General features: G+C 46.9%; 1 protein-coding gene across 1 annotated transcript; it reads left to right on the top strand.

The window, feature by feature from the left end:
- The first annotated feature begins 41,322 nt into the window (after positions 1-41,322).
- Positions 41,323-108,165, top strand: LOC146809056 (free fatty acid receptor 2-like). The gene is made up of 4 exons (XM_085614283.1): positions 41,323-41,390; positions 73,244-73,346; positions 73,949-74,081; positions 106,525-108,165. The coding sequence occupies exons 3-4, from the start codon at positions 73,949-73,951 to the stop codon at positions 107,445-107,447; spliced, it is 1,056 nt and encodes a 351-aa protein (XP_085470409.1). The 5' UTR covers positions 41,323-41,390; positions 73,244-73,346; the 3' UTR covers positions 107,448-108,165.
- The last annotated feature ends 36,014 nt before the right edge of the window (positions 108,166-144,179 follow it).

Below are 144,179 nucleotides of genomic sequence, written 5' to 3'. Positions count from 1 at the left end.
ATAACTCCAATCCTGCAAGTTGTCAGCTATGTGGAGGCCCACCCAAGATAGAAATAGTGGCTGAGGATAAAAAAAAAAAATGTCCCTGACTAATAACCCACAATAATTTTTTATTTCTCATGGCCAGGGTGCCCTTAGACCAATAATTGGAGCTATTGGGAAAGGCAATGACTTTCACTACCACAAACCTAGAGCCACCAACAATGCTCATTCCTTGCCACCAGGAAATAACTAGCTTCCTTTTTAACCAGCGTAATTCTCCAACACAGGGCCTGCTAGCGAATGATCCTCTACCCTCCTCTACAGATAGCTTTTGTATGGCGTCATATAATGTGGAGGGTGGAACTATTTATATGACAGGGCTTCCTAGATTAGCCTTAGACCAGAAGGAATCCCCCAACTCGCTAATTACCAAGATCACTCACTGGAACCACCACAAACGTAACTACCTTTCACTTATACGCTCAGATGCGATTACTGCCCAGCATGTACCGAACAACCGGTCCTCTCATGATGCCATCATATTGATCATGAGAAGTCAGGCTATTATTGATGGGCTTCTAGCTATGGAAGGTTGCTCTTTCCCTCCTCAAGTCTCCACAATCCAGTTCAAACCATCATTATACTTTGCTTATGCAAAAGGTTGTCCGCAAACACAAATGCAGGGCCAAATGTTTTCACGCGAATTGCCAGGAAACTCTGGAAGCACAGATCCTAGCACGAACAAGGTCTGGACAATTTCAATCAGCTTATTCCAGGACTTGCCCAAAAGATATCCCAGTGTAGTCATAAATACTATTGGCCCTGGGCAACAATGCCCCCCTGACCAACGCAGCAGTGCTGTTAATAAGAATTACATTCCCTTGCCACTGAAAGAAATTGATTGACTGTGTTCCAATTTGGATAAACATAGAAGCATGGGCAACATTAGCAGCCCATTACTCACTAAACAACCAGCAGAGATGGGGCTAAGCTGCTCTCATGTGCAACAGGAGGCCCACTCGAACACTTTTCAGAACAAGGGTGGAGTGACACGCAAAATTCTCTCATTGAAAAGATAACTCCTGTATCTCCCTTAATGTCTATGATAGACTCCAGGGCATGCATAAGGAATCTTTGATACTAACTCTGTTAGAAAATCAGCTAAGCTCTTTGCCCTGCGAAGCACGCACAATAGTGGCAGGCGATTTAAATGTCACAATGGAACCCTTAAATAGATGTATTTCTTCCATAACCAATGAGGAGGATGCCTCATGGAATGTTCCAAGAGTGGGCATCTCCCAAGTGAAAAAGTGCCTGACCCTGGCTTTGCAATTACTGGGCAGCACATTAACAAGTGGGTTATTAGCATGCAATGGGAGGTCGTTGTTGGGCCAAGAAGGTGCAATGACAATTAGATGTGGAAATTGCACAAGCAGAATAGATTACATATATCTTTCCCTACACCTTTGGGCTCATATGGGCGACATGACAGTAGTGGGAAGAGCAAGTAGTGACCGCAAATCTCTGATTTTGGAACTCGCTGGGCTATTTAAATCCCGCATAGAAGTGAACAAGACTAGCACATTAGGGAATGCAGTACGTATCATGAACAAAAAAGCCTTTAAATGAGAGTATATCCAGTCCACCCTGAAATACTAGAGCAGATATACTTGAATGTGGGTACTTCCATGGAGAAAATGAGCAGACTCCTTGAGGGTGGTGTAGCACCTAGCCATGTTACAAAAGTTCATGAGGATCTATTCGCACTGATAAGGAATTTGACCACTAGAGAAACTAGGAATGAAACTAGTAATCCAAGTAAACAGCACAAGTGGTACAAAGCAGAATGTAGGAAAGCAAAAACTCAACTTGTAGGATGTATAAAAGCAGAAGCCCAAGATATGGTTACAAAAGCTCGGAAAAATTACAAGGCTGTGCTTAAGAGACCACAAAATATTTGGGAGATTGAGGTCTGGACCGAATTAGTACAGGCAGCAAAACAGGGGGACTCAAAATCATTCTGGACTACATTGGAGAAGTGTGCTCAATGGTTAGAGCGGCAGACCTCGATGCAGAGCACTGGTCCAGGACCAGGGTTCAATTCCTCCCGCGGCAGGGTCTCTGGCTATAAATTCCTCGGACCTGATATTCTCGCCTCAGTGCCTATTCTAATCATGGGTCCCACGCTGCAACTCTGGGCAATAGCTTGCTTAATCTCCACAACAGCCCCAACAGCGCTGGGATGCCTGGCTTCACCATGGGGGTGCCCAGGAGTGGACACTTCACACGGATAGCCAGGAAGGGTTCCTACAGCGGTATGAGTACAGCGCTGAGATACCCCTAGGGGTGATTCGCGCGCTATATAAGTACATATATACATACATACATACATTGGCTCATGGCAGCTGCTCCATAGTTAGTTCAATAGAGTTTTACATTGAACCCGGAAGTGGGTTGGGCAAGATGGCGGCTGAGTGAGATACTCCGATACTCACCCCGCGGCTCTCCTGATGATCCCCTGAAGCAACGAGGCTTTCTTACCTGGTGGCGTTGGCGATGCACGCAGGAAGCGCTGGATGATCTCTCCTGCATGGATGGTGCAGAGGCTACCTTAGATCGGCGACTCGAGGATCCCTAACCTTGCAAGACGCAGACCGGGGAAGATGCTGGGAATCTCTCGCACGGCTCCTACTGACGGCGGTTGCTGACTGTGGGATCGCTGACGTATGAGCGGCGCTGCCTGGCAACACAGATGCCGGAGAGCCCAGTGCACAGCTAGCAGGTCAGATGGTGGCTCGTGGTGCTCGAAGTAAGACGTGCTTAACGGCGCAGGTAGTCTCCTCAACCTGATTTGAACAAAAAGGCAGAAAGTGACAAGAAAAGACATGAGCTTCATACCTGTAAGGGCGGGAAGCGAGAAACGAATAAAAACTCTTTGGCAAAAGGTGGTGTAACTGGAGACCAGAATAAAAAACTGATTGCTATAACGAGCCTGTTTCCAGCTAACGGAACAACTGAATATGTAAAGGGACAAGTCCATTCTAAAGACATAAACAACATAACTGATATTCGAATCAATATCTCTACCTCTATCAATGTCGAATCATCTGGCACAGACCCCTTAAGCTCTAACACTACCCCAGACATAATGACGGAATTCAGCAATGGGCGGCTATCATGGGGGTCCAGTGGTGAGACAACGGTATTGGGTAGCCCAGACTTATGTTTAGGCAAACACCTAGGTGGGACGGAAACTTTAACCAAAGGCATTAATTTGGACATGGTCATTCTAGGTGAGACTTCAAGCATAGCCTTAGAAACCTTGGAAGCCCCCATCGGATTCGATATAACCAATCATAAGGACATAACCCTCCCCTCCCCCTCTCCATCAATGAGGGAAAGGAATCACTGGGGGAAAATAACCAGGAGACGGGTTCTCTGTCTCCAGACCCCCTGGAAAAAGTGTATTCTGTAAATGAGGAGTCCGGTGAATCTGAAAATGTGGTTTCAAGTTCAAACAGTGATGGGGAACGGGATGAGGACACATCCACAAACTATTGCAGTCAGCAAGAAGAAAAAAGGCTACCTCGAAAAACTAAGAGGTTCTCGGGCGGAAAAAAAGGTGATCAGAAATGGAAAACGGCAGAGGAAGAGGGAGAATTAGGCTGGGAATACTCGGACACGCAGACACTACTGTGTAGTGGTATATCTGGAAGTATGAGATCGCCTAGAAAACAATTAACGAGTCTGTCCGGACAAAAAGACTTGGGCCCCCCCGGAGAACCATCCTTATCCCTGATCCTCCAGTCTCTCAAGTCATTTCAAGACGAAGCCAAGCTGGAGAACCGGCAAGCCCGACTGGCCTAAAAAAAAAATACAGGGCTCAATCAGGAAAGTTGGGAAAACATGCACAGAGATTGTTGAAAGATTAACTCTACTCGAGAATCGAACTGAGCTGTTGGAAACCTCAGTGGAAACCTTTAAAAAAACAACAACGTCTCAAGATAATATTCTAAAAGACGTGATGTGGAAGCTGGAGGAGGCGTAAAATCGGCAACGCCGTAACAATCTGAGGCTACTTGGAATACCAGAGAACAGCGAGGGAGAGGACATTAGGAAGTTTGTAATCAATTTGCTAAAAAATTCTCTTCCTGAATTGGGACATTGGGACTGGGATAAAAGAAATCCAGCGGGCGCATAGATGGCGCCCGAATGACCAACAATACCCGAGAGCAATTCTAATCTTCTTTGGGAACTTTCTTCTGTGACAATCAATGTTTGAACTGGTAAGACCTGACAAGAAAAGGAACTGGGAGAACTTTTCGTATTTTGTTCGGCCAGATTTCGCTCACGCCACGTTGGAGAGGAGATGGTGACTTAGACAGATGATAGTGCCCTTCCAGAAAATGGGTGCTACCGTCTTCTTACAAAATCCTGCCAAACTAAAAGTTAATTTCCAAGGACAGTACTTTTATTTCACTTCTGAAATTCAAGCGCAGAAAATGTTAGAGGAAATTACAACAGGGAAAAAAAGCGCTAATGAGAATAAGCATTAGAGAATAAGATATGAAATAACACAGCTATCCTTTATCTATATGATAGCTTGTAATTACTTTTGACTTTTGACATGTACTACACCAGCCTTTTTTGTCTTTCCAGTATGGTTCTTAGCGGCCATTAATAGGTTGCTATGGTTACTGATCTTTGGGGCTGTGTTCTATAATTTTCTCTTTGGGAATGGGAGCACCTTCAGTTAGAAACTAGAAATATTTGTTTGGTGGGAGAAAGGGAAGGCAAAAAAAAAAACAAATATATATATATATATATATATATATATATATATATATATATATATATATATATATATATATATATATATATATATATATATATATATATATATAAATATATATATCCAAATCAAAAACGTGAAATATATATATCGTGCGCTCTCAGGAAGAAACACGCGACCAACCAAGTAACAAAATCCAGGTGTTTAATTCACACAACGCGTTTCGGCGACAAGCCTTGATCACGTGTGAATGTGCACGTAAAGGCAGCCACTAAATAAAGTATTCACAAGTTGATGCTGGTGGTAATCACAATCAACAAAGGACTCACAGCAAGGGTTACATAGTTGTTTTCAAATCGGCCATTTTAGAACGGTTTGCATAGATAAGAATATCAACCTTAATGAGTACAAAACATGAACATACATATAAGCATGGTGTGTACCAGCATGCATAAAGGTAAACAAATGAATCTATTATGCTACAGCAATTAATTATAAACGATTCCTCAGAAAATAGTAGACAAAACGTTTCAAAATAGAGTTCATAATGTTGCAGTGGCGCAGGTGGTCACGTGACTATTAATAGTTGGCAAGTGCATTAGGTTTTCTGGGCACTTGTCCGTAGAACTGTATACTGTATCGAGATCCTTTTCGGTCTGTTTGCACTGCCTTGGATTACACACTACGTTAGGTTACTAGCACTTATCTATATTAGATGAGAATATGAGCCTAGTTAGAGACTCACTTTGGGCTCTCTCTTATGCTGTTGACACCTCACTTGAGGTGTATTTTTGCTAGTATCCTTACGTGAAGTTTATTAATAGAACATGCACTTGCCAACTATTAATAGTCACGTGACCTCCTGCGCCACTGCAACATTATGAACTCTATTTTGAAACATTTTGTCAACTATTTTCTGAGGAATCGTTTATAATTAATTGCTGTAGCATAATAGATTCATTTGTTTACCTTTATGCATGCTGGTACATACCATGCTTATATGTATGTTCATGTTTTGTACTCATTAAGGTTGATATTCTTATCTATGCAAACCGTTCTAAAATGGCCGATTTGAAAACAACTATGTAACCCTTGCTGTGAGTCCTTTGTTGATTGTGATTACCACCAGCATCAACTTGTGTATACTTTATTTAGTGGCTGCCTTTACGTGCACATACACACGTGGTCAAGGCTTGTCGCCGAAACGCGTTGTGTGAATTAAACACCTGGATTTTGTTACTTGGTTGGTCGCCTGTTTCTTCCTGAGAGCGCACGATATATTTCACGTTTTTGATTTGGATATTGTCGTTACCGGCATGCTCCGCCGGTGTGTGCGCCACCTTTCTTGGGTCCCAGCAATTCCGGGAGGAGCAAATGACTTTTGTGGATATATATATATATATATTCAATGAAAAAACCATAGGTTTCACACATGTTGTAGTTAGCTGGAAATTTTACTGATAAAAAACCAATGAAATTCCCCCGTTATAGTTACTGTAGGCAACTATAACTCACGCGACCGCAATCCTCTGCTGATGCTAATACTGTATTTAGACACTTATTTGCCCATGTCTTCTTCCATTAAATTTTAGCTATACATATTTTACAAATTTTTTTTTTTCATAAAGACACATATGTCATCACCAGAGGATTACGGTCGCGTGAATTATAGTTGCCTACAGTAACTATAACGGGGGAATTTCATTGGTTTTTTATCAGTAAAATTTCCAGCTAACTATAACATGAGTGAAACCTATGGTTTTTTCATTGAATTAGCAAGGTTTTTTAAATGCTAATTCCTAACTATAACGTGTGTGAAACCTATGGTTTTTTCAGTGAATTTGTACGGTTTTTTAAATGCTAAGTTACTTTACGCCATTCGTGGCGTGCACGCCCACTTAACGCAGTTCGTTCCGTGCGCGCACGGTGCGCTTCGCGCACCGTGCGCGCACAGTGAGCACGCGGTGCGCTTCGCGCACCGCGCGCCCACTTTTCGCAGTTAGTGCCGTACACGCAAGGTGGGCACGCAGTGCGCTACGCGCACCGCGTGCCCACGTTACGCACCGTGCGCACATGGAGGACATATTATGCGCTTCCTTGTGATAGGTAATCTGTTAAATTTAATTTGTAAGTGATGACAATAATATGCCATGCACAGAGAGTGTTTTTTTTTTTTATTAAACTTTTTAGCGTAAGCGCACCGTACGCGTACGGTAAGCGTAATCGGCGAAATTTTCAAAAAATAAAAATTTACCGTTTTTGGCCTTGGGGGATCTTTGAGGACTCAACTAACATGGCTATGTGCATGGGCGCTGTCTAAACAGCCCCTTTATATGTTTTTTGCCTTTGTTTACAGCCCCCCCCTCAGAGTGCGAGAGAGAAAATGGCGGCCGCCGCTTCCTGGTTTCGGCCGATTCGAATGTTTACTAAGATCTAACAGCCAATCAGAATCGCGCTCGCGCACGCCACCGTACGCGTACGGTAAGCTTACGGTAAGCGTACCGTAAACTGGCTCAGATATATATATTGATTTAAAGGCTATTTTCTCAGAATCTACTGAACAGATTTACACCAAACCTACAAAAGGCACTTCCTTGACCTGAGGACTACCTCTCTGCCAAATTTCTAGTAATTCTGTTCAGCCGTTCGGCCTGTAGCCCTGTCTAAAGGTCCTATGGAAAAATGCATGGGAAAAACGCGTTTTGGGACCCCCCTTTTATCTCAGCCCCCGCTTGACAAATCCCCCCGAGACTTTCAGGGTAGGAGCGGAGCGTAGCGCCCCACCTATTTTGAGAAATTCGCGAGGATTCGTCGACCGGCGCCAAAGTTATTCAAAATAGAATGTTGCGGATTTCCTATGGAAACAGGGTCCTAACTATAACTACCTACTGGCGACCGCCAGTAGGTAATATATATATATATATATATATATATATATATATATATATATATATATATATATATATATAATAAGGGGGATTATTATATATACCTATGGTATAAGAACAGAGAGGGCGGCGGGGGTGGGGGAGGATGACACAGGCGCCATCAAAACAGGCTCAGGACTGAGCCTGATTGCGTACATACTGGTGGGGGGTGAGGGCAGAGGGGAGGGCGAGGTGAGGTGGGGGAGAAGCTCAGACCTGGCTTATTGCTGATCTTTACAAACTTAAAATTTAATGTTGAAACAGGTACTGGGGAGAGAGTACAGGAACAGAATAAATACAGAAAAGACAAGTAAACATTTATCAGGGATTGAAAAACATCAGTATGGATACGTTAAAAATCTACTATCAACATTTGCGGCCTTAATGATGAAAAGAAAAGGCAGAGAGTGGCTATTGGGTTACAATTGACCGGGGCTAATATTCTTTGTTTTCAAGAAACACATATCGAGGGGTCTCAAATACATTTGCTTAATAAATTGGTTTTTAAGCTGGTCACTGCCACAACACAAGGGGTGAGGACAAAAGGTGTAGCTATTTTGGGGAAAGCGGGCAGGACGTTATTTACTTGTTCTATATCTGATAAATACGGACGATGTGCTATCACTGAGTGTCAACAGAACAACGGGGCTAAATGACTATATGGACAATACATAGCACTATTAGTGACCCCGAAGTTTTGGATCATATATCTAATTAGCTCGTCCATTGGCCGCTACCTGTAATAATTTGTGGGGATTTTAATCTAAATCTACCCAGTGATTGGTCAGAGGATTCTGGCTTTGAGTATAAAGGTAGGAAGCCAAGAGTTTTTCAAGCTTTTAAAAATGTATGTCAAACCCATGGACTCATAGATAGCTGGCAAGCGGAACATCCTAATGATCCTGGCTTTACACATTATTCCTATCCACATGCACACCATGCAAGGCTGGATTATTTTCTGGTCTCTAACACTCTAGCCGTTAGCTGTACTATCGAAAAATTACCAAGGGTACTGTCTGACCATAATCCTCTTCTTTTAACTATCAAACTCGGGTCACTAAAGCACAATACAAAAACATGGACGTTTGAAAGGGTATTATTGGCAAACGAGAAGTACTGTGAGTCTATGCAGCAGTGGATTCCTAGATTTTTAGAAGAAAATATAGATAGTGCACCGATCGAGATTGTGTGGGATGCCTTAAAAGCTATAATCAGAGGTGAAACATTGCGATTTTCATTGAATGCTAATAAAAAAACGAAACAAGTGATGAAAGTACTTCAGAATAATATAGCTATTGCAGAAGAAAGATTAATAAAAGCTATCCAAGAGGGAAGGGAAGCTGAAAATGAGCTTAGGCAGATTGTAATTGCAAAAAACTGTGTAATAGATGTATTAGCAGCAAGAGCCATTGATAGAGCCACTATATATAAGGAAAATGTCTACGAATTAAGTGAACAGGTTGGACATCAGCTAGCGGTACAAGCCTGAGAACAGAGCACTGCTAACTTTATTAAGGTTATTCGGGATCCAGCAGTAGGGCTAAGGACTGATCCTGACGCAATTAGAAACGCATTTCAAAAATATGATCAGGTTCTATACAGAGATACTGACATACAACAGGATGCAATTAATGAATATATCAATCAAGACAGCTGTATGAGATTAGAGAGTAGTGACGCAGAAAGTATGGACGCTATTCCGCAATGGGAGGAAATTCTTCTTGCATTAAACAGCCTTGCCTCCGGTAAAGCGGCTGATATGGATGGGATTCCTACTGAATTTTATGTTAAATTCTCCCCTCAAGTAAAAAATATACTGTCAGAGCTGTTTGCACATATATTTCAAGGGGGACGACCTCCGGGGTCATGGTCTATGGCCAAAATTGTAGTTTTCTTAAAAAAACATAAAGGATTCTACAAAACTTGGGTCATACAGCCCTATTACGTTAATAACTAGTGACTCCAAAATTTACGCCAAGTTACTGGCTGCACGATTAGCCCCGAATATACACAAAATCGTATCGGCTCAACAACATGGGTTTATCCCCGGCAGGGCCACTACCGATCATATCCAGAGGGTAATCTCATTGTTTGACTGGTGTGAGGTTTCAGGAGACCCTATTGCACTTATACTATTAGATGCTGAAAAAGCTTTAGATAGGGTCTCCTGGAAATATCTTTGGACAGTCATGACAAGAAGTGGTATCGGGGAATCCTTTATCAAAGAGATACAGATGCTATATCAGGATCCGTCTGCTGTTGTTATGGTTTTTGGGTCAAAAACGCTAGCATACGCGGATGATATTGCGCTGGTTACCAATGACCCAGTGAATTCAATTGGGGTGATCGAAGAAGAAGCTAAGATCTTCGGTGAGATATCTGGCTATAAATTAAATCAAGCCAAAACTCAGATCATATCCCCAATAGTAAAATTGAGATGACTGATACACGGGTAATAGAGAAAGCTGTATAACTTGGTGTGAGTATAACTACTAAAATAGAGAATCCAGTTAATGATAATATTGCTCCATTAATGCAACGTACAAAAAAGGATATGATTAGGTGCAACAATCTTCATCTATCTATCGGGGGTTGGTGCAACTTGATAAAAATGATTTTTTTGCCCAGATTTTTATATTTTTTTAGATCAATTTGTTTGGAATTTCCATCGCAATTATTTAAAGACATGGATAGTATGTTTTCTAGGTTCCTATGGGGGTATAAGAAACCACGAAGAGCACTACGAACTATTACCCTACCTAAAGATAGAAGGGGAATGGCACTGTCTAATTTCTAATTATATTATTGGGCCACTACTTTAAAATACTGTATTAGTTTACTATTTACCATAGACGTCAGCAGGGAAGGGGATATTCCAACACCTCAAGAGCTCTTATTAGGAAATTAATCTAGAGGATGCTTATGGCGCCATGTGAACGATAGCTGCTTTAAAAAAGTGAGATTTAAGTCTATATTTGGTATTTACAAGGCTTGGAATTCCGTGCGAAAATTAGTTGGTATTGGATGGTTATCTTACTACACCCCAATCCACAAAAATAGTAACCTTCCTGGGATTTTTAACGACACATGTATGGAACGGTGGGCACTGTCCGGGATTACACAACTCTGATGTTTTTATACGATTCTAGGAATTAAATCTTTCGGGGAATTACAGATGGAATGCAATCTAGATCGTTGGGATTTCTTCAAATTTTTTCAAATTCTGGATTTTCTCATGAAGAGAGGGGGAAGGGGATCAAAATTTCAAATGGTTCAGTTAATGGAGAATTTGTTTAAGAAGATCAATGTTAAAATTGGAGAAATCTATGAACTATTTGTGAAGGCTTGGGGACGTCAGGACCAGTGTGAACCAATATCCGCTGGAGCGAAGGAAATGCCTTTCCTCTCCCCAGAGATGACACACCCCTTGCCTATTTAACAGCAAGACGATAGAGTAATATCTGGGGAGTGAAGAGACCAGGATGAGCCACCAGGAAACTTCGAGATTGTTCGGTAGGTAAGCAGGAGGGACATAGGGGAGAAAGATACCTGCAGTAACGATAAAACACAAAAGAATAGGTGTAAGAGAAAACAACAACAGATTAGGAGGTGTTAGACTCTCTCATTCTAGTGTACTCTGGTGTACTCCCACACACTTACATATCAGGTCTCTGTAGTTGGATCTCTCCTTAACCTTATGCCAGGACAATATCAGGCGTAGTCACCCAGCCTGTAAATTAGAACCAAAAGGAATGACCCCAGAATGGCCACAGCTGGTGGACGAGAGAAAAAGCTCTGCGGGTATAGTTCAACACGCAAGGATATAGGCAGTTGTCACCCAGGGGTTTTAACAAAAAAAAGTCTCGTACTCAGTATCCACAAGATCTCACTTACGTGATGGCTGATGGGCGATCAATAATCAACAACGAACGTACTTGTGTTCTCGCTCCAATTTCAAGATCCTCAGCCCTTCTATATGCCGATCCTTATCCTCGCTTACCAATATCGCTGCAGGCTTTGTCCACGCTAACTGCTTTGAAGTGTACGTCCGGTAGCGCGTACGTAGCGCTATGAATACAGTCCCGCTATTATTGTCATAGCGAGTCAGCTTTCAGCAGGGAAAGAAAGGTAGTAGCGTCCTTACGCTGAGAGGAATCAGTTGTGCGTGTTCCGACCCCAGCGCGCCCTCGCGCTATAGTCGAGAAGTCAAAATAAAAGTCTCCAGTCAGCGCGTCCTTGCGCTGCGATAAGCGTGAGAAGTTGGAAAGGGGGTAATCACCAATAGCGCGCACTCGTGCTCTAACAGCAGCAAAATCCAAGGGGTTGGAAAACTTCTGCTTGGTCTCAAAGAAAAGCAACACAATATCCAACGGCGTAGTCTCGACAAGAATTTTGTTCGTACAGAACCAGGAAAGGGGCGTGGCTCAAGAAACCAGGAAGCAAAGCCAAGCACCAGAGATCAGTAGCTTCGCGCTTATATGCTGAGCAGGTCAGCTGATCATTCCTTAATGCAGAGACCAGTAGCTTCGTGCTTATACGCTGAACAGGTCAGCTGATCCCTCCTCAATGCAGCATGAGAAAGTACACAAGTCACACCCTATCCTAATGCTTTATGGGAAGGGTAGTTCCTTAGTTATCATGGGAACAAGAAGGGAGAAATACTAAGCCCTAACAGTTCTCCCCCCTAACGCCCTTTCCTAGGTTTTGGCTTGGAGGGGTGCCTAGCATGAACATTTCTTATCAACCTAGGAGTGTGAGACCGGCCTCGTGGCGTGGGCCCTCCCGACCAGCAAGTCACTCTGCAACCACGCCGAACCTCGTTGATACAGCCTTCCGGCCCCCGTGGGCCAACATCCCGAGGGCCGACCAGATCCCCAACACGCATGCCCGGCCGAGGGAGAGCGAAACCCCCCCAAACCAGACCGAGAGGCGCCGACCCTGTCACACCTCTGGTCTCTCCCCCGAGGGAGGTTTCGATCGACCACCAGGCCCCCGGGGAGCAGGCGCCTCGACCGCTGGGTGTCTGGAGTCCCTCCCGGACCCACCTGAACAGATCAAAGGGCCGAGCGACAGGAAACCCCGACACACCGCCCCCCAGGCACCAGACCCCTCTCCGCGAGGACTCCGGACTTCAAAGAGGAGGGGGAGTATAACAAGGGGTGCTGAAGGGACGAGGGAGAGAAGACCTGGACTGACGAGAGCCTGCTGACCTGGTCGCGGCTCGATCGCTCACCGAACCGAAGAACGCTACCCGAACTCTGAACCATCTGAGCCCTGCTGACGCTGTCGCGGCTCCCCGAACTCTGAACCATCTGAGCCCTGCTGACGCTGTCGCGGCTCTCCGAACTCTGAACCATCTGAGCCCTGCTGACGCTGTCGCGGCTCCCCGAACTCTGAACCATCTGAGCCCTGCTGACGCTGTCGAGGCTCCCCGAACTCTGAACCATCTGAGCCCTGCTGACGCCGTCGCGGCTCCCCGAACTACGAACCTCCGGTGCCTGCTGAGTGACTCGCGGCCCGCTCCTCCAAGAGAATCGGCAGAGATTGCCGAGAGAAGCAACATCCCCTCAGCTCGAGGATTGAGAGCTGTGCACCGGATACCTCGCATAGACACTGATTCAAAGACTGTCCCGCTACCCCTTTTTCCCTCATCACGAGATCGCTGCCGCTTGTGGCATTAATTCTGCACCTGCCTGCCGGATCATAAAGATCCCTGACAACTACCGATAAAAGCATATTGTCTTACAACGAATTACTGTGTGGTGTCCCTCTATCCGAAGAGAGAGTAAGCGCAGCGTGTGCGATCCTAGGTACGAGACCCTTCCAGGAAGGGCCTCCCCGCTCTTGTTCGGCCTAACTCTGGGTAAGGTGGGCCTCCGGGTGGTCGGGAACGCATTCCGTAGCCTCCCCGGGGAACGCCTTCCAACATTTGGTGGCAGGCGACGGGATCCGAGCCAACACCTAGAGATCGTGCAGTAGACGGCTGACGCACTACCAAGAAGAAATGGAAGGAGAAACTTCCCTAGGTGCCGCAGGCACCAACCCGAGCACGACATTCCAAAAGGACCAGTTAGAATCTTATACGCACCGAGAACTGAAACAATTTTGCAAAGACTTTGGAATCGCTACCACCGGACTAAGCACGAAAGAGGACTTCCAGGGGGCATTAAAAACCTGGGTCGAGGCGGGAACTCCCCGGACACAAACAGAAGGAGAGCCTCCCAACGAACCACGAAGCACCCCGGGGAGGAACGGTGCCCCCGAGAGGGGCCTATCCCCAGAGGAACTAGCGGACCGGGAAAGAGGTCGCAACCACGAACTAGAACTAGCAAAATTAAAAATCGAAGGAGAGCTAAAACTGGCTGAAAAAAAACTGGCGGTGGAACAGTTACGCCTACAAGGAGAACTCGAGGAAAAGAAACGACAAAGAGAACACGAAGAAAGAAAACTCCAACTAGAGCACGAACGTAGCCTAAAAGAAATCGAGCTCAAAGCTAAGAATGCGGAGGCCAGACCCTCGGAAACCCAACCCATCTCCTCCACCGTGGAACCAAAGGTCCACATCCCCAAAGATGTGGTGAAAGAATACTATAAGAACGACGACATTCAGCAATGGTTCAAAGCCTACGAAGTCGCCATGACCTCCCACCGAGTCCCGCAGAAAGACTGGGGGGCTGGGCTGTGGGGCCGGTTCCTGAGCGAGGGGAGAGATACCCTGCTGGACCTGCCCTCCACGGTGATGAACTCCTACAGTCACATGAAAGAGGCCCTAGTAGCCGGATATGGGCTCACCCCTGAAATGTACCGGCAACGGTTTAGAGACTGCAAGAAGATACCCGGTACCACCTGGGTGGAGTACGTGAACTTTTACAGCCGGGCCTTGGACGGATGGATCAAGGGCAGCAAGGTCTCCACCTTTGAGGATCTGTTCGACCTAATCGCATGGGAACACTTGTCCGCTAACTGCTTTGTAGAGCTGCGCCAGCACCTCCTGGACAGCAAACTCACAGACCCTCGAAAACTGGCCGTCGAGGCTGACCGGTGGGTAAACACCCGGGCCTCCCGGGGCCCCGTGGGAGACTACAGTCGCCACAGTCAGGGACCCCCCCGCCAGAGGGGCGGAGGGAATCAAGGCCGGCCAAGGGAACTCCCGGGGGGATCCCCGCTCAGCCCCCCCACAGGACAACCTCCGCCCTTTCCAGCTCCACCTCCGGCCAGCACCGGGCCACCAGGGAGGCCGGGGCCCCGAGTGAGGATCACCTGTTTCCGCTGCCAACAGACCGGACACTATGCCAGCGACCCTCAATGTCCCATGTACCAGCGAACCGCCACAACAACCCCGCCGGCTCGACAAATGGCCTCCGTCGCCCTGGGGGAAGAGATGGAAGACTCCGAAGAATGGGAACCAGCCGCCATGGCCTTGGTCTCCCTAGGGGACCGGGAGATGGTCCCCGGAACGTCCCTGCCCGCCAACACGAAGAAGTACCGACAGCAGGTAACGGTCAACGGTCACCGCGTCGAGGGCCTCCGGGACACGAGGGCGAGTGTCACGGCGGTTCATTGTCACCTGGTCTCCGAAGATCAGATCCTGCCTGGCGCCTTTTGTCCCGTCATATCATCAGACAATTCCGAGAGCCTCTGCCGGATGGCCCTAGTCCCCTTCGAATGGGGGGGAGTCACCGGCAAGTTAAAGGTGGCGGTCCGAACCTCCCAGCCCGTGGACTGCCTCCTGGGCAACGACCTTGAGAACTCCCCGTGGGTACAAGTGGAACGAAGAGCCCATCTCGAGATGATGGGCCTACCCGAATGGGTATGCGCCACCACGCGCTCGATGACTCTCAGAGTGCCTCCCTCCGAGGGGGGAGAAGCCCTGCCGCTAAGCACCGCCACCATCCCCGAGGTCCAGAATACGCCACCAGGGGCCAACGACCCTCTTCTGGACGAAACAGCCGCTCCCGACGAAGGGTCCGTGCCTTCCGACCCCGAATCCCTGACCGAACTCGGGGACTTGCCAGAACTGGCCCAGTGGCACTGCGAAGGGGGCCCCTCCCGTGAAGAATTCTGCCAAGAACAATCCACCTGCCCGTCCCTCATTGGACCCCGACAACAGGCCGACGCCCAAGCAGCAGGCGACCGGACTGGCACCCACTGGGTATACTGGGAAAACGGCCTCCTGTACAGCGAACAGAAGTCGGCCGAGTTGGGATCGGCCCGAGTACTAGTGGTACCCCTGCGCTTCCGAAGTCTCCTCCTGGGCCTGGCCCATGATGTACCCCTGGCCGGACACTTAGGCCAAGATAAGACCTACCAACGACTCGTCACCCACTTCTATTGGCCCAAGATGCGAGCAAATGTGGAGGCCCACTGCAAGTCCTGCCCCAAGTGCCAGGCCAGCGGAAAGAGTGGGGGCAAGCGCAAGGCTCCGCTACAACCCTTCCCAGTCGTCAGTACCCCTTTGAGCGGGTAGGAATCGACATTGTGGGACCACTGGACCCCAAGACCGCCCAGGGCCACCGGTTCATCCTCGTCCTGGTGGATCATGCCACCCGTTACCCCGAAGCCATCCCTCTCCGCGCCGTGACGGCCCCCGTGGTAGGCCGGGCCTTGATGGGGATCTTCTCCCGCGTGGGGTTCCCCGCGAAGTCGTGAGTGACCGGGGTACGAACTTTATCTCCCGATATATGAGATCCCTCTGGCAGCAGTGCGGCGTATCGTACAAGTTCACCACCCCGTACCACCCCCAAGGAAACGGCCTAGTCGAGCGCTTTAACAAAACACTGAAAGGAATGATCATGGGCCTCGAGGAACCCCTACGCCGGAGGTGGGACGTCCTCCTCCCATGCCTCCTGTTCGCCTACCGGGAGGTTCCACAAAAATCCCTGGGATTCAGCCCATTCGAACTACTATATGGACACCCCGTCCGGGGACCCCTGAGCCTGGTCAAGGAGGGTTGGGAAACAACCCCCCGGGGGACCCCTCCGGATGTGTTCCGATACATCTTGGCGCTCCGCAACCAGACCCAGAAATTCCGAGAACTCGCAGAAGCGAACCTCGAGGCTAGCCAGGAAGAGATGAAGCGCTGGTATGACCAGAATGCTACGCTGGTCGAGTTTCAGCCGGGCCAACAAGTCTGGGTCATGGCCCCGGTGAAACCCTGCGCCCTCCTAGATAAATGGACCGGACCCTTCAAGGTGGTCGAGCGGAAGAGCCAAGTCACCTATCTCGTCGATGTGCAGTCCCCGCGGAACCCCCTCCGGGTTCTCCACGTGAACCGCCTCAAACCCCACTTTGTACGGACAGAATTGAGTTTACTCCTGGCCACCGACGATGGGGCCGAAGAAGACACCGAGCCCCTTCCAGACCCCCTGGGGGCGAAAGAGACCGATGGTTCCGTGGAGGGGGTGAGACTATCAACCACCCTCACAGCCCAACAGTCTGATGACTGCCGCCAGCTACTAAGGCAGTTCGCGGACCTCTTCTCCCTAACCCCTGGGGTCACCAACTGGTGTGTCCACGGCGTGAACACCGGCGACAGCCCGCCAGTGTGACACCGAAAGCGGCTACCCCGGGTGTCGCCCCCGAGCTGAGGTTTTGCGTGGACTACCGAGGACTCAATGCGGTCACCCGAGCGGACGCTCATCCTATCCCCGTGCCGACGAGCTCATTGATCGCCTCGGGGCCGCTCGCTACCTCAGCACCTTCGACCTGACTAGTGGATACTGGCAGATTGCCCTCACCGAGGGAGCCAAGGAGCGCTCCGCCTTCTCCACCCCGGATGGGCACTACCGCTTTAGGGTGATGCCGTTTGGAATTAAGAATGCCCCGGCCACCTTCCAGCGGCTGGTGAACAGGGTCCTGTCCGGACTAGAGGGGTTCAGCGCAGCATACCTCGACGTTATAGCGGTATTCAGCTCCCAATGGACCGAGCACCTCCAGCAACTCCGACAAGTCCTGCTGGCTCTGCGCCGGGCCGGCCTCACCATCAAAGCCAGCAAATGTCAGATTGGGCACGGCTTCCTAACCTATCTGGGGCACCAGGTGGGAAGTGGGCAGGTCGCCCCCCTCCAGCCGAAGATCGACGCCATCTTGTCCTGGGAACCCCCCACGACCCAAATGGAAGTCCGGGCCTTCCTGGGCCTCACTGGTTACTACCGGAGGTTTATTAAGAACTATGGCAGCATCGCCGGCCCCCTCACAGAACTAACCTCCAAAAAACACCCCAAGAAAGTACACTGGACTCCCTCCTGCCAGAAGGCGTTCGACACCCTAAAGGCCGCCATGTGCGCGGCTCCGGTGCTCAAAGCACCCGACTACGCCCAGGAGTTTGTGGTCCAGACGGACGCCTCGGAACACGGCATTGGGGCAGTCCTCTCCCAGTTCGACGACAAGGGCATAGATCGGCCCATAGCCTTCATCAGCCGGAGGTTGCTGCCCCGAGAACAGCGGTGGAGCACCATTGAGAGAGAGACCTTTGCAGTAGTCTGGGCCCTCAAAAAGCTACGGCCCTACCTGTTCGGAACACACTTCCGAGTACAAACGGATCACCGCCCCTTGCGGTGGTTGATGCAGATGCGAGGGGAGAACCCCAAGCTGCTACGCTGGTCCATCTCCCTCCAGGGGATGGATTTCACGGTGGAACATCGCCCCGGGATGGACCACGCCAACGCAGACGGCCTGTCCCGATTCTTCCGCTTCAGCGAGGAGAACCCCCAAGTGGATGGGTAGTTCTCCCCGCCTTTCAGCTGGGGGGGGCACGTGTGAGACCGGCCTCGTGGCGTGGGCCCTCCCGACCAGCAAGTCACTCTGCAACCACGCCGAACCTCGTTGATACAGCCTTCCGGCCCCCATGGGCCAACATACCGAGGGCCGACCAGATCCCCAACACGCATGCCCGGCCGAGAGAGAGCGAAACCCCCCCAAACCAGACCGAGAGGCGCCGACCCTGTCACACCTCTGGTCTCTCCCCCGAGGGAGGTTTCGATCGACCACCAGGCCCCCGGGGAGCAGGCGCCTCGACCACTGGGTGTCTAGAGTCCCTCCCGGACCCACCTGAACAGATCAAAGGGCCGAGCGACAGGAAACCCCGACACACCGCCCCCCAGGCACCAGACCCCTCTCCGCGAGGACTCCGGACTTCAAAGAGGAGGGGGAGTATAACAAGGGGTGCTGAAGGGACGAGGGAGAGAAGACCTGGACTGACAAGAGCCTGCTGACCTGGTCGCGGCTCGATCGCTCACCGAACCGAAGAACGCTACCCGAACTCTGAACCATTTGAGCCCTGCTGACGCTGTCGCGGCTCCCCGAACTCTGAACCATCTGAGCCCTGCTGACGCTGTCGTGGCTCCCCGAACTCTGAACCATCTGAGCCCTGCTGACGCTGTCGCGGCTCCCCGAACTCTGAACCATCTGAGCCCTGCTGACGCTGTCGCGGCTCCCCGAACTCTGAACCATCTGAGCCCTGCTGACGCCGTCGCGGCTCCCCGAACTACGAACCTCCGGTGCCTGCTGAGTGACTCGCGGCCCGCTCCTCCAAGAGAATCGGCAGAGATTGCCGAGAGAAGCAACATCCCCTCAGCTCGAGGATTGAGAGCTGTGCACCGGATACCTCGCATGGACACTGATTCAAAGACTGTCCCGCTACCCCTTTTTCCCTCATCACGAGATCGCTGCCGCTTGTGGCATTAATTCTGCACCTGCCTGCCGGATCATAAAGATCCCTGACAACTACCGATAAAAGCATATTGTCTTACAACGAATTACTGTGTGGTGTCCCTCTATCCGAAGAGAGAGTAAGCGCAGCGTGTGCGATCCTAGGTACGAGACCCTTCCAGGAAGGGCCTCCCCGCTCTTGCTCGGCCTAACTCTGGGTAAGGTGGGCCTCCGGGTGGTCGGGAACGCATTCCGTAGCCTCCCCGGGGAACGCCTTCCAACAAGGAGCATGTATATTTTCAGAGGGTGCCCACGTTCTATCTTCTGGGGCATACCCTACCCAATCAATGAGATAGTGTAGCTTGCCTCTGATTCGGCGTGAATCTAGAATGCTTTTGACTTCATATTCTAGCTCTCCTTCTACAGTTATAGGAGGTGGCGGGGGCTCAGGAAAGGATGGAGGGATACAGGGTTTAAGTAGAGAGGTATGAAAGACGGGGTGGATTCGCATTTCAGGTGGAAGTTCTAACTTACAGGTAACGGGATTGATGAGATGGGAGATGGGAAAAGGCCCAATATATCGGGGTTGCAACTTACGAGGCCCTGGCAACTGGAGGTTCCTTGTGGATAGCCAAACTTGTTCTCCCACAGTGTACTCGGGTGCAGGGCATCTGTGTTTGTCTGCCTGTGTTTTCATGGATTGTTTGGCTTCACGCAGGTGTATTTTGGCTTGTTCCCAGATATTTTTGAGCTGATTGTAGTGGTCCGCTACTGCAGGTATGTCAGTGGGTGACAGGGAAAGAGGCAGGAATTTAGGATGGTAGCCAGTAGTGAAAAAGAAGGGGGAAACCTTAGAAGCAGAATGTGTGGTATTATTGTACGCAAATTCTGCCATAGGGAGTGCTTGCAGCCAGTCGTTAGAGGTAGTGCTTGTTAAACAGCGGAGATACTGTTCAAGTGTCTGATTTGTTCTCTCCGTTTGTCCATCCGTTTGCGGGTGATAAGCTGAAGAGAGGCGAAGGTCTATATGAAGACTCTTACATAAACCCTGCCAGAATTTGGATACAAACTGCGGGCCTCTATCTAGAAAAATGACAGACGGTAACCCGTGTAATTTGACTATATTGTTGATAAATACTTCAGTAAGACCTAAGGCAGAGGGTACTTTCTTGAGGGGGATGAAATGGGCCATTTTAGATAACATGTCAACTATCACTAATATAGTGGTGAAACCTTGAATAGGCGGGAGATCCGTGATGAAGTCCATGCTAATGGAAGACCAGGGAGTGTCAGGGATGGGTAACGGCATCAACAGACCAGCAGGAGCACTGTGTGAGGATTTCTGCCGTGCACACATAGGACAAGCCTTAACGAATTCCTCTATGTCTTGAGTCATGCCCTTCCACCAAAACCATCTTTGGCATGTTGAAACTGTTTTTTCTCTCCCAGGGTGCCCAGCCAGAGGTAAAGTATGACACCATTTAATGATGAGGTCACGGATCTCTCTAGTAGGGAGGAAAAGCCGTCTCTCATGATAGAACATACCCTCCACTATCGTGTTCTTTGGATCCGTCAGCCAGCTCTCTCTATCCAGTTTAGCAAAGGCAAGCGTTATTTGTGTTGCAAATGAATCTGCAGTGTCTGTACCAGCCACGATCTTGTTAGAGGGGATGATGGTCATGGGGGGTTCCTCTGTGTTTTTATGTTCTCTACCTAGGCGAGACAAGGCGTCAGCTTTCCCTTGTTGTGAGCCGGGGCGAAATGTGATTATAAAATCATATTCAGAAAAAAAGGAGACCCATCTCATCTGTCTGGGAGTGAGAGCTCGGGCAGACCTATAGAACTGAAGGTTCCGGTGGTCGGAGTATATGGTAATGGTGTGAGGTGACCCTAACAGGTAATGACGCCATTCCTGAAAGGCCATTTTAATGGCCAGGATTTCTCGTTCTCCGACAGCATAGTTTTGTTCTGCCTGTGATAGGGTCTTCGAAAAATAGGCTACAGGGTGAAGAACTCCAGATTGCGAGTCTCGTTGCGAAAGAACCCCTCCCACAGCGAACTGAGATGTGTCAGCTTCTACATAATATGGCTGAGTTGCATCTGCGTGGTGAATGATGGGAGCCGAAGTGAAGAAGTCCTTTAATTGTTGAAAGGCTTTCTCGGCTGCCTCATTCCAGTCAAAAACTACTCCTTTTTTTAACAACCGGGTTATGGGGGAAACTATATCAGAAAAATGGTTAATGAATCTCCGATAGAAATTGGCAAACCCTAAAAAGGATTGTACTTCCTTGACCATCTTGGGGCTATTCCATTTAGTAATAGCTGTTACCTTGGTTGGGTCCATATGGATACCTGCTGGAGAGATAACAAACCCCAAGAATTCCACTCTTTGAACATGAAAAAAGCATTTGTCTAATTTCGCAAACAGATTATGGTTTTGTAAACGTTGTAAAATTATTTTCACATGTGTCACGTGTTCCTGAGTGGTCTGAGAGTAAATCAGGATATCATCAATGTAAACGATGACAAAAATATCCAAGTATTCCCTTAAAATATATTTCACAAAGAATTGGAATGCCGCCGGGGCATTGCATAGGCCAAAGTGCATTACACAATATTCGAACAGCCCGAAGTTTGTGCGAAATGCCGTCTTCCACTCATCTCCCTCTCTAACGCGGATCAAATGATAGGCCCCTCATAGGTCTAATTTTGTAAAGATCTTAGCTTTTCTCACTTGATCCAACAGAGTGGAGATGAGGGGAAGAGGGTACTTATTTTTGATGGTCGCTTTGTTTAGTGCTCTATAGTCCAGACAAGCTCTCAGACCTCCTTCGCGTTTGGGAATAAAAAAAATGGGGGAGAATTTGGGGAAGTGGAATGGCGGATGAACCCTTTTTGCAACATATCCTGTAAGTATTCTGACATTTATTGTGTTTCTGGTTCTGTAAGGGCATACACCCGACTGACAGGAAGTTGTGCCCCCGGTATCAAATCAATTCTACAGTCATAGGACCGATGAGGTGGCAAGGCTATCGCTCTTACTTCATCAAACACCCCAGCAAACTCCACATACTCAGGGGGTAAGACAGAGACTTCGGGGTGAGATAAAGCACAACATAACGGGACCTGCCAATGGGCAACATCTTTGTAGCAATGCATCAAGCAATACGAGGAGCGTAATGTAACTTTTCTCGATGTCCAATCAATAAGTGGATTGTGCACTTGTAGCCATGGAACGCCCAGAATTGCACCAAAGTTAGGGGCATCTATTAGATTAAAAGTAAGGACTTCTGTGTGACCATTATCACATATCAACATAAGACTAGGCGTTTGATAAGTGATCAAGCCAGAGGAGAGTTCTGTACCATCTACGGCTCGTACCTTTTCAGGTTGAGCCTTAGGGATGAATTCTATCCCCAACGATTTAGCTAATGCTATGTCTAGGAAATTACCGGTTGCGCCGGAATCAATCAAGACTGACAAAGTCTTCCTAAGTTGGGAAGGTAATAACACTACCACTGAAATAGTAAAATGTTTGGGGACAAGTGCTACAGTATTATCCAGGAAATTAGAGACCTGTAAGCGTGTTGGACTTGAACAAGCGATCTCTAGACTGTTCAAGTCTTTCAGTTTTCCGTCAGTGCTACCCCTCCAGATCTGGATGCCATTTCTTCACGGGATTTTTTGGTTTGACCAAACACTCTCGTGCAAAGTGGCCCCCCTTGCCACAATATAAGCACAGATTTAATTTCCTACGTTTTTCCTTTTCCTCTATAGATAGAGGGCCCCTAACCCCCCCATCTGCATGGGTTCCACGGGATCTTTAGGTTCCTTCTTTTCGCTTTTAGCCAAAAAAAGACGGGTATAGTCACTCTTGTTCTTTTCTCCTTTTCTCTCAATTAATCTATGGTCCAGTTTAACCACCAGATCTATGAAAGAAGGACAATCCTACGGGGGGTCTACTATTTGGGATAAAATATATTTAAGTTCATCTTTGAGACCTCGGTAAAACAAGGAGGTTTTTTTCTCCTCGGGCCATTGAGTTTCGGCCACTAACCTATTGAAGGTAGTGATATACGTCAAAAGATCTTTAGATCCTTCTTTAAGATTTAGCAATTCGTTATCACTTGCATGCATATAAGAATGGCGATCAAAAAGACTTCTCATTTGCTCTTTAAATCTAGAGAGGTCATATAATACAGGGTCGTTGTTTTCTACAAGAGGTACAGCCCACAAGGCAGGTATGAGATAATAAAAGCCACTTTAGCCGCGTCGTCTGGAAAAGATGCCGCTCTGCATAAAAACTGAAGATGGCACTGATTCATAAATATCCCATACTTGCTGCTATCACCACTGAATCATTCTGGCATTGCTAAAGGAGTTTGGGGAGGTGTCATTACGGTCACATTAACTGGTGCCGAGGACGAAACCGCACTCGTAGATGTAGCGGCAAGGGGAGGGACCTGAAAATGAGCGGGCTGAATGTAACTCCTCTTGGATTTGGGAATAGTGTCAGGTGTTTTAGTGTCTACCTGTCTATGTGTCTTCAGAACCTCGAGTTCCGTTACTAGGCGTTGATTTTCGCCTCTCAGGATGCTAAGCTCAGCTTGTAAGTTGGTGACCACAGCCACCAACTCATTCATGGAAGTGTGGGGGGTTACAAGAGACATGGTGTCATCCATAAGGGTCTCATAAGAAGCGCCCTTATCCATCTTCGCTCAGGGGATAATATAAACGTGGGCTTGGCTTTTTCTGTGAAGACTTGGGGACGTCAGGACCAGTGTGAACCAATATCCGCAGGAGCGAAGAAAATGCCTTTCCTCTCCCCAGAGATGACACACCCCTTGCTTATTTAACAGCAAGACGATAGAGTAATATCTGGGGAGTGAAGAGACCAGGATGAGCCACCAGGAAACTTCGAGATTGTTCGGTAGGTAAGCAGGAGGGACATAGGGGAAAAAGATACCTGTAGTAACAATAAAACACAAAAGAATAGGTGTAAGAGAAAACAACAAAAGATTAGGAGGTGTTAGACTCTCTCATTCTAGTGTACTCTTGTGTACTCCCACGCACTTACATATCAGGTCTCTGTAGTTGGATCTCTCCTTAACCTTATGCCAGGACAATATCAGGCGTAGTCACCCAGCCTGTAAATAAGAACCAAAAGGAATGACCCCAGAATGGCCACAGCTGGTGGACGAGAGAAAAAGCTCTGCGGGTATAGTTCGACCCGCAAGGATATAGGCAGTTGTCACCCAGGGGTTTTAACAAAAAAAGTCTCGTACTCAGTATCCACAAGATCTCACTTACGTGATGGCTGATGGGCGATCAATAATCAACAACGAACGTACTTGTGTTCTCGCTCCAATTTCAAGATCCTCAGCCCTTCTATATGCGGATCCTTATCCTCTCTTACCAGTATCGCTGCAGGCTTTGTCCATGCTAACTGCTTTGAAGTGTAAGTCCGGTAGCGCGTACGTAGCGCTATGAATACAGTCCCGCTATTATTGTCACAGCGAGTCAGCTTTCAGCAGGGAAAGAAAGGTAGTAGCGTCCTTACCCTGAGAGGAATCAGTTGTGCGTGTTCCGACCCCAGCGCGCCCTCGCGCTATAGTCGAGAAGTCAAAATAAAAGTCTCCAGTCAGCGCGTCCTTGCGCTGCGATAAGCGTGAGAAGTTGGAAAGGGGGTAATCACCAATAGCGCGCACTCACGCTCTAACACCAGCAAAATCCAAGGGGTTGGAAAACTTCTGCTTGGTCTCAAAAAAAAGCAACACAATATCCAACGGCGTAGTCTCGACGAGAATTTTGTTCGTACAGAACCAGGAAAGGGGTGTGGCTCAAGAGACCAGGATGCAAAGCCAAGCACCAGAGATCAGTAGCTTCGCGCTTATATGCTGAGCAGGTCAGCTGATCAGTCCTTAATGCAGAGACCAGTAGCTTCGTGCTTATACGCTGAACAGGTCAGCTGATCCCTCCTCAATGCAGCATGAGAAAGTACACAAGTCACACCCTATCCTAATGCTTTATGGGAAGGGTAGTTCCTTAGTTATCATGGGAACAAGAAGGGAGAAATACTAAGCCCTAACACTATTGAATTCTTGCTGCCCAGATGATCTGGATAAACATATAATTAAATGGCAGGCTAAAATCGGGGTTTCGGCTGAAACCGTCCATCAATCCTTCGCATTATATCAGTCTAGTTTAATGTCTATTAAGTTGCAGGCCCAATTTTATAAAACCTTTTTATCTCTATATTATAGCCCCTATAAGATTGCTAAATGGGGGACAGGGAAAGGAACTACATGCCCCAGATGTGCCTTAGCCGAAGCTTATAGCATACACATTTTTGCTTCCTGTACGGTATTAACAAAGGTAGTGAACGACATCTCAGCCTTTCTATCGGAAGTATTTAATACAAGAATAGAAATCTCCACCGAGGAGATTATGTTAGGTATAGCTAACACTGAACGACCAAAATATATGCGAGGGCTGATATTTGTTGCAATGGCTGTCTTTATAATGTGTATTGCGTCAGCGTTGCTGGATTCAAACGCACCAGCATTCCAACAATGGAGATCTCGATTGTTGGCTACCTGTAGTTTAGAGGTAGCCATCTACAAAAGAAAGGGGCATGGTACCGTGATATTTATGATTAAATATTTCATGCAATGGAATTTTGTTTGTATTTGTTTATACAGGATCGGTCTGAGTTTGGGGTGGGCAATGGTTGGGGGTGTAAATGTAAAAAAAAGTATTCCTTTCTTAATAAAGAATATTTAACATTTTTAAAAAAGAACCCGGAAGTGGGCCAAGCACTTCACTGAGCTATATTTTATAGAGAATGGTAGTGCCCAGCTGCTAGGACTGATTTAAGTCAGCGCAGAACAAATGTGGGGTATGTAGATTTTCTCGAGATATCCCTTACGAATTCCCTCGGGCGTTGAAGTCAATTGCAGGCAACAAAGCCCCGGACCCAGATATGATCCCCTCTGATCTCCATGCATCAGAACCTGATATTTGGGCTACATACCTAAACCTCATAATGAGGATAATTCTAAGGGGTTTTCGTGTAGTTCCTATAAATCTGTATAGGATCTGCACGTTTAGACAACATAAACTATGGGATTGCTGTCCAGACAGATTTCAGACAACCCCATAGGATATGTTCGCCTGTAGATCAGCTAGCTCGCAGTGCCACTATAAGCCCCCCTTACCAAGGACTGAATGGTTTCAGGCAACTATCAAACATGACAACCCTGAACCCTCTGGGATTGTGGGAACAGTACAGTACTTTTCGCACAGTCACTCGTGCTCACTCGGTCTCAGAGAGAGACACAGAATAAATGGTGGGGGCGTTTTCAATAAGTATTTATTGAACCAGCATCATTCTAGTATAAAATACGTGTGCTGCAACAACCATTAGACAGAAAAAGATATATAAGGTTGCAAGCAACAACAGAGTAAATAAAAAGAATTCTACCATGGTACTAAAACAGTAAATATATGCAGGCATATAGATACATACCAATCATCAGGCATACTCCTTCTAGGCGGACCCTATCTAAGTGTACGTAAGTGTACCTAGCATGTATATGGGTGTAAAGCCAAGGATCCTCCTAGAAAAGAACCAACCCCATTACCCGATGGGAGAGTATGAAGGCCCCTAACTTGGTCTCGAGTTGGACACCCTGCAAGGCATGTCAGCCCACTTCGTGCTGGAGTGTCTGCATGCAGGGTCTTCAGAGTCTCGTGTTAGCATGGAAGTTTCTCCTCTGGTTTGCCCAGCAAAGATGTGGTACTTATATACCCGAAAGGTATCCCCAGGGGCTCTACCTAGATGTGTCATCGTACTGTGGGCCTTTTGTCTAAGTATGACGAAAGCGGTGATTTTTATACAGAGTTATTACACAAAAGATGGTAGTCCTTTCAAAAGATGGTAGTCCTTTTGTAAAACTGAGAATCCTAGTGCATAATAAATGAGGCTAGTTTTCAAAGAAAACCACACAACATTTATTATGCACCTAACTAGGTAAAAGGTCTATGTTCAGAACCGTTATGTAGAGTAAGGTAGGACAAATGTAGGTAAAAGTTCATACAACTACCTATGCGTATATTGGGGTACCTTAGGGCTCATAACACCCACTCCTCATCTGAAGGACGATAAGATATTTAATAAAGTATGCATGATTTTAGAAGCATAAAAAAATTGTTAAAAACGGACGTAAAAACATTTTTAAACATGCAGCTCCGATACCTATGAGGATCACAACACCCACCGCCACCACCCCCACCATAGTTTTTTAATTACCTGCCAACCCCTCAGCATTCACCCGTGAATGCATTTCCATCAATCACTTGTAGGTGCTGGCTGGCAGGGTCTTTCAATAGAGTGAGGGTACAGAGGTCGGAGAAAGGGCCTCTGTTGACACAGCAGTCTTTCTGGTTGCATTGCTAAAGGCTGCGTGTCTGCCTGTGTGCTCTAGACCCAGTGGGTGTGCCTTCTACCCCCTGAGTGTGCGCGCAGGAGGTGTGCGTTTGCCCTTCTCTGTTGGTGTGCTGCCTGTGTCTGTTGTGGTGCCTGCCTGTGAATGTGTGGTGTGCTTGGGACAGGCATGGGAGTGGGAAGTGTGGATGGTGCAGGGGTAGGTGGGGGGACGAAGCGCTGCAGGAGGCTCACTGCTGCCGTCAGTGACGAGTCCATGGACCTCAGCAAAATCCGTTGGTCAGACATCGCGGATGACATGCCCTCCATGTACCATCTGCGTCAGCAGTCTGGTGTGGCCATGGAGGACAGTCAGGATCGATGTCTGCCCAACCTGCAACTGCCGCTGAATGTCCACATACTCGGCAGTGAGGGCGGCAGGGGAGACAGGGGCAGGGGGTGCGGTGCCTGGCACGAAGGAGACACGTTGTTGCCCTACATGGACAGAAGGGACCCGAGCAACTGGGAGGGCGGTGATGGGAATGGAGGGGGCGGTGACCGTTGTAGTGCTGCTGCCAGCTGCTGGAGCAGCCTCCGCCCCCTCAGGGAGTTCCGCCTCGGACCCGTCTGCGTCGTAGTCGGTGTTGGTACTACCCAGGTCCTCCGCCGCACTCCCCTCGCCCTCCATGCCACATGATGCTGCCGACTGGCCAGGAGTGGTGGCACTGGTGCTGGATCCCTCCTCCACGTCCGTGCCGGTGTCTCCCTCGGTGTCCACCGATGATGCTGTGGGCAAGGTGAAGAGACAGGAAATAATCAGTCACCTGTGTACATCTGACACATGATTCCAAACAAAATAGGTCGCAGTGCATATCATGGAAAGCATCATGAGTACACCTTGAATACTCCGCCTACATGTAAGCCCTGCACTCCCCAGTTGTTTCACCCACCATGCCACCTTAAATAATGAAATCCTGGACACAACTCCAACTAACTGGATATCCAATTAGACTGAGAAGCCAGTGTCTGTGAACAGTGGAGCACAGCCAGACTATGAAGGCATGCCACCTCTTGGTCACTGTGAACAAAACAGTATTGGTGCACTCAATACCAAATAACAGACGCCAATGCTGAAGGTGTCCCCACACTCATAGACCTGTGAGTACTTTGGAAGACCCAAATAAAAACATTCTGATCCATTGGGAATCCCAAAACTGTACACAATTAACATGTTAGGAATGTGTGAATGTGCCACTTGTGGAACAGAACACACATGTGCTTGATTATCAGAAGTCACACAAGGAGGTGCACACAAAACCACATGTACACAGTCATTGCATGAGCTGGCAGCCTAATGCCAAGAAGCCATTGTTAAGAAGAAAAGTGCTATCAGGAAGTACATATACATGGCACCACGCTGGTCCGGATGACTTGACACCGGTAAGTTGCCATCAGCAACAACCAAGGACTGACCCAAATGCAAACACACAGTGTGAACATAGATATGTATAATTCATAAACAATTGGTTGCCAGAACTGTGCCAGCGTGTTATTGGCCTTCACAAGACTCAAAGTGAGGCATATAAACCATTGGGACATGTTGACAAGTGTAGTGAGTGCCAAGGTACAAGAGAACCTGACTAACAACTTAAAACATGCCACCTGTCACATGGCCATCCGTACCATAGGCGTACGCCATAGTGATACGGCCCGTACACGCGCGTGTACGGGTCGTATCTCTATGGCGTACGCCTACGGCAACACTCCCATAGGGATACGACCCCTACACGCGAGTGTACGGGTCGTATCCCTATGGCGTATGCCTACGGCAACACTACCATAGGGATACGACCCCTACACGCGCGTGTACGGGTCATATCCCTATGGCGTACGCCTACAGCAACACTACCATAGGGATACGACCCCTACACACGCGTGTACGGGCCGTATCCCTATGGCATACGCCTACGGCAACACTACCATAGGGATACGACCCCTACACACGCGTGTACGGGCCGTATCACAATGGCGTACGCCTACGGCAACACTACCATAGGGATACGACCCCTACACACGCGTGTATGGGCCATATCCCTATGGCGTACGCATACGGCAACCCTACTATAGGGATAGGACCAGTGTGTACATGTACGTGTGTACGGTCCGTACTCACACGCTTACACCTACCCAACCCCAATATAGTGATACGACCGTACACACGCCCTCAGAGCGTGTGTACGGTGCATTTCTGGCGATAGGAGGTGCACAGGAAAGGAATGGAGGTGTCATACTCGCACAAGGCTGGACATCAAGTCATTGTCAGTGCAGTCCTTCATGTTTAGGACCTAGGTGTGTCAGGCACTGATGTGGCACATGTCTCCTCATGGTTTAGCCCAATAGATGTGTTATGACCTGTGTACACATGTCATGTGTGATGGGGCACTATGTGGCACACTTCCCTTTCACACCTTTTACATGTGTGCATGTAGTACAAACTTGTCAAGCACTGCATCACTGCTATGGCACAGTCACCAAAACCCGCAACTGTCCCCTGATGCCAGGTACACGGATAATGACACCTGACATCTAACTACCAGTGTGCCACGATGTGACTATGTCATGTGTGTGTCATGTGTTCCCATGAGCTTGATGTTGGTGTTCCGTCAACTGCATCTGCTGTTGCTGCATCCAACATGTGTCTGTGTGTAGATGGCCATGGCACACAATTTCGTACAGTTAAATCAATGAGGACATTGTTCCATGTTGGCGGTGAAATCAAAATTAGTGAACACCTGCTCAACAAAAGAAGGAGTAAAAAGACAAAGAAGAGAAAGAGAGAGTGTAGAGGGGAGGGGAGGTAGAGGGGAGGTAGGGGTGGTAGAGGGGAGGTAGGAGTGAATGAGAAAAGAGGCAGAGAGAACTATCCCCAGTATCAAGGATCCAATCCCGAAGGGGAGGACTCAATATGGCCTCTTGTTGGCCCTCACACACCCCGAAGGATGTCTTGCTGCATCATTGGGCTTGTTATTGCTCCTCGTCGGGCCGGCGCTGCAATGCCCGACGGTCCCCCGAAGGGTATCTTTGTCGGAGGTCTTTTAAAGAGAAAAGCCGATAGGTGAGTACGAGTGTGTGGGGTAAAAATGGTGGTGGATCCAAGAGGTCACAATTTCGTACACCAGGCCACATGTGGAATCACACGTAACGTGTGTCTGTATGCATCGAACATGGTCTTTCGACCTGAGGACATATCTGCGTTGTCTCAATGTCTGTGTGATCAGTTTTGACATGTACCCCTTCATGGCAAGGTGTGTGATCTGTCCTTTTAAAATGACATGTGACCTGTGCGTCTAGCTTGCCGCCAGCTGTCTTTATGAGATAACATCCTTCAAATGCAGATGTGTGGATGTATGTCACTCCTGTAATGTGTCTGGCTGTTCATTTACACTGGCCCACAGCTAGTTTCATGGCATGTCATGTAGACCTTCACAATCCACGTATGTAGCTGGCTCTTGGTAGGAGTATCACCTGGCTGGCATACGTGTCCAGAAGGTATAGCACAGACCAAACTCTGTATTTAACATATGTGTATTAGCTGTTGAACATGTACTCAGTTCATTGACATTGGTTTTGTAATGTACTCACTCTTCGTTATCCCTTCCAAATTTCTGCAGGGCACCACCTCTCCCCCGACCAATGCCAGACTTGGGTGCCCTGAGGGAACGTGACTGCATACGACGCTACCGCTTCTCGCAAGAGTTGATTGAGCACTTGACGGCCCGCCTGGAACCACACCTCCAACCGCTACACAGGTATCCTACTGCGCTGACCCCCAAGATGAAGGTGATGGCAGCCCTACATTTTTTTGCCACCGGTACGTTTCAATTCACCATAGCTGATGTGGGTGGCATGTCCCAGACCATGTTCAGTCATGTCCTGCATGATGCTTTAGAAGCCATGTTGGTTCACCTGGATGAATTCATCCATTTTCCAACTCGTGAGCAGTTGACAGGTGTCAAGGGTGAATTCTATGACCTGGGAGGGATGCCCCATGTAATTGGGTCTATTGATGGGACACATGTGGCTTTGGTACCACCACAGGCACAGGAGGTAGCCTATCGAAACCGAAAACATTATCACTTCATTAATGCCCTTGTGGTGTGTCTACCTAACATTCTGATTTCCCATGTCTGTGCACATTTTCCAGGGTCAGCACACGATGCCTACATCATGAGGCATAGCAGGGTGCCTGAAATGATGCTGCAGCTGCACAACGAACGAGCATGTCTTGTTGGTGGGTATACTCTGTTTGTCCTGTATTTAGTGGTATCTTTGTATCTTACGGCATCTCCTGACCCACTTCTTTGCATGTGGTTTCCATGTAGGGGACTCTGGCTATCCCAACATGCAATGGCTGATGACGCCTCTCCGCAACCCCAGAACAGCTGCAGATCACCGTTACAACAACGCCCATGGGCAGACCAGGCGAGTGATTGAGAGGACGTTTGGCGTCCTGAAGAGCCGATTCCGGTGCCTCCACAAGACAGGCGACTCCCTCCCATATGCACCGGGGAAGGTCTGCAAAATCTTCCTCGTGTGCTGGATGCTGCACAACATGGCAGTGGAGAAATCTGTGCCACTCATCCTGGATCCGGATGAGCAGGAACATCCACCCGTGGAGGATGAAGGGCTTGGTCACGAGGCAAGTGATGAGGAGGAGGAGGACATCCAGAGTCAGCTCATACGCAACCTCTTCTCATTATGGTGAGTCCCTGGGTCTGAGTGTGCACGCTTGGAGCCTTGTGTGCCATGTGTTGCAATGTGTGTGTCCAGCTGACTGTATGCTAAGTGACTTAGAGGTGTGTTCTGATGTGTCACTCGAGTGATGATGTCATTCCACACATGTCAGCTGAGACACTCAATTTTCAACTAGCATGGTGACAACCTTATACATGTAAAATAACTGACCATGCATGCGGATGACCATCTTTTAGCTGACTTCTTGTGTGTCTCTCATCCCCTGCTAGTTGCGCTTGCTGTCTGCTCGTGGCATCGTTGTGCTCCTGCTATTCCTTATGACTATTGCTACATGTGCTGAATCTACGTTACATGCACGGACATGGTGAAAAGTCTCCATTGGGTAAGGATATCAGCACTGCATTTAGGGTGTGGTAGTTGTTTTGAATGTGTGGGCACTGCTCCTGTGCAGGTTATGTTACTATGCATGCATGTCGACTCACCATGGGGCACATGACATGTAGCATGACTCACATGATTTGATGATCACACTTGGTGACAGTCATCTGTAATGGGATTGTGGATTGTGATGAAGGCATCAATGTGTGTAAGACTTCCCTCGGAAACATACGGGATGCTACGGGTTGAGATAATGTGGGACATCCCCATAAGAGGCTCAATGGGGAATGTCAGCCTCTCCGTGTGCAGCAGGGGGTGTTTGGCTCACACCCGTCACTTGTGTTCCAGTTCAATGGATTTCCAGGTTCTGTGGTGCAAAGGGGGTGTCCAGTGTAGGTCCCACATGTTAATCTACATGACCTGTGCGTCTGTTCATATTGATGCATTTCCCTATCTGTGAGCCTGAGTAATAAAGGTGTTCCTCACCATCCAAGGTGCCTCATCTCTCTCAATACAGGTCTCTTGCCACTGTGCATGCGGCATCTCTGGCATAGTTGTCAAAGATTGTGCATTTGAGTCTATGTGTAGATTAGCAACATGCATGGTGTTCTTCATGGATTTGATTCTATATTGTGCATGAAGTCCATGGCTGTGTATGTATTTTTGGCATCTTTGTCCCCACAACGGGCACTCCACACCTGCTGAGGGTGTGTTACCTATGCGCAGCTGGGTCTTCAGTTTCCTGATCCGGGTCAGTCATCTTTGGTGATTGTGCATCCATTGTCTCTGTGTGTACCATGGTAAACCGGACACTCCTTCCTTTACATACACCTGTTGCAGTTGTCCTTTCCGTCATCCTTGTCTTTGTGTGCAACTTGTGGCATGGTTTCAAGGACATGCCGCCTGCTGCAGCAGACCCTGCAGCAGGGGCACACAGTGTTTCCGGATTTGGCAACACACACGCCTCTGAGAAGCTCCTCCCTTCCTCCCTCCACCCATTCATTTTGGTGTCATCAGCTTGTCTGCGCCACAGTTGCGGCCACGCGGTGCTAAAGGCTGGCCCTTCTGCACATGCAACGTGCACATTGCACGGCCCTCATGTCCTTGCATGACCCACAACACACTACACTATGATGTTGCAGCCACCCTCCAAGCAATGTCCATTTTAAAAATCTACCGCCTGCTCTCAGGCATACACTAATCGCACACACAACACCTTTGCATGATGAGTGTGCAAATCCAACTGCCTACACAGCGCTGCTACGCCTTCCAGGCCCTGTCACACCAACCAGGTCATGTCCCTCTTACTCCCCACCAGCTCTGTACCCCAGCAAGGCCATGGGAGTGGGACTCAAGGCTTCTGCATGTAGTTTGGTGTCGTTGTCTGGCACATGGCACAGTTATCATCTCTCGGCGTGTCAATCTACATTGTGTCCAGGACCCCCCTCTACACCATCACATGCGCACAGCACATCATCATCATCCCGTATGCCATTGACAGCCAGGTGCTCCTCACCCTCATCAAAGACGCAGACATTGCCAGTTCTCATATTGAATTGTGCATGCAATCCATTGGTGAATGGCTGCACATCAGCCACCTGAGGCTGGACTTGTACAGGACTGAGGTAATCATCTGTGGATTCTCCCCTTCCAGGTGGGTCAACTGCTTGTGTCCCACCCACAAGAGCCCTGCAATAGCACCCAGTGGCAACGCACACAAGCAGGTGTGCATCATGGATAGCTCGCTCACATTTGCCATGCTAATCTCCAGCATCTGTACCTCAGGCTGCAACACCCTCTGCATTATTCACATGATCCCCAGATAGATCCACTCCAAGGAAAGACAGACCATCCTCCAGGTCCACGACTACATCCGTGTCAAATACTGCCCTGCCCTCTACGGAGCAATCCATTCAAACTCCCGGGAAACTTGTCGACATCCAGGGTGCATATGCACACCTCAACTTGAACATGCGGCGCACCGGCCACTTCACCGTCCAGCAGAGATAGCTGCAATGGATCACTGTGTGCTGCAGGATGCCCTTCACACTCCACACCCACACTCAGGATGCAGGTCACAACCCCGACCCCAAACCAACCTTGTACCACTGTCATCCAAGACCCCGTTGGGCCATCTCCGTGCATCCAAACTTGCCCTGGCCACCATTCTTCACATCCACCTTACTCAAGCATGCAGGACATAGTTCTCCCACCTGACCAAACATACCTGGGACTCCCTCCCCGGGAAACTCCACATGAGCCATGACCTCTGCGCCTTCATGATACTCTTCCAAACTAGGTCTGTCCGCACAGTATTGCATGCCCCCGCTCAGCAGGTTGAGCCCATCACGGGTGAGTATTGTGCTCCATGTCTGTATTGAATGATACATTGTGACACATGTGTGTCCTGTCCCAGACTCACATCCCAGGGTATGGATGGGTGGAGTTGGTTCAACACTCATGCATAGTTAGACTTTTACACACACAGATGTTGTGGACGAATGCAAAATCACTACAACATCTCATGTCTCAAAATGAATTTTATTTGCGGTGGGGTACGTGTCTTGGTAGATAACATGAGGTGTTTGCTGGGTGCCTAGACTCCAAAGTTCACAGGGGGAGAGGGGATCCTCTGCATTGGAAGTCATCAGAGTCCAGAACACAGTGTTGGTCATCATTGGTTAGACTGTGACCATCAAGTCCATGTGGCAGAGAATGTCATTGAATGAGGTGCTGCTGTTGCGCCAGAGGGCCAGGTGCCAGGCCAGGTGTCCTGGGCGCCACCTTTCCGGAGAGCTGGAAGCACGCCGAGCTAACCGCCCTCCTGAAGAAACCAACAGCGGACCCCACCGACCTCAAGAACTACCGTCCCATCTCGCTCCTTCCCTTTCCGGACAAAGTCATCAAGAAGACCGTCAACAGACAGCTGGCTGCCTTCCTCGAGACGAATGGATCCCTCGACCCCTCGCAGTCCGGGTTTCGGGCCAACCACAGCACCGAGACTGCCCTAATCGCAGCCACCGACGACATCAGAACCCTGATCGACAACGGGGAAACAGCGGCCCTCATCCTCTTGGACCTCTCTGCGGCGTTCGACACAGTCTGCCACCGCACCCTAGTGAAGCGCCTCAGCAACATCGGAATCCGAGAGAAAGAACTGGAGTGGATCATCTCGTTCCTCGCCGGAAGAACCCAGAGAGTCCGCCTCCCCCCGTTCAGATCCGAGGCCACCGAAGTCATCTGCGGCGTACCACAAGGATCTTCACTCAGTCCAACCCTCTTCAACGTCTACAAGAGCCCCCTCGCAGCCATCGCACGCCAACATGACCTCAACATCATCTCCTATGACGACGACACCCAGCTGATCCTCTCCCTCACCAACGACCCCACCACCGCCAGAGCCAACCTACACGAAGGGATGAAAGACGTCGCAGACTGGATGAGGAGCAGCCGCCTTAAACTGAACTCAGACAAGACGGAAGTCCTCATCCAGGGATCATCACCCTCCCCCGGCCCTGGACACCGCCCCCAAGCCAACGGACCACGCACGCAACCTGGGCTTCATCCTGGACTCCTCCCTGTCAATGACCAGACAAGTCAACGCCGTCTCATCTTCATGCTTCAACACCCTGCGCATGCTCCGCAAGATCTTCAGATGGATCCCCACCGAAACCAGGAAGACCGTCACCCAGGCACTCGTCACCAGCCGACTGGACTACGGGAACACCCTCTACGCCGGAACCACGACCAAACTTCAAAAAAGACTCCAGTGCATCCAGAACGCCTCCGCACGACTCATCCTGGACATCCCCCGACACAGCCACATAACCGGACACCTGAGAGACCTGCACTGGCTCCCTGTCAGCAAGAGAATCACGTTCAGACTCCTGACCCACGCACACAAGGCTCTCCACGACCTGGGCCCCAAGTACCTCAACGACCGCATGACCTTCTACACGCCCGCCCGCCAGCTACGATCAACCAGCCACGCCCTCGCCACCGTACCACGCATATGCAGAGCCACCGCCGGAGGAAGATCCTTCTCCTACCTGGCAGCCAAGACCTGGAACTCCCTCCCCACCCACCTTCAGCGAACCGAGGACCATCTCTCCTTCAGGAAACAGCTCAAGACCTGGCTGTTCGAGCAGTAACATACCCCCCCACAGCGCCTTGAGACCCTCCCGGGTGAGTAGCGCGCTCTATAAATGCCGTGATTGATTGATTGATTGACTGGGAGATGTGGATGGTCCGCTGACTCTCACAGTCTTTTCCGTGGGCGACCCACCTTCCTCCGGGGACCCTCAGATGCAGGCCTTGACGATGCTTGTGATGCTCCGTCGGACGAATCCTCCTCCTACTCCCTCCCTGTGGCTGGTGTTGGTCTTCGCCTGGTGTCACAGGGAGGGTTGGCCATGTTGTCGGCGATCCGACGGAGTGAAAGGCTCATGTCCGTTTGCACCGCCAGGAGCTCAGCCAGTCTTGCCTCCATCCGTCCTTGGTGTTGTAGTTGACTGGCATGTTGCTGGGCCTGCAGGTTCTTCATCTCGTCGAGGGTCCCCTTGATGTCTGTGAGGGTGTCCACTACCTGGCTGATGCCCCTGGTGTCACGCCGGTATGTGTCCAGGATGTGGCGTATGTGTGACATACCGGTTCCCTCAGCTGGCTGGTCAGGTTCTCGCGTCCGCCTGCCTCCACTCCCACCACCCCTGCCCACACGAGCCGGGCCTGCCGTTGTAGGCACATCGGGTCTATGGGACCCCTGAGGGATGGCATTTGCGGGGTTGTCTGCCTCCTCCTGGCTGCCCGGAGAACCTTGTCCCTCCTGGTCAGACAGGTTCTGTTGTTCAGTGCGAGCAGGGCTCCTGGGTGTTTCCTGGGATGTGGCAGGTATGGGGGTGGTGGTTGGCACAGATGTACCTGACGTACCTGACACAGGTGCTGAAGGGGCTTGGGCACCAGAGGGGCCAGGTTGGTCAGGGTCATCCACGGAGTGGTGAGAGTTGTCGCTGCCGGTGGGATCATCTTCACGCCGAGCCTGGGCCTGTGATTGGTCCCCCCCAGTGTTGGGGAGAGATCCATGTGGTTGCCCTGTGTGTGGGAGAGTGAAAATGTTAATGCTGTTGCATGCGACATCCATGTTTCATACATATTCAAGTAGCCACAGTTCCTTCCGGTAGTTGGATATGCCTAGCATTCCTCTCAATGTCCACTTGTGGATGGGTATGTTGCGGGGGACAGATTGATATGTTCTCCTGAGTGTTTGACCTGTCTAATTTATGCTAGGATGCTTATTTGGCTATGGATTGGTCTTGTTGTGTCACATGTCCATTGTGGGAGTGGGTAAATCCGTTGCCTGCACCGGGGGGGGCTTGTGTTGGCGGGGTGACCAGGCATGCTGCTGTGTGTAGTGTGATTTGTCATTGGGTCTCCCAGGTGATGTGTCTGTCCCCTCATGGTGCATGCTGGCATGACAGTGAGTGTGAGTTCCTGTGCTGGGTTTGTGAGCTTGTGGAGTTGGGGTTTGAGTGTACAGTGGTCACAGGAGGGCCTTGTGCTGTCTACAGCAGGGCCAAGTGTCAGCTACCTTGTCAGTACTTTGCCAGTGCGTGTGCATTGAGCATGGTGCATGGGTATGTCCCTAGGCCATATGGGCTGAGGGCGTTGGTGTCTGCTTCTGAGTTGCACGATGTGTTTTTTGAGCCCCACCCTCCCAGCATCGCGGACATCCTGTCTTGTGTTTGTGTTTCGTGTAGCCTGTGACTTGGCATGGCCTTGCTTTGTGAATGGGGCATGGAGACGCTAGTGGCATGTGCGTGATTTTTGAGTGTGGTTGTGTCCGGTGAGGGCTTTTGGGTAGTTGCGTGCATTAGTTGTAGTTGGGGTGTGGATGCTGTTCCCCCCATGTTATGTGAGTTGTTTGTGTATTCACCAGGCTCTGCGACTCCTTCAAGTCCGTGTACTCCCACAGGCGGAAGCGTGACCATCGCATTCTCCTCCCAGGGATGGTAATGTACCGGTCTGCGGGGCAGCCCTCCTCCAGTGATATCACTCTGGGCATGTTCTTCGTTCATTTTGCGCTTGACTGCCCTCTGCAGATCGTACCACCTGGCTTGGCATTCATGCCTGGTCCTTCTGATGGGCGCAACAGCATTGACCCGATCGACGATCCTCTGCCACATGGCTGATTTCTCAGCTATGCTGGTCTGTCTGACCAATGTTCCAAAGAGCTGTGGCTCGACTCTGATGACTTCGTTGACAAGGATGTCCAGCTCCTCCCTTGTGAACTTTGGATTCTTGTGTGTGGGCATGGTGTGGGGTGTGGGTGTGGATGGTTGTGGGTGTGTGTGTGTGGATGTGACTGTGAAGAGAGGATCTTTGTGAAGGAGGTTGTGTGAAGGTGTGTAAGTTTAAGGTGTGGTTAAGGTGTAAGTAAGGTGCAGTAGTTTGTCTGTGGGCTCTGTCAGCAGTGGGTCTGTTGCAAAGGCTCATGGTTTGTGTGTGTTGGCCCTTTTTATTGGTCCGTTTGTGGCTGGGTTTGAAATTGTGGTGGGTGTGTTATTAGAGGTGGTTGTGAGTTTGGGCCTCTGTTTGCCTGTTTGGATGTACCAGGTCAGTGTTTTCTATGTATTTTCTCCTATAGACGTGTTTTGTGGTGTTGTGCGAGTCGATTTGGCCCTCCTTGTGCTTTTTTTGAGTGTCCTGGTTCTGCGTACAGGCACGGGGCTGGGGTACGGTGTTGGGGTACGGTGCGTACAGGTACGGGGCTGGTGTACGGGCCTGTGGTCCGGTGCATACAGGTACGGGGCTGGTGTACGGTGTTGGGGTACAGTGCGTACAGGTACGGGGCTGGTGTACGGGTCTGGGGTAAGGTGCGTACGGGCACGGGCATGTTGTACGGGCCTGGGGTACGGTGCGTACAGCTGGGGGGGTATACGGGCCTGGGGTACGGTGCATACAGGTACGGGGCTGGTGTACGGGCCTGGGGTACGGTGCGTACAGGCACGGGGCTGGGGTACGGAGTTGGGGTATGGTGTGTACAGGTACGGGGCTGGTGTACAGGCCTGGGGTATGGTGCGTACAGATACGGGGCTGGTGTACGGGCCTGGGGTACGGTGCGTACAGGTACGGGGATGATGTACGGGCCTGGGGTACGGTATGTACAGGTACGGGGATGGTGTACGGGCCTGGGGTACGGTGCATACAGGTACGGGGCTAGTGTACGGGCCTGGGGTCCGGTGCGTACAGGTGCGGGGATGGGGTACGGAGCTGGGGTATGGCATGTACACGTAGGGGGCTGGGGTACAGTGTGGACATGGGGGGTACGGTGCTGACATACGGGGGTACGGTGCTGACATATGCGGGGGGAGGGAGGGCTGTGCGGCTCGAATGCTGGCACAAGTATGGCCGTGTACATAAGTGTCTCATCGTTCGTTCTGTACGGACCTTTTCCCATACGGTTTTATATTCGGACGGACGGTACGGATCGTACTTGTCCGCTCGGACTTCAGTTTTACGATTTGCACGTAAAACTGTCCGGAATCATCTCGTAACATTTTCCCGACGTGACTCGTAATATTTTTTTACGTGCGAATCGTACTTTGCCGGTTGTAGGGCACTTGTACGACTCATACGTAAAAAAATATGGATACGAGTCATACGGGAAATATTTTTACCGGATCGGAATCGGCACCTTGATTGTTAAAATGAACTAATGTACATTCTGTAATACTTACTATCGAGATATTCATCATGTATTCGCTTCAAAGTGTGATGTCGCTGCACTATCCATGAGTTTACACAATCATCCTTGATTTCTGTCAACTATGACACTTAGCCCCCTTCTTCACTAAAAACGCGTGTAGGTCTGTCTGGGCCAGGTTGTTTATGAAGATATGCACATGTCTACATTTTATAGTAATTCTCCCACAAAAAATTCGTTTTTATTAATAATTAATTAGTTTTTAAAGTGATATGATGAAAAAGTACCATACACCTCTCCTGAGAAGATTTACACCTTCATCTACCCACCCCTTACTAAACTCGATGCTTATTTAGGTAGTTCTCAAGTTGTTTTTAAACATTTTGTAGAAAACATCTCTCGAAGTAAAATAATAATAATGAAGCCATTCTTGAAGTTGTTTTGCACAATTTTCAGATAGCTTATCCTGAATATAATTACCATCCCTGTATTTTATCAAACACTTCTCAACGGCACTGATTATTAACAATAATGTGAACCTCTGTCCAAACATTGTGGGTCTCTAAGATAGATAACTTTTCTCAGCCCCTTATACATCGTAAGCACTAGACTTTTCAGTCGATCCCCAGTAGATGGCAGCAGCGTTACATACGTGCTCTGATCCACGAGCACGCATGATATTTAAACCCAACTTTGACAGTTCTAGATGCTCACACTAAAGGACTCCCGAAGACGAAGGTTGACCGCCGCTCGGCTATAGAAAGGAATTCATCTTTCATTATGGTAAGAGAACAATTGTAATGTTCCTGACTCGTTGTCATTTAGGGATGCCTTTTGGAATACGAACGCATTGATCATTCCTGATTAACTCTTTGTACTCCACAGTTCTAAAGGAGATTGTGGAGCCTTTGAAGGGAAGTAAAAAGGCCTGGGGAGGCAAAGTCAATCCCTCGTGAGCCTTCTTCTCATATCCACTCGGAGCCCCGTGCGCTGGACGCCGGAAGTTAGTGGTTGTCACTTCTTTCACAGCAGTCATCTGCACACGTTACTAGTCAGTTTAAATTGGGCTAACTACAGCCAATCCCATTTTTCCTTAATATTACACAGGAATGCTTACATGAATTACCCGGGAAGAATATACATGGCACATGAGTAGGATTGCAGTGCCCTTCAGAAATCCCATAAAGGTGAGCAGGGACACTCTGTCTCTCCACTTCTTATAATTGTTATCCAAACCACATAATGTATCTAAGACGCCCACCTCATTTTGTTTTCCCTAAATAGGCAACACACAGATTTTTGCAGCTTGTCCCGAGGAAGACCCCATCACGACGGTTTAATTATGGCGTTCAATCAGGGGTCGAAACGTTGACGCTTTAATGACAAGTGTAGCTGATCACCCAGGATATCAAATTAATTACTAGAGTAATCTCACACTGGGCTGACATTCTTTTTTCCTTTCTTTTCGCACTGTGTTCAAATATAATTTTTCTATGTAATGTATGTTTATGTATTCTACGTTTTTGTGACATGTAAATATTTCAATGTATGTGCACTTTGTAGTCTTAAATGTAAGTCAAAAGAGAGATTCTGTGTGTATGGAAATACATGTAACATGATAAATATACACTATTCTTGTTTAAACAGATAAAATATTGTTGGACATAAGTTATGAGTATTGCGTTTTGTGGTTTGGACAAAAGGTCCTCCCGCTCTTTTTCTCATTTGTTGATTGGTCTCATTTACTTAAAGAGACATAATTTACCAAAGTTCCTTTGATTTTTTAGAGATGAAACATTTGAAGCCTGTGTGTTTGTGGTAGAGCCTGTGTCCATTCCCACAGGAGCTGAAGCATACCATGGTGGCTCTAAGAATAACGACATCAACATTAGAATGCGCTGAGGACACTGCAATACATGGGCCTTTAAGGGGTCCAGCAGTACGTCCACGTCCGGTTGCACAGCTGATGGAAGAGTTAGACACATGTCCAACACACATTCGTATCAACAGTATAGGCAGCAGAGCACAGGCAAGATGCAGTTAACCCAGACTGATCTGAACGATAGGAACCAATGCTCACTTAGCTCCTGAAGCCGAGGTGTATCCAGATGGAGTACCACGTGTCTATGGCAATATCGCCCCAAGAGTGGTTTTTTTCATCTCTTTGGAATCTGGGCAGTCCATTGCATGGCAGGAACATTAAAACCAGGATACCCACTACAAGCAGTAGGACCAGTGGAAGCCCTATAAAAAACGCTTCCTAATACAGAGTGTATGAATGCTGTAATCACTCCGAAGATTGTCTAAAAGGTGCTTAACAGTCCAGAACCTATGCTCTTGAATAGGTGTACAATTCCCCTTGTATCAGACAAGTTAAAGATACGATGCCCCATGTCTCTGAAATAGAAAGGGAAGTTCTTTCGGACTGGTGCCTGTATCTCCTCTGGGCTCCTTGCAACCTGGAGACCAAAAGTCTCTCAGGCTGAGGTTAAGGCTACATCCTTCTGTAAAAGCATGGCTTTCAGTCTGCTTAGAGTATCAAATTGTGTAAAGGAAACATTCAATGAAGCCAATAGCAGCGCCTCCCTGACTGTCTAGGTTGGTGGAAACAATACTTGCATACAACAAGTAACCGTGGAGCTTACTGTGACTAGATACGCAACGCCTGGCACCATCCCCCAACATCCCTGATCATTTAACATCTAGTAACTCCCATCGAGAGTAGTTTGAACACTGGATGAATCACGGCAGCTGGGGATCCTTTCAAGTGACACGATAAGTTTGCAACCGAAGCATTACACACTCCGTGGAGCATAATATCCTGACAAAATAGTGAACCACTTAAAGAATTCTCAGAGTCTGAACTGCTAAGAAAGACGCCAATGTCCCCATTCCTGCATCTGAATCTGTACGGTAAATTCCAAGATTAATGAGTGAAATCCTGTCCCATTGCTTCATGCCTGCCTATCTGGTGATACTTTAGACAGTTTTGAAGTTGGAATGTCATGACTGGCAGTGTAATATGGCCATAGATTAACCATTCTGTGGAAGGTGACTCAGGCATGGTATAAGGTAATTGGTCCAATTGTTCAATGTGCAGCATTGTGTATTTTGCATCTCTTCATGCCATTTTTGTCTGTCTTTCTGTTAGATTGTACGCAGAAAAGAAGAGCCGTAATGTTCATATACTGCCTGGGCACGTGACCAGAGCGCAATGGGTGTAGCGGCCAGCTCAACAATAGAATGGATCGCAACTGTGATTCTCCATGTTGTAATATAGACAAATCCTGTTCCATTATATATATTGCAGAAGACACAATGTTGTCCAGAGAATAAAACCTAGATGACAGTATGGTCATGCTATTGTCGACCACTGCCAAAGCCTTTTCTAGGTTAACCCTATCAATCTCACGCAATCTTTCAGCGGCCTCCAGCTGGGTTTTTTCCATACCTCATTGTAAAAAGTGTATAAGAAGCGTTTTTGACGTGGCTTCATGCGACCTAAAAAAGAATCCCTAAGATCCATGTCGTCTAAGAGCAGGGACTGGTGTAGTGTTGAGTTTTTTAGCCATTCTAGGCATAGCTTCCCAACACTGGAGGATGTCACCACCCTCGAGTGTTCTCGTTGTACAATGCTTTGGTCAGGATTATGGATACTAAACCCTTCAGTGGTACCCCTGAATTTTGACTGACACATATTTGTGTCAATAGGCCAAACCAACCATCCCTTCCAATTGGGGTCTGATGAATTCCAAGTATGTAAGATGGTATCTAAAGTAACCTCACTGTGTGATGTAATCTTTTGCCAACCCTAAAAGAATGAAAGCGAGGGAATCCGCAGTGTGTTCAAATCCTTGCCCTTGGCTAGTCCAAGACAGGAAGTCTGTTGCACTGTGTCACTCAGGAAGATAATCTGATTTGGAATGAGGCACACTCTAAATAAGACCTCAGTTCCCTGAACTTGCCAATCTTTAGTCCTCCAGACAGATTTTGTGTCTATAGTATCTTTCCATAAGTCGATACCCTGTTAAGACAGTTGAGAAATAAAGACTGTAGAGTATATCTGTTTCATGTTAGTGAGCATACTTTTCTTTGCTGGTGTAGGTGCAAGCTTATAATAATACAAGCTCTGGTCTGATGTGTTAAACCTAGAAAAATATGCAAACTTTTGTGCAAACGTTTGTGAACTCCCTTTCGGCGGTGTTGGACAATGTTCCCATTGATGGTAATTGGAAATATTATGTGGGATACTTGCCTTGTGCAAGAAATGATGGACAGTGCTGGCAATAAAAGATGATATCAAAATCAGATGTATCGTCATACAATTCATTACTGGACAATAAGCAGATTTTTCAAAATTAGACAGAATAGTATTTACAGTTTCAGACTCCCAGTCAGCAGAGAAAGCACTGGAGGTGATGATATCACTTAATGAAATTTTAAATCAATGTAGAATTTTTAAAAGTTCAGGAGGACCATACACATATTATGAAACCCTGTCCGAAATGTTTCCTGCTGGAACCAGAACTGCTGTAAAGTTCACTAAGGACAGGTCTTTCTGTTCACGATGTGATGATGCATGCAGTTTCAGGACCAGGTTCACATGTTGTGCTGCAGAGAGTTCTGGGAGATAATGTCTATTGAGGAGCAGGAAAAAGATGGGCACTACACCTATCCAAAGGATTAGGAACAGTAGACCAATTGCAATCCAGAGCTGTAGCCAGGAAGAAATAAGGTAAGTCTTTTTCAGCCAAAGGTGGAAATCATACAGTTGTGTTTTGCAGGAAACTGGAGCTGGCAGTGACTCAAAATCGATGAAGTAGCCAGATGCAGTTCGATCTACTAGCTCAGCAGGTTTTGTAGAACTGGCAGATGTCTCCTGTAGAGGCATATTTATATAGATGTTGGTATTGGGCCGAATTGAGATCTATGTTTCATTTCTGTTTTGTTGCTGTTCAATTTCAACAGGCATGAGTTAAATGTCATTGCTGATAACTCCATTAATTAGTAGAGTGGAATCCTCAAATGCTATTATTCGTTCTGTCTGAACCTCCTTTATGGTAGTGAGAGGAGATCGATAGCTACCCAGGAGCCCATGCGGCCTGCTATTCAGTATTGGCCACATAGTGTAGTTTGATCAGATCAATTGAGCCGAACCTCTTTTCTTTTTTCCCAGCAAGAGGCGGAGAAGTACTGTTCTTGTTCCTTCAACAGCCATGACAGGTACAGGCGTTCTGTAAGATGGCCCAATTTCTTTTTTGTCCACAATCTTTTCTCTGACCAGGTCCCCAACCTTCGAGACCTAAACAGGTCTTGCCGATACAGCTTTCACTTCCCCAGTGGCGGTGCGTTTTACTTGGATGTTCCTTTGTAATGCCCTGAGATCATTGAGTTCCTGTAAAATAGCCAAATGGTCATTGATGTCAAATGGTTTTTCATCCAACACTGTGCTGCCACAATTGAGGGTAGGTACCCATATTCTAGTCCCAAACAGGACTTCATATGAAGTACAGCCCACAGGGAACTTCTTGGCATGTTATTAAGTGCCTTCTGGACCCCATATAGATGATAGACCAACTGACACCTAAGCCTAATACCCTTGCTGTTAAGGATTGCTTTAAGTCCCGGTTTTTCCTCTCCACCATCGAATTTCCCTCTTGATAATACAGAGAGGAGTACCGCAAGACCACACCCAAACTTTCCATGGCTTCTTTGTAAGCCGGAGAGCTGAACGCAGGGCCACTGTCAGAATGTAATGTGAGAATTGCGTATGTCCCTATAAAGACTCGCAAATCCTTCAGAACAGTTCGGGCGTCAGCTGAGGTCTGCGGCCAAACCCACAGAAATCTAGAGCATGAATCCACTGCCACCAAGATGTACTTGTAAGTCCCGACACATTTTAAGGGGCTGCAGCGGTCCAAATAGACACATGTGAGTGGTCTGTCTGAAATCAGTAGTGGTGTTTGTGGTAGGCATGCTACGGTGGAACCCTTCACCTGCTGACAGATGTCGCACTTAAAGGCAAAGCCCTTGGTCTATTTAGTGAGACCTGGCCACCAATATCGGTGTTTCAGTATTAAAACTATTGCAGCAATACCTGCGTGTGTTGAACCCAGGCCCTCGTGTGCAGTTACAATTAAACCGAATCTGCGATCCATGTTTGGTATTACTCTATCCCCCACTCCTGGAATTTGAGCATACAGTATGTTTTGCGCATCTAACTTGTAGGAGTACTTGAGTGGAAAACCTTTTGGCAAGGCTGAGCTGTTGTTGCGCGTAGCGTTCACAGCTATCATTATCTGTCCGTCTATCCTCGTACTTGGACGACTGATTGCAGCAACGGCAGCAGCTCTCACTGTCACCATGGCAGCTTCATCAGCAAGTGAATTCCCTTCAACGTGCACGCCAACACGCTGATGATTCAATGTGTTAATAACATGAGCCCGTGTCAACCCTTTTTTCAGCTCTGCCACTTGTTCCCAAAGCAACTTTTGCTTTACTGTGCAACCTTTAGAATCTCTAAACCCATTCTGGACCCAATAGTGAAGGTATTCATTGTAAGACTGGACACAGTAAAATGAATCGCACACAATGAGTATGGGGAATTCCCGATCCATATTTTTTAGTGCCAGTATCAGGGCATTTAGTTCTGCCAGCTGTGCAATCTCCTAGAGACTGTGGGGCAGATTTATGTTCCCTGGCGCATCCCTGCAAATCAGCAAGGATGCGCCAGGGAAGATGCGTCACGCAAGTTTGCCCTGGCGCCACCGCTGATGCGGCGCATTTACAATGCGGTGCATCGTGGCGCAAGGACAAGCAGATGCGTGACGCATATGCCGGCGTAAGGGTGGCGCATTGCTGGAGTTGAGTCGAAAGCGCGATGCAGCTCCAGCAAGGCTCGGGGGTGCCCTATCGGTACAATGCTGCGTCAATCCTAACGCCTTCTTCAAGCAGGTGCAGGGTTTTGACGCAGCATGGGCTCAAAAGTGACTGAGTTAAATCTTGTAGATTTCACTCAGCCACTTTTAGGAGGCGATCCTGCGACGCAACACCCCCCCCTGCACTGGAACGCCTACTACTGGCGCAGGCCTTTACAACGTGACACATCTCCCTAGATGCGTCACGTTGTAAATCTGCCGCAGCATGGCGCTGGCTTTGCGCCGGCGCTGAGTCACAAAAGTGACGCAATGGCGGCGCTAAAGTGACGCACAGGGCTTATAAATCTGCCCCTGTGTCTGGGCATTGCTAGGATGGAACTTACCATCCCGCATACATCCCTTTACAATTGCTCATGCACCGCTGTGTTGTTGTTTACTTTCTGTGGCAGGCTGGGCAGATCCGTCACGGTAAATGATGTATTAATACTGATCTAGAGGGATTATTTCCTTCGATAGAGGATAGTCTTGTTCGTACTGCAGAAATGCTTGTGTTTTTAATGTAGATTTAAATTTGTAGTCTACATCTGTTGCAGTGAGAGAATGTTATGTTATGTGTTATGTTAAACAATTCATATAGCACTACAGCTACCCCAGCACGGGGGTGTCCTGGCGCTAACCTAAAGAGTAAAAGGAACCGCTACCAGGTGGAATAGCTTACGGCCTAATCCCTTGGGAAAAGGTATGTCTTGATTGCCTTTCTAAAGTGTAGGTAGCTGCTGATACTTCGAATATGAGATGGCAGAGAATTCCAAAGTCTGGCAGCCTTCAATCTAAAGGCTCTACCTCCCGCCCTGATTTTCTTTATCCGGGGAACCAACAACAAATTTTGGCCAGAGGAACGAAGTTGGTGCATAGGCTCATAGGGCGTGACTAGATCTTTCAGAATCTCTGGTGAAGTCAGCCTCCATGCTTTAAAAACCATACAGTGGGCCTTGAACTCAATGCGCCTCTGCATGGGTAGCCAGTGTAGACGCCGTAGGGCAGTCCTGGCTGAACTTGATCTCTGCTGTCTTAAAAGTATTTTAGCCGCCAGGTTCTGAACCCTCTGGAGCCGATTGATCTCTGACTTATTGGCTCCCAAATACAGAACCGAGCCATAGTCCAGGCGAGACAAAATTGTCGCCTGGACGATGATTTGACGCGTAGGAGCATCAAAAAATCTTTGTTTGAATTTGAAAGTTGAGAGCCTCGTCCATCCAAACCCCTAAATTCTTCACCACAGTCCTAGGGGTAGGGGCGGCACCAAGATTAGTAGGCCACCAACGATCACTCCAGGAGCCCTTATCTTTACCTACTATCAGGACCTCGGTTTTGGATCCGTTTAACTGCAGACAATTTGTGGACAACCAGTCCACACCAGAAGCCAAGCTGTTTTGAAAATCCGCTGCAGCTGGGGCAGTGTCACAGCTATTAGTGCTGGAAAGAGATACCACCAGCTGTGTATCGTCTGCATACAAAACCAAGGTCAAATCTCTGCTCCTTGCTAGCAAAGCCAGCGGCAAAATGTAAAAAAGCAGTGGACTCAGAGAAGAGCCCTGCGGCACACCTTGAATGACCTTGAAGGTATTAGAGGAGAATGGGGGCACATCCACTTGAAATGTCCACTCCTCCAAGAAAGAGGCCAACGCCAAGCCCCGGATCCCCACTTCCTCCAGCAGTGGTAGAGCCTTAGACTGTTTCCAGGAGTTGGGGACAGAACCTGAGGCAAGAGACACGTTCAGTACTTGCCCCAATGGCTGTAAAAGGACCGGCAGCAATTTAAGACAGTGAGCTGGCTTCAGGGGACCCAACGGAGACCCAGATTTTATTTTTATGCAAAGAGCTTCCAGTTCTGAGTTAGTAATCTGTGGGATCATACTCAGAAAGGAAGTGGACGATTGTACCTGCTCTGATGAATGTACTAACACTGGAAAGGCTTTGTATATCTTATCCACCTTAGCGATGAAGTGTTCAGCCAAATCATCGCATTGTTTATTGGACTGAATAGCTGACTCACTAGTGGCCTCCGTCAATGTAAATCATAGTCCCGCCTCCAGATACGCTCCAACCCTTTGCAATGTTTCCTAAGGGAAGCCAGCTCTGCAATATACCAGCGGCTACCCTTAGCTTTGCGAACAGGTGTCTATTTTTCAGGAACTAGGTGATCTAAAGGTCGCCTAATCCATGATACAAACTCATCATAACCCTCCGTAGGGTCTTTGTCCAACATAGGGACCGACACCTGAAGCTCATTAGTGAGATCCTCCCAGTTGAGCTTATGCCAGGCACGTTTAAATAAATATTGATGAGAGCCTCTAACACTAGGCTGTTCAATCCGCAGGTTCATCTTGATCAAATAATGATCTGTCCACAATAGTTTATCAGGGGCATGCACCACCAGTGTATTTAAATTTGAAAAAACTGGGTCCAAATGATGACCCGCCACATGAGTGGGTCCTTTCACTAATTGCGCAAGTTGACACCCCCCTAAGTCCGCCAGAAAGTTGACTATATCTGGCTCTTTCAGATTCTCACGATGGAGGTTTAGGTATCCCACCAAAGTGAAGTTGGCCCAACCTATAGCGAGCCTACTCACCAGTTCCACACAAGCTAATTTAAAAGCTTTTGACGTACCAGGCGGCCTGTATATTAATAAGCTAGAAAATGTAAACTTCTGAGAGATTAAAACATTGAAACTGGCGCATTCACTTCCCTCTAGCTCCTGTTGTTCAATTTTGCAAATATAGTTAGCTCTAAAAATCACTGCTAGCCCACCCCCTCTTGAATCTCTATTCATGGTCGAGATTTTATAGCCATCTGGAAGTGCTAGCAGTGCTATTGTCATTGAATCTGCCGTGAGCCATGTCTCAGTGAGAAAGCAGACATCTGGCTGATGATCTTCCAAGATGACATAAATATCCTCAAAATGCCTAACCATAGAGCAGCAATTGAGGGAAAGAATCACCAAATTCTTTTCCTCCCCAGTCTGAACAGACTTACTAGGACCCATCGACTCATCTCTATGCTGACCATATAGAGAAGAAAACTACAGTTCCGACAGCTAAATGGACCTTCGCAAGGAGCTAACCCCTGAGCAGAGCACCCAAGGCTAGCTTTCCTTAATGAACAAATAAAATCAGCAGTTAAAGGCAGTCTCCCTGGGGCACGACCGGCAGCATCCCTGGCTCCTGGCGTTTGACTGGCACTGACGGGCACAGACGGGCTTGCCTCTGGCGTGCCTCCGGCGCGCCATCGGCGCTCCCGCTGCGCGCGCGCTGCGCGCTTGCATCAGGCTCGATTAAGTAGCCGTCTGAGCCTGGCGACTAGACCGTCAACCTCAAAGCCCCCAACACTAAAGAGGGACTACTCGTGAGTCAAAGTCTGGTAATCCCTGTGCAAAACGGGAAAACAGTTTCCCTTAAGAATGAGCCCATTGTATTCATCATTTATGCAGTGCTTTTGCGTTTGAAACACTTACTTTGGTAACAGCCTCTAAGGTTGGTATCGGAGTCATGACGATTATGCGTTTCCCTTGAGCTAGTGCTCTTTCTCTCTCTACAGCAGTTTATACTGTTGTCAGATTTTTTTCAGTTGAAGCAAAACGCATTGCAGCGTTTGAGTACAAATGAGATTTGTATGCTATTAGTATATTTTCGCCTTCATTGAAGGTGTGGTAAGTGTACCCGGATTGACCGCGATTACATGGATCACCACATTTTTTGTGTTTATACATGTGTGTAAGTGTAAGTTACCATGTCAGAATGTAAGCAACGGAAGATTTCTGTGTGTTTCTGTGTCGAATGTCGAACTGAAAAATCAGGTCTAAATAAGTTGTGGAAAGGTTTTACTTTTTCAGCGTAATCCAAAATGTATGTTCTACCAAAATATAGGAATCCTAAAATGGATTGTACGTTTTTCAGACTCTTCGGAGGTTGGAGCAGCACACATTTTTCTAAATAAATTGCTGCTAGGCTTTTCCCTTCACTTCAGAGCTCATATCCTAAAAATATGACATTGAGGTGGACAATTTTAGATTTTTTAAAGTTACATTTATAGCCCTCAGAGGCGAACCCCACAATTATGTTGTTCACCCGGTTCAAATTATCCAATAGCTCATCATCCATTAGATAAATATCATTCAAATAGGACAATACCTCCTCATCAAAATTTTTAAGTAACTCTGCTACTCTTTCTGACAACAACCCAGGGCTATTTTATACCCTAGGGGTAGTCTACAGAATTGATGCTGGGAACTGAGTGCCACAAATGCTGTCAAATATCTGCTTTCCTGTGCTATATTTTGGCAGAAGAATCCATTTTTAACTGCAAATGTTTTTGTGAATGTGCTCAAATGCCTGCAGTCTAAAACTAGACGGTATGAATTGTCAGGTTTCATTACAGGAAGCAAAGGATTATTCATGGAAGAGGTGCAATTTTCAATAACACCTTGATATTCAAGTTGATCTAAGGTCTCCCTGACTTGTTTTTTTGTGTCATATTTAATTGGGTATTGTCTCTGTGGAGTTGGAGTAGTTTTAACTGAGATTTCATGGTGAGGTGACTCAGCATCTCACCCTACATGATTGCGGTATAATGCAGGAGCAAGCGCTACCGCCCTCTCCTGCACTTATGAAAGTTTTAGTGACTCTGGAACAAGGTGGGAGAAAGCTAGTAATATTACAGTTTCTCCATTTGGGCAGTCCATGATAAATTCAGGGGGACAATCTTTTTCAGCCAAAAGGATGTCATACCCATATGTCAGGTTACCCCAAAGAATTGGCCTCTCACTTTTATTGGTTTGTCGCCTCCGTCTGGAGTGTTATTTTGTGTAACTGATGTGGGACACTTACCCTTCCAGCAGGTGTTTCCACCGTGATATGCTCATTTAACGCTGCTGTCACCAGAAATTCCATCAGGTTCTGGTTCGCTCTTCTGATCTGTGTTCTGACTGTCCTTCGGAGTTTTTTGATGAACCCTGAAAGGAACGAGAGGAATGTGTATCAGTATCCGGATACCTGTCAGGTATTTTTAATATTTTCACTGTTTCTAAGGTTATATTTCCTGTCAGAGGGCTCCTGTTGAGGGGACCTACCCCGTGATTGAGATGCATTCTGCTTGTTTTTTGATTGTTTGTTATCTCAATTTTTTTTTAGAAGAATCGGGTGCTTGCTTAGAGTTATCTTTGTCAGGATTACCCATTAATTGTGGTTTCACAGGAATAGCTCCAAAATGATCTCTACCCAGCAAGACATAGGTCTCTTCAATCATTTTAGGTAATTCCCGCTCTTGCTGTGCAGGAGTGCATTCCCTCAAGCTGCCTCCCCTTTTATGTTAGGTAACATAATTGTGGATACCTGGGCAAAATTGCCTCTCAATTTCATCCCCAGGTCCAGGGCAGGTTCTGCCCCGTACTCATTCTATATTTGTTTCAATACTTCTGGTATGACCGCTATTGAAGGGGTACCATGTGTTCTGGTATAAACGGCAGCAAACACTGTACCCCAGGTGGTACAGTCCTCTATCAAGGGAGCTATTCCCATTGGCAAGCTGTGTTTTTCTTGTGGACCTGTGTGTGGAAACACTGCCTCAAGCTATACCATTTTTTGTGCTTTCCAGATTGGCATTTGCTCACGTTTAGTGGGCATTCCTTGCATAATCACGTTCAGCGTTTTTGGGGTGATTTTATTTGCGGTTCCTTGTAGTTGACCTGCTTGAGTGACTCTTGTATGTTGAATTGTAGGTGTCCGCATTACAAATTGTGTAAGATTTCTGTATAGATTTATTATTTCTCTATGAAGTGGATGTAAATCTGCTTCTGGCAATGTGTCACAGTCTGGATGCAGTGTGTAAGTAGCTGGGACTTGCCAAGTCACTCTGTCTCTGCAGAGCAGACCGAGTCTTACTTTTTCTGTGGTATGTGGGAGGGTGCCTTTAAACCAATTTAGGTGCTCATGGTAAGTTAACGGGACTTCTATGTCCTCATATGGATTGTATTCATCTGATATTTCATCTGGAGTGAAAGAATGAAATGTATGTTTTTGTGCGTCTGCAGGTGCGACTTTAACCCACAAATAGAACACCTATGTTCATAATCACAAAGGTAACGTTCCCACCTAATGCTGAGAGACCATAATCCGCAAATTTTATAGTAAATACATTTCTGCAAATTTCTGAAATGTTTATAGCACCTTCCTCTTCCTGCTCAGCTTCCCCTACATTTGCAGCACCGCCTCGGACAGACATTGTGAAAGGAATTTCAAGGAAATAGACATAACGTTTTGCACAATATGGGAAACTACATTCCTTCAAGCTTGAACAGACCTACAGCCAATACACAGGATATGCCTACTCAGCTGTGGTGGATTTTTCCTTTCCCACTCCAGACGTCTCTGGATATATGTGACTAGGGGTCTCTGAGAAAGCATGGCTGAACTACTCAGATTTTACCTTTAAATAAGAACCAAACCAAAGCTGGGCGCCATTTTGTGTAGTTCCTATAAATCGATATAGGATCTGTGTGTTTAGACAACATAAACCATGGGATTGGTTTCCAGACTGATTCCAGACACACACAAAGGATATGTTCTCCTTTAGACCAGCTAACTCACAGTGCCACTATAAGCCCCCCTTAGGGCCACTATTGAACATGACAACCTTGACCCCTCAGGGATCGTGGAAACAGTACAGTACTTTTCGCACAGTCACAAATGCTCACTCAGAGAGATACACAGAATAAACGGTGGGGACATTTTCAATAAGTATTTATTGAAGCAGCGTCATTCTAGTATAAAATACGTGTGCTGCAACAACCATTAGACAGAAACAAATACATAAGGTTGCAAGCACCAACAGAGTAAATAAAAAGAATTCTACCATGGTGCTAAAACAGTAAATATATGCTGGCATATAGATATATACCAATCATCAGGCATCCTCCTACTATGCAGACCCTATCTAAGTGTACGTAAGTGTACCTAGCATGTATATGGGTGTAAAGCCAAGGATCTCCCTAGAGAAGAACCAACCCCATTACCCGATGGGAGAGTATGAAGGACCCAGTCTTGGTCTCTAGTTGGACACCCCGCAAGGGATGTCAGAACACTGCGTGCTGGAGTGTCTGTGTGCACAGACTTCAGAGTCTCGTGTCTGCATGGAAGTTTCTCCTCTGGTTTGCGCAGCAAAGATGTGGTACTTATATACCCGAAAGGTACCCTCAGGGGTTCTACCTAGATGTGTCATGGTACTGTGGGCCTGTCCTCTGAGTATGACGATAGCGGTGACTTTTGTACAGAGTTATTATGCAATATATGGTAGTCCTGCTGTTATACTGAGGATCCTCATGCATAATAAATGAGGCTAGTTTTCTAAGAAAACCACACGCTAATCATTCGGCACCTAACTAGGTAAAAGGTCAGCGCCAGAGCCGTTATGTAAAGTAAGGTAGGACAAATGTAGGTCAAAGGTCATGCCACTACCTATGCTTATATTGGGGTACCTTGGGGCTCATAACAGGGTGGCCCTATACCACGCGAACACGCGGAGTTCTGTCCCAGCAGATATGGATGTCCTTGGATAAATTACTGTGTATCTTTGGTGTCTTCTGGACATCGTTTGTGTGGATACATTTTTACACACCGCTTGATCAGCCCTGAAGAAGTTGAGTTGCTAATGACCTATCGACAAAACACGTGTTGGATTGTTGTCTTTAAGCTGTGTATACAACATCTTGTCGCTTTGAATGACTGTACTGGATTGTCTTATTTCTGAATACAACTGGAAATAACAATTACTACAAACATCAAAGTGAAGACTTGGACTAACATTTAAGCCTGAACTGAAAACTTGGATTAAAGTGGACTACTATAAAATACTATTGTTTTTACGCAAAGGGGCCTGTATTCCTCATTTTTAACTTCCAATGCTGGTTCGTTTTATCTTTGTCAAGTAACGTTGTTTTGTTTTGAACTGCCGTCATCTTCATAGAGGTCGCAGTCAAGTTTTAACTAGTTATTGCACTATCGCACTTAAAGGCTATCAAGATTATAGCTCGTGTTAGCATTTTTAAAAGGAAAATAACTTTTAACCAGTTTTGCACATTGCGTTTTTTGCACTACCAGTAATTTTAAAGGAAACATCCTCACCTTTTGTTTTGCTGCCTAAACGCTACGGAGGGAAACATTTGTGAGTCCTTCCTCTCTGCTTACTGGTCTGATGATCGGCCCTAGTGGATCCGGCATTAAGGCGGATCCACACTGCACGAGGGCTGATACGTCATTAGGGGGTGTGTTCTATGCCTACAAAACAGGTGCTGGGGCGTCCGCGCAGCGGGCGCGCGCAGCAGGCGTGCCGCTGGCGCGAAGCCCGTCTGCACTCGTCCGCGCTCAAGTCACGCCCAGCGCCAGGACCCCTTCCCATCAGGTACGCCATTTTCACAGAGCCGATCTGCTGGCTCTGGATACTGCCTTATGTAAACATCACAATAGACTACCTTCACGGGCTGACACTGACATGTGGACCTGTACTAACTGCGGTTTTTGTGTTACTCTAGGCTCAGAGAGGAGAGATGCAGATAGTCCTACCAACGGAGGGCAGTCAGAGGATTTTGAGGGTATTGGAAGGTGGGTCCCATCAAAACAAGCTGAAGCCAGGCAACCCAAAACTTTAAGTTGTATTCTTTTAAATGTGCGCTCGCTTCACAGGAATAGTTATCAAATCAATGATCTGGTAGAAAATCACTCTCCGGATATAATTTTCCTCACTGAAACCTGGAGCGATAAGTCCTCAGGTCCAGATTGGAATATCGCGCTACCTAGCGGGTATGTGGTCTCTTCGCAAGACAGCATAGGTAAGAGGGGCAGAGGGATAGCATTGGCTCATCGAACACATCTAAATCTGCGATTAGAAACATACCTCGATCTCCCAGCAGAAGCATTTTATTTCACTATATATTTGGCAAATGTTTTTAAATTTCAAGGCCTACTTATCTATCGCCCGCCTGGGCCTAAATCCATTTTTCAGCAAAGCTCATGAGCTTTCTGGAATCCCAAATGGATCCTCATCCTTTTATTCTCTTGGGTGACTTCAATTACCATCTGGAACTTACTAATCAACCAGAGGTAGCCCAACTGTTGGAGAATCTGGCTGCTCTAGGTTTTAGCCAGGAGGCAAACGGCCCTAACTCACGCAAGAGGTCATACCCTAGATGGTATTTTCATGAATAATATGGATCTGGAAGTGCTGAATGTTACAGCTCTCCCTTGGTCCGACCATAGTGCTGTAAGCTTTAATATCAATGCGGGAATAGTAGGCAGTCCCCCACGCCCACGATCGCAAAAGACAGTAATTAGACTTTGGTCCCAGACGAATGCTGATAGCCTAATCTCTACGCTGGGTCACTCATGTCCCCTATATAGCAGAGACAACTCGGAGGCAGCGTTGTTTTTTAACAAATGGCTAGGGGCAGCGGCTGATGAAGCAGTACCTGCCAAGAGACTTGGTACAAGTCGGACTAAGCCATCGGCGCCCTGGTACAGCAGGGAGCTGAAAGCCCTAAAGAGCACATGCAGAAGGGCAGAACGCCGCTGGAGGGAGGATTATAGTAATGATGGAAAGGCCAGATACAACTATGCTCTATCTGAGTACAGAGATGCAATTATAGCCGCCAAAAAGGCCTTTTTTGACTCCAGGATCAAGGAGGCAGGGAATTCTGCCAAGGAGCTTTTTAAAACAGTCACGGCCCTTTCTAAGCCCCTCTCGGATAACATCTATCAGCCAAACTTGGAAATGTGCCAGAAGCTGGCCCAGTTTTTCCAGGATAAGGTGCAGGTAATCTATAGTGAACTTCTTAACCTGCACCTTAGTGGAGGTAATCTCAGCCACCTATCAACAACAGACGGAGAGGTTAGTCCTGGCCTTAGTACTTTGTTGTAATCTAGGAGGTTTATAATGCATCTACTCTCTGTTGCTGTCCTTGCCTTGCTGCTCAGTCTGTGTGATGTCATCGGAATGTTGAGTGTGTTTGAGTGGAAGCAAAGATCAGTTGGAGATGGGCTGAGCAGCAGGGAGGCTGCTCCTGGTGGGGCATCAATGGATATTAATCAAGGCTTAATCTGAACTTGTTGTGGATCCTATCTAAAGAATAAAGCTAAGATCTTGGACCACATCTTATGGACTACCTGGCTTTCTTTAATTGCAACACTGGCGACGAGGATCGGATATTTGTTTATCTTTTTATCATCTTGATTTGTTTGTCAGGGGATGCAATGTTACCCTTTTCAAGTTTTTACTTGAAGCTCATTGGTTTTGGGATGTGTGTCTTTCTATCTTCGCACAGTTTATTTATTTGGCCTCGTTGCATAATGTACTTTGTTTTTGCATTCTACTATCTTCACAATTTGCACAAAAGTACATTGTTTTTGCATGTTCATATTTTCACTAATTTGATGAGGGGGGGATGTGTTGTAATCTAGGAAGTTTATAATGCATCTACTCTCTGTTGCTGTCCTTGCCTTGCTGCTCAGTCTGTGTGATGTCATTGGAATGTTGAGTGTGTTTGAGTGGAAGGGTAACATTGCATCCCCTGACAAACAAATCAAGATGATAAAAAGATAAACAAATTTCTACGCGTGCGCTCCCATGACACACAGACCAACCATTCTCACCAAGTAACCTATTAAAGGGTACAACCAGACATACGTCTGAGAAGGCTCACATTAGGAGTCTTCTAACGTGCATACTGATAACACGCAGACCAACACCTCACACGGGGTACCACTAACCCAAGGTATAACCAGACAGAAAAGTCTGAGAAGCCTTGACAAAGTTCTTCTAATGTGCGCACCCACCACGCACAGGCCAACACTTCACACAAGTAACCAACACTCATGGGTAAAACCAGACAGGTAAGTCCGAGAAGCCTTAGTAAGGATCTTCTTACGTGCGCACCCATAACACACAGACCGACACCTCACACGAGGCAACCACCAACTCATGGGTAATACCAGACAGGCAAGTCTTAGAAGACTTAAAACAAAGGTCTTCTTACGTGCGCACCCATAACACACAGACCGAGACCTCACTCGAGGTAACCACTAACAAATGGTAAAACCAGACAGGTAAGTCTGAGAAGACTCACATTAAGAATCTTCTAACGTGCATACTCAAACACACAGACCAACACCTCGCACATGGCAAAGTTAACAAAACATACACCAACACAACCAAAGACACTATACTCACTTTCTCCCTCTTATTCAACATACTAAAAACAAGGACAACCCTCATAATCACCAACTCACAGGACTGGAAACACATAACGCTTCCCCTACCTCACCCATTTACGCACTACAGTGCAGTAACATTCGCAGGACTTGGAGGGTAACACATACACCCTCCTCTTCTGCAAAAAGCACAGTACTTAGGACATATACAATCCCTCACCTACACACACCTAACACCATAAACTGGTGATGACAAATACCAGACAACGTTCACTTATTCTTGAAAGAGCATGTCTTGAAAAAACATGTAATCAAAACGAAAGAATAAGGATGGCATTAAACATTACAGCACAAACTCCAATATCACATTAAAGAAATATAACCAAACAGTCACGTGACCGGTGAGCGACTTCTCACCCGAGGCTCACAGGTGCCAAAAAAAACTCCTCCCAGTGACTTTTCCGTTCTTGCTGCAACACAGCAAGAACTTTTCTGTCTGGTTATACCTTGGGTTAGTGGTACCTCGTGTGAGGTGTTGGTCTGCGTGTTATCAGTATGCACGTTAGAAGACTCCTAATGTGAGCCTTCTCAGACGTATGTCTGGTTGTACCTTTTAATAGGTTACTTGGTGAGAATGGTTGGTCTGTGCGTCATGGGAGCGCACGCGTAGAAATTTGTTTATCTTTTTATCATCTTGATTTGTTTGTCAGGGGATGCAATGTTACCCTTTTCAAGTTTTTACTTGAAGCTCATTGGTTTTTGGGATGTGTGTCTTTCTATCTTCGCACAGTTTATTTATTTGGCCTCGTTGCATAATGTACTTTGTTTTTGCATTCTACTATCTTCACAATTTGCACAAAAGTACATTGTTTTTGCATGTTCATATTTTTACTAATTTGATGAGGGGGGGATGTGTTGTAATCTAGGAAGTTTATAATGCATCTACTCTCTGTTGCTGTCCTTGCCTTGCTGCTCAGTCTGTGTGATGTCATCGGAATGTTGAGTGTGTTTGAGTGGAAGCAAAGATCAGTTGGAGATGGGCTGAGCAGCAGGGAGGCTGCTCCTGGTGGGGCATCAATGGATATTAATCAAGGCTTAATCTGAACTTGTTGTGGATCCTATCTAAAGAATAAAGCTAAGATCTTGGACCACATCTTATGGACTACCTGGCTTTCTTTAATTGCAACATACTTTCCCCCTCATTACAAGAGAGCAAACATGTAAATTGATCACTTTAACGAAATCAGGTTCACCTAAGGATCCCTGTCCTCCGGTTGTCATGCACCTTGCAGCAGATCTGATTGCCGGAGAGTTATGCCCTTTAATCAACCAGGTTATTGAATCCGGCATTTATCCTATAAGTTGGAAGAGTGCAACGATCAGGCCAATTATTAAAAAAACCTTCATTAGACCCTCTCACTCTAAAGAATTATCGCCCCATCGCCGCCTTACCTTTCGCAGCCAAAATCATGGAAAGGGAGCTAAACAAGACACTAACTGAATATCTAAGCATTAATAATCTACTTGACTCGACCCAACATGGTTTCCGGGCACAACACTCTACTGTATCAGCCCTTCTGGTGGCAGCAGAAGAGATTCGTAATATTGTGGACAACGGAGGTAAGGCAATCCTAGTGATGCTAGACTTATCAGCAGCCTTCGATACCGTAAATCACACGGTGTTGATTCAGAGGCTTCGGGAGATCGGTATCCAGGGGACCGTATTGTCCCTGCTCTCGTCTTTCTTGGAGGGAAGGGTGCAGAACTTGCTTAGGGACAGGTTACAGTCAGACACTTTCCAGCTTCCATGTGGGGTTCCCCAGGGCTCAGAACTGTCACCAACGCTGTTCAATATCTATCTGACTCCATTGGTGAAAATTATCAGAAAACTTGGGTTTCAGATAGTTTCCTATGCTGATGACTCTCAGCTCATAGTTTCTGCGACGAAGCAATCCAACGACATCGCCCTTGGATTTCACAGCAAAACTTTCTCAAGATTAATACTGAGAAAACTGAGATTATGGAGTTTGGCCATGGTAGTCCCCTGTGGAATAGATCCTGGTGGCCAGTAGGCGCTGGGGAATGTCCTTGTCCCGTGCCCAAAGTAAGAAATCTGGGCGTAATATTTGACAATCAGTTGAATTTCTCAGCACACGTCAACAGCTTGGCATCTTCCTGCTCCTTCATCATCAGGACATTACGTAAGATCTATCCTTTCATTAGTGCGGAGATGCGTAAGGCCGTAGTAGTAGGGCTGGTCCTGTCCAAGCTGGACTACTGCAACGCTCTACTATGAGGGACAAATAAGACGCTGATAAGTAGGTTGCAGACTCTCCAGAACGCGGCGGCAAGATTGCTGCTGGACATCCCAAGAGACCAGTCAGTCTCAAGGGGAATTGCTGTACTACATTGGCTCCCTGTTCATCTGCGCATAGAGTTCAAAGCCATCTGCCTGGTACACAAAGCGGTTTTTGGAGGTGGTGCCATGGATGTGCAGAAGCTGTTCATTCCTTATACCACAGGCCGGGTGCTAAGATCCAGCACTCAGAGTCTCATTAAAATTAACCGGATCAGGAAAGCCAGATGGGGTGGGAGAGCTTTTTCGGTTCGGGCAGCAGGACTTTGGAATAAGCTCCCCCACGGTGTAAAATTAACACAGAACCACTTAGCTTTCAGGAAAATGCTAAAGACACGGCTGTTCCAAGAGGTTAGCACTTGAGGAATATGTTCTCCCTTTGGGTGGTATCAGCGCCAAGACGCTTCGGCATTCGCTGCGCTTTATAAATATACATCCTATCCTATGCTATGATTATTTGAGTGCTCGGATTTGTATATCCAAACTTTTTGCCCTATACCAGAGTCCTGGCATAGTGCAGAGATAGTACAAATATACCAAAATGGTCGATGGGCTGAACCCGGGAAATATAGGTTAATTAGTCTAATCAATGGGTTCTAAAATATTTTCTCTTGAAAGGTCCTGTGTAAATTATTGAACTGGGTATTGGCAAATGATATATTTAGTGATTTACTGCAACTTACTCCTGTGAAGGGTCAGCCTGTGTTCAAAACAATGCTGCATGATGAAACTAGAAATTCTTTGGTAGGCATCGAAATGTGAATATTTGGTTACATTTTTAATACAAAGAATTATTCAGGAATATGCAACAAATATCTGATATTGAATATGGTAATATTTTGAAAGATATTAAAGTAGGTATTCTTTCAAAACAGGGAAGGTGTGTTTTAGAAAGTCACCTTGTTAGAAAACCGAATCCAAAAATAAAGACTGGTGCAAGACCAATGCTCAGTAGCATACAAGATGGTAAATAAATTGTGTGCCTAATGCCTACATTGGAGGAGTGTGCATGTTTCAACAATGTATTGCTGGAATTGGAGAAAGAACACATTTTGCAACTGAAGGCTATAGATAAAATGGAACATGAAAGTGTCACTGTATTTCTAAATGAAATTATACAAGAAAAACTGGATTCATTAGGAAAACCTGTTTCACAAACTGGAGAATGTTTAAGTCTATGCAAAAACTGTAGCGTGGTTTTGAACCGAAATCTAAATGTTGAAGAAGTTTTCGTTAATGGTACTTTAGGTAAAGTTGCTGATTTTATTAATTAATCATTTAATTAATTTATTAATTTTCCTAGAAGGAATGAGGTGGAATACTTTCATATTGGGTTTATCTTGCCCTAGCCAGGCTAGGATCTTGGTGATCTCACAACATTCTGTGATGTCACCCTGGGTTCTGATATGGCTAGGGTCTGTTATGTCAGTTGGTGATCATTCACTGTGCCTGGATGGGGAGGGCTGGATTCTCCTGACTTCTCAGAAATAAACTACTCTACTTCTCCACTTACTTGAGTGTGACGTTTGTTACTACAAATACCTTGAGATTAAATTTGATCAGATTGACAATCCAAACAAATTGGACAAGGTACTGCATGTTTTTTGCTTGTCACAGATGTATATGCTCAAGGGGAACCGTTTCCAGTTTGCTTAGCATATGCTGTGAATATTCATAAATCACAAGGTTTAAGTTTAGATGCTACATTTATCAATATTGGTAGTATACTGTTTAGGAACAGTATGTCATATGTAGCATTGTCTCAAGTAAGAACATTGTCTGGTTTGCACCTAGTTGAATTGGATGATAGCAGAGTAAAGGCAGACTCAGGTTGTGTTAAGGAATACAACCGATTAAGAAGTCTGTATGCTCCTCATTTAGGATAGTATCCAGTTATAAGAAAACTTTCATCTGTCCAAAGCACAAAGTTTTAAAGCAGTGTAGTGATGCAGTTGCAAGGAAATAAATGAAAGAGACGAGGGAAGTTGTTAAGAAACAAAAAATGAGGGAGATATTGGTGGTTACCAATTGTCAAACCCCTTTGGTGTGAAATGCTATGCTAATGTTGTGGTAAACAAATTGCTTGCATTACCTTGTGTTGTATATGCAATTAACCCCTTGAGTGCCCCGCCCTTTCCCTCTCCTGTGCCGGCCCTTTCATTAGCGGGCGGGGTCCATGACGAGATAGTCTCGTCATGGGCACAGCGCAACCGCGCTCCATGACGAGACTATCTCGTCATGGGCACAGAAGGGGTTAAAGAGAAACAACAGAATGTATTGTATTCTGCACTGTGTGTGTTTTGTTGCACCGTCTGCGTAGTGACAGAATGAAAACACATTGTGCATCAGGCATTCAAGACATTGTAGATATATGTATTGGATCTGTACAATAAAAATACTCACAAGGATGCACAGGAGTGTCTAATGGTGATGTTTGGTGTTTTAGAACAACAGGTGAAAACTCTTAATGAGATATTTGAACTTAGTTACTCATGGCACCATGAATGCGAAGATTGCTCATACATATCAACTGCACAAATATAATTGGAGCATTTTATTTATTTAACGTTACTAGATACCAAAATTGTGCCTTTCGAGAGATTAATGAGAAAAGCAACACAGAATAATGTATGTCCAAATTGTCAAACAGATATTCTATCGACTCTAGGTGAGGCAAGAACTGTCAACAATGTCATTTAATGCTACAATGATGCAGACCAGATGGCACTAAATTAGAAAGTGAGATTACTAACTTTGAAGCAGAAAAATATATATTTCTGGTGAAAGGTACACTACTATAGCCATCATGTTTTTTTGAAGGAGTTAATATTAGATCTGGTCATTACACTGTTTATCTTAGATGTAGAAGTGGATGGAAAGAATGTAATGATAGGATCCTTAAATTCAGGCAATGATTGCCTTGGAAGATGCCAAATTCCTATCTTTTGTTTTTGGAACCAAAGTCCTAACGATGGTCACAGTTGTAAAAGTGGAATTTTCTACTTATTGTAGCTGCATTATCAGGATTTATGACAACCTGCGGCCTTCCAAGGGTGATGTCTTTATAAGGCTTTGCCTATGCTTGTGTGCCTTACATATCTAGCAGTGTAACTGTGGTACTTCTAATGGTGAAGTTCTCATTTTCAGCATATTTTTCCTAGGATTATTAATGTAAGCATTGATAAAATTATTGTTTAATACATTTTAGTGTGTTTCAGTGCAATGTGCTTATTTGCAGTGAAACACTGTGCAGTTGTGGGTTTCTCATACAGTCAATATGATTGTTTTTCCTCAATGTTCAAGAATGATTCTTTATACAGTACATCATTTATGTTGAATAAGTATAAAGTCTGAGAACAGTAAAAAAGGGAAAATGAAATGTTGATTTTTATTATAAAATAGCATTACAAATGTGGGTAATGTGTAGTGATTCATTACTATTACAAAGGTATGTGTAGTAATTAGCCACGCTGGTAAGTGGGTTAGACTTCTTTATTCGTTAACTCAGATAATGCATCCTCAGCTTGTCAGACGTACTGCACATCTCTCTGTGAAGTCAGCCTCATCAACATTCTAAGGTTGACTTCATCTCAAGGTTCTAAGACTGTACCACTTGCGATCATGGGGAGGGGTGCAGGGAACATACCAAGTGGGGAGATCACAACACATCTTCCTCCCCTAAAGGACAAATGGGGTGAGGACCCCAACAAGTGGAGGAGAAGAAGAAAACAATAAGGTCTCCCTCAGTGTCCCTTGCACCGCTGAAACCCCTTGGTGGGAACCTTTAATTTAACATGAGCCTCCCATACTAAAATCCTTGTGCCAGCTCGGAGCATTCTTTTGCCGGCACCCTCTCCTGATTTGTACATTCTCCAACCCAGCTCCTTGTCCCTGAGCCTTGTTGTCCTCTCTGTGGATCCTTTCCCTCACATCCAACGCCACCCTGTCCATACTCCATTTCTTCCCATCTTCCAGGATTACCACATTTCTTTTTGACATCCTTAATTCTTCCCTGAGAGTAGTATTTTCCCCCACTGCCACCCAGGATCTCAGGTTTCCTGATGTACACACTTTGCCCTTGACTGAGGGATTTCTCTTTTACCCCCCACTTCCTGTCATACCACTCCTGGTACTTTTTCTGCCGGGTATCAGTTTTTTCCCTGAATTCACCCGTGTTGACCACTACCTTCTCCTTCGGACTCAAACCAATTTGGGGACAACTTTGAACCCGCCTTCCTTCCCCTCAACAATTTAAAGGGGGTATGACCCGTTGAGAGACTTGGTGTGGTGTGGTATGCCCGTAGCATGTTTCTAATTGCAGGCTTAATGGCTATCCCTGAATTGTTCGCCAGTTGTATACACTCCTTCAACATCCTATTGGCCCTCTCCACCTTTCCATTGGCTTTGGGACAATATAGGGGGGTACGCACATGTGAAATGGACATGTCTTTAAGGAATTCTCTCATCTCTTCCGATACAAACTGTACCGCGTTATCTGTAACCAGGGTGGAGGGAATTCCTTCTCTCGAGAATACTTCACTCATGAACTCTATAAGTGTCCTTGTATTGATTGTGTTCACAAATTTACACGATATCCAATTTGAATAATAGTCAATAAGGACCAAGAGGTACCAATCTTGGGGTCCTTTGGCCCAAATGGGCCCTGTAATATCAAACCCCAGTTTGTCCCATGGGACCATCGGGATTGTCACAGGTATGAGTGGGGAATGTCTTATACTTCTTGTTTTGTCACTGATACTGCACGAATGGCAGTCTTTCACTTTGTCCTCCATCAGCTGATCCATTCCTGGGAACCAGTACACCGCTCTTAAGCGTGCCTTACACATACTCCTGCCCATATGTCCCTCATGAGTTAGTTCGATAATTTTTGATCTTAGACCCTCTGGGGGTACAATTTTCCCTGACTTTAGTAGTAATTTCCCATCAATAGACAAATCATTACGTACATTCCAAAAAGGTTGAATGTCTTCTACAAGATCCCTGCACTTATTGGGCCACCCTTTGGTCACATACCTTTTCACTTCTCCCAGCTTAGAATCATTTTCCGAGTGCAACTCCCATATTTCTCTCTTTACTGGTATCTTGATTTCCATCACCCTTTTTCCATCGGTCTCTATTTCTAAATCCTTCTCTATTGGTGATCTAGATAGAAAATCTGCCACTTTGTTTTGTTGACGTGGTACAAACCCACTTTGTAGTTAAAGCTTTGTAAGCCCAGGATCCATTTAGCAATCCTTGGCGTCAAGTTCTCCAAGTCTTTTTTCCCAAACAACCCCACTAAAGGTTTGTGGTCTGTGTACACTTTGAAAGGCATACCCCACACATAAAAATTGAAGTGTCTGATTGCCCAATACACCGCCAATGCCTTCTCAATAGTAGAATAATTTGACTCTGCTGCCGACAATGTTCTAGAAGCAAACGCCACCACTTTTACCCCTTCTTCCGTTCTTTGTGATAGCATTGACCCTATCCCTTTGCTACTGGCATCCGTGGTAATGATGGTATCCTTATTAACATAAAAATTGCCAATGTAAGAGGCCGTAGCAATGGCTTCTTTTATTTTTCCCATCGCCTCTTCCTGTTCTTTGCCCCAAGTAAACACACATTTTTTCTTTAGCATTTCTGTTAAGGGTTGAGCCATCATTGCAAAATTCCTGATGAACTTCGCCATGTACTCTGCCAGGCCCAGAAATGAAAGCAATTCCTCCTTGCTCGTAGGCGTGGGCACCCTCCTCACTGCTTCCACTAGACTATATTTGGGTTTGATGCCTTCTTCCGAAATTATGTGTCCCAAGTACTCTACTGATGTGACACCCACCTTGCACTTACTTTCCTTCGTGGTGAATCCTACCTCTTTCAACCTTTCTAATACTCTCTCTGCATTCACCGTATGCTCCTCTTCGCTTGTTCCATGTTTTATGTTTATGTTTATGTTTCTTGCAAATTTTATAGCGCACAACTACCCGAGGGTGTCTCGGCGCTCAGTATACAGAACGTTAGCTATGGTGAATTTTAATATGAGAATAACCAAGTTTTTAATTCCTTCCTGAAGCTGATAAGCGTAGGGGTAGTTTTGATGTGATGGGGAAGTGCGTTCCAAAGTCTAGCTGTGGAGATCGCGAAGCATCCGTCACCCCAGTTGGCTTTTTTTGTTCGTTGAACTTTGAGCAGACAAGCTGAGGAGGAGCGTATCGTTCTAGGATTTTCAAGAGGGCAGAGGGCGTTTTTAAGAAACTGTGGGCCTGAGTTGTTAATGGCTTTATAGGCAATACACAATGCCTTAAACTTTGTGCGGCTCCTTACTGGGAGCCAGTGCAGTTGTTTGATATACGGAGAGATGGAAGTGAACTTAGGAATGCCCAGTAAGATTCTAGCTGAGGCATTCTGAACTAACTGTAGCCTATTAAGGACTTTATCCTGGGCGTTCAAAAGGAGGGCGTTACAATAGTCAGTATTGGCAAAAACCAAAGTGCTAATTAGGGTTTTGCCGGCTGAGGTGGGAAGGTAGGGCAAAAGTTTTTTGATTTTTTTCAAGGTGAAAAAGGATGAGGAGACCACGGAGTTAACATGGTGATGGAAGGTCATTTTATTGTCAAACGTAACTCCAAGATTACGAACCTTGGTGACCGGTTCTGGTGAAGATCTCATCTCAGTTGGCCACCATTGGAGGGACCATGTAGGTTCCAGTTTCCCGAATGTCATCACCTCTGTCTTGTCGGAGTTTAATTTGAGACAGTTTGATGACATCCAGGAACTGATTGCCAACATTCCTTTTTGAAAGTTTGCGGCAACTGTCGCTCCGTCATTGTGTACGGAAAGCACCAATTGGGTGTCGTCGGCGTAGGTCGTAAGAGCGATGCCATATGACTTTATCACCCTCGCTAAATCCGAAACATAAATGTTAAACAGTGTCGGACTTAGCGAGGAGCCCTGTGGTACTCCGCAAGGGAGGGTGAAAGTATGGGAGGTGAAAGGGCCCATTTTTACTGTGTGTGAATGGTTGGCTAAGAAGGAGGCGAGAAGTTCTTTAGCCTTGTTTTGAATGCCTATAGCTGAGACACGGTCGATCAAGGTGGCATGATCGACCGTGTCAAAGGCTGTTGAGAGATCTAGCAGTATTAATACTGCCACTCCTCCTTTGTCCAATGTCATCCTTATTTCATCTGCCGCTTTTATTAAAGCAGTTTCGGTTCCATGCCCCTGTCTAAACCCAAATTGGGTTTCGTCCAATAAGTTGTTATTATCTATGAATTTGGAAAGTTGAATATTCATAGTTTTTTCAAATATTTTAGCTGGGAAAGGGAGACATGCGATAGGTCGATAGCTAGCTGGGAGAAGGAAATCAAGAGTGTGTTTTTTTAGGAGTGGCTTAATGATGGCCTCTTTCCAGACTGTAGGAGATAGTCCGGTGGTGAACATAGCATTGCAAATGTTCGTCAATGCGGGGGATATGGCTTCTGGAATGAGATTAAGAATGGCAGAAGGGCATGGATCTAAGGGTGATCCTGATTTTGTGCCGGAAATTAGGCGTCGGCCTTGTTCCTCTGTGGTCGCCTCGAAGACCGAGAGAATAGGGGCATTGGTAGGCAGAGGTTGATTGGTAATAATGGTGGGGGAAGATTTAAGGGAGAAAGCTGAAAAAATAGAAGTAACTTTATCTTCGAAAAAATTAGCAAGGGAGTTACAGAGGGCTTGAGATACGTCGGGTCGAGGGGCAGGGGGATTAGAAAGATGAGTGACTACTTGAAACAGTTCTCTTGCCGAATTTTTTGCCTTATTGATTTGGGAGGTGTAATATCTCGTTTTTTCCGCGGAGATGAGAAATTTCTATTTGGAGAGGGCGCATTTGTATGAGATTTTATCAGAGGGGTTATAATAGCGGCGCCAATGTCGTTCCAAATTTCTGCAGTGTTGTTTCTGAAGACGTAGGGATTCCGTAAACCAAGGGGCGGAAGGGAGCTTTCTGCTGCTTTGGGAAGTTTTTAAAGGTGCTAGTTTATGACAAGCCATTTATAGGCTGTTGAGGTAATTACTCGAGGCTAACGACGGGTCCGGTTCAGAAGTGCTGATGTTGTCGGATAGCATGGAGGCGAGATGAGAAGTATTGATATTTTTCCAGTCTCTAAAGGAGATAGGAGAGGATAAAGCGATAGAAGAAGGAGGGGACTTAAGCTTGATGGAGAAACAGACTGCTGAATGATCCGTCCAGATAAGATGGATCACATCAAAGATCAAGATGTGCGGATTACTGGTGAATATCCCAGCGTAGGCTGATTAACAGTTTACTGAAGGTCGGCTGCTAATAGATCGTTAGTTAGGGCGATGGTATCAGGGTCATCAGTGGATTCCAGATGGAAATTGAAGTCTCCCAGTATGGTATAATGTGGAGCTCCAGCAGTGATCTCTATTACGTTGTTAAGGTTGTTTAGGAATTTAGATCTGGATCCAGGCGGGTGATAGAGTAGAATGCCTACGAATGATTGGTTGCCGGAGAAGCTGATGGAAAAGGAAAAGGCTTCACAGTCATTATATTTAAGATCGGTGATTTTAACTTTAAGGTAATTCCTATAGAAGATGGCTATCCCTCCACCCTTCCTATTGATTCTGTCTAGTCTGTGCACGCACTAATCATCGGGGGTGGCCGCTTTGAAATCCGGGCCTGAGGCATCACCCCAGGTCTCGGTAACGGACAATAGATCAAGGTTATGTGACTCAATAAATTCCAGGACCTCGGTTTGGTGTTTAGGAACGGAGCGTGCATTAATAAGTGCGGCCCGGATCTGAGGGGGGGAGTTGGCCAAAGGAGTAGGAGTAGTACATGTAGGACATTTATTAGGGCCTACCATAGGGTCAGTATGCAGCAGGTGAGGTATAGAATGTAAGAGATTTGCCGGAGGTTTAAAATTTCGAAGTTGAGCGGAGGAATATTTGAGCAAGGTTGGAGTTTGAGCGGGGCACGGCATAACAGGGTCAGGGGAAGTGGCCCTGGGCCCGGTCTGGGCGCGGACGAGCGCAGACGAGCTTGCCTTAAGCGCGCCTTCGGTGTGCAGTCGTCGCGCCCGCTGCGCTCGTCCGCTGCGCTTCCAGTGAGTGTACATAATCTATGGAAGTGGAGAGGATGATTGAAGGGGGGCGTGGCCAGCCCAAGTGGGCGTGTCCGGGGTGACCAGGAAATGGCGGCAGAAATACAAACACTCACCCGTAACAGCGCTAAATCCGCTGTGCGGGGATGTCTGTGGATGTCTGTGGCTACAGAGATAAGTGCCCAAGAAGTAGGTAAGTTTAAAAATAAAGAGTAATCACGGTATAATATTAAAAATTCTAGCTGACGTTGCTCCCGGCTTTTCGCCTCAGGAGGATTCTGTAAACACAGCGCTCGCACTCAGCGCGCGTTTAAATGGCTGGTAATGGGGGCGTGGCCAGCCCAAGTGGGCGTGTCCGGGGTGACCAGGAAATGTCGGCAGAAAAACCAACACTCACCAGTAACAGCGCTAAATCCGCTGTGCGGGGATGTCTGTGGATGTCTGTGGCTACAGAGATATGTGCCCAAGAAGTAGGTAAGTTTAAAAATAAAGAGTAATCACGGTATAATATAAAAAATTCTAGCTGACGTTGCTCCCGGCTTTTCGCCTCAGGAGGATTCTGTAAACACAGCGCTCGCACTCAGCCGCGCGTTTAAATGGCTGGTAATGGGGGCATGGCCAGCCCAAGTGGGCGTGTCCGGGGGTGACCAGGAAATGGCGGCAGAAATACAAACACTCACCCGTAACAGCTCTAAATCCGCTGTGCGGGGATGTCTGTGGATGTCTGTGGCTACAGAGATAAGTGCCCAAGAAGTAGGTAAGTTTAAAAATAAAGAGTAATCACGGTATAATATTAAAAATTCTAGCTGACGTTGCTCCCGGCTTTTCGCCTCAGGAGGATTCTGTAAAAATAAGTATGTCATCTTGGAAGCACATGGTTTTTTTGCAATCCTTGAGCACATGCTGCATGGCTCTTTTGAAGGCGGAAGCTGCTGAGGCTAGCCCAAATGGCATTCTTAGAAATTTGTAATTGCCAAATGGGGTAGTAAACGCCGTTAAAGTTTGTGATTCCCGGTGTAGCTTTACTTGATAGTATGCGGACGATAGATCCAAGACACTAAACACTCTCTCTCCTTGCAAAGTGCTCAGCATCTCATGTATCCTTGGCAAAGGGTGTCTGTCCACCACTATGTTTCCATTAAGTGCTCTCAAATCCACACAGAGCCTAATGCTCTTCCCACCATCCTTGGTTGTGATAACAATTGGTGCCAACCATGCTGAGCTCTCTATCTCCTGTATAACCCCTTGTCTCACCAATTTTTCCAACTCCAACCAAGGTCCTCTCATTAATAAGGGGACAGATCTCGTCCTGTGAATCACTGGCGTTGCCCTTTCTTTCAGTACGATTTTGTGCATGTAGTTATTAAGCAACCCTAACTCCTCATTAAAAACTTTGGGATAACTCTTAATGAGTGTGGCCCCAACCCCTGGGGGTTCCATGAGTAGGACCTGTTCACTGTTGTTGGGATCAAGCTTAATGCCAAGCTCCTTCTGATGTTTCCAGCCCAACAAGCTCGACCCCTCTTTGGAAATGTATACCTTCCCCACCGTGTGCCTATCTTTGAATGATATCCGCATTCTCACCATGCCCTCTAGGGGTATTGGGACCTTGTTGTACCCTGAAGGAGAAATGTCTGCTGTTTCTATTTTAATATCCTGTTTTGCGAATTTTTCTTCAAATATTTTCTTATCAACCAGTGTGAAGGGGGAACATGAGTCTGCATAAACTTTAAAACATTCATCATCCAGCCTAATTTCACACGTGGGATACACATTATTTTTTTCCATGCTCTCCTCCCCAATCTGAAAAATAAAATTCTTATTTGTTTCCTCTCCTGCTTCATTGTGATCGATCATATGTACTTTAGGCGTAAACACGTTACATACTTTTGAAAAATGCTTCTTCTTGTTGCATTTCCTACAAACAATACTCCTGGCCGGACACTTCCAATTGTTCGCCAAATGGTTATGGCTACCACATCTGAAGCATTGTAAACTACTCATTTTCTTGTTTGCCGCCTCTATTTGTTTTATATCCACCATACACACCGCCTTAGTGTTTGCTCCCTCCTTGGACTCAGACTTATCCTTTCCTGCCTCCCCTATTTTCATTTCTTTCATACACTGTGCTGTATGTTCCAGCCCTTTAGCTATATTAATAGCCTCCTCTAGGTCAGGATTCCTTGTGAGTAGTTCCTCTTGCACCTTCCCATCATTCGTGCATCTCACCAATTGGTCTCTTATAAGTGAATCAGTGAGGGCACCAAACTCACATGTGGCTGACATGCCTCGCAACACCGCTACATAGGAGGAGACTTTTTCATCCTTCTTTTGACTACGTTTAAAAAATTTGTGTCTCTCTAAGACCACATTTATTTTAACTTTGAAATGCGCCTCCAATTTTCTCAACGTATACTCATATACATCCACTCCTTCATCCTCTTCCAGGGGTTCATCCTCAACCAGTCTCCCTGTCACATCCTCATACACCTTTCTGCCTTGTATACCCAGATTGTGTAATAAAATATGCTGCTTTCTTATGTTTGAAAAGTTCCCACCTCCAATAACAATCAAATACGACTTGAATATTCCAACCCATCTCCTCCAAGGAATATCTGGCTCCCCTAGTTCATTCAAAAATGGGGGTGGTTGACTCATTCCTGCACCCGCCATGTTGCTCTTGTACAATTACAAATACCAAATACAATCTTCCACCAGTCACACTTCCCTGCAAACCAAAAAAATCCCCCAAAAAATCACAGTGAATGCCCAATTTTGGAGAAAATTTCCCCCAAGGGATTGTTAGCGATTTAAAGGGGTCTGCGCCTCAGTGGTCCTAATGTGTTACTATTAATCCCCCCCTTGAATTTTTACTTCACAACTATTGACAATGCCCCCTTTCAATGCCTCAGAAATATGTTTTCTTGTCACTGTATTTCTAAACTTTAACAGTCCCTTTTCTATGACTGTGTTTCATTTGTTTTTTCCTCTTGAATCACTGCCTCCTCCTGGATCTGGTTGGGTGCTTCCTTTCAATTAGCCTGCGTGAAGAGGAAGGCGTCGCCTGAAGCGCTGATTGGAATCTCCTCAACTAGTCACTTCCGCCGACAGCAGGGAAGGAACCCAGTGCCGCTTCACGAGAGGTGAGTTTGCTCAAGTCTTTTGCTTCAATCCTTTTTTTTTTCCCTCGCGTCTATTGTAAAACCAGCCGTGTGCCGCTTAGAATACTCCCACATGAACTCATTTGCACCGTAGCTGCGGCTTCAATTCGTTAGCTTCCGTTCTTCACTCCTTTCCCGATGTTTTCTTCAGACATGCGCTGCCTCAAGCACAGCACCCCCCCAGGTAGCGCAGTCTCCCCCACCTCGGCCTCACACGCCAAGGGTTCATCCTCTGACTACTTTTGGATACTGCAAGGCTACCGGGGTATAAATGTCCGCAACCTCCACTTTTCGTAAAGTGAATTATTTATATTAAATCCGCCGTGCCGCTTCACGCTCCTACGGCATGGGAGATTCTTTTACACTCATGCCCGCTGCCTTCGTGCCAGCTCTTACAACAAATGTCTCTTAGAATCTTGATCTCGCTTCATCCCGTAGGAACTAACAACAGTTCCCTTTCACTCTGGACCCTCCGTAAGACACCAGTTCACATCAGCATCCGAAACCAACCAAATTCTACGGTCCTCCGGCCTAAATATTTTCACCTCACCGCTTTTATGGTTTCTTCTCTTGCGCTTCCACAGATGCTGTCCTGGCAACCCTGGTCCACTGTAATCACCGACTCCAAGCTGAAATTCTACAGGGGAGGATGCAGCGCCATCCCTGTCACAGCATTCCTTGATCCTCGTCGACAAAATGTAGTAATTAGCCACGCTGGTAAGTGGGTTAGACTTCTTTATTCGTTAACTCAAATAATGCATCCTCAGCTTGTCAGACGTACTGCATATCTCTCTGTGAAGTCAGCCTCATCAACATTCTAAGGTTGACTTCATCTCAAGGTTCTAAGACTGTACCACATGCGATCATGGGGAGGGGTGCAGGGAACATACCAAGTGGGGAGATTACAACAGTATGCTAATATTCTAAGTTTAATTTATAATTGTATAAGTTGTGATAGTATTTTTGTTTCTTTTGTATGCAGACAAATGGTATCAACTATTGGAGAAATGTGGTTTACAAATTGCTTCTTCCAGTGTTGTTTGCATTACATTACATCATGAGGGTGTTCCAGACTACTATTTAAAAAACATACACACACCTACACAGTAAAAGACACAGGCTTGTAGTTTCATACAGCTACTTATGCACCCACCCACACACTTATACAGACACTCTCATACTCACAGTCCATCAGAGACCCACTAGCATACCCATATCTCACACAGCTACTCACATACCCACCCATACAGGCAGTCACACACCCACACACCCACTCAGACATCCACTCACAGACCCATACAGCCACTCACACACCCACTTACACACTCACACAGACATGTACATTCCCACTAACACACTCATACAGCCACTCACACAGCTACCGACACACCTGCATAGCCACTTACACACCCACACACACTCTCATACAGTCACTCACACACCCATTTATAAATGCACATACCTACTCACATAGACTCATACACCCATACATTCACACTCTCATTCACACACTCACACAGCCACTTGCACACACCCTCCTAGACCCACATAGCTGCTCACATGTCCAGAGAGCCACTTACACACACTTGGATGCACCTATACACCCATACATGTACACACACATCCACCGAGGCACCCATACAGCCAGTTGCTCATCCACTGGCATTTTATTATTCTAGATGACATTGCAAAACATTTGCTAGTGTCTTCTTTAATAGTTTTATTCACCTTGGTTAATATTAAAGTATCCAGATGTGATACTTTGATTTTAGTTATGTGGGGTAAGATACAGATCTAAATCTCACAAACACTTAAACACCCATTTGCACAAAAACATAAAACATATAGTTAGCTCTTTCCTTGACCAGATGAAGTGATCCTAAAAAGAACTGTTATTTTTTTAGGGGGGGGGCTTCTCAAAAAATGTTTTATATTTTTGGGGGCTTTTTGTTATGGAAGAAAAATAACAAGGGTAGTAAACGGAGAAAGGGAAGACAACTTGCAAGAAGCAACTGACTACATTCATTAAGAGGAATGGTGAGGTGAATTTTGTTTAAGCAATTATGCTTGTTGAAGTGATCCATAAACAGGGCAACAGATGACATTTTGAGTGCAACTGGCATATAACATTTGCCACAATGAGTCACCATGTCTTGCAGTTTCGGTGAAACAGAGGGTTGGTAACCCAAGGCCCCTGTCTCATTCTCAATCAGTCGATTGTCGAGCAAGCGAGCAAGCTAGAGAGGAAGCGAGAGGCAGGAGGAGCGGGAGCGACTGGAGCAGCGGGAGCAGCGTGAGAGACACGGGAGAGACGCCAGCGCTCACTGAGATTGAGCAGATTGAGCAGATCCTGAGCCCTTCCGATGCTGAGCCCGAGCCTCCTCCGAGATTTCTGAAATCACAATACCGGTATTGCAACACAGGCAGAGGCAGAGGCGGGCAGAGGGAGAGGCAGGAGAGGCAGGGGAGGTGTTGAACACTGCCCTTCTGAAGCACCCCTGAAACTGCGATCCTCTACCCTCTACCCTCGAGCTGAGCCTCTATGACCTACCTCCTACGACCGATGGCGTCGGACACGGTGAGTGTAATGTGAAACAGGAGCTTTGCTTTGCTTTGCTGACACCACCGCTTCCCTTCGCCTTCTTCCAGCCATGACAGTACTAAAGCCGCGGCACTCAGCGACTGATCAACGCTGAACCTGTCTAACTGGTTAGGACAGGGTGCCGGCTTTCTTTTCTTTTTGTTTTTTGGTCCCTTTGGTCTTTTGGTCCTTATTCTGCGGTGGGGGCTAAGAGTGTGAAGAGGTCGCGAGGCAGCAAAGGGGCTTCGAACGAGTGGAACAGAGGCATATTCACAGCCCCCTCACAGCCCCTCTTGCCCCACCCACCGATCAAACTTCGCAAGCAGGCGACCAGCGAGTAGTGAGGAGCAGGAGGAGAGGAGTGAGGAGCGAGTGGAAAGGAAGAAGAGGAGGAGCCGTTTACCGTCCTGCCGGCGGTGCTCCCCTGAGCTCCCATCCCGAATCCCGGATCATCAGTTTGCTAGCAGCACATCACCTCACCGCTTTACCACCGTCACCACCATTGTCAGTCTGCTAGTGACAAGGAGGTGAAACTACGTATTCTGGTAGCCTCGGGCTCCCAGCAGTCAGTAGGGCGTAAGCCTTTGGATCAGGAGGGGGTTTTCAAAAACGCTTTAACCATCCGCACCTTCTCTGGCACCCCTCATCCCCCCCTCACCCTCACCCCCCCCCCCCCTCATCTTCCTTCACTTTACTTTACCCTCTCTGGCATCTGGTATCGGGCTCACGGACAAGCCCACGGACCTGCAAAGCTTAGCGCAGACACAGCCTGCCAGTTTCTGTGAGTCAGTACACTCCCTTCGAGTGCGAGGGAGTAAGGCGAGGCTCGCCCCAACAGCTTTTCAACATCAGCTAGAGTACTAGTGAACTAATTAGCCAGAGAGCCAAGAGGGGGGAGTAAAGTGCTTTACGCTTACCAGCACCATGAGGTCAGGGAAGGCCAGGGGGCCTCCTGAGCCTGAGTCTAATCCCAAGTCCAAACCAAATGTAAAACCAAAGGCAAAGACAAGGAAAGGAAAGGGATACAACAAAAAGAAAACGAGCCCAAACTCATCCACCTGCACAGAATTAAATCCTTCTTTAATAGAGCAGGCGGAGCTGACGGAGCAGGAATTATCAACGACCTTGCTCCCAGATGCCTTTACAAATGATCCACATATCGCAAAAAAGCTTCACCAACCAAAAATATATACAAAGTTCGAATTCCTAAAGGGTGCCGGCTCCGCCATCTTCTCCAGCAACAGACATTTGCACGGTTTGCAAACCCCACTGCTCCCCTCGGTGCTAATACCAACGCGTTCGTCACCACCAAAGCTTGAGATGGCAAGCCCTTTGATTCCAGGAAATCTAACGACAGTCCCGCATCATTGCAGCATCTCAAAGTATACGAACCACTCCAATCTTTTGGAGACCTCAAGTGCAAGAGAAACGTTACACGATTCAACTCTCAAGCAGGAACTTCCATCCGTCTATCCAGAGGACCCAGATGACAAGGTCACACGCAGCCAGGAAGATGTCACGCTACCCCCCCCTAGAGGAGTACATAGCGAATGTAAAACTTACTTTGGTACCAAAACCATCGGATGGTTTAGACAGGTGCCCAATAGCAATAGCAAGGGATTCAGAGGTTGCTACACAGACATTGTCATCAGCTGCACCCGAGGAAAGAGTTCCCAGCCTGGTGTCGGGCACACAAACTATGAGCTACAGCCAAAGCACACCAATCAAGTCACACTGAAGGGCTAGATGTGCTTCTTCTCATACAGACCGGGAAACCTACGGTCTTGCGACAAGCCCCTCCGGCATGGTGACAGTAAGTCCCCACAACTCCAGTCAGGAGGTGGCAGGCAAGGGAACAGGGCCTCATTTTAACACACAAGAATGGGAAGAGATACTAGCAACCTACATACCAGACCACAAAGACCCCCAAGTCCTCGATCCATCTGTAGCAGTCAAAAATACCAACAATTTTGGTAACACCTCTAAGGAGACAGAGCAGGTACAAGAACAGAACAATGGAACCTGGGGCTTATTGTTAAATACAATCCAGTTATCTGTAGATGCCTTGCAATATCAATCAGAGAAAATGGATCTACAACTCACTCTTCTCAACACACTGGCAGTTTTTACAGCCGGCATCGACGACAAGCTGGGCAATTTGAACAACCTGATCAAGAGAGCACAAACTAGCACCTACCTGAGCTGCAATTGCAGCCAAGCTGTCGATAAACTAGCTACACTACCCTCAATGCTAACTGATCTCATAGGAGACCTGAGGAATCTACACAGAGGGAACACAATACAGGAAATGGGCCCAATTAAATCTGAAGAGGGAGTCTCCAGGTGCAAAGCTTCTGGATCAGAGTCAACTGAACATCCTGCTCCCGCAAACGAGGAGATACCTCAGAGGGGACTGGCCCAATCCCCAAAACTTAACGCAAAACAAAGGCGGCAACAAAAAAGAAAAGGGCGCAAGCAAACTTCCGAATCACTTACGACAAACTACTTTCCTATCTTCCATGGCACAGAGGATAAATCTTCGGCCAGCACAAACAATGCCCTTACTACAGAAGGGGTAGTCCACGCGTCCACCGACCCTACTCGACAGCAGATAAAAGTAAATGACAGCCGGCCTAAGCAACGGGCAAAGGCCCCAAGGTCCAACGGCGAGTGACCAAACGGAACAAACAGATGCACAAGGTCCATCGGCAAGAGAGCAAACGGAACAAATGGATGCTCATAGAGATGTGGCAGCACTCATCAAACAGCACACACAGCCAAGCGGCGCCAAGAACAACGAAACAAGGCTCTCCGTCGATCAAGTGGGAGAATTAATATCGCCAAACAAGGATCCTCCTCTCCAGAGGGAAATACTTGTGGTGACAATCAACCAACACACACCAATAATAACGGCAAGAAAGCATCCACTCAGGCTAAACTCTGAAGAGGGGGGCAGAGAAAGGCCAACGGGCTCAACGTTACGTTTAAACCACGAAGCCCAAAGGAAAGCCACACCAAAAATGTCCACCCACTTCGCTCCAATCCAACCAGAGCTCTCACAAACAAACTGGACATCTGCAATAGGAATAATACCAAACCAAACAACTCCAACCAAAGTAATATCACTCATGGCCAAAATCCCAGGCAAAGGCACTAACCTGGCACCTCACGAAGGAATTAAACAAAAAACAATCAACAGAGACCTTGGTTTTCTACCCAGAATATACGTCACAAGGGCAGCATGACACGCTAAATCGCGGCAATATCCTTACACTCATGGAATGCATCCCCAATTTGGGGGGCATAAGCACTAGGGACTTGATCTCGGTTGAATTTTTACCCGCCACAAACTCAAATTCCCCAGAGGCGACCAAGACTACCTGGTGCTCAAGCAAAGTCTCCGATTCAATTGCAGCAGAAGCAGCGCAATTTAAGATATGGGGAATCAAGCTAGTCCCTTTACAAAGACCAGCGTACCCCTCACCATTTCAGAGGAGGATAAGACCGGAACCAGAGCCACATCACGCAAATACCCACAGCGTCCTCAGAGGCGCTTTGGGAAGCTCCCCCAAAACAAGAGTGGTTAGCCCCTGGCAGCAATCAAATGACAGGCCGAAGGAGACAGCCGGATCCGAGCCGGCACTCAGAATGAGCTGGCGGGGCACAGCATCAAAGGATTACCAGCCTCGGACTCTTACTGTCACTAAGCCCCCGCGAGGAAGTCCGCCAAAAAAACATACATGTAGCCCACGGGGACGTACAGTAGCTTGTGCAAGGGAAGTATCGTATTCGAATCGAGCACTAACAAGAGAAATACTATCTCGCACGATCTTCACTTGTTCCGAAGAGGTCTGACGCTATCAACAAACCAGCGACGAGAAAAAGGGAAGGTTACCAACCATAGGCATATGTTCTTGGAACATAAATGGCCTAAATTCAAAAATGGACGACCTGGATTTTCGCAAATACATCTCTTCATTTGACATAATGATGCTACAAGAAACCTGGCTCACAACTACACAACGTATCATGGGCTATACTTGTTATTCTACAGCAGCGGTCAGAACTAACAGATTCGGTCATCAATCTGGAGGCTTGGCTACATACATATCCACTACAACAATACCCTCGGCAGTGCTTATGGACTCATCCACATCCACTATGCTAACTGTGAAGATAAAAATACAGTTAGCCAATAAAGAAGAGGAGATATGCCTTGTCAACGCATAAGTCCACCCCAAACACAGAGCCAAAGACTCTAACATAATCTGCAACCAATTGATGGAGTATGTCACTCAGATGGAAAAGCCTCTCTTCCTCTTATCAGGGGACTTCAACCAAAACTTACTTGGTTCATCAGCAGAAGAAGAGGCTTTAGCCCGCAACAAAATCTATACCATTCCACCACAAAGCTCCTCGCTACATAGGAGAAAAAATCAAAATAACGCCATACTTAAAGATCTAGAACATCAAAATCTTCGGGCCTTAAATGGAAGATTTCCGACTGATTCTCCCCCAGTAGAAACTTTCTACTCACAAACCTCCAGCTCCATCCTGGATTACACTTTTGCCAGTTTGGCATTATTTCCATATATCCGTGGGTTCAGAATGGGGGACAAGGGTGAAAGTGACCACCGTCCCCAGGAATGCCATCTGACATCTAAGATGTATACTGCAATTAAGCCTGACAATATGCTAGGGGAAATCTATTCGATCAATCTGAAAAAGATCAAATGGATAAACCAGATGCAGCTGGGCACATCTCCCACTGGGAGCAATACACAGGATTTCTGCTAAAAGAACTGGCAACTAAGAACGCCTCAAAAAGTAACCTCCATAAAGAAAATAGCAAAAGTAATTTAAAAATAGGTCCGAGAGCTCAAGTAAGGTCACACAAAAGAAAAGTCATCTTGACCCTACGGAAGCTAAGATCAGTCCCCAACAATGCACATCTTCGAGTAGAGCTGAGAAAACAAAGGGCTGAGCTCAAGCGTATAAAATGGACCATAAAAAAGACGCTGAAAATGAGACATGGGCAAAATTACTATTTGATACTAAAAGCAGCAATAGCGCCCGCTTCTGGCAATCAATGAACAGGATCTTGCGTCCACAACATAAAGATCTAGGATCGCATATCGTGGAAGAGTCATGGATCAACTACCTCCACAGCCACTTTAACGACCAACTGAAATATACAGGAGCACAAAATGGTAACAACACTGAGGCAGACTCCACTACGTTAACGCTGGGTCCTCTGATCAAGAGAGAGCAAGGCCAAATCAAAAAGTACTTGGAGCTTTCAGCCGCTCAGCAAATAGCTGCAATAAAAAAGCAGATTTGTAAGGGCAGGAAAGAAGCGCACCAGGACCCAACAGCATCCCGCCAGCCCTATTCAAGGAAAAAAACACAGAATGGGCAACCATTCTGCAACCAATATTCTCGGAAGCCAGACTACTAAACAGAATCCCAGAATACTGGAGAGGGTCGACAATCGTCCCCATATACAAAAAAGGTAATAAAACGGACCCCAACAACTATCGCCTAGTAGCCCTCCTTGATAATGAGGCAAAATACTTTGCGGGAACAATCCTAGAAGAGATTGTGCAATGGGCTGAAGCTAACCAGATCATTCCATTGAATCAGACTGGTTTTAGGAAAAAAACAGGAACATCAACCAACATTCTGGCTATCTCCCTGATTATAGATGCTGCAAAAATCAAAAAACTTCCGCTGCACCTGTGCTACATCGACTTCAGTGCAGCATTTGATAACATCGAGAGAGGCAGACTCTGGGGGAAATTGGCGCAATGGGGCATACCACAGCCGACACTCAACATGCTGAAGCTCCTCCACTCTGACACCTGGGTGCAAGTGAAGCTAGGAGGCGGCACACACCTGTCATCTAAGGTTCGCACCACAAAAAGCCTCAAACAAGGGTGTGTGCTTGCCCCAATATTGTTCAACCTGTATATGGCTGACCTCCCAAGTCTACTCAATACATGCAACTCCCATTCCCCGAGGCTGGGAGGAAAAGCTCTGAGCAACCTTTTGTGCGCGGATGACGTCGTACTACTCAGTCACACCCATATAGGCCTTCAGCAGCTTCTGATCCAAATGCATAGTTATGCAACGGAAAACAATCTAAAAATAAACTTGAGTAAGACCCAAACCATGTCAATCAACATCAAGAATAAATACCAGAAGCCATGGGCCCTAGGCGACCAAAAAAATAGAGCATGTGTCTGAGTATAAATATCTTGGAGTCATCTTTGACAAAGACGGCACATTTGCACCGCATAAACAAGAAACAAAAAGGAGAGGGATCTGCATAGCCGTTTCACTAAAAAATTTAGCCAACCAGCTGACGGGGCCAATTTTGACTCCTTACTTGAAGGTTATCCAGGCTAAATTAGTTCCTTCCATCTGCTATGGCAGTGAGGCATTACGAGGAAGAGACTCTAAGAACTTGGACATAATTCAAATAAAAGCCTATAGAATAATGTTCTCGCTCCTGCACTACACCTCGCCAGCCCAAATAAGACTGGAGTTTGGTTTGCTAAAACAAGACCTTGCCAGACAGGGAGCCTACATCATCTGCTGCCATAAACTTCGCTTGGCCATGGCTAATACCCTAAATTTGCTGCTATGGCAAGACATCCAAAGCAGGGACGAATCTCAAGCAAGATCTTACTTGAAGGCAGCCCTGGGGGTCACCAAACAAACTACGATTTGGGATATGCAACTTGGGCACAACACGTTTAAAAAATTGGTTTGGAAAAACGTAAAGTCTCTCTCTTTACTAGAGGATAAGGCTGCATTTACAAAAAGAAGCCACGCATGGATGACCCTAAACTCATATAAAACCCTGACACCACAATCATACTTTAGTCAGGGCTATCCCAAGGCCACAAAACTGCGGTTCCTGAAACTGAGATTAGGGGTTTTGCCGAGCAGATAGCATCTTCCACCATGGCTCAGGAGCAAAGGTCAAGAAGCCTGCCCGCTCTGCAATCAAGAAAAGGGCGATATCCTCCACCTGACTTGCATCTGTGAAGAGCTTCGGCCAGCTCGCCAACACCTCCTAAAGGACCAGTTCAAGCAGTTAGGGACTAGCACTAGAAGGCAAGCAGTCCTTGCCTGTATGAACCCCGCAAATACGAAACTGAACTGCAGATTTGTTAAGTTCCTTGCAATGACCGAGCACAGACTGTTAAACTTACTAAAACCAACGACCAACTACACAGAGAATAAGTAGGAGGTCATAAGGACGTCAAGGAACATGCTGCCCTGCATCAGGGAAAAAATGCTGCTGGACAATCACTCTGGGCTTTATTTGGATGATTATAATGAACAAATTTTATGCTATTTTAAAAAAATGTTGTAAAATGTTTGCACTGGTTTTAATTAACTATGCATAATAAACTTAACTTAGTAACTTAACTCATTCTCATATATTCTGTGCATAAAGGCCTGTGCCTTGATGAGTAAGGTCCTGGACCTATTCAAGACCTGGTGGGGTGCACCAACCCATCATTTTACTGACTAAGGCCTTACATCCCAGTCATGAGTTAAACATGCAGAGCAGTGGTGGAAGCATACCATGTTTTGTGAAACACTATTTGTGACCACACCTTTTTATTCGTGTCATTGAAGTGAAGGTCTACTGGCATACTCATATAAAGTTCCCTACTGTTCTCTTACCCAGATCCTACCTCAAACATCCCAACTGTATAGTATATGTGTGTGTGTGTATGAGGCCTGTGTAGGACATGAAGTATGTGTGTGAGTGACCCAAAGTAATGGATGCCTGCAGGTTCCACTTTAGACATCCCTGGGCTGTTGCTGTCCACAAAACAGGGGGGAGTTTGTTTTTCCAAACAGTGGAAAAGTATTGCTGACACTCCTGGAGGGGACCCAGGCACTAGATTGAGGAAAGAGGAGACAGGGCTTCTTCTGAAATTCCAGTTGGTCCTTTAGCTGAGACGACTTGATCGTTAGTCTTCCTACGCACTGCAATTTGGTGGCTGGTGAGGACTGCACTTTTTGATGCTACGGGTGAGAAGGGTTCTTTAGGTGAGGTTAGACATATGCGTCTTTCGTATCACTGTTATTTTGCTGTTGATGAGCTATGTGCAAAAAGCTCAGAACCCTTTGTAGCTCTGTTGTTGATTGTGGGTTGCAGACTGCACTGTTTCGAGGAGCATCACTCTGAACAAAGGATGTGTCTGGAGAATAGCCCACGAGGACAGATGAAATAGGAACCACCCCAAGATAATTCTAAAAGGTTAGTCAGAATATCCACATTCCCTGTCTACTTTAAATGTATGCAGGTAGGAACTGACCCACTAGTTGTTCCATTTCCATGTTCTCTTCAACCAAGGAAGGAAGTGCTTCATCGAATACTCAGAGAACTGCTGTAAATCCATAGCTGGTATCTGCTGAGTATCAATCAATCAGAAAATGTGTAAAGTGCACTACATACCCGCAAGGGTTTCAAGGCGCTGAAGGGAGGGGAGGAAGGGGGGTGCTGTTGCTACTGGTCGAACAGCCAGGTCTTGAGTTGTCTCCTGAAGGTTAGAAGGTCTTCGGTTTGTCGTAGGATGAGGGGGAGGGTGTTCCAGGTCTTGGCGGCACGGTGGGAGAAGGATTTGCCTCCGGCTGTGGTTTTACGGATGCGTGGGACGGTAGCCAGGGAGAGGTCTGCGGAGCAGAGATTCCTGTTGGGTACGTAGAAGGAGAGTCGACTGTTGAGATAGGCTGGGCCGGTCTTGTGGAGTGCCTTGTGTGCGTGGATCAGGAGCTTGAAGGAGATTCTTTTGTTGACAGGGAGCAAATGCAGGTTCCTCAGGTGATGTGGTCGCAGCTCGGGACGTCGAGGATCAGGCGTGCAGAGGCATTCTGGATTCTTTGCAGTCTGTTGATGAGCTTGGTCGGGGCTCCGGCTCCGGCATTTCCGTAGTCGAGTCTGCTGCTGACTAGGGCCTGGGTGACTGTTTTCCTTGTGTCTGTCGGGATCCATCTGTAGATTTTTTGGAGCATATGGAGGGTGTTGAAGCAGGAGGAGACAGCGTTGACTTGTTTGGTCATGGTGAGTTTCAAGTCGAGTATGACTCCCAGGTTGTGTGCGTGGTTGGTGGGTGCGGAGGGTGTCCCCAGTGATGCGGGCCACTAGGAGTCGTCCCAAGCTGAGGGGTTGGGCCCGAGGATGAGAATATCTGTCTTGTCTGTGTTCAGTTTAGTGCGGCTATCCTCCATCCAGTCGGCAATGGCCTTCATTCCCTGGTGGAGGTTGGATTTGGCGGTGAGGGGGTCCTTGGTGAGGGAGAGGATCAGTTGCGTGTTGTCGGCGTAGGAGATTATGTTGAGGTCGTGATGTCGGGCAATTCGCGCGAGAGGCGCCATGTAGATGTTGAACAGCATCGTGCTGAGGGAGGATCCCTGCGGGATGCCGCAGATGATCTCGGAGGCTTCGGATCGGAACGGGGGAGGCGGACTCTCTGGGTTCTGCCGGAGAGGAAGGAGGAGGTCCAGTCCAAAGCCTTGTCTCGGATCCCTGCGTCGTGGAGTCGTGTGCGTAGTGTGCGGTGGCAAATGGTGTCGAAGGCGGCAGAGAGGTCCAGGAGGATGAGGGCTGCCGTCTCGCCGTTGTCCAGTCGGGTCCTGATGTCGTCTGTGGCGGCGATGAGGGCAGTCTCGGTGCTGTGGTTGCTGCGGAAGCCTGACTGGGAGTGGTCCAGGATGCTGTTGTTGTTGAGGTAGCGGGTGAGCTGGATTTTGACTATCTTCTCGATGACCTTAGCTGAGAATGGAAGCAGGGAGATGAGCCGGAAGTTTTTTAGTTCTCTCGGGTCCGTCTTGGGTTTCTTCAGTAGGGCGTTGATCTCGGCGTGTTTCCAGCTTTTAGGGAACATCGCGGTCTCGATGGAGAGGTTGATGATGTTGTGTAGGTGGGGTGCGATTGAGCTGCCGGCTTTGTTGAAGATGTGGTGTGGAAAAGGGTCAGACGGCAAGCAGGAGTGGATTGTGCCCATGGTCTTGATTGTGTCTTCGATGTTCACGTTGGTCCAGGTTGTCAGGGAGTCGTGGTCGGTGCGGTGAGGTGGTTCCGGTGTGTTGGGGCCTGTTAGCGTTTTCTGGGGGTTGAAACTCTCGTGGATGTCGGCAATCTTGCAGTGGAAGAAGGTGGCGAGGGAGTCGCACAGGGCTTGCGACGGTGGGATGTCATTGGTGTTGGAGCTGGGGTTGGAGAGTTCCTTCACGACGTTGAAGAGCTCCTTGCTGTTGTGTGCATTGTTGTCGAGGCGGTCCTTGAAGGAGGTCCTCTTGGCGGTCCTGATGAGGTGGTGGTGGTTGCGGATGGCGTCTTTGTGGGCTGCGCGGCTGCCCGGTGACTTCTCGCTGTGCCATATGTTCTCCAGCTTCCGGTAGGTGCGCCTAGACGCTAGGAGTTCCAGGGTGAACCAGTTGGCTCTCTTGCTGGTGTCTTTGAGGGTTTGTTTTTTCAGCGGGCTAAGGTGTTGGCGCAGTCGTCCATCCATCGTCTAAGGGTGCGCGCACCATTGTCGGGGTTGGAGGGGTTGGTCGGTGGGTTGAGTGTGAGGTTTGTCTGTAGTTGTACTTTAAGGATTTTGCCCCAGCAGCGACAGGGGATCTGTCGGGTGTGGTGATGTGCGATGGGTTTCCGGAAGGTGAAGTGGATGCAGTGCTGGTCGGTCCAGGTGGGTTCAGAGACATGGCTGAAGGAGACGTGTGGGCTTGAGGAGAAGAAGGCGTTGAGCATGTGTCCGGCGATGTGGGTCGGTGATGTGATGATCTTTTCCAGTCCGAGGTTGGCAAGGTTGTCTATCAGGGTGGAAGAGTTGCTGTCGTTGTTGTTCTCCAGATGGAAGTTCAGGTCTCCAAGGAGAATGTAGTCGGTGGAGGTCAGTGCGTGCGTGCTGATGAAGTTGGCGATGGCATTGCAGAATTGTGGTCGGGGTCCGGGTGGTCTGTAGACGAGGGTGCCTCTGAGGGTGGTCTTGGGGTCCGTGTGGATCTGGAAGTGCATTTGTTCGGCAGTGCTGAAGGTGTCGTCGGTGTTTATTGAGACTCTGATGGTCTTCTTGTGAATGATGGCGATTCCTCCTCCGACTCCGTTGGTGCGGTCTCTATGGGCGATCTTATATCCGTTGGGGATGGCTATGGCGATGTCTGGGGAGGAGGCTTCATTCATCCAGGTGTCGGTCAGGAAGGCGACGTCTGGAGATGCGGTGTCGAGTAGGTCCCAGAGCTCGACAGCATGTTTGCGTGCGGAGCGGGTGCTGATCAGGATGCATCGGAGCTGGTTGTGTTTTGTCGTGGCGGGTGTCTCTGTGTCTTCGATGCAGGAGAAGCTGCAGTTCTGGCAGGCGAAGGGATCGTGGGTGCGCCTCGGGGTGGCTCTGCAGCAGGTGGGGGTTCATCCTGGGTTGAGAGCAATGAGGGTGCTGGCGTCGTATAGGTGGCGGTCTTCATGGCTGGTGCGGGGGCTAGGGGTTCTCGCGCTGGGCGCAGTCCAGGCGCGGACAGGCGCAGACGGGCTTGCCTTGGGCACACCTTGGGCGCACCAGCGGTGCGGCCGCACAGCGGCCGCCATTTTAAGGGGAGGTGGGAGGGAGGAGCAGCTGGGAGGCGGGAGGCAGGGGTCAGCGAATGGGCACGGGGCGGGGTCGCAGGGGCAGCAGCGGTGGGAACTGCGAGGCTACGGGCATGGAGGAGCGAGGAACAAAAGCAATATGGTCACACAGGGAGACAGAGAGCAAAAAAGGGCAACAGGGAAACAAAAGGCAAATATGGGCACACAAGTAAACTAAAGGCAAAGAAGGGCACACGAGTAAAAAGGCAAAATGGGCACAGCGGAATAGGGCACAAGGACATTCAAGCGCTGGTGGAGCTGCAGCGGGGGTGGAGTGACCTACCTGGCAAGGTCAAGGGTCGCTCTCCTCACCGCGCAGCGGCCGCCATTTTAAGGGGAGGTGGGAGGGAGGAGCAGCTGGGAGGCAGGGGTCAGTGAATGGGTGCGGGGGGGGCGGGCCGCAGGGGCAGCAGCAGCGGGAACTGCAAGGCTATGTGCGAGTATATGATCTGATGAGACTTTGAACTAACCTTTTTCTGAGATAGGGATGGAGCCTGTCAACCTTGATCTGAAGCACCAACCTTAACCTATGGTACTGAGTGGGTGCGCCAGATATATGAAGATTGGGGAGAGGGGATCAGTGTGCCTGAGCCAAGTGGGTCAAACACTCCCCATGTGGCTAATTCCCAAAGGGGTCAAGGACAGAGGACATTGGCACTGACCCAAGCAGCTTGTGCAGAAGGTGGAGCATGATGTCTAAGGGTGGGCGTAGTTCGCGAAGTAGCACTTCGCGAAGCTACGCAAAGTGAAGTTCGCACTACGCGAGCTACGCGTAGCACTTCGCGAACTGCGAAGTAACATGTTCGCACTGTGCAAGATGTTGTTTTCAATGATTGCACAGTGCAGACAAGCAACCGGCACTGTGCAATCATTGAAAATGGCATCTTGCACAGTGCGAGCTGTAGTTTTCTGCTGCTCGAGTAGATTTTTCCTCGAGCTGCAGCTTTCTCAACGCGAACTGGTAGTTTCTCATCGCGAGCGGTCGCGAGCATACGCGACCCCTCGCAATGAGAAACCTGACCTTCTCGCGTTGGGAATCTCGCCGGGAGGTTTATTTTCCATGCTCGCGATCGCGAACAAGGAAAAAGTCTCGCCAGGATGTCATTTTGCTTGCTCGCGGTCGCCAACTTGACGTTGAGGACCGCGAGCAAGCAAAAAATGACCGCAGCACTACGCAACACTACGCTACGCGTGTTCGCACTGTGCTACGTGCAGTTCGCGTAGTGCGAAGTAGCGCGAACTTCGCAAACTACGCGAGCGTAGCGTAGTGCTTCGCCCAGGCCTAATGATGTCCTTAGAGATTTCGTGATAAGGCAGAGTACACCACCTCAAAGAGGTTTTGCCCCCCAGAAGACTTGTGCAGCCAGCCACATGTTTGTGCCCGATGAGAGCTGTTGAGCTGCACTCCTGACTCCTGCCATGCCTGTCCTTGCGCTGCTTTAACATCTCACCATGGTGGTCCGCAGACCACACCTCGACAGTGACCTGGAATAGGGTACTTCTCTTTTCCTTGTCCATCCCTGCCTGTGAGGATGTCTGATGTCTGCTGCTGTCCTTCTGCTGTGGTCTTCCCTGGATCTCTGGTCGAGTCTCAAACTGAACCTTCTTTCCCAGAAGTGTGAGTGAAGCTAGACGTATGATGCAGGTCCCCACCAAAATTGGACTCTGAGGCCAGTGCTGTGGTGAGAAATGTAAAACCTGAGGCTTATTAAAAGTGTTGAACGCTAAGAACTGAACTTGTGGGTAATCAACATCCAAATAATGATATTTGCCTGACAGACACTGAAACCGGGAAAGAGCAACCTCTCCTTGCCTAGGTGGTACACACCCAAGAGCGGAATGAGGTGTGACAGTAGCCTAGTGCCATTACAAGAAATTTGCCTTTTTTATGTGCTGTGAAGACTTTGAAGTGTGCAGATTAAGGTACTTTTATTGCACTGCTTGGTAGTTGCTGAAAGCTGAGTTTGCACATCCCCACACTGCCTCACTGAGAAGCCATCACTGCTGTTGCAGGGATTCTGCTTGGGAACAGAACTATGCTTGGGACCAAAGAACATCAGTATTCAGAGGACTGAGTCTCCATACTACCTCAGTATCCATGAGCCCGAGACCGACAAGCTATAGTGCCTTACTTGCCCTCCTAACTTTTCCAGAGAGACAAGTGATTTTGCACAAGTGATTTCGCACTCCAGAACACAACACTCTCTCACTCGAACTTAACCACATTAAAAAAACAAGCATTGGCATAGCCAATAGGTCTCGCTTTTGGGACCTTCTAAGTATTTAGTTATGCAGCACAATATCCTTGATGCAACCACATCAACTGTTGCGTGGCTAAACACTTAATAGGTCCCAAAGGTGAGACCTATTGGCTATGCCAATGCTTGGTGTGGTTGTGTGTGTGGTTGTGTGTGTGGTTGTGTGTGGTTGTGTGTGTTTGTGTGGTTGTGTGTGTGTGTGTGGTTGTGTGTGTGGTTGTGTGTGTGTGTGGTTGTGTACGTGTGGTTGTGTGTGTGGTTGTGTGTGTGGTTGTGTGTGTGTGTGTGTGGTTGTGGGTGTGGGTGTGATTGTGGGTGTGGTTGTGGGTGTGGGTGTGGTTGTGTGTGTGATTGTGTGTGTGGTTGTGTGTGGTTGTGTGTGTGTGTGGTTGTGTGGTTGTGTGTATGTGTGTGGTTGTGTGTGTGGTTGTGTGTGTATGGTTGTGGTTGTGTGTGTGTGGTTGTGTGTGGTTGTGTGTGTGGTTGTGTGTGTGTTTGTGTGTATGGTTGGGTGTGTGGTTGTGTGTGTGTGTGGTTGTTTGTGTGTGTGTGGTTGTGTGTGTGTGTGGTTGTGTGTGTGTGGCTCTGTGTGGTTGTATGTGTGGTTCTGTGTAGCTGTGTGTGTGGTTGTGTGTGTGTGGTTGTGTGTGTGTGTGTGGTTGTGTGTGTGTGGTTGTGTGTGTGGTTGTGTGTGTGGTTGTGGTTGTGTGTGTCAGTCAGTCAAAATCACTTTAATCGATTAATTAAAATCATAAAAGTACATCACAATAGTTAATACAGGTAATTAAATACATTATAAAATACAGTGTAATAAACACTTCCTAAAAAGATCATCCAGACAAATAGATATAACACTGAGATCATAATCCAGGCTGGGCATCAAGTTTTTTCCTTGACCGCACCGCGGCAACCAAAAAGTTAGCAATATTAAAAATAATCCATGGGCCATCAAGTAATTGCAGGTACATCAGAGCAGGTTTAACTTGATACAAACCTCTCCCTTGAAACAATGGTAAAATGTACTTCTTTCTGCTTTCAACATAATAATTACAAAATAGAATAAAGTGCGCAGTGTCTTGAATTGAGCTATCATCACATTTACAAAGAGCAGCATCGTCCGGTTTACTCCATCCTTGGAAACTCCCTAAATTAAAATGTATCAAATTAAAGCGAAATCTAGTCAACAGCCAGCGGTGATAATGATTCGTGACCAACTTAAGGTAAGGCTCAATCTGGGGGGAGGTTATTAATAAATAATGAGCCCTTAGCGACACTTTATTAAGATCCTCTCCCTCCCGCTCTTGAGACCTTAAATTCAAGAACTGAACTTTAACCCGGTCAATATCCCCCTTGGTGATCACTTCTGGGTTCTCGTAAATCTCTGGGCGCCCTAAGTTATAAAACATTTTCTTAATGTACAAGAGCCAAGGGATATCGGACGCTCTATCTAAACCAATACAGTCTTTTAATATTAGTTGGTTTAGGGAGAGTTCAGGGTTCAACCATATTTTCAACCAAAATATTAGAGGGGCCAAACTTATACGGTCAGACACATAATCAATTCCCAGTTCTTGATGTATTGAGAAAGTTGGGGATGATTGGGGGATGGAGAGTAGTGAACGGAAAAATGTATTTTCTACCATCTGGACTCCCTCCGCTTTTCTATACCCCCAAATAGCAGCCCCATAGACCGCTAAAGCTAAACATTTCGCCCTATAGATGGCAAGAACTGCCTCACATGGTTTACCACCCAGACATCGGGCAAAACTTAGTATGGCGGAGGAGGCTCTACCTACACTGTTCTTCTTTGCTATGAGCTGTAGGGTCCACGAACATCTATCATCAAACAGGACCCCCAGGTAGGTAAATACCTTTACTTTTGTAACCTCCACTCCATTACAATGGAAATGTTTAACTTTATTTTTTCGAGTGCCCAGGGACATAACATGCGATTTAGAACTATTCACCACTAAATCCAAAGAACTCATGAACTTCCCAAAGGAGTTCAGTAGTCTCTGTAATCCCAGAGGGGTACGAGCCAATAGGAGAGCATCGTCCGCGTACAGAAGAACAGGTAAGGTACTGCTCCCTATACGCGGAATATCCAAACTGGCCTTGCCTAAGGTTAGATCTAACCTATTAATATATAAAGTAAAAAGTAGGGGGGCCAGGATGCAACCGTGGCGAACCCCTCTGGCTGATTTAAAGTGGCGTGTGCATTTGCCCTCATGGGACACCCTTACTGCAGCGTATAAATCTTGGTGCAATTCCGCTAAAAAATGAACCAAACAAGGATCAATCCCCAGATCCAACAGGATCATCCACAGCTTCGATCTGTTCACCAGATCAAAGGCTGTGGATAGATCCATGAATGCCAGATATATGGGACCTTTAGTGGCTTTTGTATACTTGTTAATTAACAGGTACAGGTTAAGGCACTGTTCCATTGTACCTCTACCAGATCTAAAACCATATTGGGCCTCCGATAAGATCCCTCTCTCCGTCACCCAGTCTGAGATTTTATTCAGGATCACTTTGCCCAAAATTTTGACCGCTGAATCGATTAATGAGATTGGCCGGTAACATCTCGGATCACCCCTCTCTCCCTTTTTAAAAACCGGTATAATAATTGATTTAGACCAGGAAACCCATTCACAACACTAGCATTGAAAACATTAGTTAAAATATTGCTCCAGAGCTCAATATCACCTTTTGTAAAGATCCAGCGGGACGCCATCAGGTCCTGGGGCCTTGTCAGAGGCAGAGTCTTTTATAGCCTTCCCCACATCATATTTATTAAATATCAAAAGATTTAGGGGGGAGGATGTTTCAGGAACCTTAAAAATGTCAAAAGTCAGATTACTTGCATAGATTTGTTCAAAATGGGCCAACCACTCCCCGTCTGGGATATTAATATCAAGTGGGGCATTTTCCTCCCCCGTTAAGAGTGGGCTATTGATTGATTGATTGAACTATATTCCAAAACTTTGCACTATCTTTAAGGACCTCTACCGAGGTTAAGGCATCCCAGGCCTCCTTCTATAGTTCGTTTTTTCGTCTCTGGATAATTAGTTTGTAGTCTTTCCTAAGGACAGATATTTGAGCCTTGTCCCGGGGTAGCTTTTTTAGAGCAGTTAATAAATTTTGATGAGCCCTGGAACAGCTAGTATCGAACCACTTTTTCCCCTGTGAAGGACGCAGTTTGCTGGTAATGGTTAGGTCTGAGGCAACCTGGTTGCAGATGGAGTCAAAGGCAGAAATTATCTCTCCACCCGGAGTGGAAGGGTCCATACACTTCCTAAACACATCTCTATTTTTCGCAATGGTTGTGTGTGTGGTTGTGGTTGTGTGTGTGTGTGTGTGTGGTTGTGTGTGTGCTTGTGTGTGTGGCTGTGTGTGTGGTTCTGTGTGTGGTTGTGTGTGTGGTTGTGGTTGTGTGTGTGCTTGTGGTTGTGTGTGGGTGTGGTTGTGGGTGCGGGTGTGGTTGTGGGTGTGTGTGTGGATGTGTGGTTGGGTGTGGTTGGGGGTGGTTGTGTGTGTGGTTGTGTGTGTGGTTGTGGTTGTGTGTGTAAGGTTGTGTTGTGTGTGTGGTCGTGTGTGGTTGTGTGTGTCTGTGTAGTTGTGGTTGTGTGTGTGGTTGTGTGTGGGTGTGGGTGTGGTTGTGGGTGCGGGTGTGGTTGTGGGTGTGTGTGTGGATGTGTGGTTGGGTGTGGTTGTATGTGTGGCTGTGTGTGTGGTTGTGTGTGTGGTTGTGGTTGTGTGTGGGTGCAGGTGTGGTTGTGGGTGTGTGTGTGGATATGTGTTTGTGGTTGTGTGTGTGGTTGTGTGTGTGGTTGTGTGTGTGGTTGTGTGTGTGTGGTTGTGTGTGTGTGGTTGTGTGTGAGGTTGTGTGTGTGGTTGTGTGTGGTTGTGTGTGTCTATGTGGTTGTGTGTGTGGTTGTGTGTGGGTGTGGTTGTGAGTGCGGGTGTGGTTGTGAGTGTGTTTGTGGATGTGTAGTTGGGTGTGGTTGCGTGTGTGGTTGTATGTGTTGTTATGGTTGTGTGTGTGTGTGTGTGGTTGTGGTTGTGGTTGTGTGTGTGGTTGTGGGTGTGTGTGTGGTTGTGGTTGTGTGTGGGTGTGGTTGTGGGTGCAGGTGTGGTTGTGGGTGCAGGTGTGGTTGTGGGTGTGTGTGTGGATGTTTGGTTGTGTGTGTGGTTGTGTGTGTGGTTGTGTGTGTGGTTGTGTGTGTGTGGTTGTGTGTGTGGTTGTATGTGTGTGCGGTTGTGTGTGTGTGTGTGGTTGTGTGTGTGGTTGTGTGTGTATGGTTGTGGGTGTGGTTGGGTGTGGTTGTGTGGGTGTGTAGTTGTGTGTGTGTGGTTGTGTGTGTGGTTGTGTGTGTGGTTGTGTATGTGGTTGTGGTTGTGTGTGTTTGTGTGTGGTTGTGTGTGTGGCTGTGTGTGTGGTTGTGTGTGATGTTGTGTGTGGTTGTATGTGTGTGTGGTTGTGTGTGTGTGTGTGGTTGTGTGTGTTTTGTGTGTGGTTGTGTGCGTCGTGTGTATGGTTGTGGTTGTGTGTGTGGTTGTGGTTGTGGTTGTGTGTGTGGTTGTGTGTGTGGTTTTGTGTGTGGTTGTGTGTGTGTGTGTGGTTGTGTGTGTGGTTGTGTGTGTGTGGTTGTGTGTGTGTGTGTGTGGTTGTGTGTGTGTGGTTGTGTGTGTGGTTGTGGGTGTGGTTGTGTGTGTGTGGTTGTTTGTGTGGTGTGTGTGTGATTGTGTATGGTTGTTTGTGTGGTTGTGTGTGTGTGGTTGTGTGGTTGTGTGGTTGTGTGTGGTTGTGTGTGTGGTTGTGTGTGTGTGGTTGTGTGTGTGGTTGTGTATGTGTGTTTGTGGTTGTGGTTGTGTGTGTGGTTGTGGTTGTGTGTGTGGTTGTGGTTGTGTGTGGTTGTTTGGTTGTATGTGGTTGTGTGTGTTTGTGTGGTTGTGTGTGTGGTCGTGTGTGTGGTTGTGTGTGTGGTTGTGTGTGTGTGGTTGTGTGTATCTGATTGTGTGTGTGGTTGTGTGGTTGTTGTGTGTGCGTGTGTGGTTGTGTGGCTGTTGTGTGTGTGTGATTGTGTGTATGTGTGTGGTTGTGTGTGTGTGTGGTTGTGTTTGTGTGGTTGTGTGTGTGTGTGGTTGCATGTGTGGTTGTGTGTGTGGTTGTGGTTGTGTGTGTGGTTGTGGTTGTGTGTGTGTGGTTGTGTGTGTGGTTGTGCATGTGGTTGTGTGTGGTTGTGTGTGTGGTTGTATGTGTGGTTGTGGTTGTGTGTGTGACAGTAATACTAAAAGCATATCAAAATAAAGGAACACAAACATCGAGTTTGTGGAAAGAGAAAGCACATTGTAAGTCAAACGGGCGCAGCAAAACATTAACACAACAACATGTTCTTTGATGTTTGATGTTCTTTGAACGAGAACATCAAAGGGGCGCTGCGAAAGTGATCGCGGGCAAAAGTGAAAGTGATCACGGGCGCTTAATAAGCATGATGAGGTTTGCCATATGGTGCCTCTGCTCCTAAGCGCGTGCCCGCGCACATGCACTGTGGCTCTAGGCTGGCCATGGTAGCATTTTTGGAGCCCTCACTAAAAGTCTTGCAAGACCAGCACATGCGCTGGGTCTGGCGAGACCTAAAAATGAGACACAAATGAAGTTTAAAATGTTTATTTCAACTATTGTGCTAATATGTAATCATTATGCCACAATTTGAAAGCAAATACATGTCAAAGAGGTCATCAGCATGGTTAAAAAACCATGTACAATAAAAAGCCCTGTCATGTTATCTGACAGATCTGCATAAACCCTCCTGTGCCACTAAAGCTGAGTTGTTTTAACCCCTTCCATGCCCATGACGGAACGGTTCCGTCATGAGCATCGGTTGCGCTGTGCTCATGACGGAACCGTTCCGTCATGGGCCCGCCCGCGCTCGAACCCTTCAGCACCGCGGGGGAATTCCCGCAGCGCTGAAGGGGTTAAATTATAGATCTCTGGGTTTAGTGGCGGAGCCCGTACCTCAGCATACATAGATGGATGTTCTACAGCTCAACAGACGTAGCCCTCTTGACTCAGGACCTTCGCTCTGGGTGTCTGTTTTTTTCCAGACCCTGTCCCTCGTTATATGACAAGATATGAGTATTGAAAACAGAAGCTGCATTCTTTTATTATGTCTAGGTGCTAGTGTCTGACCAGAGAGAATAACAAGGGGCAATGTTGTTTGACCTTCCCTAGACTGTTAAGACTAAATCCCAGGAAAGTAATAAAATGCAAAAATATGAGCTGGTTCTGTGTGAAAATACAAGGTGGGATAAAAGCAAGTGTGTGATTAACTAATTTGTGCAAAACAAAAGCGGCCTACAACATGCACAATTAGACTAACATAGGGAAAACAACAATAGGCCATACAAGAAACATATGAAACTATGAGATTCCAATGTTGAAGGTGTTGTACCTGGCTAGGTTTACAGAGCCATATTAGGACAGAATCCCAGGGCATCAGCGATAAACAACCCAAACATTGACGGCTGAGGCCCGGCAGCCACTCCTTGCACCGTGCCCCAAACAGGGTCTGACAAAGCTGATCAAGCTTTAACTGGTGGTGCGACAGGCAGCGATGGATGGCATCTACAACGATTTTCAAGAATTCTACATCTTTAGAGGGATGCGCGCAGAGCCTGAACCTAAGAGGTGCTGCCGCTAGCTGTATGTAACTGACCTACTATTTTATCATTTAGAAAAAACCTCATATAGGGCTGCTTTTAATTCTTTTAAATTGTTTTATTCATTGTGCTGCTATCTGTAAATTTTGTGTGATTTGCTTGTTTGCACACTGACTTACCACCTTCACGGAGTGCTCCTAAGCGGAGGGCTGGCTGGAGACACCCCCTAGGCTGGTCATTTCCGGATTGAAAGTCAGCCAATCAGCGCTTCACGCTCGCGCTGACCCGGCACTTATCTTGATGCACTCCCAGTCGCGCAGCGGATGCGCGCAGAGCCTGAACCTAAGAGGTGCTGCCGCTAGCTGTATGTAACTGACCTACTATTTTATCATTTAGAAAAAACCTCATATAGGGCTGCTTTTAATTCTTTTAAATCGTTTTATTCATTGTGCTGCTATCTGTAAATTTTGTGTGATTTGCTTGTTTGCACACTGACTTACCACCTTCACGGAGTGCTCCTAAGCCCCGGTCCGACTTGGCTTGTGCCATTGAGCGGAGGGCTGGCTGGAGACACCCCCTAGGCTGGTCATTTCTGGATTGAAAGTCAGCCAATCAGCGCTTCACGCTCGCGCTGACCCGGCACTTATCTTGATGCACTCCCAGTCGCGCAGCAGACGCGCGCAGTGGGCGCACCAGCGGCGCGCCAAAGGCAAGCCCGTCTGCGCCCGTCCGCGACCGGCTGGGACCTGGGGCCATAACCCCTGCCGGTTGTAATTCCACTATTCGTTACAGCGGCCATTGTCTTAAAGCCCTAAGGGGCTCCATACCCGCTAAGTGCGCTCACTCCATTAATCCTGCTGTACAGTCCACCTGCCCCTCCTGCCATTTCTCACTGCTATCCAACCTTAAAAAACCCCACATGTCCACACCACCTCTCATGCTGCTCTTGCTAAATTGTCGCTCCTTGCCCAGACATTCCACAGAACTCCACCTTCTTTTAGAAGACCGTCAACCAGACGTCTTATTTTTAACAGAAACCTGGCTACACGATAACTCTGCACCTGATATTGTCCAGACTCTTCCCCCGGACTATCGCATTTGCAGAACGGACCGGAAAACCGCCAAAGGCGGAGGATTAGCCATAATTTATAAATCATATATAAGCTGCCGCCATTCCCCCTCAGACGGCCTACCCGACTGCGAAAGTATGCAGTTCGCCATGGAATTCTCCCCCACCTGTACCTTCTCCGGTCTCCTGATCTACCGACCTCCCGGTCCCATTGGTCAATTGCTCACGTCTCTTCCGTCATTTGTGGCAGAACGAGCTGTAAATCTCTCAAACTTTACTGTGCTCGGTGACCAAAATATCCATCTGGACGACTCCTCTAACCCGACTGCTATAGAGCTAGCTACTGGCCTCTCTGCCCTACAAATTACTCAAAAGAGTCTGTGTCCAACCCACGATAAAGGCCACCTACTTGACCCTGTTTTCAGTAACGCACATAATCTTTCTGTGGCCACTCCCATCCCACTCCCGTGGTCTGACCACTTCCTAGTGCCTATGGTCTGGGAGACTGCGAACTCTATTCCCTTCCAGCTACCGATAAACACATTGGAGAGAAAATGGGCTAAGCTCTCGGCCACTACTTGGTCCACAAAACTAGCCATTAGCAAACCCACCCACGACCCCAATCCTGAGCTGGCGAACAATAATTTTAACTCATGGATCTGTAACTCGCTAGACTCATTCTTGCCCAAGGTACCAGCCTATAAAAAACTCAGGGAGAAATCGGCACCCTGGTACACCCCTAGCCTGAGGAAAATCAAGCAATCATGCAGACTTCTAGAAAGAAGTTGGAGACAGAACTATGAGGATGATAGGAAACACGATTATAAAGAAGCATTAAAGTATTATAAATCTGACATCAAATCCACCCAAACACGCTTCTACGCGGATAAGATCAATGCCGCCGCTTCTGCCCACAGGGAAATTTTCAAAATTGCCAAATCCCTCTCAGCCTTCCCCACGGAACCTCCCAAAATCAAGGACCCCTCCCTCCACTGTAACAAGTTGGCAGAATACTTTAACCAAAAAATTCAACTTATTCGTCAGTCATTCTCGCCTTACGTGTCCGACCCTTCAGATTCCAGTTCTAGTACCAAATCGACAAAAGCCCTTGAGAACTTTCCCCTGCTTGACGCAAAAGCTCTGGACACTCTCTGTTCCAGTGTTACTTCTGGCTCCCCTATCGACCCTGCCCCCCCCCAGCAATTATTCCTGGTTCTGCACATGGTAGGCCTGGTAATTTTGAATATACTTAACTCTTCTATCATCTCTGGTAGAGTTCCCCGGGTGTGGAAATGCGCCCAGGTCAGAGCGCTCATAAAAAAACCTAATCTGGATCACTCTAACCTGGCCAATTACCGGCCAGGATGCCCGTAGGGTTGCAGAGCGCTTTATAAATATCATAAATAAATAAATAAATAAATTCTTCCTTGGCTGAGTAAATTGATCGAACGCCACATCAATTCTACACTAGTCAATTACCTTGAATCAAATACCTTACTACATGTCTCCCAAACAGGCTTCCGTCCTCAGCTAGGCACTGAAACTGCGCTGCTGGTTGTTACGGAAGAAGCCAGGAAACTTCTAGACCAGGGCGGATCAGCAGCCATTATTCTGCTCGACCTCAGTGCCGCCTTCGACACTGTCAACCACAACATCCTTCTTGATTGGCTGACCAACCTGGGGATTGGAAAAACTGCACTTACCTGGTTTCAATCCTTCTTAGAGGACCGCTATTATCAGGTATTTGAGGGGACAGCCACGTCCAAGCAATGGCCTCTTAACTGTGGGGTCCCTCAGGGTTCCTCTCTTAGTCCCACCCTTTTTAATTCTTATATGGCCCCTCTAGCGGAGGTAGTACTTCCCTTCGGCATTAAAATAATCACCTACTCCGATGACACCCAGCTAGTGGTGGCACTTAACCACCCTGAGGGTTCATCTGACACTCTTGGCCTCTGTCTAGAGGCAGTCGCCCATTGGATGCACCATTCGCACCTCAAATTAAATGGGGAAAAATCTGAACTCATGTTCCTAGGAAAGTCCCCCTCGCCCTCCTCCCCCTTCATCTGACCTCCATGCATGGGACCTCTGCCATCTCCAAAGCACCAAATTAAAAGTCTAGGCATTTGGCTCGATAATGCCCTCTGCTTTAATTACCAGACCACGAAGCTTTCGGCCATATGCTTCGGTCTTTTACATCTGATCAGAAAAATCCTGCCCCTACTTCCCTTCCAAGCCAGGAGAATCATGGTCCAAGCATTAATTTTATCCCGTCTAGACTACGGGAACGCACTCTACCTAGGCGCTCCTCAATCAACCTTAAACAAACTACAGGTGATTCAAAACTGTGCGGCACGTCATCTGGCACAGATCCCCCGTAGACAGTCAGCCAAACCCGCTTTGATGTCTTTACACTGGCTGCCCATCCGCGCCAGGATCCAGTTCAAAGCCATGTGCCTTGCACAGAAAGCTTTCTGGAAACACGGCCTGCAAATTCTACAATCTTTGGTAGTGCCTTATCAACCGACCAGGTCTCTCCGGTCCAGTAACACCTTCCTAACCGCGCCCCCAAAAGTCCGTAGAGCAAAATGGGGCGGACGGTCTTTCACTCTGAATGCCTCCAATCTTTGGAACACCCTCCCACTCACGCTCCGTAGCGAACCCAATATTGCTCTCTTCCGCAAACACCTTCAGACCTACCTTTTTCTTTCAGCTTTCCAGTAACCCTTTTCTTTTTTCTGCTCTTCGCTGTCCATAAGCGCTAGGAGGCCTCCGGGTAGCTATGCACTATATAAATATATTTTCATTCATTCATTCATTCATTCATTCAAAGAGACTTTCAGCTATAGTCTTCAATTTACGAAGCAGAAGCTGTTTTCTTGGTGACTTGAGGTTGAATTAAATGCCGGAATTAATGGGAAATACAAGTGATTTTCCATTTGAGGTGATTTGTGGTGTAAATTCACCCACTTTCAGGTTGGAGAGACATGGATTTTTAATTTTTTTTTATAACTAACACGGGCCGGAAGCAGAGCATTCGCGTTCGAGTGGGACTGCAGGTCAGTGCTGTTTGCGCCTTAAAACTCGCTTTAGAACTTGATATTACTTGATTTTACTCTTTTAAAAACAAAATCTACTTTTACCACTTTATTTTACTGTGTGAAGGGAATAGAGCTTTGTACAATGCTCTAAGGGTCCGAGGGCAGTTTTCACTTCCGCATTTGCAGCATTGGGTCAGCAGTCTAGTTTCTGGACCCGGTGCAGCGTGAGGCACATATAACGCGCACTGTGGCGCGACCACGCTAACTGACACGGGCCGGAAGCAGAGCACTCGCGTTCGAGTGTGGCTGCAGGTCAGTGCTGTTTGCGCCTTAAAACTCGCTTTAGAATTTGATTTTAATTGATTTTACTCTTTTAAAAAAAAATCTACTTTTACTACTGTATTTTACCGTGTGTAGGGAATAGAGCTGTGTACAATGCTCTAAGGGGTCCGGGGGCAGTTTTCACTTCCGCATTGGCAGCATCGGGTCAGCGGTCTAGTTGCTGGACCCGGTGCAGCGTGAGGCACATATAATGCGCACTGTGGCGCGCTCGCACTGCTGGTGCTCCGTTGGCGCACCTAAGTCAAGCCCGTCTGCGCCCGTCTGCGCCCAGCCGGGCCCAGAGGCCAGGACCCCTGCATCGCTCATCTCAGCCCACTACCTCTATTCAAGTGCTCAGCTCAGAACACTAAATGGCACCCCAGGAACCAAGTGTGGTCATGTGTTTCCCCCTGATAAAATACCCATTCACTGACCAAGATGTAAGCTTGGCCTTACCAGGCCAGATTATACCTCCCTTAAGGACGAATTTAGAATGCTACTCCTCAATTGCAGCTCCCTGCCCAAACATACGGCAGAGATCTGGATGCTTCTCAGAGACCATGACCCCGATGTACTTTTCCTTACGGAGACATGACTTACTCCTAGCTCAGAGCCAGATATTGCACAAGCGCTGCCCCCCAGTTTTGTGTTACAAAGAAGTGACCGACTTACGGGCAGAGGGGGTAGGATTGCCAGCTTACCTGTCGCCTCCTGGGCAACCCTCTCGAAGACTGCGAGAATGTCCATTTCTCCATCGAATTTTCCCCACTCCTTGCATTTACAGGCATCCTGATCTATCGTCCCCCGGAGTCAATAGGTGCGTTTAATAAATCACTACTCGAGGCTACAATAAACCTGGCCAGTGGGGCGAGTAACTTCACAATCCTTGGAGACTTTAACCTCCATTTTGACGATCCGCAAGCTTTAAATGCCTGCGAGCTGACCAGAGATCTTTCCTCTCTTCAACTTTCCCAAACAATTAACCAAACTACTCATGCCAAAGGACACCTCCTTGACCAGGTATTCTCTAGTCTAGTTGACCTTAAGTGAGCTGACCCTACCCCACTACCGTGGACAGATCATTTCCTGATAAACCTTCTTTGGTCGCCTCAGACTACTAGACCCAGGACGCAATCCTCCTGAACCTTCGCCAATGGAACAATCTCCCCCTAGCCAAATGGTCCCAGGAGCTGGAAAGGACCTAACCCAGCCTAAATCCATGCCCGGTCAAAGTCAATGAGGATTTTCTAGATTGGATAGAGGAGTCACTCAATGCTGTCCTCCCCAAGATCAAGACAAAAAAAACGGTGGGCTTCAGAACGCCCAATGGTTTTCGCAGGAATTACGCATCCTAAAGCAGCAATGCAAAGTGAAAGAAAGACATTCGAGGAAAGATTTTCTTCCTTCAAAAAAACAGGATTATTGGCTAGCCATTCTTGCCTACAAAGTTGAATTAAGAAAAGCTCAAGCCTCTTACTATGAGAATAGAATTTTAGCAGCGTTCAACTCGCCCAAAGAAACTTTTAACATCATCAAAAAACTACTCAAAGCCCACTCCCCTAGAATGGCCCCCGACACCTCTGGTAAACGGTGCAACAAATTGGCTGAGTTTTTTAATACTAGAGTCCAGCGGATTCTGGAATCCCTCCCATTTAAGGGGGAGGAGGATAAACCCCCACACCGTAAGATAGATTTCCACTCAGACTCCCCATACTATTTCCTTGAGGCCTTTCCTTCCGTGTCCCAGGAAATTTTCATCTCCCTGTTGTCCATGGTAAAGAGTGGCTCTCCCACTGACCCAGCGCCACTAAACATTCTGAAACAGGTTACCCCAATATTAGCCCCCAACCTGATAAATCTGATCAATGCCTCACTGGCCTCTGGAATAGTTCCCACCAAATGCAAAGGGGCGAGAGTTACAGCTCTACTTAAAAAGCCCAATCTGGACCCGGTAGAATTGGGCAACTATCGCCTCATATCCCTTCTGCCAGCCATAAGCAAGGTAACAGAGAAGCACGTAAACCTAACTCTTTCTGGGTTTCTTGAAAGCCGCAGCCTGCTCCATTCCTCCCAAACCGGGTTCCGCCCGCGCCAAAGTACCGAAACCGCTTTATTGTCAGTAGTAGAGGAAAGTAGGAAAATTCTGGACTCAGGAGGCTCAGCGGCCATTCTACTCCTGGACCTGAGCGCCGCTTTTGATACGGTGAATCACTTGATTCTGATCCGGCGACTCAGGAGTATAGGAGTAGATGGAACAGTGCTTCTCTGGCTATCCTCCTTTCTGGAGGGGAGAACCTTTCAGGTCTTTGAAGAAAACATTGTATCTAAACCCACCCTTCTGCCGAGTGGTGTGCCACAGGGCTCATCACTCAGCCCGACTCTTTAAAATGTTTATATGTCCCCTCTAAAAGCCACAGTAGCTCCCCATGGAATTCGGATGGTCACCTACGCCGATGACACACAATTGGTGGTTGGGCTTAACCCATCAGATATAGAAACCCATGCCCTTTACTCCGGCCTAAATGACATCTCAAGCTGGATGAAAGCCTCCCAGTTTAAGCTTAACGGAGGAAAAACTGAGATTATGATCTTGGGCAATACTCTTAGTTTTAATCCCCGCTCGATGTGGCCCCCTAGCATGGGCCCAGCCCCAGTCCCAAAAGCAGAAATTAAGAGCCTTAGTGTATGGCTGGACCAGGACCTGAGCCTTAGGACCCAGGCCAGAAAAACAGCAGCCCTCTGTTATGGTTTACTTGGACCCGAAAGGTCCTGCCCCTCCTTCCTTTTGAGGCCAGGAAAGTACTGGTCCAATCATTAATACTCTCGAGATTGGACTATGGAAATGCTCTGCATTTGGGCGCCCCCATCTCCGCAGTCACAAAACTCCAATCAGTACAAAACAGTGCTGCGAGACTACTGATGAGAACCACCAATAGACTCTCAGCAAAACCGGCCCTCCGTTCCCTTCAATGGCTCCCGTTTCAGGAACGGGTTAGGTTCAAGGCCCTGTGCTTAGTACATAAGTCAATGCAGGAACTTGGTCCAGCTATTATCTCCATCATGATTCGTCCATATAAAGCCAATCAGAATCTTTGATCGGACGATCTGTACCTGGCAGAGATCCCGAGGATCAAGAGATCTAGGAGTGCTGGTAGGCTTTTTTCCTATAATGCCGCCAAACTCTGGAACTCCTTGCCTCTCCACATCCGCACAATTCCTAACCATCTGGCTTTCCTGAAGCAATTAAAGACCATGCTCTTCCCCTAGCCCTCTGTCCCCCCCGTGTCAGTTACTAACACTGGGATGCTTCTGGGTAGCCATGCGCTCTATAAATGTTTTTCCATTCCATTCCATAACTCTTTTTATTGTTAAACTTTGCACACACATGAGCACCACAGCAGTTAACAGCATTACATCACTTTGTCACTTCTAGTGCATCAATACCCTCTACCGATATAATTCTTAAATTGGGGTGTTACAATGTGTTATTCCCTCCTCCTTGATTTCTGCCTGGGGATTTTGTCATTCACGAGTACACATAAGGCACATTTCTGACCCTTGTGTGTGTTCCACTTGCTCCAGATTTGTTGCCATTTCTTGGGGCCCCCTCTCCTTTGATAGACTGTCCTCTCTGCCACCATTGCCCAGTCCATTTCCTTCTCCCATTCTGTTATCGTGGGTGGGACATCCACTCCCCATTTTCTTGCAATGTTTCGATTTGCAATAACAAAGCCTAGCGTTGCCAGGATATATTCCTTACTTGTGAGGTCTGTTGGTCTCTACATGTTTGAACTGGGGTGGCGGAATGAGCTAAATAATGATGATGGATTAAACCCAGATCAGTTTTCTGGGGGTGAGTGCTTGCAACGTTCAACACTCCGTCCATCATCCTTTTTGGTTTTGCTTTGTTCGCCCTAAGTTGGCAGGGAATGCCCAGACGTGGGTTCCTTGCTCACTTTGCCACTGGATTCAAGCTAGCCTGGCTGATTAGCCAGAAAGCAGTCCCAGGATGCTTGTTTCCGGTCCAGGGAAGACATGGCTTGGTAGTTTGGGCTGGACTGTTCCCATGAGACACAGGGTCAGACTGATTTGCATATGGCCATGTCTGAACTGGGGTGGCAGAGTGAGCTAAAGAATGATGATGGATTAAACCCAGATCAGTTGACTGGGGGTGAGTGCTTGCAATGTTCAACACTCCGTCCATCATCCCCTTTGGTTTTGCTTTGTTCGCCCTGAGTTGGCAGGGTATGCCCAGACGTGGGTCCCTTGCTCACTTTGCCACTGGATTCAAGCTAGCCTGGCTGATGATGGCTGATTAGCCAGAAACCAGTCCCAGGATGCTTGTTTCCGCTCCAGGGAAGACATGGCTTGGTAGTTCGGGCTGGACTGTTCCCATGAGGCACAGGGTCAGACTGATTTGCATATGGACATGTCTGACCTGCGGTGGCGGAGTGGGCTAAAGAATGATGATGGATTAAACCCAGATCAGTTGACTGGGGGTCAGTGCTTGCAATGTTCAACACTCCGTCCATCATCCCCTTTGGTTTTGCTTTGTTCGCCCTAAGTTGGCAGGGTATGCCCAGACGTGGGTTCCTTGCTCACTTTGCCACTGGATTCAAGCTAGCCTGGCTGATGATGGCTGATTAGCCAGAAACCGGTCCCGGGATGCTTGTTTCTGGTCCAGGGAAGACATGGCTTGGTAGTTCCGGCTGAACTGTTCCCATGAGGCACAGGGTCAGACTGATTTGCATATGGCCATGTCTGAACTGGGGTGGCAAAGTGAGCTAAAGAATGATGATGGATTAAACCCAGATCAGTTGACTGGGGGTGAGTGCTTGCAATGTTCAACACTCCGTCCATCATCCCCTTTGGTTTTGCTTTGTTCGGCCTAAGTTGGCAGGGTATGCCCAGATGTGGGTCCCTTGCTCACTTTGCCACTGGATTCAAGCTAGCCTGGCTGATGACGGATTATTAGCCAGAAACTGGTCCCAGGATGCTTGTTTCCGGTCCAGGGAAGACATGGCTTCGTAGCTCGGGCTAGACTGTTCCCATGAGGCACAGGGTCAGACTGATTTGCATATGGCCATGTCTGAACTGGGGTGGTGGAGTGAGCTAAAGAATGATGATGGATTCAACCCAGATCAATTGACTGGGGGTGAGTGCTTGCAATGTTCAACACTCCGTCCATCATCCCCTTTGGTTTTGCTTTGTTCGCCCTAAGTTGGCAGGGCATGCCCAGACGTGGGTCCCTTGCTCACTTTGTGGCTGGATTCAAGCTAGCCTGGCTGATTAGCCAGAAACTGGTCCCAGGATGCTTGTTTCTGGTCCAGAGTCAGTTGTGAGTAGAAGAGTCTAACTGTACTAGATGCTCTGTTAAACCCTACCTCAGGCACTGCAAAGTAATAAGCTTTAGGTAAGTATGAAGCAATCAGTCCTGGGTTGTAATCCGAGCTCTAGCAAGATCCCAAACAAAATAAAATAGTCAAATGCAGGTTCTACACTTATGTATGTTTTTATTTAAGTTTCTTTTGTGATGCGATCATTAACAAAAAACACTTTTCTGTTTTCTTTCAGACACAAGAATGGATGTAGAAAGCACTCAGTATCTGGTGCTGTCGATCTATATTCTTACCTTCCTTACTGGCTTTCCCTCTAACCTGCTGGCCTTCTACACCTTCTTCATCAGAGTCCGCCAGAAACTGGTACCCATAGACATCCTCCTGCTCAACCTCACCATCTCTGACCTGCTTCTCCTTCTCTTCCTTCCCTTCAAGATGAATGAGGCGGCCAACGGGATGCTGTGGAAGATGCCCCCTTTTCTCTGCCCACTGACCGGCTTTTTCTACTACAGCAGCATCTACACCAGCACCCTCTTCCTGACAGCTGTCAGTGTGGAACGATACCTGAGTGTTGCTTTCCCCATCAAGTACAAAATCAACCGTAAACCTCAATACGCCGTAGTGGTTAGTGTCATCTTCTGGGTGCTAGCAGGCTTGCAGAGCTCTATAGTCTACATTGCTCAGTATGGAGTCCCTAGCAATAAGACTGCTGTCAACACAAGTCACTGCTATGATTCTTTCTCAGAGGAACAGAAGAGAGTTGTTTATCCAGTCCGCCTGGAGGCGTTCTTAGTGCTCTTTGTCATCCCATTTCTCATAACTCTCTTCTGCTACATTAATTTTGTAAAGATTCTGATGTCATTGCCCCACATCTCATCCAAGAAGAAGCACAGGGCCATTAGTCTTGCAGTGGCAACCCTTGTCAACTTCATCCTCTGTTTTGCCCCCTATAATATCTCCCACATTGTTGGTTTCATAACAAACAACAGCCCTGACTGGAGGGTGGGTGCCCTGCTTCTGAGTACCTTTAATGCCACCCTGGACCCAGTTATATTCTACTTCTCTTCTCCTGCTGTGCAGAGGACTTTCATCAACTGCTTTGCGGTGATACTTAGAAGGCTTCAATGCTGCAAACCAAGTAGGAAGACCATGATCTGACCATGCAAAATAGTGGTATAGAGAAGCAGGGAAAGTAGAGCCCACACTTGATGGGTGGATTTGTACATGGCATTGGGCAAGGAACTATATATTCCTGGACTGTTCCCATAATCCATTGCCACTTATCTACCTATAAATCAGGCTGAAGCTTTCCTCAGAAGGGGCCTATCCTTGCGGCACCAAAAATAAATCCTTCCTTGCTCCCTTTGAAAGGAGAATTAGTGATGATTAACAACCCAGGGTAAACATCACTAAGCAACCAATCACACAGACACATACACATACCTTGGGAATTTCAGGTGACCGGTATTGTCATTCTGTATCCTTCACATCTCATAAGAGAGGCTCAGCCACACGTGGCTTCAGTGCCAGGGCCCTTGTCAGGAGCACACTGCAACTCGCACCACCCATTACCCCTGCCAGCACTGCCAATGATAGTACCAACACAACTACTAACCATCACCCTCCTACAAGCTTGACAATTCAGACAATTCCAGGCCCCCAAAGCTATACGAATGGCTGAAGTGGCAGGTGTCAGTAATGTTTTATGTATATTGAATCAATAAACATCTGTAAATTAGACAGACAGCTCCATCATGTGGCAGACTGCCTTATGGCCAGTGTTGAACAAGCATTGGCATAGCCAATAGGTCTCGCCTTTGGAACCTTATTAGTGGTTAGCTATGCAACAGTTGATGTTGTTGCGCCAAGGATATTGTGCTGCATAACTAAATACTTATAAGGTCCCAAAAGCGAGACCTATTGGCTATGCCAAAGCTTGCTCTAAAATGTTTTTGTTCCTCAGAGATAGAGAAATCTTGCATTACTTTTTCCGCTAAGGTCCCTGCAGATGGCAAACCAAAGTCAGCTGCCAGCTGAACAAGCTTAACTGCTTGCTCTTTGTTACCACTCTGCTTGGTGCAGTTCAAAAACTCAACCCTCACTTCGTTGTTGGGTACTCTATTACATTTTTTGAAGAGTTCCAGCATTTTCCAAGCTTCCTCTGTTCTTCCAGCCCTTGAAAGCAAAGTGGCAGTATTGGCCAAACAACTGCTTGTCCGCGCCATGGGCGCTCGCCTCTTGTCTCTGATCTCATATGCAGCTTTTATAACAAGAGCAGTATCAGTAAATGCAGCCTGGATCTCTGGAGTATGTCTGTCCCTTGCCATCAATGACACAGTATCAGCAAATGCAGCCTGGATCTCTGGAGTATGTCTGTCCCTTGCCATCAATGACACAGTATCAGCAAATGCAGCCTGGATCTCTGGAGTATGTCTGTCCCTTGCCATCAATGACACAGTATCAGCAAATGCAGCCTGGATCTCTGGAGTATGTCTGTCCCTTGCCATCAATGACACAGTATCAGCAAATGCAGCCTGGATCTCTGGAGTATGTCTGTCCCTTGCCATCAATGACACAGTATCAGCAAATGCAGCCTGGATCTCTGGAGTATGTCTGTCCCTTGCCATCAATGACACAGTATCAGCAAATGCAGCCTGGATCTCTGGAGTATGTCTGTCCCTTGCCATCAATGACACAGTATCAGCAAATGCAGCCTGGATCTCTGGAGTATGTCTGTCCCTTGCCATCAATGACAACACTTCTTCCACTGAATCGCGTGTGGTGCATGGGAACCTAAAACACCTTCATACTGATACTGGGGTTGGTGTTGGGACACTTTGGCTGTGATGAATATAAACGTTTTAAGTAATGCTGCATCCCTAAAAACAAGAGTGTTAATGAGACTATGTAATGGCATTTATGTTTCTCTTCGTTGAGTTGTTTATGTTGTTGTGAAAGGCAACGTAATGCTATATTAAAGAAATGAAAAAGAAAAAATGAAAACTTTTTGGTAAACTAAGAGGTCGCTTTTCTACAGTTTTAAAATAATGGACACGAACACCATATACAAACAGAAGTACATACATTACACCGTTTGTGTAGCAGAGAAACGCGTGAGATACCTGTAACAATTATAAACTATGGCGGAGCATAGGCGTAAAATAAGCATAGTTCACACGTGTTTTCCAATACTTTGTGAAATGCCCTGTAGCCATATACTTAACCCCGATCAGAGAGCTCCACTTCTTCTCCATATCACAGACACAAATATAAACTGCCAGTGCAATCTATTTCCCGGATAGTGTTTCATCATGAGCTCGCGGCAGGCCGCCGTTTCTCGAGTCCCTGCTATGTTTGGTCTGCGCACTGGCATCAAGGATATTGCTATCCGAATCCGAGGTATAACTAATGGCTGTATAGACCATTTATTACCCATGTGTGTCCCATGTAGTGTTCTAAGTGCGAGCTTCCAAACATTCTGGAATGAGGCACACGTGCAGAAGGTGCACAGTTGGAACGGAGAACAGGCGGAGTGGAGGCAGCTCAGAAGAGGTTCCTATTTGAACAAAGCCTTTAATAATTTGAATACATTCAAACTCACAGTTACTGAGGAAGCAATTCACTGCGTCCGGATTCGTTTGTGTGCACACCGTTTTCCACCATCGATCTAACATCCCACCTCTTGTGGAAAATAGAAGTAAAGGTGACAATAAATCTAGTGCACCAAACTGATTGACGCAGTTCACAAAGATCTGAGCCAGTGGGATTCTGAAAGACGCGTTTTGTGACTAGTTAAAACCATAGGACCCTGCAAGAAATCTGATGTGCTTTGGTTGACACTGTGGGGTGGGCACTTAATGGTAGCCATAGCATTTACTGGCACCGAATGGGAATTTTGCAACATATCTTGTGTTCTGAACATTTGACCGGAGTTAAGCCTTTTTTCCATGATTACTATTTATCTGTGCAGGGAAGATGAAAGGAGGTGGAGTCTAGGGTTTATTTATCATCTCAGCTGAGCGCCAGAGACAGCCACAACTGACATGTGGGAGGGGGGGGGGAAGTGGGGAGGGGGCGCCTCAGGCCAGAAAGCGAGGCTTGAAGAACGTTGCGTTCCGAAGCTCACAAACAGTTGAACAATAGACGGGTTGCACGCATAAGAAATATGTAAACAATAACACTAATAATGCGGCTTAGAAATGCTGGGGAAGCTGTAGCGAAAACAAAAACAAAAACTTCACCTCTCGCCGAAAGAAAAGCTGCTGCTGCTTGTATTTTGCAAAAGTAAGCCTTCGCTAGCAAGCAAACACCAATGTAAATGACGGTGTAGCTGTAGGTGAAAGTAAAACATTGCCTGGAAGTAAATGGCAAAGTAAAGCAAGCTTCTGTGTAACTCTGCTGCCTATATCTATAACGAGATAAATGATTTCGGCAAACATCTAGTAGTTTATAATAACGTTATTGCTACATAGTGTAAATAAGGTGGTTGTAGAACGGAGGTGGGGGGAGATCTGTAGCTAAAATGAAAATAAAACAAGCTTTGGCAACGCGGCCGAAAGTGAAAGTGATCGCAATCGCGATTACCATCGCGTGCAACGGAGGGCGCGCGTGCACGTTCACGTGCACTGTAGCTTTAGGCCAGGCAGCACTTTGAAAAAGCCTGTTTACAAAATGTCTCGGCCAGATCAGCGCAAGCGCTGAATCAGGCGAGACCTAAAAATAAGTGCCAGTGCCGAGCACCGGAAACCACCAACTCAAATTAAGCACTGCTTGGCTTTCAATGCTTCACTCAAATGAGCCAAAATGATGGGCCAGAGAATGATGTTGTTCTGCTTGTCTTCTTTCTGCATCAGTTCAAAGCCATCTGCCCCTATGTACTCAGTCGCCATTCCATTAAGTCCTCAGTTCACTCTTTTTTATTTAAAAAATAAAAAACAGAGGCTTTCAAAGAGAATCAAGTCTACTCCCCCGTAATTAAATTAACACATACTTAAAATTGGCTCAAATCTTACCTCATTTAGGGGCATATTTCCGGCCGAAAAGCGGCGATAATTTTATCGCCTAATTAGCAAGGCCACGCTAACGCGTGAAACCTTGCTTTAGCATGGGGATTCCTAATGCCCAGCTTTGCATCTCTAATGAGATGCAAAGTGGGCGTTCCTGACCTAACATGACAGGAGAAATGTCGCTAAGCGAGATTTCTCCTATCATTAAGCCCCACGCTATTAAGCATAGCGGCAAGAAAAGTAGTGATAACCCCTGTTACTTTCCTTACGCCTGCTTCAGGACTGACTTAGCCATGATATCCTATGGAAGGTGGATATCATGGCTAAGTTTGTGAGTGCCTATCAGCAAGCTAACGCCACACTACGCAAGATTATCGCTGGGTTTCCAGCGATAATCTCACGTTAGGCAGTTAGCGTGAGGATTTTTATCGCTGAGGAGATAAGCGTTGCTAATAGCATGCTATCTCAGCGATAAAAATCCACGTTACCCGGCGATAATTATCCTCACGCTAAGAGCGCTGAGCGATAATTATCGCCGGGTGTTGCTGATATGCCCCACAGATATCATCAATTTAAATCTAAGCAGGGCAATTACAAGTGCCTTCAAATGTATTTTCTTCTCTGACTGATAGAGACTTCCTAAACTCAACCACAGGTCACATGTCAGTTCAAACTAGAAAGAATGACCTATCATTAATTGGCTTTTCAGGTGAACATGAACTTTTCTAACATCCCCATCTGATTGACACAATCGGAATGCATCCAGAACCATTCCAAGCTATTCGTACTTTCTGCACATAGCTTCTAAAAGGACAGTTTGGAAAACATTGATTGAAGTCCAAGACCCTCACAGCTTCAGTGACTTTGGATGGCAGCTGAAGCCCTCTACCTGAAAATAACTCCCTCTTCTAAATAACATTCATTGTAGCACCGAAAACAAATATTCAATGTGCATCTGTTGCCTGGTTGCTTAATACACTCACCTAACTAATGTGCAACACACAATACAATGTTAAAGCTGAATGCATACACTTAAATATAAAATTAAATATTAATCTTGTAATAGATGCATCATCTTAATTATGAGTATTGTAAAGAGTTTGGAAAAAATAAAGAGTTCACAGCAGTGCATTTTTCATCCGTTGCCCACCAGAACCCTCATTTTGCCATTGAGAGCCTCGGCTGAGTCAAAGGACTAAAAATACTGAAACTAAACAAGCATCTTAGGGCATATTATCAAGAACGGCGTTAAAATTATCGACGTTAAAGCGGCAATAATGGGCTTGATAATATGCCCTGGAGAATTCCAACAGAAGTCCATGTTGACACCAGAACCTGGGCTTCTATGGGAATTCCATAGAGCATATTATCAAGCCCATTATCGCCGCTCTAGTGGCAGTTTCCTGCCCCTAAAGTGGCGATAATTTTAAAGCTGTTCTTAGTAATATGCCCCCTAGAGTTATTTAAGTTAATTGCACATAGCAAATGCAAGGCATTTTGACATGTTTGTAATGTGTTTTTGGTGTAAATTGTCAACCCTCTATACGAGTGATTTGTTATGTTTAGTTCACAGTGTCACATTTTGATTGACAATGTGGCAGATCTCACAAACTATTCACATTTGCGAGGATTAGATTTTTAATTCTGACACCAGGATCCGAAATCTTAGTTGATTTAAGAGTGATGTATCTTAAGGAATGTGTGCCCGCACAATATATTGAATAGCTTAATTTAAATATTCATAATGACAGAAATGTATGTAATAATAAAAAAAATGATAAATGAGATGTGGTATATCAGCGATTAATATAGAGGAACTGTTCCGATAAAAATGATAATATGTTATCCTTATGATATCTGAAAAGCAGGAGATAGATTCACTCTATAATAAATTGGTGCAAAGAATTCCCGAGAAGGTACTGGTTGGCTAGCGTTTCCATCTGTAGAATAGTTATTTTGAATGTATGTACATTGGATGAACACTGCATCTTCTAGTCTGGTACTCTTGTTTTAGAATCGCATGTAGAGAAAAGTTTAGAGGCTGTTGAGCTCATCTTGCCATTTATTGAGGGATGACGTTTTTAGAATCGAGTGTACATTAAAAAAGTGTAACTAGCTGGACATTGCTGTTTTTTTTTTTTTTTTTAAACTTATTTTTATTGCCATTTTCATATTTCACACAGTGTACATTATACAAAGTTTCGCAGAGTTAAGTCAATTGTACATCCAATGGTGGTACCGTTCATCTGTGTATACTGGTGGTACGTCAACGGGGAGCATGCGTAACGTATAGATATATCGTATTGCGTATACCCTGTTGTCTCAGGTTCCAGATATGGCACATGAACTGGGGTGGAACAGGGGTATAACCTGGGGGACGGGAGTGGAAGGACATCCCCAGTTACTCTTGCCAAGGTATGTAACGCCGTATGGGGGAGGCTCCTCTGTGACTCACGGTTGCCTATCATATGTGGTTCGACCTAGAGCTGCAACAGTATACCTGATACTGGGGCTGGCCATGCGGTCATGTGGTTGGTATTTCGGGAGATTGGTTAGGGAGGGTCTGTGACTGCGTGTGCCGGGCTGACGGTGTGGGTAAACCATCTGTTGAGTCTGTTCCCGGGGTTAGCTGCTTGAACTGATATAATAGCATGGCCCATTCCATAGATATAGGGTGTTTGCGGATCCCTCTCACCTCCTCCTCCCGCAATGTCTCCTCCTCCGCCGTCGCCCATTTGTGTGTAGCCCCCACCCAAGCCTCCAACGGTGGACCGGTGGGGGAGCGCCAGTGCATGGCGATGCTGCGTTTGGCTAAAAGCACCGCAAGGGAGAGAAACCGGGTCTGCACCCTGTGCTGTTTACTTGCGTGAAAGACGCCTATGGCGCTGGCCTCCCATGTGTTCATGCAGGTCAGCCCCGTGAGGATACCCAAAGTAGTGTGAATGTGGTGCCAGAAAATTTTTATAATGGAACAGTTCCAAAACATATGTCGGAAATCTGCATTCTGTTCGTGGCATCTGGGGCATAAGAATTGAGTGTCGGGGTAGAATCGTTGGAGGCGCGCGGGTGTTAAGTAGGCCCTGTGCAAAATGTAATATTGGATATTCTTAAAGCGTGCGTTCCTCGAAACCTTCTTAGGGTACTTCAAAGCCCTCTCCCACTCACTCCCATGGAGCACACGCCCGATTTCTGCCTCCCAGGTGGCTCTCAGGGTCTCCAGTGGTTTATTAGTCAGTTCCCGTATGGCTTTATAAAGCCATGTAGTTAGATGGCATCCTGCTCCCATGTGACTCTCTCAAAGTGTCATACCTCAAGCTCCAAAGTTTTCTTCTCCCTACGCAATAGCAGAGACAACCTAGACCCATATCACCCCCTCTGGAGTTTCTTATACGTGGTGGTGGTGGGAAGAGCCAAAGGAGCAAGGCGTCAGGATCAAATAACAAAATAGAATAAAAAGTGCAAAATAATAAAGATAAGTTGCGCATCTCCCTGTGGAAATGGGTTTGTGAACTGTTTTCCTCAAGCTGTATTTATTACCAATCCTTGAACTTCTCCTCTCTGGTGAAAGTACCCGAGTAGTTACTATCACTACTGTAGCTCTTGAAACCAGGAGGTGGTAGAGGAATAAGCCAGCTGTTACTAGGAGGGAACTACCACATCCAAACCTACCCTGAGAGCTTTGAATAATACTTGTATTACTGGTGCTTACCAAGAGGAGTGGTGTGTTTTCTAAAGAAGTCCTTTCATCAATTGCAGTTCCTTAGTTTCCCAGGTAACCAAACTGGATTACTTCAGGACTTGCAAATGGCAACTAACCTTTCTCGACACCCTCCTATTAGCAGCTGAGTGTTGTACATGTGATTTACCACCAACTCAGAGCAGGTGCTAAATGGGTGGAAAGTATTTAAACTGGCCCAGAATGCATCAGGGCTTACTACAATGGCTGCTCTGTACCTGATTGCAAAGAGGATGTGAATACTAGCGGATGAGGAGACAGAGACAAGAGAGGATTTTTAGAGCCAGACTGAGGATATTTCAACAAATTGAGAAATAAATATGACAAATACAGTCTAAGTAGCAATGTCATATTGAAGATAATTTCCCTCTTATAGACACATCGTGAAAGCAGGACTCTCACAGCAATTCTCTCCCTATTCATATTCAGGTGTTGTGCTTGTGTCACCTTTTGGCCTCTGGAAGCTACCAGGGTGTGATTGCTGTACCAGGAGGGAAGTCACAATGTGTGGTTTCACTTTTCTTCCTTGCATTTCTAGATGCCATGCTGATCTACATACACCAACACATATACCTACCCAGAAAATGCATAGTGCCAGATTACAACGTTTCATGATAGCAAATGTTCTGCATGTCATAGGGTGCAGAGATGGGACACATGTGCCTATATGTCCCCATCACATCTGGAATACATATTCAGCAACAGGAAAAATACATATTATCTCAACGTTCAGGTGGTATGCAATGCCCACACTATCATAGCTGATATTGTGCCACAATATCCAGGAAGCACGCATAACTCTTTCATGTTTAGACAAAGCTAAATATACAGATGGCTGGAAAGAGGGGAGTTGGATGTTTGATAAAAATTAAGTACACAAAAGCAATTTACAAATAGGTGGTTGTTGTCAGTCAATCTGTCATGTAGCCTCACAACTGTCTGTTTAGCAGGTGACAGTGTGTATGCCCTGTGTCCATCTGTCCTCACACCATTCCTTTCTCCCACCTCCCACAATAAGCGCCAATATAACCGTTCACATTGTTGCACCAGGAATGTAATTGAGCGGGCATTTGGCCTACTGCAATCGCGTATGCCTGTACATCGAGGTGCCAGACTCAGACTCAGAGTAAAGATACTGTGCCACCAGCCGAGAGATGGGAGCAGAGCAGAGCAGTGTAGGGGAGGAGCAGGGACCACACTGCCACACATTACTCTGGGAGGTAAGTTGACAATAAAAATGCATTCTGTGTGTTAAAGGAGCACAAGACCCTGTTGATGAATGTAAACGAAATAACCATTAATGTCAGGTACGTAGTCTGGAGTGAACCAAACACGCAGTTGTAAATCCAAATACCCCTCTGCTGGTTATGTCACCAGATAAAAGTGAATTCAGTAATCAAAAGAAAATCAGTAAAGGCAGTTCAATGTTTCGTGCCCCTATGGGCAGACGGGCCTTGTAATGTCGCAGCATGAGCCCGGCTGTTGCTGTGTCTCAACGACCTTGCGTCTGTGATGTAGACACTGCTGATGCTTGGTCGGTCCACATTATCTGCACCTTCTCTGCCTGTGACTCCTGCAAGGCGGTCAGTCTGCATAGCCTCGACAGCAGATGGTATGTGTCGCAGACCCTTTGTCGCATTGCTACTAAAAGTGACCCATTTCAACCTGTACATTAACAGTCCTTCTGCACTGGGTTGCTGTATGTGCCAGCTACATTATAAACTGGCTTAGGCTGTCCATCCTGGCTGCACTGTGTCTATCCATCCGTGTTTGACCAGAGTCAGTGTCTGCAAGTTTTAGACACAACTTCTCAAGAGCACCTGTCATGCTGTCCATCTTGTGGTCCATTTGGGTTTAGTTCTCAGCTATTTCTCTGGCAACATTGTTGAATCTCACTGCCATACTCTCATGCATGCTCTAAAACTTCCGGTTCATGATCTTCATTTGTTTATGTTGCAGGCGTTGAATGTGTAACATGGACTTTTCCAGCATGCTAAGCATCTGTTCCTCTGATGAATGTCAGATTGGTGGAAGTGTTTATGGCACAGGTTGTGCCCTACGTCGCTGTCGACCATCACCTCCTTTTCTGATGCAGGCTGGGATTAAAAGACACCACTGGTGGTGAAGCTATGTGATGTAGAGGGTTCACTTTGGTTGTGACTTGGGTCTTCCTCCTCATCCATGTGAGTTGCCTCACCTACCTCGGGCTCTGCCCCTTCTGTGTGCTGTCCAGATACACCTATGGTGCAGAACAAATCTAGTTCACCTCTTTTGTCTATGTTTGTGTGCCACATTACATACTTTTGTGGTTTGGTTACAATAAAATTTGAAAAACATCACTATGTTTTATGTACTTTATGATCCATGATGCACTGGTATGGCTGTAGTAAGTATTACCTTAACGGATGTACAATTTGCATTAAACAGTGCACGGTACATGCTGCGCTTACTTGGGTTGGGTCCTGGAGTCGAGGTGTCCAATGCTCTAAATACAGCTACTGCCTCCTGCTCACGGGTGCCTTCCACCATTGTTTCTATGGTTGTAGGTGGGTGTAGTGTCGAGGGTTCACTCTCTTTCATATGGCTCTCTGGCAGGCATGTGGCAACCTATTCTTTGGTCCTCGACCTGAGGTAGTACCACCTCTTACGTATTTCCTCCACAGAGAGCTGAGTGACCCTAACAGCATTGATTTTGGCTTGCATCTCAGTCCATATTTTCTTTGTTTTGGCCTCAGGGGCAGTCATGGAGGTCTTACCAAACAGCATGTCATGGTGAGTGCAGCATTTATCTATGTGGATTTCAATCTCAGTTTGTGTGAATTTTAATTTTGTCTGCCTGTGTCCTGCCTCCCTCGCTCCTTCCTGGCTTGCCTTGTCGGTTGTGGCAGGACTGGTGATTTCCAAAGGCTCAAAGATTTCTGCAGTTGGAGACAGCCTGCCGCACCTTCTCTCTGTCTTTCTCCTTCGCTGGCAGCCACTGAGAAGCACTGTCTGGTTCAGGTGTTTGAGCCTTAGGGATGTGTAATTGTAAAAATAAGTGTTTCTCCTATTTTTTTAATTGCATTTGCAATTTGCAAATTCTTTTGCTAAATAGGAAATCGCACATAGCAAATCCTAAATTTGCGGCTTGCATGCTTTGCAAGTCAACATTTCTTTCAACAAAGCCTGCATGCATCACTAATTGTGATTACCTATTTGTAATTCGCAAAATTTCGCAAATAGGAAACCGCAAATTCTACGCTTTGTAAATGTGTTCGAATGGGTGAACTAAATGACTGAATGTCCTTGTATGGGTTCTCATTATGAGTCCCAACCTTGGGTTCAGCCAACTTTGGTCTATCTTCAGTGTTAGTACGGTGTCTATAAAGAGATGGAAGGATACTTATGGAATTCCCAATTATATTGAAATGTCACTTCCTTTTCACAATTGTCCAAAGAGCTACTGATGATGTGTATAAAGTGACTGGCTTCAAAATGCAAACATGCAGTGTTCTGTGTATCTCCCCTCCATATATCGACCTCTCCTTCTAGCTTGGGATCCTGGGAGGGCACCCCAGAGGAAATTTTAACCAGATTGAACTTTGAACAGCATGGTATTTGCATACCTCAAAATGAGTGAATTCCACTAGAAATAAGCCACATTCATTTTATGTTTAGCTGTCTATTGGCAAGCAGGCGTATTCTATCCAATTTAGACTTAGGATGGGCTTTGTGCCACCACTTGATCATAATTCAATGTCTTTATTCTCCACTTTACTTTTCTGCTCCTGACTCAGGGGCTTTTCTTCCTCTTCTTGTGTTTGTGCCATCCATGGAGCATTTCTGTCTCTTTGTCATTTGATTGGATTAATATTACAGGACTGTTGTCAGACCTTTCATTACAAGAAGGATAAACTATTTTCTCTCTATCTGTAGCTGCTCTCCTGCCTCTTCTTTCCCGCTTTCTGATCTTATTATTCGAAATGCAGACCCTGTCAGTGGCTGCTGTCTCCCCTGGGCTCTGTTTTGCCGAAAGCTGATACAGCAGTGGGCAGACATCCTAAATTTTTGCACCATTCATAGATGGCTACTCATGCATATGCGGTGGCCATCTCTATATGATTTCTCTTAAACTGAAAGAAAAAGCATTATAATATGGGTACTATGTGTATGCCTTCCTAAGTGGTGGCCATCTAGTAATGATTTGCAAGTACAAGAAGGCTATCACACAGGATCACATGTGCGATGGAATTCTTGGGATGGCTTTTCCCTGAGTTCATGAAAAATAATTACAATATGGCCAGACACACATTTGGTGGCCCACTGGTAATGGTTTGTCTTCTAGTTAAAGGAAAACCATTACAAGATGGCCATTGTGCTTGAGCGATGACCATCTTTGAATACTTATTCTAAGAAGGAGAGTTATGATGATTTAAGAGCACATTGAGAAATATGCAAAGTGTATGAAGGTTGGGACACATGGGTAGAGTGCCAGGAACTCTGGGTATATTTATGGTACAATGTGTGGAGTTTAGATCATGTCAATAGAATCAGCTTCGGATACATGGAAGGACAGTTTCATCAGCTTGTAGAACATTGATATTCAGTGTTAGGACCAAGAGTACATGGACAGACATTATGAGGAGCTAACAAATAATGAACAGAATGTTTTAAGGAATGAGGGCAAAAGTGCAGACATTGTAAGGAGTTGAGGAATCATTGAAAAGGCTGGGTGAGCAATTTGTAGGTGCTAACAATGTTAGGAGCGTGAGACACATGGACAGTGTGAGGATTTCAGCTGAGGGGCAAACTTCGGAAGGATCTTTGGGTACACTGATAGAGTGTGGAGTTAGGTATATTGATAGGCAGTATGTTGAGACTTTGGCACATAGGCAGACTGTGATGAATGAGTGACAAATGGATAAGCTGTGAATGGAGCATGAAGCACATTTCTAGGCCATGTGAGGAGACTTGATGGCAATCAATCAAACAGCGTGAAGAATTCAGAGTAGGTGGGAGAATGACTTAGATGTACATGGTCTACATGGCCCTAATGCAGGAAATGATATTGATCCTATAAAATTCACTCCCTACCCACCCAAGAACATTGCAACTCCTGCCCGAAAAACAATAATACATATTCACAACACTACTGCCATATGTAAGCAATCTGTTGTTTAATAAAGTAAAACCGGTTGTATTATCATAATTGTAAATCAATCAGTATTTTGATATACTTTCTTTCAGACCAATGGCCAAGAGTTGACGGGCAGAAAATTACCCTCAAATCCATTAAGTCTAAATACCTAAATTTAGGCCAATAGTGGCAAGTTACTTAAGAGAAGTTCATAGAATAGATGGTGAAATGGGCAGATAAAGACTGGGGAATAAAATACAGATATATCACTCCTAATACTGGATAAGAGAGAAGTGACTAGAGACAAGTACAGACCTGGGGATTTAACGGGGACTAAATAGAACCAGAGGTGTGAGAGTGGTAAGGGCAGACACAAACAGATCAGGACATCCAAGAAGTCCAGGCAAATGACCACCAACTAAGTGACCAAGGATTGAGAATGTTGCTGAGACAGGCAGACACAGAAAGACCAGGAGATCCAGAAAACAGGGAGCAAATCCAGGGCCGGAGTAAGGCCACTGGAAAAGATATACACAGATCTGTGGCAAACAAAAATAATGATCAAATACAGAATGAGTAGCCATACACAGGAAGTATCAATATTCTGTATTCTGCATTATCTAATCAGATAGATGTTTATAAAAGAAACTACTTCAGCAGCTGTCCGAAACAAGAACATAAGAGCTATGGCATGTGAATACAGAAACGACCTCAAGAATCCCTATACTCATAATGAAGTCAGTGGTGGGTGTGGACATGGAGAACAGAGAAATACCACTTGCTAATTGTTGGTCTAGGAAACCTCTCCATTCATATGTATTAGCTGTTCTTTATAGTGGCTTCTACCATCCTCCATATGCTCCTTGCTACCTTACAACATTTTCTCTTTGGCAACCCATCTTTATTTAAGCATAAATTGAGCCAATTCTAAAACGTGAAACCAGTTTGTGGCAACACTTGTAGCCACTTCCAACTAGAGGTATTGAGGTTGCAGGACGGATCCTAAATCTGAACGTGAGGTCCCACTTTGAAGCCATCCAGGTCCACTAAAAACTTGACCAGCACATGACCAGACAGAAATCTGCTTAGTAAAAATTGACAGCAAAAAACTAGGGGGCATATTTACAAGCAGGCGTTAAAAAACTTATCGCGCTTTTGCGGCCGTCTTCGACCGAAAAGTGGCGATAATTTTATCGCCTAATTAGCAAGGCCACGCTAACGCGTGAAACCTTGCTTTAGCGTGGGGATTCTTTACGTCCAGCTTTGCATCTTTAATGAGATGCAAAGTGGGCGTTCCTGACCTAACATGAAATTTCTCCTATCATCAAGCCCCACGCTATGAAGCATAGCGTCAGGAAAAGTAGCGATAACCCCTGTTATCGCTACTTTCCTTACGCCTGCTTCAGGACTGACTTAGCCATGATATGCAATGGGGGGTGGATATCATGGCTAAGTTTGTGAGTCCATATCGTCAAGCTAACGCCACATTGCGTGAGATTATCGCTGGGTATCCAGCGATAATCTCACGTTAGGCAGTTAGCGTGAGGATTTTCATCGCTGAGGAGATAAGCGTTGCTTATAGCACACTATCTCAGCAATAAAAATCCACGTTACCCGGCGATAATTATCCTCACGCTAAGAGCGCTGAGCGATAATTATCCCCGGGTGTTGCTGATATGCCCCCAGATAACTACCTAAAGCACACGTCACTAAATGAAAGTAATATAAAATCCCAAGAAAGTATATAGCAGCATTAGTCCGGAGATGACACCTTTACTTGTTTGTCAGTGTGCACCAACAGAAGTCCAGGGATACTGATGTGGAATGTTTGACAACTTGCACAACAAAGATAAAGCTGTAGAGTACACATCAGTACCTGTCAACATACTAAAAGCCATCTAGTTAGGCAAATACACATATCTTGGAGAATCTCTGTTTAATCTTGTGTAGCTATGTCACAAGCAGGAGGCAATTCCCAGAGAAATGCATGTTAAGTTACAACAGCACCATTAATTTTAAAGACAAGAAAACAACTCAATAAAGTTCCCAACACAAGTTACTGGAATGCAGAAACTGCTAATGAACAAAAAGATTTCTGAGCTATCACAATCAAATGAGGAGGACTGTAAATCATAACATTTTAAAGTTTTAAGGCAAGAATCACTTTGAGCAAGCATTTACAATGCAATAGGTCTCGCATTAATGCGAGACCTATTGCATGGTAAATGGGTGGCATCACGGAAAACGGGAGGGAGGGTGAGTGGGGGGAGAAGGCATGGACAACGGGAGGGAGGGCGGGCTGATTTTGAAGGCACGGACAATGGGAGGGAGGGCGGGGGGTTGGTGGGAGAAGGCACGGACAACAGGAGGAAGGGAGGGTGGGGAAATTTTGAAGGCACGGACAACAGGAGGGCGGGCTGGGGGAAGAATGCACAGACAACAGGAGGGAGGGCGGGGGTTAAAGAAGGCACCAAAGCAGGTCGTGCCCGAGGAGGAGAACCTCATTAAAGAAAATATTGCTCACAGTCTAAAATATCACATACTGTGTAACAACCGAAGTAAAGAAGCCGGTCACCATGGGAGGTGACAAATGAAGAGGAGGCGGTACTAAGGAGAGACTAACAAAGCTATTTACGAATCAGAAGCCAGCATTTACGACGGAAAAAGACACAAGCCAATGGCAAATATGGGCAGAGAGTGGGCGGGGCTTCTATTTGCTACTCCACCACAATAAGAAGGCGGAGAGTTGGCCGGGATTCTATTCTCTACTCCACCACAACAAGTGTCTCACAGCAGCACATGTGCGCTGGCTGTAGGCTCAACCTAAAAAGTAAAGCGTCTCTGAAAATTAGCAATTTGTGGTTTACTGGTAATGGGACTTAGGTGTGATTTCAGACCAACCAGGCTCAACAAAGACATTGGATACACTAAATGGGTTTCCCAGGCATAGGGGCATATTTACAAGGGCATTGCGCCCCAAGTACGTCCCTTTTAACAACGTTCCTGTGGTGCAGTTCGCTGCTCCATATTTACAAATGGCTCTAAGCCACTTTTTGGAGCTTAGTGGCGCTTTGTAAATATGGTACCCTTACACGCAGGTATCGGCGTGAAAGGGGCGTGCAATGGTTGCTGCTGTGAGCGTTTCACCGAAACACCCATTGCTTTTTGACTCTGGCTCAGATTTACAAGGAGGTGTAAATCTGAGCCAGTGCTAAAAATAAACATCATGCAAAAGCAGGAGTTAAAATGATGAAATGAGGAGAAATACTTTTATTCCTCCTCGTGTTTTCTTTTTCTTTGTGTACTGCAGCGCAATGTCGGAGTGCGGCGCTGCCAAATTTGGCGCAGTTCCTCATTCCGACATTTCATCATACTTATGCCCCTTAGTTTTAACCCTTGAAGACAGTGAGGCAAGGACACAGGCTGACGCTTGAAAGGGTGTCTCAAGTTCAGGCACTGCATTGTCGACCTCCCATTGAAACCGTAGATTTTGGTATCAAAAGGTGAGAGCGAGACAAAGCTGGATTTAATATCTGCAGAGATCACATTGTCACAGGGATAGATTTGCTGCCTCACCCCATCCAAGACTTTACCTTCGGAACTACTTTTTTGGTTATCAATATTCACGAGAGTGGCAAGGCCACAAGGCTAGACACCTTTGCAGCAAGATTCAGCTTAATGAGGTTTCAGCACAGGAAAACGATCTGAGTGTGGCAGACCTTTATTTTTTTAATGTATTTTATCACTTGGGTATACTTTCCATTGGCAAGCCTCACTAGCCAGAGTCAGTAAATAAAACGAAATCCCACTTTTCTCTAACTCCTTGGGAAAGTGCTTACTTAATGTCTTAGAATTCTATAGAAGAGGTTTCAGAGAGGCTTCAAGCTCATAGGTCACTCTTGAAGCCACCAGGTCCTCACAGCATATTCTAAGCACCAGGTCAATCTCCAGCTAGGGCTCCTGCAGGTTCAAGTAATCTGTGGTCTGCTGGGCTCTCTCGGAGTCAGGTATCTTTCAGATTTTGCGACTTTGGAGTAGCCAAAAGAGAGCTCAAACATCTGACCCTTGGAGTGCAATTCAAGGGCCTGGGTGCCAGGGGAAGTCAAGAGTCTTCCTCTTTCAAGATGTTTTCTTCTCAGGTTCAAGAGTGTTTTGAGGAGGTGTTGGTGATGGGTGTTTCTTATTGTGTGCACTAGCCTCCTACATTCTTGTCTCATGCCCAACTCCTTTGATAGCCCTTCTTCTTTGCTTTCTTGTAGATATTCATGGAAGTCTAAGTCCAGTATAGCTAATCCCTTTTTCTATGGGGGAAGTTCTGATTCTTCCCTTGACACTAGCCTATTTAGATGAGGTATCCTCTCTCACTCTCCACTGTCAGTGTCAGATTCTCTTCCTGCTGGGGCTGAAACTAGATAGTCCAGGGGGGTCCTGGAAATGAACGAGATTGGTTCCCGTCAGTCCCATTTGGCATCTCGAATTTAGAAGGAAAAATGGTAAGGCTGCCCTTTGCTCTGCCACCGGGGGGGAGGGGTAACCACTGTTAAGTTACTAGTTGTTGAGAACACCCCTGCTTTGCTGGGTGGGCCCAGAGACCAAGCCTGGAAGTAAGACTTAACTGCCAACCAGGGATGTATTGTGCTTATGGAGTGGGGCAGAGAGACAAACTCATTCCAAATTAGTTTAGGCTCAGGCAGCACAAACTATACTTTTTTTAAGTATAATCAAAAATCTACTTTCACCATTAAATTAGATTTGTGAATATAAAAGGAAAATAACTTTCAATCATGTTCCTAGTATTTCCCAGGTGGATATAATAAATATTTAAATTATATCTTGCTATGTTAATGGAGAAGCTAGCCTAACATCCACAATGAAAACAGTTTTGCAGTATTTATTCATTGTGAGGGACACTAGCCCCAATGGACTAGTGATGTGCTTAGACAGGTCGCTCCCTCCAATCAGGGCGCTGCTCTCATGCTGCTGAGAGCAGCACCAGGGATGGTCAATGGAGTTGCTGGTGCCTGCACTGCAGTCACAACGAGGTCTAGAGCGAGGAGGTCCTGTAGGGAGGTAACTCTTTTTTTTACATATTTTATTTGCCCGCACACCTGTTTATTTTTATATTTTGTAATTGTTTTTGCACGTACGCTTGCTTCACCTCTCCCCATAGATTTCAGCTGTAACTGGGACCATTTGCACTGTAAACATCACCAGCACTGCATTTCATGAAGCTGGCAAGTATTTATGAAATAAATTTAGAGTGTAGCTTTGCAAATCTGCTCAGCACTGGATCTAGTGACTAGCAACAACATAAACTCAGCGGTAATGCTGCAGAGTATCTGTAGTCTGTTATGATGTGATGGTAGCCACCCTGAAAAACAGAAAAGTGGTCTCTTTTTGTTGATGATGAACACCACAAAAAATAAGCAGCACCTTGAAAGCACTCACAGATTGTTGAGTCAAGTGGTGGAAAGGCAAAGCAATCCAGAAATGCTGAACAGTTGTAGCCTGGAACAAAAGAAGTCTTAACCTGGAAACATTGCACACTGTGCTGTGCAAGTGACTTCTAACATTTTTTTACATACTAAAAAACACGTTGAGGGTCATGATTATTGCATCCTAACAGGGGGTCATCCCTTCATAGGTGGTATGGTTCATCAGTGAGCTCCTCCATAGTGGATGAAGCCATCCTGGTTGAAAGTTAAATGACAGCATTTGCTGGCATTTAGCACACATGCAGCTTTACCACCACCAGTCCATGTGTCTGTCATTCTTGTATCTCTCTGCCCTGGCACAGCCCTGGCATATATATCGATCCATGCTTGACCATCCACGTCAGCCCAGTTTTTTGCCTTTGCATTCTCGGACTTGTATTCATGTTTATTCCATTATAAAATCAAGTTTATAAGATCGAGGATGCAAAAGGTCTTGGCTAGTCACAGACGGCAGCTATGCCCGCGTGAGCCCTTCCCCTGAGCCCAACAATGAGATTCCATTGTTTTAATGGCATACTTAATTTGACTGCCAAATTTCAAATTTCGTTAATCAGGCATCAGTATTAAACATTAACTCTTTTTTCCAGTTGTGCTGCTCGGCCATGTGGTGACATCAGGAGATGTTCTAATGTGAGTATCAAGGACCCCCTGTAAGTTTGAAATACAATTCCTAGGACAGGGCAAATATGCAATCGAAAATAAAATTCCTAGGCAATATACAGTCTATCACAATGGAACAAATATCGAAAATCGAAAATCATCGATGACTTGTTTAATATAAAGTAGGTTAATTACCTCTCAATGTTATATTAATAATGGCCAGTAAAAATGAAAGTCAAAGATGTCCAATCAAACATTTGGACCATTACAGAGGGAGAGTTCTCCTGTATCTTGGTGTCACCGCATATAAGAATATTACATCGCATAAAAAGTGACAAGTAAGCCATCAGATGTGTATAGACACACAGTCCTTTTCATCAGAGACTAAAAAATACTTTTTAGATAGATATTGAGGAAAGAATCTATCTAATTCTATTTTACCTCTACTTTATCTATGCTTTTCTATATGTTTTTCTTTTTAACTATTAAACTATTGCACTTTGTGGTTTTTATCTATCAATTATGGGTGTCTGATTGAAGGCAACTATATCTCAGGCAGGATGTAATCAAATTGTTAAATTGAAATAGAAATGTTAGAATCTAGAAAATGAGTTCTAAGTGTATTTCTAATCATTTTTAGGTTTACCTGTGGCATTTCCTGACGAAGGTGCTACTCGCGCTGAAACGCGCATCGAAGATTAATTTTCTGCCACCCTTGTTTTTAAACTATATTGTATTTTTAACACATATATGTTTTATTTTAAAGTTAAGTCTGTTTTTTATAATTAACAATAATTAATTACACTACAAATGATAGTCACACTGAACTCTTTTCTTGTATTGTATTTGTTCCATTGTGATAGACTGTGTATTGCCTAGGAATTTTATTTTCGATTGCATATCAGGAGATGTTCTGACAGGTGGCTCCTCTGAAATGCCAGCAGGTAAGTGACATGTCACATGGAAGGCTGACGTGACCTGCTGTGCGCTTTAGAAGTGACAGCTATTCGAGAGATCTCTGTATTTCAGCTTAAACACCTGGCGCAGTGACATGAACCTTGACTTCATTACATCAGATACAAGGAGGGCCCCTTTCTGGTCTTAATCAGGAGCTCTCCGGTCAGGGTACTGTGCTGAGGGGGGCCCTCGAGCTTGCCCCCCACCCACCCACTGGCCCCCCTCGCACTGCTGGTACAGCAGGGGTCTATGTTACGCCACTGATGCCAAGTTGCCATGAAAATAAAGACATCCTGGTGGCCCACCTCACCACTGCAGACAGGGGAACCAGGCTTCTAAGTAAGCGGTTTCAGAACTGCTGCAAGCTGTCCAATCTACGAGCTTCTGGGTGGTAGAAATGTGAATCAGAGACAATACGTTTTTATAATACTGAAGTAAAGACCACGCCTGGTGTCTTGTGCTGGAGCAAGGCAGGATGCACACACAGGCAGAAACGTGACCGCAAAAATATCTTGGAGAATGAACTGATGCGACATCGCTGTGTTACATGTTTGGTTTTAAAGTGACTCCAGCCCACATTTAAATATGTGTAATACTAACAAGGACAACCCTAGAACTAGGGGAGATTAACATTGAAGTTAATCTCCAACTTGACAAGTCTTACAGCAGGTGCATGCTGGGTATTGCAGTCATGTTTCAGGCGTTTGCACAGTACACACACATGGCCAGACTCACAAAGGTAAACTTACAGTATACTTTTTTGTATGTTCACGGTTTTTGCTATTCACGAGGTAATAGTAATTTTACGACTGTGGAGACTCTTTAGCCGGGGCGAGAAGTGTGCACTTACTTTGTAGGTGCCAGGCTCTCCGTCCAGACTGCGGAGTCTCTGCAAGCATGGCATAACATTACTAATAACTCGCAGTTTGCGAATAGCAAAGAATGTAAACTTACATAAAAGCCTACGTTTACCTTTGTGAATCAGGCACGTATGTGCAGGCTGACACGTTATGATTTACCACTTACGTCTGACAGGTGATGTTATCTAGTCTGGCACGTATCTGAATATTTTGCCCTTTTGTAAATTGGTACTCAATTATATTTTATTATAATAAGACTTGACATCACAGATGGTAAACGTTGTGGGTTCCTGCGTGATTACAACTATGTTAGTAAGTCCTTTACAGCATGACATTATTAATGGTTGGACTCTACCTCAATATGCATCATTTATTCAGCTCTAGTCCCCTTTTCTCTTGTGATTTATGGGTATTAGACAGATCTCTATGTGTGTGTGTGTGTGTGTGTGTGTGTAGGAAGAGGGCGCAGAAGAGGACAAAAAAGAGTCCAATGGCAAGACCAACCGACACGATCGGTGGAGACCAGGAGCCAGACAAGGGGGAAGAGAAACTGATAATTAACCTCTCAATGAGAACTTTAACAACAACAGAAGAGAGGGTCCTACAAAAAGGTCTAGGCTTTGTCCCGACCCCAAGGAGTGACACATTTCGAGACATATGCGAGATACAGGGCTTCTTCCGTAAAATTTGTTTACAAGCCCTTTTTCAAAATCAAACACCAGTATCCAACAATGACTCAGGTTTACATAGACCATCTACGTTTACACCCAATAACAGCATGGTTCCCAACGAAGTATTGACTTTTGAGAAAGCAGTACTCCAAGACCTCAACAACATGACGATCTCCACCCCTTTTCACAACCTAACTCGTGAAGAAGAAACCACCATCAAGACCTTGGCAAGTGACACCAGAATCACCATTAAACAGGCTGATAAGGGTGGGGCTACAGTCATTATGTCTACTTCTGACTACAATGTAGAATGTAATAGGCAATTAAGTGATAGGAAGTTCTACACTCCAATAGGAGAAGATCCCACTCCTAGGTTGAGCAGAATAATCTCCACAATGGTTTTCACTGCAGAAACTCAGGGGTGGATTACCAAAAAAGAAGCTGATTTCCTTATAACCAAGGAACCTATTACTCCTTACTTTTATTGCCTTCCGAAGATTCACAAAAACACCACCCCGGTCCCGGGACGCCCCATTGTCTCAGGGATCGGTTCCATTCTGGAACCACTGTCTAAATTTGTAGACCACTTTATACAACCACTGGTCAGGGCAACACCATCCTTCATCAGGGACACCACGGATATGCTCCGTCTACTGGAGGGTACCCAACATCCAGAATCGATTGACCTTTTGGTCACACTGGATGTTGAGGCATTATATACCAATATCCCACAGAGAGCCACTCTTGATGTGATTGAAGATGCCTTGTCCAACAGCGAATGGAGTTCGTAGACACCAGTAGCCTTTATACTAGAGTGTGCTACTCTAGCATTGACAGAAAACTTCTTTGAGTTCAATTCCCAACTTTACCACCAAACACAAGGTACATCAATGGGCAGCACATTTGCGCCGAGCATGGCATGTGTGTACATGTCGGCGTTCGAAGACAGGGAGATTTTTCACACTAGAAATCCATACCTGCAAAACATTGGCATGCGGAAAAGGTTCATTGATGATATCTTCATCCTCTGGAAAGGGGATAGAAGAAAATGTGTCGAATTTTGTTCATGGATCAACACCTTGAACCCTTATTTGAGATTTACCAACACCATCTCTTCCTCAGCAATCCCCTTTCTTGACCTCACGATTAGATTAGAGGGTGATAACATTTCTACTACCCTCTATCGCAAACGAACCGATAGGAACAGTCTCCTACTTTTCAGTAGTCACCATCCGAAGACCCTGAGACAGAACTTACCTTTCGGACAGTTCCTTCGTATCCGAAGAAACTGCAGTAATCTTTCTGATTATAAAAATGAATCACACACATTGAAGAAAGACCTTCTAATGCGTGAATATCCTAAGAAGATTGTTGATACCGCTTGCAAAAGAGCTTTATACAACAACCGTGATAACCTGTTGGAAAACAGGGTCAAAGTACCAGACCCAGCGATGACTTGTGTCACTACATTTACCCCTGACTCACACCGAATAAGAAAAATTCTTCGCAAACACTGGAACATCCTGAACATAGGTACACTTAACTTACCTACTCCTCGTTTTGCTTTCAAGCGAACAAACAACATCAAAGATATTCTCATCCACACAAGGCCAAAAAAACAAACTACTATTCGCCAAAGCACTTTGTGGGGCCTTCCCCCGGTCACAGGTCACTATCCCTGCGGTTCATGTTCCGTCTGCCACCTCACCAAGGCGACAAAAAATCTGGATTTTGCCAATGGGATTTCGTGGACCATCCATGAACATACCAACTGTAACTCCTCCAATTGCATCTATTTTCTGCGATGTAAATGTAACTTACTCTACATCGGCATGACCACAAGACAGGTAAAAACACGCATAATGGAGCATAGGAGCAATTTCAGATGCTTGAAGAGTAACACCAAGATGACCACACATTTCAAAGACACACAACATTCACCAGACTCTTTTGAATGGGGTGTATTAGAAACTCATCCTGGAATAACAAAACATGCTTTATTCCGCATTGAACAACGATGGGTCCTACGATTAGCCACTGACAAAACTGGGTTAAATGAGAATATACCTTGGAGCCTTCTGACCTAAATCAATCCTGATATGATCATTTAGATAACTTGCCATAAGTTGCTTTGATCTGACATGAACCTCCCACGTTAACAAATAATGACCACTCGATATTTAAGACTGCCATACGGCCTAACCCGTGTCATATGTCATCTTCTAATAATCTATAGTACAGAAGAGTAACCACTTATGTATCATCACGTTTCGTTCTTTATGACCACTGGGGCCCTAGTCCGTGCTGAGGCTGACGTTAGAATTACTTCATGAGCCGCCTTGCTCTGTGTTGTTTTTCAACCCTACTCCGCATTTGCCCTTTACAATCAACATATGGGGGTACAATACATTCTGACACCTTCGTTATGTTTTTCTGTAATTTTATCACACTATTTTATCACACTACCCTAGCAGAATCCACGGTGTCGGTAATTCACTCGTACCACAGGCATCCCGAGTTCAAAATTATAAATTTTACAAAATTTAAATCTGCCTCTTAGACTCCCTGTTAGAACCGGCGGTCTCTAGTTGGCAGAGGTTTACACTTCCGACAAACAGGGACCAACCAACTCTAGTCAGGGAAAGGGGATTACACACTCAGATAACCCCTGCTACCCCCTTGGTAGCTTGGCAGAGCAGACAGGCTTATCTCAGAGGCAGTGTGTTAAGCATTTATGACCACATACAGTAATAAAGTGAATACACTACAGATGGACACGACACAGAAGTTATTATAAAAATAGTATTTTTATATAAGGCTTAGCACAAGACCAAATAACGACAAAAATATACCACAGTCTTAATAAATACTCTTTGGAAGGAAAAATAATAGTTCAAGTAAGGTTTCTTCTTGGCAAATAGTTCTTTAGCAAAGTATTCTTCTGAGCACAGTTCTTTGGCAACAATGTAACCCCCACAGGAGTCACACGACGTCGAGTCTACAAGATTCCCAAGGTTCGGCGGTGACCGCGAGGAGCGCTACGTCGAGCCTGGAGTCGCAACAGACCCCACAAGTACAGTACCTTGAGAAACGAAGAAAATGATGATCCACGGCATCGGGGTCGGCGTCGAGGTCAGCGTCGATCGTGCCTCGGAATCGGGTCGATCTGCAGCGGCGTCGAGGGATGTCGGGCCGGAGCAGCGCTCACGGCGTCGAGAAGGGCGTCGAGTCGATGCGATCAGCAGCGGCGTCGAGACGGGGTCACTTGGAGCCGGGGCCGATACCCACTGCTCACTGGCGTTGATACTGGCGTCAAGACGGGGTCACTTGGAACTGGGGCCGATACCCACTGCTCACTAGCGATGCGGCTGGCGGCGTCGAGACTGCAGATTTTCCCTTGTGTACTGGAAATAACACTTTCCAGCAATTCAGCAATTCAGTAGATGGTGAAGTCCTTTGGCCCTGTGACTTCAACAGGAGACTGGCACTCTTCCAGTCCTTGGAGATTTCCTAGCAAGTGTTCAGAGAGTACACACCAAGTTCCTCTCTCCTTGTTCCTTGGCAAAAATAAAGAAGCAGCCTTCAGGTTCCTCCACAGCAAAACAGCACTCTGGCAGAAAGGGGAGGCAAGTCCTTAGATCAGCAGGCTTCTTATCCTTGGTACAGGTTTCCTTGTCAGAAGTGATCTCAGTTCTTGGTTCAGGGGTCCTTTTCTTATACCCCTTTTTCCCTTTGTTCCCTTTGTCCAAGCAGGGAGATTCCCACCATCTCAGGTTTGTTGTGGGTGTTGCCGGGCAGAGGCACCTGGCCCATTCACTGAGCAGGGCAGAGTCCTCAGCCGCCCAGCAGGAGGCGGAGCCAGTATTGTCACTGGCAGGAGCAGGGCTATCAGTCGCCCAGCAGGAGGCGGAGCCAGTATTGTGTCAGGCAGGGCAGGCTACTCTTCCCTCACTCTATGTGTAAACGCCCCATTCACCCCACACTGACTCACTCAGACCTCTGGAGACACCCAGCCCCTGACACACACGCCAAACCAGCAGAGACCGGTAGATAGTTGGACAAGAAAATAGCCACTTTCTAAAAGTGCTATTTTCAAACATAGAATTTAAAAACCATCCATCCTAAAGGGTGTGTTATTAAATTCTGAGTTCAGGGATACTAAACTCGACTTGCTACCATGCTCCCTGAGTCAGATAGATTATAATGGAGTTAATAATCAGTCTGCCCAGTCTGGCCTATGGGAGGCAGGTAGCCCTTCAATAGTGAAAAACGAAAATGGCTGTAATTCACTATTAGGTCATGCCACACACATCAGGGCATGACCTACCTTTTACCAACAATGCACCCTGCCCTAGGGCCTACCATAGAGGTGTCTGAAATGTGGCAAAGGGAAGGTTTAGAGACTGGTAAGTAGGTTTCCTTACCAAGTCGACATGGCAGTCAGGGACTGCACGCAGGCGCTGCGGTGGCAGGCCTGAGACACATTTTACACGCTGCTTCTGTGGGTGGCACAACCAGTGCTGCAAGCCCACCAGCAGCAGTTAACTTACACGCCCTTGGCACACGCAGTGCACTAGACTAGGGTCTGAACAGTAAGTCAACCAAGCCAATCATGGTAACACCAATCAATGTAACAATTTAACATAGGGAGCACTTGCACTGTGGCACTGATCAGCAGTGGCACAGTGCCCAAAGCAATAATCCAGCAAAAACATCGTAAACAGAGGAGGCAAACAGAAAAAAATGGAGGAGAGACTCATGCCAATGATGCCAGGTCTAACACGTGTCCCCTCCAGCTGAAATGTGGGGAGAACTACCCTTCACCCAGGGAGTCCTCATCACTAAGGCGGAAAAATCTGGACAGACCATCAGCATTGGCGTGATCTGTACCAGGGCGGTGTTCCACCGTAAAGTCCATCCCCTGTAGGGAAATGGACCACCTCAACAGCTTTGGGTTCTCACCCCTCATCTGCATTAACCATCTGAGGGGCCTGTGGTCTGTCTGAACCCGGAAGTGAGTCCCAAACAGGTAGGGCCTTAGCTTCTTCAGCGCCCAGACCACAGCAAATGCCTCACGCTCTATCGCACTCCACCTTTGTTCCCTGGGAAGTAACCTCCGGCTGATGAAGGCTACAGGTAAGTCTCGGCCCGCCTCATTCATCTGTGCTAGAACAGCCCCCACACCATGCTCTGAAGCGTCTGTCTGGACAATGAATTCTTTTGAAAAGTCGGGTGCCTGGAGGACCGGTGCTGTACACATTGCAGTTTTCAGGGTGTCAAAGGCGTTCTGACAGGCGTCAGTCCAGATCACAAGTCTCGGCTGCTTCCTGGAAGTCAGCGAGGTCAAGGGGTGCACAATGTTGCCATACCCCTTGACGAACCTCCTGTAGTAACCCGTGAGACCCAAGAAGGCTCTCACCTGAGTCTGGGTTTTGGGCGGTTCCCAAGCCAGGATGGTATCTATCTTGGGTTGCAGGGGGGCCACCTTGCCGCTCCCTACTTGGTGCCCCAAGTACACCACTGAACCCTGCCCAATCTGGCACTTACTAGCCTTGATTGTGAGGCCTGCTCTGCGCAGGGCCAACAACACTTCCTGGAGGTGGCGCAAGTGTTCCTCCCAGCTGGCGCTGAACACTGCTATATCGTCTAGGTAGGCGGCGCTGAAATCTTCCAGCCCGGCCAATACCTGGTTAACCAACCTCTGGAATGTGGCAGGGGCATTCTTCATCCCAAAGGGCATCACACGGAACTGGTAGTGCCCATCTGGTGTGGAGAATGCAGACCTCTCTTTTGCCCCATCAGTCAAGGCGATCTGCCAGTACCCAGATGTTAGATCAAACGTACTAAGGTACCGGGCAGCCCCCAACCGATCGATGAGCTCATCAGCTCTGGGGATGGGGTGCGCGTCAGTCTTGGTGACCGAATTGAGTCCTCGGTAATCCACACAGAACCGAAGTTCTGGTGAAGCACCAGGCGCTGCAGCCTTTGGGACCAAGACCACTGGGCTGGCCCAAGGACTGCTAGAGGACTCAACCACCCCTAAGGCAAACATCTTGGAGACCTCCTCCTTGATATATGCTCTGACCTTTTCAGTCACCCTGTAGGCCTTGTGCCTCACAGGAGTGCTGTCCCCAGTGTCCACATCATGGACACACCACTGAGTGACACCAGGGATTAAGGAGAACAGATCAGGGAATTGTACCAACAGATGGCGACAATCTTGCTGCTGCTCAGGGGTCAGTGTGTCAGAGAGGACAACACCATCCACTGACCCATCTTTTTCTTTTGCACACAGGAGGTCAGGAAGAGGCTCACTCTCCTCCTCCATCCCAGCATCTGTGGCAAGGAGCATGCCCACTTCGGACCTTCCTAAGTGGGGCTTTAACCGGTTGACATGCAGGTCCCTTAAGGGGTTCCTGGGAGACTTCAAGTCCACCAAGTAGGTGACATCGCTCTTTTTCTCCACAACCTCAAATGGTCCGGTCCACCTGTCCTTGAGCGCACAAGGTTCCACAGGGGCCATGACCCAAACTTTCTGACCAGGTTGAAGCTCAACCAGAGTGGCATTCTGATCGTACCACCGCTTCATCTCTTCCTGGCTGGCCTCCAGATTTGCCTGAGCAAGATCTCTGAAGCGCCGAGTCTGGTTCCTAAAGGCCAGCATGTAACTATATACATCCTGGGGAGGTTTCCTGGGAGATTGCTCCCAGCCTTCTTTGACCAGACTCAAAGGTCCTCTTACCGGGTGACCATACAAAAGCTCAAAGGGGCTGAACCCTAGAGACTTCTGTGGCACCTCACGGTAAGCAAACAGCAGGCATGGCAAGAGGACGTCCCATTTACGCCTCATTGGTTCTTCAAGACCCATGATCATGCCTTTTAGGGTCCGGTTGAATCTCTCAACCAGCCCGTTACCTTGAGGGTGGTAAGGAGTGGTAAACTTGTAGGTTACCCCACACTCCTTCCACAGAGACTTCATATAATTCGAAATGAAGTTGGTGCCCCGGTCTGACACCACCTCTCTGGGGAACCCCATGCGGGAGAAAACACCCATCAGTGCCCGTCCCACCACGGGGGCCGTCACTGTTCGGAGAGGGATGGCTTCCGGGTACCGGGTGGCATGGTCCACCAAGACCAGGATAAACCTGTTGCCCATGGCTGTCTTGGGGTCCAGTGGCCCCACAATGTCAATTCCCACTCGCTCAAAGGGGGTACTGACGACGGGAAAAGGTTGGAGGGGAGCCTTCTGCTTCCGCCCACTTTTCCCACTTGCCTGGCAAGTTTGACAGGTCCTACAATGGATATCTGAATCCCTTCTCATCTGGGGCCAATAAAAATGGGTGACAAGCCTGTCATAGGTCTTGTCCTGCCCCAGATGTCCAGCTAACGGAACGTCATGAGCCAACCCCAGTAGGAAGGCTCTGAAGCGCTGGGGTACCACCAGCACACGGGCTGACCCAGGCTCAGCAGCCTTAGGCTCGCTATACAGGAGGTCGTTCTCCCAGTAGACCCAATGTGATCCTGACTGATCACCTGTCGTTTGGGCTGAGGCCTGCTGCCTCATACCCACAAGAGAAGGGCACACTTTCTGTTCAGCACAAAATTCCTCCCTGGAGGGACCACCATCCTGCTGCCAATGGGTCAGCTCGGGCAGGTCTCCCAGTTCGGCCACTTGTTCTCCTGTCGGTTCCAGGGCATCCCCCTCAGGGTCTGCTCCCTCCTGGACCGCGGGAACGATGGGGGACGGTTTCCCGCGCCCCCTGCCTCTTCTCTTCACGGTTGGGACCTGGGCCATACTTTCAGGCTCCAGGGCCCCATCAACACCCTTACTGACTGACATGGACCGGGTGGTCGCACACACCCACTCAGGCAGACCCAACATTTCCAGATGCGATTTTCTCTCCACCTTAGCCCAAGGGGAGTCCTCCAAATCATTGCCCAAGAGACAATCAACAGGCATGGCGGGCCTCACAGCAACCTGAAGAGTACCTGAGACCCCCCCCCACTCAAAAGGAACTTGAGCTACCTCACACTGACTCTGTGAGTTGTCGGCAGCTACAACGGGGTAGAATGCATGCGGGACCACCTGCTCTCTGGACACCAAGTGACACTTGACAGCTGTCACACTCGCTCCGGTGTCTCTGAGAGCTTCCACCCTATGGCCATTAATGGTCACCCACTGCCTATATTTCTTAGTGTTACTAGGCAGAGGGGTTGGAGGGACCATTTCCACGTCTCCTAAAGAGACCAGGGACATTTCTGCGGGACCCCACCCACCGGGGGCACCCATCTCCTCCCCTCCCAGGGCTACACTCGCTACCTGACGAGGGGGTGCACGCGGCGGTGCATTCAAATCCTTCATGGGACACTGGGGATCATAATAACGGTGTCCCACCTGCTTACAGGCATAGCAGGTCATGGGGCCCCTGTGAACAGGTTTACCTGTCGGGGCCTCTGGCTTCTTTACAGGGGGAGGCTGGGAACCCTTCCCTTGGTTCCCTTGGGGACTACTTTGGGGCCCTTTCTGAAACTCCCTCTGTTTACCCCTGTCCCCCCCACTCTTCTGCTGGGGACCCTGCCCACCTTTGGCTGAGTCTCCCACTGGACCCTTGTGGACCCTGGTACTGACCCAGCGGTCCGCCTCCTCAGCAAGTTTTCTAGGGTTAGATAGCTTGCTATCAACAAGGTGCTGGCGTAGCTCTGGAAAACAGTTATTAGACAAGTGCTCCCAAGCAAACAAATCATAAAGAGCATCATAACTATCAACCTTGCTACCCTTTATCCAACCATCCATGGTTCTGCAGAAAAAAGACACATATTCAACCCACGTAGTACCAGGCAACTTCTTACATTCTCTAAAGGTTTGTCTGTACTTTTCTGGAGTTAAGCCATATCTCAGCATTAAAGCATCTTTCATATGAGTATAAGACATCCTATCCTCAGCAGGAAGGCTCAACAAGGTATCTCTCCCCTCGTTTGTAAAGCGGCTCCACAACCCCGTTCCCCAATCCTTCTCAGGGACCCGGTGGGCCAATAACGCTAACTCATATGCTTTAAACCATTGGCTAATATCTTCATTCTTACTGTAATCTTTGATCACATCTTTAGGAAAATAAAACCTACTTTCTGCAGGCACAGATGGAGTGCTGCCACCAGAGGGATTCAACTCTAAACTCTTAGTTTTAAGCTCCATCTCCCTCACCATCATCTCACGTTCAAACGCTAATTTCTCTCTCTCAAAATCTAATCTTTTGCTCTCCATTTCAGCTTCTCTCTTGCTTCTTGCATTCTCTAATTCCAACTGCCCTCCTAATTTAAGTTTTGCCATTTCTAACTTGTACCCCCTCTCCTTCTCCCTGTCTTCTAATTCTTCGGGGGAAAGGCTCCTAGAGGACGCACTACTGCCTGGAGATGACACTGGCCCACCTGTGGGCTCTTCCTCTTCCTCTTCTTCTTCCTCTTCCGGTACCACCACCGGATCAGAGGGATTTCTGGCCTCTAACCAGGCCTTCAGCGCTTTGAGGAAGCCCTCTTTCTTTGAGACACCTGTGGTCGGAACTTTAAACTGCTTGCAAAATCCTTTTAGATCTTTTAGCGTGTAGGAATCTATCTTCTCCTTATCAAATTCCCCCACAACATTCTCCACAGGTGTAGCAGCTCCGGCATTGTCCATGGTCAAAACTGGCAGTGTTTAAAAAAATAAGCTCCAGGAAAGCGGAGAACAAAAATAGAATATCCTACCAAAAACAGATTGTGGCTGCGTTATGGTCTGCTTTCACTATGTAGCGTACACTAATCACTGCACATGAGTCATAAATGCAAAGTTCAAATCCTCACCGCTGACCACCAATGTTAGAACCGGCGGTCTCTAGTTGGCAGAGGTTTACACTTCCGACAAACAGGGACCAACCAACTCTAGTCAGGGAAAGGGGATTACACACTCAGATAACCCCTGCTACCCCCTTGGTAGCTTGGCAGAGCAGACAGGCTTATCTCAGAGGCAGTGTGTTAAGCATTTATGACCACATACAGTAATAAAGTGAATACACTACAGATGGACACGACACAGAAGTTATTATAAAAATAGTATTTTTATATAAGGCTTAGCACAAGACCAAATAACGACAAAAATATACCACAGTCTTAATAAATACTCTTTGGAAGGAAAAATAATAGTTCAAGTAAGGTTTCTTCTTGGCAAATAGTTCTTTAGCAAAGTATTCTTCTGAGCACAGTTCTTTGGCAACAATGTAACCCCCACAGGAGTCACACGACGTCGAGTCTACAAGATTCCCAAGGTTCGGCGGTGACCGCGAGGAGCGCTACGTCGAGCCTGGAGTCGCAACAGACCCCACAAGTACAGTACCTTGAGAAACGAAGAAAATGATGATCCACGGCGTCGGGGTCGGCGTTGAGGTCAGCGTCGATCGTGCCTCGGAATCGGGTCGATCTGCAGCGGCGTCGAGGGATGTCGGGCCGGAGCAGCGCTCACGGCGTCGAGAAGGGCGTCGAGTCGATGCGATCAGCAGCGGCGTCGAGACGGGGTCACTTGGAGCCGGGGCCGATACCCACTGCTCACTGGCGTTGATACCGGCGTCAAGACGGGGTCACTTGGAACTGGGGCCGATACCCACTGCTCACTAGCGATGCGGCTGGCGGCGTCGAGACTGCAGATTTTCCCTTGTGTACTGGAAACAACACTTTCCAGCAATTCAGCAATTCAGTAGATGGTGAAGTCCTTTGGCCCTGTGACTTCAACAGGAGACTGGCACTCTTCCAGTCCTTGGAGATTTCCTAGCAAGTGTTCAGAGAGTACACACCAAGTTCCTCTCTCCTTGTTCCTTGGCAAAAATAAAGAAGCAGCCTTCAGGTTCCTCCACAGCAAAACAGCACTCTGGCAGAAAGGGGAGGCAAGTCCTTAGATCAGCAGGCTTCTTGTCCTTGGTACAGGTTTCCTTGTCAGAAGTGATCTCAGTTCTTGGTTCAGGGGTCCTTCTCTTATACCCCTTTTTCCCTTTGTTCCCTTTGTCCAAGCAGGGAGATTCCCACCATCTCAGGTTTGTTGTGGGTGTTGCCGGGCAGAGGCACCTGGCCCATTCACTGAGCAGGGCAGAGTCCTCAGCCGCCCAGCAGGAGGCGGAGCCAGTATTGTCACTGGCAGGAGCAGGGCTATCAGTCGCCCAGCAGGAGGCGGAGCCAGTATTGTGTCAGGCAGGGCAGGCTACTCTTCCCTCACTCTATGTGTAAACGCCCCATTCACCCCACACTGACTCACTCAGACCTCTGGAGCCACCCAGCCCCTGACACACACGCCAAACCAGCAGAGACCGGTAGATAGTTGGACAAGAAAATAGCCACTTTCTAAAAGTGCTATTTTCAAACATAGAATTTAAAAACCATCCATCCTAAAGGGTGTGTTATTAAATTCTGAGTTCAGGGATACTAAACTCGACTTGCTACCATGCTCCCTGAGTCAGATAGATTATAATGGAGTTAATAATCAGTCTGCCCAGTCTGGCCTATGGGAGGCAGGTAGCCCATCAATAGTGAAAAACGAAAATGGCTGTAATTCACTATTAGGTCATGCCACACACATCAGGGCATGACCTACCTTTTACCAACAATGCACCCTGCCCTAGGGCCTACCATAGAGGTGTCTGAAATGTGGCAAAGGGAAGGTTTAGAGACTGGTAAGTAGGTTTCCTTACCAAGTCGACATGGCAGTCAGGGACTGCACGCAGGCGCTGCGGTGGCAGGCCTGAGACACATTTTACACGCTGCTTCTGTGGGTGGCACAACCAGTGCTGCAAGCCCACCAGCAGCAGTTAACTTACACGCCCTTGGCACACGCAGTGCACTAAACTAGGGTCTGAACAGTAAGTCAACCAAGCCAATCATGGTAACACCAATCAATGTAACAATTTAACATAGGGAGCACTTGCACTGTGGCACTGATCAGCAGTGGCACAGTGCCCAAAGCAATAATCCAGCAAAAACATCGTAAACAGAGGAGGCAAACAGAAAAAAATGGAGGAGAGACTCATGCCAATGATGCCAGGTCTAACACTCCCCCTCACCTATCCGAGCATACGTTGTAGCGACTTGACTGGTTCCTTGGGGGCGTGCGGCGAGTCCGGGGCTCAGGCTCGTACGGTTGTGGAGGAACACAGTGTTTCCCCTTCCAATATGGCGCCCACACTCATGCGACATTCTAGTCTTGTTGTTCCGGTGAGGTACCCGGAAGTCCTTCAACCATTGTACGCCTGTACGGGTATATTACATGCTCATTGACGGCACACACTTGTGATTCCCGGACCGGCGACGTGGGGGTAGGTCTACCGCCACCTCCGTTTTTTCGAACCCGTGAGTACTACCATCCCTTGACTATACCTTTTTTCGATGATTATTCGTGCCTTGACCCCCCACATACTTGGCACCACACTGTAATGGATCGTTGATTGAACGGCTTCGCGGCACTGACTCCGCGGCGGTTAACACCAGCAATGCCCAGTAATTATGTCCCCCGCGGTATTGGTGACTGCGCTCGTCTCTGCTCGCATTGTTTGTTTGCTTTAATCGTTACCATACGGTGTTATTTTATTTACAGACTCGGTATGACACCATCGCGCGGGGCACTGACAGGCCGTGTTTACACTCCTGACCTCACCACGGTGTGGCTGTGGGTGGTGTTCATGCCTGCCTGGGCTCCACGCGACGTCTCCCTGTGTTTCTGTATATTGTTACCTCACTTTGTGCGCCCTATTCTGGAGGCGTGGCACTATTACGGTTCACTCTGAACCTTTGGTTTACTGATTTGACACTCAGTTTCTCTGTGTGCCTTCTGCGACCCCGGGCTATTGGTCCCGGACTCTTTGTACATTTCGCATGTATCAGTTATGTCTCTCTTCGTTTCATTTCCCGTTTACTATTAGGACACTACACTTTAGTGTCTCCACTAGCCGGATCTGAAACACCAATGCCATGACCCTAATGGGTGAGTGAACTTCCTTCGTGTGCTTCTCTTGCTGCATTCATTTTAATTTGTTTTCAATTCACTGTTCTATTCTGTATGACAGACACGCCATTATGCATGTCATGAGCTATCTTCATTAGCATGAGGTTTGCATCAATTCACGTTGCATGTCCTGTCATGTACAATTGAATAATATATTGACTTGAATTTCTAATATTGTCAATCTGTTTTTACCTTGCAGGCTATGTATTTTGAGTTACAGGTACCACACTTTCTTTGGGTGCTGTAAGGGTGGTAATTTATATATTATACTTTAGACCACCACCACTTAAGTGTAGGTAGTTTATTCTGGTCCTGACAAATTGCCGTCAAATTGACTCAAGGGCAAGAAACATGTTGACCACTTGACAGACGCAATTAACCGGCATCCTTATAGTTGGTTATAGTGTTGGTTTGTCTTATCATTTTTAATAGGGTTGGGGCCACGTTCATTAAAACATTTTCTGAGTGGACCACCTCCCCTATTTTAGATTTCCCCCTACACACCACTATCACCTACACTATTTTAGGGCCCTCACACGCACTTCACCAACCGGCTTCTGGAAAAAAGATCTCCGCCAGGAAGGCCCCATCTTGGGTGCCGATCGGGGATTGCAGCGCCGCCCCGATAAGGAGCAGACCCGATGATGAAGCATGACACCTAGCTGGCTGGGTGTGTGAGGGTCTTTTTCCAACAAGGAGAAGTTTCTTCTCCCCTCCTTCATTCTAGTATTCACTAGAGCTCACTCTTTATACATATCGCCTGCTTGCACATTAGGAACTGCATACTATCTTTGTCATAGCTCTATCTACGGACTTGTATGCTGGACCTGGATAAATAATTGTCCGCTTTCCCCTTCTTTGAATTAATGTGTGTGTGTAGTGCCAGTTCTGGAGGCTTTTTGGACTAATGCAACCACTACAGGGGCCTGTGTTCGACCTCATGGTTACAGATTCACATCCCGGTGGGTCCACTCAGCCTCTCATCTTTCTGAGGTCGATAAAATGAGTAGCACTGAGTTGGGTAACAATACACATCTGTTATTCAGTGCCTAGATACCCCATTGATGCGCTACAAATACAGGTTATGTTTCATTTTATGTGTGTGTGAGATATGAATGACCAAATCTAAAATAAAGAGAACAGATGTGTCAAACACATACCAATGTGTTTATCTCACATCCACGCCGTAAGTAATCTCTTGAATGTGTTCCCCGGGATACATGCTTTATTATATACTTTTAAATATGTGGCATACAAAGAAATGAGAGAACGTTAAAGTTGGTGTCTTCCAAGAGGTTGGCAAGGAGGGTTTAGTCCCTGGTAACTCTTTCCTTACCTTAGAACATGAGTGAGTGAATGTAACTAGGAGTAAGTGAGGGTGTTTGTGAGCGTGTTACACAAGTGACATTGCTGCTTGCCGAAATTAATTAATTCATGGATTACAGATTGTTAGAGGCAATCCCAGGAGAGACAGGGAGGTCACCTGACCACCTTGAGACCCACCCTCGGGGTAATGTAGCCGGGCACTGGCGGGAGACTCCTCAGAGGAAGAGTCTCGTATCTAGGATCGTATACACGGCACCACACGACAAAGAGACACCACACAGTAGGTTCTTGGGAACAGATCCTTTATCTACTCAGCAACGTCGGATCTTTATGATCACCAAGATGGATATGTACAAATAGAGCACGGGCTCAAACAGTCTCGGTAGGGAAAAGGGGGTAGCGGGACAGTCTTTGGGGACCCGGATCAAATGCAGGGGCGTACCCAACGCACAGCTCACAATCCTCGAGCCGGGGGGATACGCTGCGGTCAAGCCGGACCAGAGGAGTCTTCAGGGGCCGCGAGTCACTCAGCGGGCTCAAGCACAAGTTCGGAGGTCTTATGATCTTCAGGGGAGCCGCGAGTCACTCAGCAGGGCTCAAGCACAAGTTCGGAGGTCTTACGATCTTCAGGGGAGCCGCGAGTCACTCAGCAGGGCTCAAGCACAAGTTCGGAGGTCTTACGATCTTCAGGGGAGCCGCGAGTCACTCAGCAGGGCTCAAGCACAAGTTCGGAGGTCTTACGATCTTCAGGGGAGCTGCGAGTCACTCAGCAGGGCTCAGGTGTTCCAAGGTTGCCAGGAAGCCGCGACCACGTCAGCAGGGCTCTCGTCGTTCCAGGGTCGAATCTGCCAGATAGCCCCAGAGCACCCCTTGATATAGGTCAGCTCCTCTTTGATGTCCGTAGTCTGTGTAGGCAGAGGTCTTAGCACCTGGGGGTCGCTCGTTGGGGCTTCCTGCCATGTCGTCCTTTGATCCTTTCAGGGTCGGGTCGGGAGGAGTCCCAGACACCCAGCAGGCGTGGAGCCAGCCCTCAGGGAGGCCAGAGGGCCGATCGAAACCCATCTCCCGAGGGGAGGTCAGAGGTGTGATGGAAACTGCTCCTCCCTCT

This window comes from Triturus cristatus, chromosome 7, assembly GCF_964204655.1.
Source record: "Triturus cristatus chromosome 7, aTriCri1.1, whole genome shotgun sequence".
NCBI lineage: Eukaryota > Metazoa > Chordata > Amphibia > Caudata > Salamandridae > Triturus > Triturus cristatus.
Note: the sequence above shows the minus strand (reverse complement) of the source record. Positions and strands in the feature narration are given on the sequence as shown.

Bases quoted from the DNA above. Each gene is read 5' to 3' on its own strand.
- LOC146809056 (XM_085614283.1), top strand. From the start codon at position 73,949: ATGCTGTCCTGGCAACCCTGGTCCACTGTAATCACCGACTCCAAGCTG. The intron at 74,082-106,524 runs GTAAGTGGGTTA...GTTTTCTTTCAG, and splicing joins TGTAGTAATTAGCCACGCTG to ACACAAGAATGGATGTAGAA.